Source organism: Aotus nancymaae, unplaced genomic scaffold, assembly GCF_030222135.1.
Source record: "Aotus nancymaae isolate 86718 unplaced genomic scaffold, 86718_ANA_hifiasm-v0.15.2.pri h1tg000008l, whole genome shotgun sequence".
Lineage (NCBI taxonomy): Eukaryota > Metazoa > Chordata > Mammalia > Primates > Aotidae > Aotus > Aotus nancymaae.
Window position 1 is genome coordinate 49874753 of NW_026988419.1, and position 144179 is coordinate 50018931.

The following is a 144179-nucleotide window of genomic DNA, read 5'->3' on the forward strand; positions in this document are numbered from 1 at the left end:
TTAGGATCCAATTCTCTGATTCTCTAGAATATTGCATTGTTCAGAGTTAAATTTAAAATTTGTATCTTCAATATGTTGTAAAATGCAAAACATAACTTATAAACTCTTTAAATATCCATTGTTGAAATGTAAGATGCAATTTAGATTTTTGAATATCTATTTCCATATTGCAATTAATTAAACCATAACTACTAACTGAAAATTTTACCACATATTAGAAATACATGACAAACATGACTAAATTCCTGTTTTTGAGGTGTCTTATCCACATTAGAGTGTTTTAAACTGTTGTGTACAGTTTGTATGCCCAAATGCTGGATTTATTAAACAGAAAAGAAATGAGAGGTAGAATAAAGTAGTCATTGTTGGAGCCAGGTTTCACTTGTCAAGAACGATTTCACAGAGGAGGCCAGTTTGAAGAGTATCTTGAAACTCATGAAATTGAAAAAGTTTTGACCAATATTTTGCTAACAACTGTATAATCATTATGGACAGAGCTACTTTCCCCAGTATAGTTTTAGAAGCTCATATGGACTTCTAGCTGGGCTGAGCTTTTAAAGTTTAAGATGTTTATATACTTTTAAAATTTCATTTTACAGTAACTTATTTGATATTAATTTGGCTAGAATGGTATTCAAATATTGTTTATAAATGGCCACCTGAATACATATCTCTCTTAATTTTTAACTTTTGAGGCTGGGTGAGTTTTTATGTTAAGGCTTATTCACACCAAGGCATACTACCTTTTGTTGCCAACTAGTTATGATTCAGGAGGACTGAAAGCTGAGCTGTAGAGTTACTTTAATTGGAGAATTACTGCTTGGATTTAAATTTTATGGCTTGATCCCATAATGAATGAATTGCCCTACTTCTGAGGGAACACATTTCATGCAGGGTCGATCTGTGTGGGGGTATTTATCCACTGAATTTATGTAGTGTATATTTTATCCCAAATGAAGAACTTTTAAAAATATTTACTTGAAAATAAGTCATAACATTTAAATACCAGAACAGTGAACGAAGAGAGAAAGAGCATAGACAGTTGAACAGGAGGGGAAAATATGGTTACTTAGAAGAAATAAGAGAATAAAGCAAAGGAAAAGACAGAAAATCAGTCAGCTCAGCAGGCATGTAAGTAAGGTTATTTGATTTTAGTGTTGGAAGGCATGATTATTACTATTGTAATTTTTTTTTTTTTTTTTTTTTTTTTGAGACGGAGTTTCGCTCTTTGATACCCAGGCTGGAGTGCAATGGCGCGATCTCGGCTCACCGCAACCTCCGCCTCCTGGGTTCAGGCAATTCTCCTGCCTCAGCCTCCTGAGTAGCTGGGATTACAGGCACACACCACCATGCCCAGCTAATTTTTTTGTATTAGTAGAGACGGGGTTTCACCATGTTGACCAGGATGGTCTCGATCTCTTGACCTCGTGATCCACCCGCCTCGGCCTCCCAAAGTGCTGGGATTACAGGCTTGAGCCACCGCGCCCGGCTAATTTTTTTTTTTTTTTAAGATAAGAGTTTCACTCTTGTTGCCCAGTCTGGAGTGCAGTGGCACAATCTTGGCTCACTGTAACCTCCACCTCCTGGGTTCAAGTGATTCCCCTGCCTCAGATACCCAAGTAGCTGGGTTACAGGCATGTGCCACCATGCCTAGCTAATTTTTTTTTGCATTTTTAGTAGAGATGGGGTTTTACCATGTTGACCAGTCTGGTCTTGAACTTTTGACCTCAAGTGATCTGCCTGCCTTGGCCTCCCAAAGCATTGAGATTTCAGGTGTGAGCAACTGCGCCCAGTCATTACTATTGTAATTTAAGAAAAGGGAAAAGGTGATTCATTAGATATTGGCTTTTATGTCTGACATTTTATATAGCAGTTTTAAACACATTTAGGTATTGTTCAGTTCTATAAGGCCAAAGTATTTGATTTGCAACTTTCTCAAGTTTCACATGCAGAAAGTCATGTAAACTAAATAAGCTAGAAGCATTTAGCACCCAAAGTACTTAGGCAAATCTCCAAGTTTATAAGTATAAAACAAATATCTTCTGCTCTTGAAGACCTACAATCTAGCTTGGAAGACACTGTATGGAATAATTAGAGAATAATATAGGACTGAATAAAGCTTTTTCTTATAAACAAATACTAAGTTATGTGGTAGAGACTGAGGCACTTTTAGAAATTCAGAAATCAGTGTGAAGTAAAGTCAGCAAAGGCTTTACAGTGGAAGTTGGTTTGGGATTTAAGTTAGATTTTGAGTTTATAGGATGAGGTGAAGGATGAAGGGCATCCAAATGGGAAAGTAATATGAAGCAAGGTATGAGAATGTAAAATAATGAACTTCCCACAAAGTACTTTGATATGGAAAAAGTAATAATTTAAAGACTCCAAAAGTACAAATGAAAACCCCAATGGGATACCAATGCACATTCACTGGGATACCTACTATTTAAAAAAGTGAGTGTTGGTGAGGATATAGAAAATTCAGAACTCTCGTGCACAATTGGAGGGAACGTAAAATGGTGCAGCTGCTATGAAAAACAGTATGGAGGTCCCCCCACACTAAAAATAGGATTACTATGATATAGAGTTCTACTTCTAGGTATATAGCTGAAATAATTGAAAGCAGGGTCTCAGATATTTGTACACCCATGCTCATAGCAGGATTATTTACAATGGCCAAAGGGTGAAGGAAACCTGTCAACAGATGAAAAACAAAATGTAGAATGCACATATAATTGAATATTATTTAGCCTTAAAAAGAAAGAAAATTGGCAGGGCGCAGTGTCTCATGCCTGTAATCCCAGCACTTGGGAGCTCAAGGTGGGCAGATCACCTGAGGTCAAGAGTTCAAGACCATCCTGGCCAACATAGTATAACCCTGCCTCTACTAAAAATACAAAAATTAGCCGGGCATGGTGGCCTGTGCCTGTATTCCCAGATACTCAGGAGTCTGAGGCAGGAGAATTGCTCGAATCCAGGAGATGGAGGTTGCAGTGAGCTGAGATCACACCACTGCACTCCAGCCTGGGCAACAGAATGAGACTCCGTCTCAAAAAAATGAAGAAAATTATGATACATGCTACAACATGGATGAGTCTTGAGGACTTATGTTAAGTAAAATAATCACAAAAGGACAAAAGGTGTATGATTTCACTTAAATAACTACAGTAGTCATATGGATAGAAAGTAGGATGGTGTTTGTCAGGGGCTAGCAGCACTGGTAAATAAAAAGGTTTTACTTCATGGATATAAAATTTCAGTTTTGCAAGATAAAGCCCTGGAGATAGATTGAACAATGTGAAAATATTTAACATTACTGAACTGTATACTACTTAAAAAATGAATAAGATCATAAATTTTGTTACATCTTTTTATGTAAAACTCTAAAGGAAATCAAGAGTTTTAAAAACTCTAAAAGGAAATCAAGAGTTTTAAAGAAGACACAAAATGAACTTTCACTTGAAATCTCTCTTCCCCACAAAAATCCATAGACATACGAAGTGATCATAAAGCCATAGAGCTTGAAGTCCATTTTAGAAAACTTCTGAATAGTCTACCCTTCCGTATTCCCAGGAAGGAACTTTCCGGAATTTCCTTTGAGATAAATAGATATTGCTTGTGTTGTGGGATAAGCTCACTTCCTTTTGTTCTCTGGGACTAAAGAACACAAATACGACCATCACTTAAAGGGCTCATTGCTACAACCCACTGCTAACACTTTTCCTTTTGAGATAAATATTTAAACTCTCTGTCCTTACTTCCAAGATATTTTTCAAATTTTAATACTTTTTAAAAATGCATTTTGTTTTTACTCCCGTTTTCTCCTATTTTTTGGTGGTTTTATAACTTATTTGATGACCAACAGTTCTCATCCACCTTGTCTGTTGATTTCTGCAAATGGTAACAGGTACATAGGTAACTAAAGTATAGAGCTCATTTGGTGAATCTTCATCCTTGCTATATTTTCTAGACAATTAATTGCTCATGGATAAGATATGGGATTATCCTTTATTTGCTTGACCCTGACAGCTTTGTAGAGTCTGGTTCAATGCGCATTTCCTTTGTGGCACACTTCTGGATCTCTTTGAGTGCTCTGAGGGGAATACTCCTTCAATTCCACTCCATGGATGTACTTGTGGATGTTGATGGCATATTCTGGGATCACCACCTCATTGACAGCTGACCAGCCCTTCTCTCTACCCTTCTCTGTAGGAGTCACTCTGGAGGCTCAAAGTGAAAAGGACTCTCATTTATTTTAGTGGCTCTTCAAGTATTTGTTACACATATTTCTGAGAGTACAGTAAAACAGTATGCCTTAATTTTTCTATGTGAGCATTACTTCAACTTAGAGACATCTAACTTCTAAAATCATTGTTTGCCTTTTATTTTTTGAGACAGGGTCTCCCTCTGTCTCCCAGGCTGGAGTGAAGTGGTGCGATCACAGCTCACTGTAGCCTCGGCAGCTCATTGCAACTCTCCTGGGCTCAAGCAACCCTCCCACCTCAGCTTCCCAAGTAGCTGGGACTACAGGCATATTCCACCAGCCTGACTAATTTTTGAACTTATTTGTAGAGAGGAGGTTTTGCCATGTTGTCCAGGCTGGTCTCAAAATCCTGGTCTCAAGGGATCCTTCCACCTGGGCCTTCCAAAGTGCTGGGATTAATGGTGTGAGCCACCCCCACCTGGCCTCATTCTCATTCTTTGCATATTAAGTCTCACTTTCATTCCCATATCTATTTTGACTAAGATCTCTTTGATTTGTTCCATTGGTTAGAGGTTAAGACTGCCAATCAAGCATGTGAACTTTCAGCGGTAGTCTTGCAAAGACCTAAATCTAAAATCTGTGGCTTTGGTAGGCACATTTTTGTCAGAATGAATGGTTTGATAGTAGATTATGGGTTTGTATGAACTTGAATAGGAGAGCTTATAAACTATTAAGAATCAAAACACCAGGTAAATAGTAGGAAGAGACAGTAGGCTCACTCTGTTTTCTTCCATAATTCCAGAGCCTTAAGTAGCAGAAGCCACAATGACTGGCGGGTGATGTGCACCTTGGTGGAGTCTGAATCAGTATGGGGAGACTGTCAAGCCAGTACAGTTTCCAAAATAAGCCTTAAGCCTATGACTGGATCAGCTCCTCTGGCATTCACATGACCAGTGGAGCTACAATACTAATTTTTTTTCAATATATTGTCTGTCCAGGCTGCTGCTATAACAAAACAAACTGGGTGGTTTAAAACAACACATTTATTTCTCACAGTTCTGGAGGCTGAGAAGTCCACAATGAAAGTGCTGGCAGATTGAGTGCCTGGTGAGGGCCTTGTTTGCTGGTTTATAGATGGCTCACTCTCACCGTGTTCTCCCATGACAGAAGGGACAAGCAAGCTCTCTGCGGAGCTCTTTTATAAGGGTACTAATATCAAAATGGGAGGTCTCTGCCCTCACAACTTAATCCCCTCCCAAAGGCCCCGTATCTCTAAAACCATCACCTTGGGGGTTAGGATTTCAACATAATTTTAGGGAGAGAAGGAGGGATATAAATATTCGGACCATAAGAATAATCTCTGAAAAGAGTTACTCATAGATTGGTGTGAAATCTGATATGTGCTGAGAAATCTGTTGAGAGAGAGGGAGAGAACCTTGGCTTTGGTGAGAATGGGGTTTGAAGGACACAAGGGTGCAAGGTTACCAAAACTGTGTAGCTGGCAAAGGCTAGGTGCAGCTGGTCTATTCCTTTGGGAACAGAAGGCCATATTTTAGGACGATGGTACACTCTGTGCCTTCAGGCAGCGTAAGCTCATCTTCCTTGTAGAAAATAATTTGACTCGACAATCTCTAGTCAATTATTTACATTTCAGAATTCAGTATTATGACCTCAGTGAAGGAACAGGATTAGAATTTTCCGGTATATTGAGAGCTTGAGGCTCAAAATGGTGAAATGATGCTTACGCTCCAAGCTGAAAGGAAGTAATGAAAAGAAAATGAATTCTACTAATTCTCTTTCAAAGTGGTCGTACTTAGTCCCAACCAATTCCATTTTTATCCTAAACTTTTCTACCTCTAGTCAACTGATTTCCTGGCAAATAGTTGATTACACATTTGTCATTTGGCATTCTGTATAAATTCCAATGTTATCTTAGTTGTAAAGACAATATTTTGCATTTTTGAAATTAAAACTTCATTATTTAAACTATTATGGAACATTGTCAAGCAAAACAAAGATATAATCAACCCATATCTATCCTTTACTCAGCTTTAATATTTATAAGATACAGCCAGTCTTGTTCCATTTAACAGCTACCCAAAGTCTCTGGATTTTATTATCTCCCTCTTTCCTTTTGGTTTCTCTCACATCCTGGTTACCGGATTATTTTGAAGCAAATCCCAAACATTCTTATGATTAAAAAAATGTCATTAGCTTTTATGTAACAACAAACAACCCTGCAAACAATTCTTAGTATCAGATTCAAATATTCTGATTTCTCCAACTGTTTTATACATATATGAAATATATCCTACTCTCTCTCTATATAAACAAATATATATAATAGTCTGTTTAAATCAGATGCAAATAAAGCCCTCACATTGCATTTGGTTCATCTGACTGAAAAGCCTTTTTCTTTAAATTTCCTTTTAAGCTATCTGATACCTTTCCCTGTCTTTCATTAAAAAAATCATATCATTTGTCCTGCACATTGATTTGTTTTTCTAAACACATTACCTCATCTTATCTACATTACTACCTAATGAAATATTTTTCCCACTTAGCAAATGAATTAATTAGGGTACAGAGAGATGAAGTAAGCTATTTTTCCAAACTCAGAGTAAGTATTTGACTATAGGGCAAGAATTCAGTAAACCCATTTCTTAGATCAAGAACTCTTTTTGGCCGGGCGCGGTGGCTCAAGCCTGTAATCCCAGCACTTTGGGAGGCCGAGGCGGGTGGATCACGAGGTCAAGAGATCGAGACCATCCTGGTCAACATGGTGAAACCCCGTCTCTACTAATACAAAAAATTAGCTGGGCACGGTGGCGCGTGCCTGTAATCCCAGCTACTCAGGAGGCTGAGGCAGGAGAATTGCCTGAACCCAGGAGGCGGAGATTGCGGTGAGCCGAGATCGCGCCATTGCGCTCCAGCCTGGGTATCAAAAGCGAAACTCCGTCTCAAAAAAAAAAAAAAAAAAAAAAAAAAAAAAAAAGAACTCTTTTTTACCTGAAGACTGTGTCTCTTATTTTACAAATTAAGGAGTACTAAAAGCCCCAGAAAACCCTGAGACTTTTGAATTAAAATTTAGTCCAATTTTTTATATTTTATGGTATATTAAAAGTGATCCATTTATACTGTTACACAGGCACCATTCTTCATGAATGGGAATCTGCTGAGCCCCAATATATGTATGTATCTTTACATGCCTACAGCAGTGTGTGTGCCTGTATAATTTTCTAAATTTATTGTCATACCATTCATACACTTGAGTATTTGTCTTATTTATTACACTAGATCACAAACTTTTAGATGAAAAAGTTTTAACTTTTTTGCAGTTTCTCATAGTCAAACGTAAGTGACTGATAATTCAGGATCTTTTTAGTGAAAAAACAAAAGGCCAACTAGGCTGTGTGATTCTTGTCCAGTTCTGAGGTAGAAAAGGCATTTTATCAGTAGTAAAATGTGTCTGCTTATTTTTCACTGCCATCTACTGGTACCTGATATTATTTCTGCTTAAAATCCTTCAGGGAAGCCTATCAGAGGGACTTACATAGAGCAATAAGAAATTATGAAGCCCTAAAAATCCTCTGAGAAAGTTCCTTTCAAAGGAATAGGTGCTACTTTAACAGGTAGAGCTACTTTAAATTTTACAGTAAAAATTACTAACATCTAAAAAAGTTACTATAATATCTACTACAATGCCTCTAAGCTTTAAGGGCTGCAAATTAAACTTATAGGCTATTATTATAATTTTTTATGATTTTTAATTTTTAAGGCATAAAACAATTTATAATTTCTAGTCAGAGATCAACTCTGACTAGAACAACTCTGGAAAATTAATTTTAAACACATTTAACAGTATAATATTTCTGGCTGTTTGTCAATCAAAATATACACTGTGCATCTATGGGTCAAACAATGTGCTAGGTTCTGCCAACACTGCAGGGAATGACACACAGGGCTGCTATCTTCTGAGATGACAACATGGCTGAGTGTGTGTGTGTTGGGGGACGTTTCTTACATAGTTTTGAGTGTAAAGTATCAACAAAATGCGTTTTTTTTTTTAGACAGTCTCACTCTGTCCACCTGGATGGCAGTGGTGTGATCTCAGCTTACTGCAACCTTTGCCACCCAGGTTTGTAAAATTCTCCTTAATCAGCCTTCTGAGTAGCTGATTACAGGCGCACACCTCCATGCCCAGCTATTTTGTATTTTTAGTAGAGATGGGTTTTACTGTGTTGGCTAGGCTGGTCTTGAACTCCTGGCCTTAAGTGATCCTTCCACCTCAGCCTCCCAAAGTGCTGAGATTACAGTTGTAAGCCACTGTGCCCAGCCAACAAAATGAATTTTAAAATTTACTTAATCCTTGTAATGAAATAGGTTTTCTTTTTGCATTTTGAATTTATTACAAATGAACTTGATAGAATTAATTTACAATTAATTAATACAAATTAACTTTCCAAAGTCTTAACATGGTGACAGATTACATAGGCCTTTAGATATATCATATTATTCAGTCTTGTGTTCTTTGGTAATTACTGACAGATGAATTGCTAAGGTATTAAAAATAAAATAACAATATAGTTGATCTTCAAGTAATATCCCCAAGTTTTTATAGTAAAACATGAGACACTGTAGTTCCAAGTCTGAAAAATACATAAATATGTTTAAAATCATTAAAATTTTTTTTCACTCCTGTCACAAAATAGAAAGTAGATTTAAAATAAAAAAGCTGGGGTTACAGACTAGTAAGAATTAATATTTCTCAAAAATAGAGGAAAAATGGTACAGACTCTACAAGACTTTTCCTAAATACATTGAAGCCAACAAATTGTTTCATTTTATTACTTTCATTTGGCAGTGGCTGCTGAGATATTCTGCGTGTGTATGTATTTATTTTTTTGCCTTAGTGTCATATACTTTAATGACCTGAGAAAGATATTTCAATGCACAAGTGGGGCTTTTTGCTAGTTAACTGGCTTCAGAACCATGTTTTAGTTAGCCAATGTTTTACCACTTGATAATATAAATAGCCACTTAGAATTCAAGTTTTCTAAGTTTCTAATTTCATATTTTCCAAAATTCCACACTTACTCTTCTTTTAAAGACACTTTACTTCCTCCAAATGTTTGAAATAGCAGATGTTATGACAAAAACCGCATCATTATCTCAATAGATGCAAAAAAGGCCTTTGACAAAATTCAACACCCCTTCATGCTAAAAACAATCAATAAACCAGGTACTGATGGAACATATCTCAAAATAAATAAGAGCTATTGATGACAAACCCACAGCCAATATCATAATGACTAGGCAAAAACTAGAAGCATTCCCTTTGAAAACTGGCACAAGACAAAAATGCCCTCTTTAACCACTCCTATTCAACATAGTATTGGAAATTCTGGTCAGGGCAGTCAGGCAAGAAAAAGAAATAAAGGGTATTCAGTTAGGAAAAGAGGAAGTCAAATTATCTCTGTTTGCAGATGACATGATTGTATATTTAGAAAACCCCATCGTCTCAGCCCAAAAACTCCTTAAGCTGATAAGCAACTTCAGCAAAGTCTCAGGATACAAAATCAATGTGCAAAAATCACAAGCATTCCTATACAATGATAATAGAGAACCAAATCATGAGTGAACTCCCATTCACAATTGCTACAAAGAGAATTAAATACCTAGGAATACAACTTACAAGGGATGTAAAGAACCTCTTCAAGGAGAACTACAAACCACTGCTCAAGGAAATAAGAGAACACAAATGGAAAAAATTCCATGCTCCATATGAAAATGGCCATATTGTCCAAGGTATAGATTCACTGCTATTCTCATCAAGCTACCATTTACTTTCTTCAAAGAATTAGAAAAAACTACTTTAAATTTCATATGGACCCAAAAAGCCCATACAGCCAAGACAATACAAAGCAAAAACAACAAAGCTGGAGGCATTATGCTACCTGACTTTGAGCTATACAAGAATACAGTAACCAAAACAGCATGGTACTGGTACCAAAACAGATATACAGACCAATGGAACAGAACAGAGGCCTCAGAAATAATGCCACATATCTACAACCATCTGATCTTTGACAAACCTGACAAAAGCAATGGGAAAAGGATTCCCTATTTTATAAATGGTGTTGGGAAAACTGGCTGGCCATATACAGAAAACTGAAACTGTACCACTTCCTTACACCTTATACAAAAATTAACTCCAGATGGATTAAAGATTTAAACGTAAGACCTAAAATCATAAAAACCCTAGAAGAAAACCTAGGCAATACCATTCAGGACATAGGCATGGGCAAAGACTTCATGACTAAAACACCAAAAGCAATGGCAACAGAAGCCAAAACCGACAAATGAGATCTAATTAAATTAAAGAGCTTCTGCACAGCAAAAGAAACTATCATCGGAATGAACAGGCAACCTATAGAATGGGAGAAAATTTTTTGCAATTTATTTATCTGACAAAGGGCTAACATCCAGAATCTAAAAGGAACTTAAACTAATTTACAAGAAAAAACCAACCCCATCCAAAGTGGGCAAAAGATATGAACAGACACTTCTCTAAAGAAGACATTTATGTGGCCAAAAAACATGAAAAAAAGCTCATCATCATTGGTCATTAGAGAAATGTAAATCAAAACCACTATGAGATACCATCTCAGGTCAGTTAGAATGGTGATCATTAAAAAGTCAGGAAACAACAGACGCTGGAGAGGATGTGGAGAAACCAGAACGCTTTACATTGTTTGGTGAGAGTGTAAATTAGTTCAACCATTTTGGAAGACAGTGTGGTGATTCCTGAAGGATCTAGAAAGAGAAATACCATTTGACCCAGCAATCCCATTGCTGGGTATATACCTAAAGGATTACAAATCATTCTATAAACACACACACACACACACGTATGTTTACTGCAGCACTATTCACAATAGCAAAGACTAGGAACCAACCCAAATGCCCATCAATGTTAGACTGGATAAAGAAAATGTGGCACATATACACCATGGAATACTAGGCAGCCATAAAAAAAAAGTATGAGTTAATGTGCTTTGCAGGGACATGGATGAAGCTGGAAATCATTATTCTCAGAAAACACAGGAACAGAAAACCAAACACCATATGTTCTCACTCATAACGAGGAAATATTGACACAGGGAGGGAAACATCACACAACAGGGCCTGTCAGGGGGTGGGGGGTAAGGGAAAGGATAGCATTAGGAGAAATATCTAATGTAGATGACAGGTTGACAGGTGCAGCAAACCACTATGGGACATGTATACCTATGTAGCAAACCTTCATGTTCTGCACATGTATCCCAGAACTTAAAGTGCATATATAAAGAAATAGCAGTTGTTTAATGAAGATTATCAGTAGTTAGTTAACATAGACTTTTTGAGGATGATTACTAACTTTCAGGACCACAGGCTACTAGGTGATGCACTCAAAATGACTACTTAATGCAGTCAAGTGGGTTGAAAGATGAATTCCTGGAGTCCATATTGATGTAGGTCAGTTCACCATTCACAAAATATACCTAGCTGTTCACAAAGCAACTCAGTGACAGTACAAGAATCTAAGTATAAATTCAGTGTTAAATAGAAAAATGACTCAAGCCAGTGAAACATATTTTTGTGTATGATTAATAACATTTATACTCAGCTTGGTTATTGGCCTAAATTTTGTAATTCTTACTGAAAAGAAACTGTATTAGTCTGTCTTGTGTTGCAATGAAGGAATACCTGAGACTGGTTACCTTATAAAGAAAAAATGTTTATTTAACTCACAGTTCTGCAGGGTGTATAAACAACGTAGCACCTGCTCAGCTTCTGGTGAGGTCTCAGGGAGCTTTTACTCACGGCAGAAGGCACAGGGGGAGCAGGCATGTCACATAATGAGAGAGAGAGAGGGGAGGTGGTGGTGCCAGAATGCTTTTAACAACCAGCTCTTGCAGGAATGAACACAGCAAAAACTCACTCATTACCACTGGGGAAGGCAGCAAGCCATTTATGGAGGATCAGACCCCATGACCCAAACACTTCCCACTAGGCCCCGCATCCAATATTGGGGATCACATTTCAACATGAGATTTGGAGGGACAAACATCCAAACCATATTACAAACTTCTTCACTAGAAGAATTGGGCTATGTGTAAGTTTTCAGTATATGTGTAAAGTAGAATATTATCAGAAAGGTTATTTACTTTTCGTCTTCATTATCAATTTTTATTTGTAAGTATAAAAAATTAAAATGCATTTTATTAATCTTTGTATTATTTCTTAATAGTCACAGTAGAATAAATGTGCCTAATTTAAGACATTTATCTGGTTTTGCTGGCAGATTTAAGAACTAAGACTACACTAAATATTACACAAAAATCTATTAAAATGACTTAAAATGATACCCTTTTATGAAAAATGTACTGTACTAAACATCTTTGAAATGTGTGTCCCATAGGAAAAAACGTATTTTTTTGATAATTGTACTTCTAAGAAAATTCCCACTTTGAGCACTGTCAGAAAACAAAGAGCAAATTTAAAGAACATTTTGACAATATAAAAAGTTGTTAACCATTTCATTTTACTTTTATCTTAATTATATACCTTTAAATAAAAAAGCTATGAAAGATCTAAATAAAATGTGAGAAATTAGAAAAGACAAACATCATTAGTGACCCAAACACAATTTGTTTATTAGAGATGGGGTCTTGCTATGTTGCTCAGGCTGGATTAGAAATCCTGAGCCCAAGCAATCCCTCCTGTCTCAGCCTCCCAAGCAGATGGGACTACAGGCACACACCACCATGCCTGGCTGTATGCCACATACTTTAAATGGACCTAATTTCCAAGGCTGGCTGCCTGATAGAATGTGCTCTGGTCAGCTAGAATTGGTACCATGTTATGCAGGGTCAGCTGCAAACAAAAATCGTGTTGCTGAGAAATGGCAAATTATACTTGGTACTCCTTAGAGGTGCTCGATCTACTGCATCAGTACAGTCATTAAAAGCTAAATCTGCCAGCTGTTTTTGAAAGACCCAATAACACTGATATGACTATATAAGATAACCTTGATGTATGTCACTTTATGATACATGTTACTTAACATGACTCCCAGGGGGCCCTGGCTTAGAGCTGATTCCAAAGGCACATAGCTCAGGTCAAATTAAAGGGCACAAAATATTTACTGTTTTATTTACTGCCTAAAATATTTCTCAACTAATAAGTGCAGGAAACTTATTTATAGGTAGTAATGTAAGCACCTTATGAGTTCAGTGATAAAACTGAGAATTATAGACAGTTGGGAGATGGGGACCATGTCTTAGATTCCTTTTGTATACTCCTCAGTGTCTAGTGCGGTGATATGCACATAGCCAGTACATTTTAGTAAATATTTACCCAAGTAAGAGTTCTTTAGGCATTCCATTTTGGAATTCTTATAGAAACAAGCCAATTTGGTAGAACTTCTAGGCTTTAAAAATTTGAGAATAAAAGGCTCTTGACATTACTGATATTAATTTAAAAAGCTGGTGTTAAATTAAGTGTGAGAAGTGGTGACAGTTCTATATATGCCCACAGGCATACAGCAGAATCCACACAGAGTCGAGTATATAGTGGAGAAAAAGATGGGAGAAAATGAAGAACAAACTATTTTAATATTAATTATGGTTATAATCACTTTTATGAGGAAATACTGGGGAGCAGGGTAAAGTGATACTGAAAAGAAAAAAAAACTCTTCCAAATATAATAAAGCATATTCTAACAGGTTTTTGAAAAAAACTGCAAGTTTTTTAATTCACTGACTTGTTTTGATTGATTGACTTTTTACCATTCTATACACTCTGAATTATAACTAAACAACTACATGTTACTGACAAATTTGTGATTCTTTGAGTCTAAACAACACAGAAATAAATGATCCCTTTCCTAGATTTATATACTTGATTTTCTTATAAAAATAACTTTAGTTATTATGTCAATATTTATCTGAAAAAGGCAGCCCTCTGATAGTAAACTAGTAACTGGAATAACTACAGATTCATAAGCCACAATAAAACAAACCTGTAAAATATTTTTCCTATTTGAAATATTTTCTATTTCAAATAGAAAAGATTTTTCCTATTTGAATAATAAATAGATTGGACAGGAGTGAAAAACCAAAACTATGGAAAAAAAAACAATACAAATAAAGGAATACAGGTCAAAACAAAGTTCAGAAGGCAAATATGTAAATAGTAGAAATATGCCTCAAAAATCAACTATTAGTGGGAAAATTTCTATGAAAACAATTTCAGAAAAATACATGAACACATGTATCTTTGAAATATAAAACTCTAAATACGTGATAATATATTTAGGATACTCTACAATGCCCAGTAATTGCTATAATTTTTTTCCCTCAGCTTTTCCTGGATGATATGGCAAGCTACAGAATTTGAACACTGATTGTTGCTCAAATTTGTATACTTACTGTGTGTGCATATACTGCTGCACTGTTTCTCAGCTGTGAAAAATTAAAAGCATTTTTTCAACCTTTAAGAAGAAAAGAAAACAATGAAGAATATCTTCATCATAATATAGCATTAACAGGGTATGTTTACTTTGCCACATCATGAATGTTTTTAAAACAAAATATAAACATATGGTCAGAGATAACATTTTTATGAGAACAAGTGACCAAAAACCATTACCTCTTTTCAGGCCAGCCAAAAAAATGGGAAGTGAAAGTGCACTTTATACAATGTAGACATTTAAGTAGATAATAGCACAGCAGACTCATGTTCCAGCCAGTCACATGAAACATCATGAGCCCATAGTGGGAGACAGCAATCTATGGTCCATGGACTGAATCTGGCCTACTTTTGTATGGCTCTGAGCTTAGAATGGTTTTAATATTTTTTAGAGTCGTTAAAAGCAAGTAACAGAGAATAAATGATGACTCAATTCTTGTTCTCATGTGTATATTATATCTTGCAAAGTCTAAAATATTTTATAATCTGGCCCTTTACAGAAAAGTTTGCAGACACTTTTTTTACACCAGTGCTGTAGATAATTCTGGCAGTACAACTGCAAGTCCAAGATAATGTTCATTTATTCCCATCATAAATATAACATTGTAAATAGGTGTCTTCTGATGTCATTTGTCAGAATTTCTTTTAAATTTTTTCTTCATCTTCAACATCATCAAAGTTCATCCTATAATAATGTAAAGGTGATAGAGAAAGGAGAAAGTATGAGTTTGTAATGTTATAAAAACAAGGTAAAATACTATAAACTAACCAACATTTTACTTTTTCAGAAATAATATTCTTATCTAATGGATCATGACATGAAACATACTCTGCCAAAACACAACAATGAAAAAGAAAAGATTATCTCCTAGTTCTTACCTGCCCGTAGCAGATATTACTAACTATATAGGTTTACAGAATTTCAAGCATATTTGGTATGCTCTTTAACTTAATTTCAGTTATAATCTAGATGATGACAATTTTAAAATTTCAAATATTTAACTTGAGATAAAAGTTATACATTTCAAAATAAAATATCTTGAGAAAACGAACTAATATAGCAAAACACTAGAAAAACATGTTTGTTCAGTGGAACCATGAAAATACAGACTCATAATTCTTTCCTACCTTTTAGATTTGTAAAAAATATTCTTGAAGTAGTTTGTAAGGTTTTTGTCTATTGGGGTGTGCAGTTCTGAACTGTATTACAGTAGAACCTATATTCTAATATGGTGTTACAAAGCCAGACTTCTCTAGCCCTTTCCAGAGGCTGAGCTGTTTTGTCTTTCTTTTGCCTCATAGGGAAAGAATCCAAGATACCTCATGTGATTGTATTAATTTCCACTTTAAAAGCACTCCAACATTCATATACTCTTTGTTCTCTTTTTAAGTATGACCTACAGTAATACTGATTTGAAAAAGGTAAAATTGAACTGCCTTCTGAAGAGTAGTAGGAAAGAGGCTGTCCTACTTCTTGACAGATTAAAGTTTCAAAGAGGGGCCAAGACAAATAGGAGTTTCAATACATCTTGATTAAACCAAGAACAAAAGAAAATTTGCTATCCAAAATGTGTTATGAAGCTCCAGTATATTTATTCCTTGTTAGGAATAAATACTTTACTTCCATTGGAAAAAAATTTAAATAATTTTTGACCACAGTCACTTTTTTTTTAATGGCTTTATTGAGACATATTTCACATACCATAAAACTCCCACAGTTAAAGGAGTTCTGTGACTTTTGGTATATCAGAGTTGTCCAACTATCATTACAACCTAATTTTAAAACATTTTCCATATTCCCCAAATAAACTCCCTACTACCTATTAGCATGTAACCCATTTCTGCTCTCTTTTCCACCCTACTCCACTTCAGCCCCAGGCAACCATTAATCTACATTCTGTCTCTATGGATTAATCTATTCTAGATGTTTTACATAAATAGTATTATCTAATATCTGACCTTTGTGACTGGCTTCATTCACCAAGCATTTTTCAAAGATCATCCATGTTGTAGCATAAGATCAGTACTTCATTTCTTTTACGGCTGAAAATATTCTACTGTATAGATAGACCACATCTCGTTTTATCTGTCAGTTGATAGATATTTGGTTTCATTCTTTTTTGCTATTATGAATGATACTGCTATGAACATTTGTATACATGTTTTTGCATGGACCAGAGTCACTATTTTTTGTTAAGTGGTTTTACTTGTCCAATTTTTTAAAAGCAACTCAGTGTCTAGGATACATTTTGATTGTCCTATTTCCCAAAGTAGAATTTTCAGCTATCTTACTATTTTTTGATGCCTTACTTTGCTTGTCTATGGATACATGTAATGTATAGGAAAAAATAAAGTTTGCTAACTTTTGCCAAAAGTCAACTCTAGGCTTAGTCCTTACCTTACTCCTCTTGCCTTCATTTTGGAGAGTTTCCAATTTTTCCTTTATTAAGGCAGCGATTGCTTTTGCATCTCTGGTATTTATTTGCTCTTCTCGAAAATTTCTCTAAAATTAAAAACATCTGTTATCTTTTAAGTACTTAATCAAAACGTAACATTTCCACCTAAGAAACTTGATTAAATATGCTTTCAAGTTCTTTTGTTCCAAAACTTGAAGCGTTTGAAATTCAAATTTCTTCTCTTGAAGGGAACAATGCTGCAAAATCAGCTAACGCATAATGTACCTAAAATAAATACTAATAATAGTGTTATGGAAACTTTGTCAAAAAAAAGAAAAAAGAAAAAAAAGCACCACTGACTCCAAAAGTCTCAAACCATCGAAACTGTACAAGAAAAGATGTTCCCAGAAAACTGAACTCATTTCACTCTAATACAATCATTAGCACTGCCAACTATGACCAACAACAATATTGGAAAGCAACATGTATCTCCTAGTTTTCATCTGCCCACAGCAGGAAGGTGGCTGAAAGGCAGGGGAAGGAACAGGTCAGTATATTCTGACCTGCTTATTTGGATCTGGAGCCATCTGTTTTCTTATTCTTGGTGTGAACCCTAATCCTCAAACTTTGAGCTAGGATTTTGGTTTGTGTGTAACTGTCCACCTGGTTTGTATTTCTCTTTACTCCAACCGTTATTCTACTTTGGCCTTCTGATGTCTGGCCTCAATGGCTGAATGCTACCCTTGTCTTTCAATTTAGATGGGGATGTTTGGTTCCTAATTTTGTCCCCTGGACTCCTCTGGACACATGGTAACATCGTTTCAAACAGCTCTGTCTATGGTATGGTTAACTCTTGTGACTGCTCATCATATTGATACTTCTCTGATATTATTTGAAGAAGACCCCTATTTATGTCACCCATCTCTCAGCTGTTCTGAAAACTGGGAAATAGAACTGTTGATTCAAAGAAATGAAGACTTAGGTTCTGGTATAAGCTGCCTTTCACCTCCATCAAATTCTGCTTGCTCTAGATTGTTCTTAAGACAGAGACAGATTCTTGACAGATCAAAAACCTTCACTGAAAAATCTAGATGTGTGGCAATTCTAGATTTCTGAAATTCATCATCCAATTTCTTAATTTAGCCCTACCTCTCTCAAAATATAATGCCCAAAAAATAACATTAGATCTTAACCTAATTCTCCCTCAAAAAGTATAAAACTATTTTAAATTATCTTTTTAATGTTTTACCAGAAAACATGAGTACATGGCAAATACTTTAGTTTATCATTGTTCTTTCCTCTCTGCCAAAGTGAGCTCATTACTTTGAAACTTAGTAAAATAAGTTATTTTATATTTTACTAAGTTTCAGTTATTTTATATTTTACTAAGTAATTGTTTTTATAGTTGGTATACTGAATAGAAATACAGCAAGGAAATATTCCAAGCAGCAGTGTGTATTATAGAGTAGTCTTAGTGACCTCAACAGTCACCATAACCTTTCATAGAAAGTAGAAAATTATCTTGAATTCCACCATCCAAAGATAATCACTAATAATACTTTGTTATGTCTCTTTCTAACAGTTTTCCTATTCATTAGAATAAAAATGTTAAGGCAACTGAGTCTCTATCAACCATGACACAAAAAAACCTTTTAAGATCACTCAGTATACATGTAAATTTTAAAAACTTTTATCAGTAATAATGTAATAAATATAAAAAAAATGACAGGGAGCAGAAAATAGAAAAAAAAAAAACATTACTCAGACTAAAACACATCTTTTGAGCTTGGTCTACTACTAAGGGAAGGAACAGAAGAAAGCCTGGACATACCTTTGCTCTTTCGTAGAAATAAAATTTAACAGTTGGATAGGCTCTGATACCAGCTTTCTGGCATGTCTGAGCATAAGCCTGACAGTCTACTTTTCCAGCTTTCACTTTTCCTTTAATCATCTGAAAAAGAAAAATACAGTTTGCCATTTTCTCTTTGGCAACAACAAAGCAATAGGACATAAAACATTTTGAATCTAAGAATTTATTTAAGAAACTTTAATTCTTCCTATTCAAACAAGATTATTTCCGAATTCTCCCTTTAAGCCCCTATTCACCTACCACCACCTTTCCCTCCTTTGCCTTATCAAGAAAACTGAGCAGCTTTATCCTGAAATGTTTCAACTTCTTCCTGCTACCCACACCTGGCACATCATATCATAAACATGTTTCTGTTTCTATTCTTTCTTCCTTTCATTGGGGGTGTGCTGTGGTAGGACTCTTTGGGCATTCTTTGTCTTGTGAAGGCTGACTACTCCACCTGTATTCTCCAGTCCTTCCCTGTCAGAACGCATATTCTCTAGTGAAGATGTATGTAATCACAAAAGGATTCCCTCCTGGATTACAATGGTTCCTCTACCATCATGCTTCTCATGCTCTCTCTTTTTTTTTTTCCTGAGCAGCAGTCTACTCTTTCACTGCTTCCCCATTGTCTGCTTATTTCGCAACATTAGTCTGGCTTCTGTGCTTACTGCTTTCTCCACTGAAACTGCTGTGAGTTTGCCAGTGACCGCCTGATCAAACTAGGCATTTTTTGGTCTTTTTATTGGGTAACTGATATTTATTACTGACCACTCCTTTCTTTTTCTTTCTAGTTCTTTTTTTAAAAAAACTGATAATCAATTTATTAAAATAGTTGACTTAAGTATCTGCAATGGTGACTTCCACCTCAACTCCTAGCTCATACTGATGGAAGTAATCTGCTTAACAACCTCAGAAGGACTGTGCAAGGCTGACCACTCCTTTCTTTTCTTACCATTTATCACTACTTTTTCTTGGCTTTGTTACCCCTCTGACTGTTTTTCTTTTTTCCAGCATGAGGATCTCCTTAACCTGCCCCTCAAGTTATAATATCCAATCTGAGTTCCATCTTTCATCAACAATCTTTTCATTGTGAACAGTTGCCCAGGGTGGTTTTACATGTCTATATGCTGATGTACCCCAATCTATCTCTTCTATTTCATTTCTAACTACTGGCCTGCTTTTGGTGAATGCCACATAAGCACCCAAACACAGTATGTCCCCTGAACCCACTCTTCCTCCTGTCCTATTTATTCATTTAGTTCAGGCCAAAAACTAGGCTTATCCAGACTCCTCTCTATCCTTCATGTATCACATTCAATCTTATTTATTCTTATATCTCTTTTGTATTTGTCTCCTTCTTTCTATCAGCACTGCCCTAATCCTAGTTAAAGTTATCACTTCTCACTTTAGGACAATTAAAGTATCTTTGCTGCCTCTAGTTACATCCCCAAGGCAGGGGTACACTAATATGCAGACTAACTTGTGTTAGGGCACAAGCATGTAGGCAGGCAGACACACAGACACACGGATACTGAAAGTAAGAAAAATGTAGAAATGTTATTTTTATAAGTTTCTATACCATTTACAAAATGTTTAATTGTTTACTTTTATTTCCAGTTACTTATGAGATGACACCATACTGTTTTTGGTGCTCTAAACATCTTTCTCTGGCATCACTGACATCCTTCTGCCCATGTTTCAGCTTCATTCTAATTTTACTACAGCAATTATATTACTTAGATTTATTTGTATTTTCTCTTTCCACTAGATTAAAATCTCCTTAAAGACACGGAATTTCTTTCTTTTCATTTTCCTTTTATTCCATCTGGAGTTAGTTATGTAGCCCTACTATTTAGTATAACTGCTTTCCACTTGGTGCTTAAAATTTGTTGAATGAGTGATCTTTTTCATGTTTAATAATTTTCTCCTAGATACAATACAGAGTTGCATTACGAAGTTTATAACTAAGCAAAGTTTTTAGTACATGAGAAATGGAGTAAAACAGAATTATTACAGAAGGAAGCATAAGAGAAAATAACTAGAAAAAATGGAAAGAATAAACCTCTTATCTGATGGACCAGCTAATAACAAAAATAATCTTTTATAGCTAATAAGATCTTTACAATCCCTCTGCTAAAAAATTCCCATGGTCTGGGATTCTAAGCTTTAGTGTGAACTGGTGGAACTGGTGCTGACTTTCTCATTCTAGTTGAGTGTTTTATACCAATCACTAGTGGCAAGATTTCCTTGTGTTAGGTAGGCAAGAAAGCTATCAATCTAGATTAAGTCACTAATAAGACTGTTACGATAGAAAGAAACACCAAAAACTCAGACTGCATTGAGGGTATGTATTCAGGTTAATTTTATATAAGCATTTAATGAATTAGGCCCTGGGGATATAAAGATAAATAAAACATGGAACTTGCCCTCCAGAAGAGGCAGTCATTTACAAAGGAAGATGGACAATGCTGTACCAAAAGCAAATAAAACCACCCAACCAACCAAACAGAAAACCCAAAATTGCTACAACTAAATATTTCCATTGGTATGCAGCTCCTTCTGTATCAGTACACTTGATAACATATCCAGGTGACACTGATTAACTGAGAAGGGCAGAGAATACAGAAGTGCCATCAGAGCTTAGTTTTGTAGGAAGAGGAGAAAAAAATACAGATGACCAAGTTAAGGACACAGCATTTTATTGAGAGGGAGCGGCATGTAAATAAGGATACATGTTCAGAGAACTTGGAGTACTCTGTTACACCTGAAATCTAAGGTGTGAGGCGGACAACAGAGACAGAGCTCATATCAGACAGCTGAAGTCAATGTACGCCTATTAAGAAACTTAGCAAGCCACGGAGGGAAATATTTCAGAAGATGACTAGGGCAGCACTGACAAAGGTAGACTGGTAGTATGAGACTATAGCTGACTCTTGAATAAGGCTTGAACTGTGTTGAAATGCTTGAACTGGGAATTTTTTTTTTTCAAGCAATTACAGATGGAAAATAGTGTTCATAGGATGTGAAACCCTGTATACAGAGGGCCCACTGCGAGACCTGAGCATGCACGGATTTTGGTATGGAATGCAGGGTTCCCGGAACCAATCCCCTGAGTATACCAAGGGAAGAGTGTATTTCAAAGGCAAATATGGTTAAGTTTAGGCAAGAGATGATAAAGGGTTGAAGATACAGGCTAGCAGTAGAGATGAGTAAGAGATGACATTTCAAAGACATTTAGGAGACAGAACTGACAGATTCTAGTGACTGCCTGGAGGGCAACAGGGTACTGGGGTGGGGAAGAGGAAGTAGACAAGAGAGAGAAGAGAGAAGTTTCTGGCTTTTATGACTAGTTAGATGATGATGTCTACCAAGATAGAGAAGATGTTAGCTAAAAGCTTTAAACAAAGAAAGATGAAATCTACTACAATGATTACAGTCATAGAAATATAATAGTTATTTTTAAAATTAGAGGAAACATTTAAGAAAAAAACCTAAAAATTATGCCTGTGTTATCTAATTATTAAAACATGAATGTGGCTACGAATTATATAAGATAGATAAGACTTACCCTAGCCAAGAGCTCAAACTCTGGAGCAAAATTCTGGCAAGGTCCACACCAAGGAGCATAGAAATCAATCACCCAGTGATTTTTCCCCTGTAGAACTTTTTCACTGAAAGTCTGGGGTGTTAGATCTGTGGATACTTGAGGTAAAAATCTGTGGGAAAGAATCAAAATCATTTTTAATTTTATAAAACCAAAGCAAACATCTAAAATGTAATAATATTATAAGACTTTCTAAGTTAAAAATGGTATCAAGGAATGGCAATATAATAAAATACAGTACTATCTTGGTAAATATAATCCTTTACTAAGTAATTTAAAATGTTAGAAACTTACCCACAGTAAATTTAACTACTGACATAAAAGGGGGGTAAACAGCTTTGAATCTATTTTATACAATGATATATATTTTAATTACTCACCCTAGACCCCAGACTCTCAGGGAATAAGCATCCCTATTCCAACCATTGTAACTGCTGAGAGAAGAAAAAATACTAGTTTTAAAAAACAATCTTACTGTCGCAATTTAAAAAATAAGTTACATTGATTGATTTCATCTGGCATCTCTCTTCTCAGATATATCTAGCTACAAATTCTGGTTACAAGGCTTCATAAATGTATTTTTTCTAGTCTTGATATCTTTGTGCCCTACACAGCCCAGAACGTCTGCTGTCTATTGGACATCTCCTGTAGACCTATGGGAATCGCAAAACTCAGAATGTCCAAGGTTTTAGTTTCTGAATCTTTATTCAAGTTATTACTATCTGTCAAATTCCTACCCAATTTTTAAAGATACATGTCAAAAACTACCTACAAAATGCAGCCTTTCATAATTTTGTCACAGTTGTAATCCTGTCCTCCCTTGAAATCCATGGCTCATTTTTACTTCTTTAAGAACATTCATCGTAACTACCTTACATTTGAGTTTTCTACCTGAAATATCATATGGTGTTGTGGAAACAGCATGGGCTCTGAGACAGACTTGGATTCAAACCCCAGCTTAGCAGCCATGTGACCTGGGGACGTTATCTGAGCCTTAGATAACGTCTAGACCTTAGATTCTAAGGTCTGAGAATCATAATTTACCTCTCTGTAACAGTAGGAAGGGTAGTAATTCCTAGTTTATCGAATATATGTGAGGATTATTGGAAATAATATGAGTAAAGTGTCTAATATAGTAAGGACTTAATAAATGTTAGCTCTTCCTTTCCTTATCTTTTTGTCTAGACTGTAAGCTTTATGAACAATGAGACTGTTGAATACTCTATTGTAATCTCCTGAAATGCTCATTAACACACTATCTTTACATAGTGGGCTCCCAATAAATATTTGTTGGGTTAACTTTTATTTTGTTCAGGTAACTTAACTGTTAAGTGTATAATTAAATAATTATAATAAATGTCTTCAAATATGAGAGAATACTTACTGATATTGATAAGCTTTATTTGACTTTGGGGGATAAAATCTTATCTCAGGGTATCTTTGAACATTTTCCTGGGCACAAAAAGAATGATACTGTTGGCAATCTATACTGCCCACATTGATCAGTCCAGTTAATGTCTATAAAAGAAAAAAGGATTACTTTCATAACTTTTTACATAAGTTTACAATAAAGAAATAAGCATTATGGAATTATTATAGTGAAATAGTTCTGTTATTTATCAGTGACTTTTACCCAATAAAAATGGATTAGGGTTTAACACATAATAAACCATTTATACTAATGAATTTGTAATCTAATTTTATAATTAAGTACTTACTAAAATTATTGCAGATTAAACAATTTACTTCATCTACCTGTTACATGAGAAAAACTATTTCTAAAATTCAAAGTGCTAGCAACTAATGAAAGTCTTTGCAATATTTCAAAGAATTACTTTTCCCAATGAAGACAAGCATTGTAGGTGTCTAATACATTATACTGAATCACACCTGAACTTAAAAACTTTATTGAAAAGAGCACAAAAATATGTAATCCTAAATATGAAGATACTAGAAATCACTTTAACTTTGATTTATTTTTTATCTTGTAAATAAATGTGAACTAGTAATTGCATTTTCCATTCTGGTATTGAAGCAATTTGTTTCCAATCTTTTACGACTTAAAACATTGTGCCTATATTTACGAAATTTTCTAAATATACATACTGAAGGCTTTTTTTTTCTTTTAAGTCCTACAATATGTGAGGAAGTGATATCTTTATTTTTTTTTTTCAGCTTTGTTTTTAGAGCTTACAGTAGAAAAAATTTAAACAAAAAAAATGAGGTAAATTTTTGGGCTGTTGCTGGCAACAATTTAGTCAAAAGCACCAGATGTACTGGGCATGGTGGCTCATGCTTGCAATCCCAGCACTTTGAAAGGCCAAGGTAGGCAGATTACTTGAGGCCAGGAGTTCAAGACCAGCCTGGCCAACATGGCAAAACCCTGCCTCTATTAAAAATACAAAAATTGGCCAGGCATGGTGGCACACACCTATAACCCCAGCTACTTGGCTGGCTGAGGTTGCAGTGAACCGAGATCATGCCATTGCACTCCAGAGACTCTGTCCCTCACTGACCAAAAAACGCAAAGCGTACCAGATGCCACACACACAAAAAGGGTAGGCTATACCATTCACATACCAGACAGAAACAGAGCTGGAATCAAAGTGGTATGATCAGAACTGTTATTAAGTAATAATTTAGTTGTGGGTTAATTCATATCAGTTTCAAAATAATTCTGTTAAATAAACACTCTTTTAAATAAGATTTAAAATAAACGACTTTTACTATACCCGGGCCATTCTTTTCCATTCTGGTATTAAGACTTGACATGGATGACACCATGGAGAATAGAAATCAACCATCCAGACTTCGTTGTGTTTTCTTTGTGTAACTAGTTCGTTGAAAGTGGTGGGTGTAAGGGAGACCACTGAAGGATTCATAAGATCCTGAAGAGAATATAGCTTCCATTATAACATATATATAACATAGCTGTTCATATACTCAATAGCTGTTCATATACTCCTGGCAAATTGCTGGTACAGACTGAGTATCTCTTATCCAACATACTTGGAAGTACTGTAAATTTTGAATTTTGGAATATGTTCATCTATCTTGGGGATGAAACCCAAGTCTAAACATGAAATCCAGTCTTTGGAGCATTTCAAATTTCAGATTTTTGGATTAGGGCTGCTCAGTCTGTGTATGTCCTTTAGAAAGTTCCCGTTTTTGAGAAACCAAAAGATGCTTAAGGATAGATAAAAGAAATATAATGTGAATTATCTTAAAAAAAGAAAATAAACCCTAACTTAAATGTTTTAAGTTTGGATTTTGCACATCAGTTTTGTAAAATCAAGGTCTATTTTCCCTTTATCTCTATGTATCACTAAAATCATAACAGGCAGGGAAAAGAGGTGACTTTAAGTTTCTGCTTGGATAATACAAGAGTTTCAAGGGCTGCCTGGATGTCTACAGAGACCATAAAGTTCTGTTCGAGAACCAAGAATGACTGGTTTGGAAAGGATTCTTTAATTACTAAAGGAAAGCCTACTATCTCATTTTTTCTGCCATTCTGACTGGAGATACTACACCTTCTACAGATTCCTTGTTCCAAATGATATTTTAACAAAGCTTCAGCCTAAAAACACTCAGGTAATACTAATGAAGTGGCTTGCTGGGAAAACAACACAAAACAGTACTTTAGAGGAGGAGAAACAGATGAGTAGGACAGGGTCAGAGGGTCATTAAATGGATAATAACAAATCAGAATTTTTCATTTTTTTTCTAGGAGATCCCTGTAAGTATTTTAGTCAATCAAGAGTGTTACTGAGGAAAAAAAAGGATGCTGTAGATGCTGGACACTTGTTTTTGGAGAAAACAGGACAAAGGGGTAACAAGGCTTTATGTGAAAGTATACTGCAAATGTCTAATAAATAACTGTGTCCATTGTTTGTAAGGCACTATACATAGCAGGTAACAAATAAAACACAGATTTATTTTGAGTTTACAGACAAGTATATAATAAGAGTAAAATGTTAGAAAAATAAAAATCATTTTGTCAGAAAATAAATTTGGCATGAAAAAAATAAATCCTATTAAATAGTATGAAATAAGAATTTACATATAAACAGACAAATTTCTAGCCACACAGTCTATAATTTGAAATACCTCTATGAACTCCAAGATCTGTTCAGCAGAGTGATGTCCTTCGTACTCATGAATGTTGGACTGGTTGAATACCACTGTTGTTGGGTAAGCCTGAATGTTATACTGATAAAAAGGAGAATACAAATTAAAGATTTTATAGATTTCACCTATTTGTTACAAATTTATAACAAGTTTGCCTTTAATAAGATTTTAAAAACCCATTGCTAAATTGCTGGTGACGATAATTTTAGTCTCATCAAATTTAGCAAAGGACTCATGGCGATGAATACTGATAAATACTGATGAATACCTGATTCTTATTTACAGCCGCTCCATTAGCCATGAAAACCACAGGCATCAAAACACTGAGAAACCAGCATGGGTAATTACACGAATGGTCCCTTTTTACTCTCCAGAACCAAGGTAAGAAGAGGCTATAACAAGGCTGTATCTCTAGCTTGAGTCTTTTTTCAAACCACAATAAATACTATTTCTAGAAATGGATGATGATCAGGTAACAGCAAGAATAAAGACACAAATAATTAGGGGGTACATGATTATGTCTTAGGTTAAAGAATTATGAATCATGCTCTAGGAAGGTGATCACTTTTTATTCTTTCTTCAAGACAGCCTTTATAGTAGGAAATACTTAATTTCCTTCTGATAATTAAAATGGGCACCAGCCCAGGAAGCATCTCTCTAAAGCGTTTTTATTTTTTAAAGTTACAAAGAGATCTGTGGATTTACTGTAGCTGAACTTTGCACTCTTAAAGTTGTAAGTACTCATTAGCAAATTAGAATCTTAGACAAGGATTTAAAAATAATTTTCAAAAAAACAAAAGAAACATTTATAACAAAGCAATTATAGCTAAAATTTAATAAGTGTTTACTCTGTGTTGAGCACTATTTTGGCATTTAACATGTAGTTTCTCATTTATTCTTCAAAACAATTCTACTTTGTTGCTAAAATTATAAAACCCACTGTATAGATTAGGAGACTGAGTTACTGAGAGGCTAAGTAACTTCAACCAATTGGTGAGTGGCAACTAATGAGTGAGTAGTGAATTCTGGCCTCTCTTTCCAGGTAAATCTGGTATCATAATTTTAAACCCTTACACTGAACTCACATATGTTTAATGAGCTATTAAAAGTAGAAACACCAAAGGAATTCAAATTAAGATTATTATCACATCAATTTTGTATCTTTGGTTGGCATTTCTTTCAAAGTTACATTAGAAGACATTCAAAACCAAAGGCCTTATTTATTTCCTTTCATAAAAATTTATTTAAATGCAATTTCTACAGGCATGTGCCACTGCTGCTGGCTTAAACTTCTATGATGTTCTAAAAACATATGGCTTTCTTTTGTTTTCCTTCCTCTTCTCATTTCTTTTTTCCTTTTATCTTTTCTCCCTCCATCTTTTTTTAAAAAACATTTTAGTTTTTATCAGTTATTTAAAACATTGACAAAAGTAGAGAGCAACAAACTCTCGCATATTCATATAGCTACAATAATCACGGACTCATGACTACTTGTATTTCACTTATACTCCCTTTCTAGTCTACTCCCAAGATTATTTTAAAGCAAAATTCAGATGATCTATCATTTCATCCACAAATATTTCAGTATATTTAAAATGTAAGGACTCTCCTCCATATAACCACAATATCAATTTCGTTGTCAAAAATTAACAATAGTTACTTGAAATCATCAGATATCTTGTCGGTGTTCAGATTTCCCCAGTTATCTCTTTCTTTGCACTTGATTTGTTTAAATTGCATCCAAACAAAGTCTAAACGTTGTATCTGACTGATAGTCTTCTAAGTCTCTTTACTCTCTCCTCCACTACATACAGTGTATTTAGCCAATAAACTGGGTGTTTGTCCTGTAAAGTTCTCCACATACTAGGATGTGCAGATTTCATACCCATGATGTCACTTAATATGCTCCTCTGTCATTCAATTTCTTATAGAGTAATAGATCTGGAGACAGATCTACTATAGGCTTTTTTTTTTTTTTGCCAAGAATATTTCATAGGTGATATGTACTTTCATTCTACAGTATATAATTTCTAGTTCTTTTTGCAACTGAGAAGTGAATATTTACCTGAGAAAATATTTTCATTTAAACAAAGATTTCACAAGGCTTGTTAACTGTTTTAATTTCCTTCCAGCAAATATACTTATAAGTATAAGGAAAGCCAAAGGAAAAAAATTATAAAATGTCAAAAATATTAAAGAAATATAAAGATCTTAAATAATTAGAAAATCATATAAGCATTTCATTAAGTTAATGAAATAGTTGCTTGAGTTTATAAGATCTTATTTACATTCAATCCACTGATTAGCTATTTATGGTTTAATCCAATCATATTTGATATCATTTTCTATAAAAATTTTTTGTTTACATAATTTGTTACTACTCTAAACAGAAGATGTATTATTTCTTATTTTATTGCTTTAACGTTAAACAGCCAAAAGGTCTCCATTTAAAAAAAAATAATTAGAATTTTTGATACTTTGCCTTACCATGTTACAGAGTCCCTCATGAACTGTACAATCTAGTGTACCAAACTTAAGCTGACCATAAAGAAGATTTGATGCTCTTCGTAACTCTGGTAGTAAAGCTCGACATGGTGGACACCACTAGGAAAGAAAAAGTATTCATAAGCACTGAGCCAAATGATACACACACAAAAAAACCCCAACATTTCTGCAACAAGTAATATGCTAAGTAACACAAACTGTATTTAGTGGCAAACCTTCCTTGGATTTTAGAAGCAATATGCAATGGTGGCCATAATGGAATGACACAGTTCTAGTAATAATAATTCAAAGTTATTTAGAAAATGTCTTTTTGCCATAATAAGAGAAAATCTGAAAATGTTAGAATTTGACAGATAAAAATAACTTACAGGGGCAAAGAAATCAACAAGCCATGGTTCTTTGTCATTGGCAGGAAAATTTTGAGGTCCAAGTGTGGTAACATGAGAATTCACACTTTCTTTGGCAAAGGCAAGTATATCATATAGAATCTTCTTTCCTTTCAAAGGGAATAAGAGAAATTAAAGTCCAAATTCTGCTTTTTGTAGGTACAGAAACATTTCAAAGTTTTTTATACTCAAAATATTAATATAAATTATGAACAAATTGATTTTGGTCAGGTTTTAGTGTTCTATATAGTATACAGGGCTTTGCTCTGATAGGAGTACCCTTTTCTTGCAAACTCTTCTGTTTCTTGGACTAGTTAAAAATGTCAAATCTTTTTGAGATGTTCTCTTATCTTCAGAGGTAGAATAATGACTTTTTAAAATAGTGTTCTTTAAATTATTTATGCTTACCTCAGCAATTACTATGGCCTAACTCCTAAATCTTTTTCTATAACCTAGACTTCTGTTATAAATTCAAAACCCTATTGCCAACTGCCCAGTAAAAATTGTCCTTGCATATCACGTAAACTCATCAAACCCAAAATAGCATGTGCTGCATAATGGTATTTTAGTTAACGGTGGACCACATATATGATGGGGTTCCATAAGATTATAATTCCTACTGCTGAAAAATTCCTACTGCTCAGTGATGGCTTTGCTCTTGTAACTTTGTAGTGCAACACATTACCCCTTTTCTATGTTTAGATATATTTAGATACACAAACTAGTATCACTGTATTACAGTTGCTTATGGTATTCAGTATATTGTAACACAATGTATAGATTTGTAGCCTAGGAGCAATAGGTTATACTGCATAGCCTAGATGTGTAGTGGATTATACCATCTAGTTTTTTAAAGTACACTCTCTAATGTTTGCACAACGATGAAATCACCTAACGACACATTTCTCAGAACCCATCTCTGTTGTTAAAAGTGACGCATGATTATATATATTCAAATTGAAGTTGAGTTATTTTCCTCTAAACCTGCTCCTTTTCTCACCATCCTTATCTTGGCAATAACATAATTATCCACTAGGTGCCTAAATATAATTCCCCAGAGTGATCTTTGACTTCTTTCTCTGCCCTGTATCATAATAATTCTATCAATTCCATCTCTTACCATTTCCAACCCATTGCTACTGCCTGAACTCAGTCTGGCCTACTGCAACAACCTAGCTAGTGCTGCTTCAGCTAGCCTTCCTTAACTAATCCATTTTCTCATTTTCTACATTGCTACCACAGTCCACTTACGCTGAATGGTATAATCACTCAACTGCAATTTTGTCAAGTCAGAAACATAGATATTATTCTTGACTCACTCTCTCTTGACCTCCCACATCTCAACAGTCACCAAATAATATTGATTTTGCATTCTTGGTCTTTTACAGATCTACTTCTCTTCATCCCTGTTACTGTCAGAGAAGCTAGCTACCATATTGTGACCAGCTCTACAAAGGCCCGCATGATGAGGAACTGAGGGCTCTGCCAACAGTCAGTGAGGAACTTAGGCCTTCTGCCATATGAGACCTCCTGACCATCGCAGAAGTCAGCTTTGGAACTGGACCCTGTAGCCAGTCTAGCCTTCAGATGACCATAGTGCTTGCATATTTTGAATGCAACCTCATGAGAAAATCTGTGTCCAGAACTATCCAGCTAAACTGTTCTCAGATTCCTGACCACCAAAAACTGTGAATTAATAAACGCTTGTTTCAAACCACTGAGTTTTGGGGTAACTTACTACTAAGCAATAGATAATAAATACTCCCTACTTCAAAGATTTTTAAAAACTTGTCCATTTACTTGTCTGTTTTCCCTAATAGTCCACAATGTTCTTTGGATTAGAGATTACTGGGTATAGTTTACATTTTTTCCTATTCCTCTGTATTGTATCTGGTACATGTAGATGCTCAATAACTATTTTAATCCAAAGAAACAACATAAGTTCTATTACAAAGTCAGTAAGAGCACATAAAAGGAAGTGCTTGGAGATTCACAATATTTTCCCAGGGAAGAAGCTGCTTTAAGTTTTGAAGGGCAATTTGGAGTTTGCTAAATATTCTGTGGAACAGGAAGGAGTGATTACAATGCAGGAAGAAAAATCATGTGTAAAGGCACAGAGGACTGAAAGAACATGGCATTCTCAAGGATCCAAAGTTAGCTGCAGCTAAGACTATCTGGAGGGGCTGCAGTGGCAATTAAGACTGGAAAAACTGGCAGAGCCAGACTGTGAACATACCCCATTCATTTAACAAACATTTCCTGAGTTGTTACTATGTGCCAGGCACCATTCTAGGTGTTGGATATAGAACAGTGAGCAAAACAGACAAGAACATTGCTTCTATAATAAGGAATCTGAAATCAGGAAAGTCAAGGCAGAAAAGTGACACAAGAATGGGTAATAACTGCAAACAAAACAAGGAATCAATTGTAAGGAACAAAGGCTAGGTGATAAGCAATCTTCCAGGATGATAATATTATAATAGATGGAGATGATGGGCCTGAAACAAAGCAGTAAGCATAGAGAAGAGGGAGGTCTGAGAACTATTTCAGAGGTAAAAAAAGAATATAATTCCATTATTAAAACGTAGTCGTTTCTAGTCCTTTTAGTGTATGGCATAATTTAGTGGCTATAAACCTAGGTTTTGGAGTCAGACAAAAAATTTACCATGACTAGTTTCAAGTTGTGTGTCACAGGGCAAGTCACTTAACCTTTCTCAGTCTCCATTTTTTCTTTCACTGGGTTGTTATAAAGACAAAAATGAATTACATATGTAAGGCCTTTGGCAGAATGTCTGACTTGTAGAAAGCAGTGAATAAACAGTAGTTACTGTTAGGGTTATCTTGCCAAGCCTTTGCTCACAAAGTTCCTCCAGCCTAGAGGTCTCATTTCTTTTTCCCCTATAGTTGCTTGAGGAAATTGAGCACTTTATGCTCAATTCAAACACCACTTCTTGACCTCTACTATGCAGAAGTCTATTTGATCTTGTTGTAGTTAATGCATAATGACCATTAAAATATTTTTTATGTTTTCTTAAGGATCTCCTTCCTCTGGTCCCTACTGCGCTATTTTAAACTTGTTGAAGGAGTTCATGTCTTACAAATTTGTATCCTTAACATTGAAAGCAGTGCTAGGTGACAATGGGCATTTCATCAGTACCTATTATTCATTTAACTGTATGATATTTGGTAGTTTGTGTGTTTCTTTTGCTCCATGTGACCTCTTTTACGATAAGAACTCTGCTGTAGTCCAAACTCTTGGAATTGAGACTGAACTCACATGAATGCAGAGCTAAAGTCCCAAATTAGCTGAAATATAATTATAAATGTAAGAAAGATAACAAGACAGTTAATGGAGAAGTCTGGAAGTCTAGTGGGGGAAAAATCCAAAAAAAAGTCTAGAAATTGCCTATAATGATCGAGATGCTACACACGGCAAGCCTGAATATAAACTGCAGGTGTTGCTTACTTTTGCTAACAAGCAGGACTTAAATTTCTCACTAGCTTGACTTATCACCAAAAACCCTGATCAAAATATTGAACAGAGAAAAGGCATTTATGTTAAAAAGAAGAATAAACAGAATAAATGACTATAATTCAAAATATCAGTCCTCATATTTACTGAGAAAAGTTATTTACAATAAGCATGTCCATATAAAACAAGTTTAAAAACACAATTAGAAAACTTCTATTTGAATACTTTTTTTTTTTTTTTTTTGAGACGGAGTTTCGCTCGTTACCCAGGCTGGAGTGCAATGGCGCGATCTCGGCTCACCGCAACCTCCACCTCCTGGGTTCAGGCAATTCTCCTGCCTCAGCCTCCTGAGTAGCTGGGATTACAGGCACGCGCCACCATGCCCAGCTAATTTTTTGTATTTTTAGTAGAGACGGGGTTTCACCATGTTGACCAGGATGGTCTCGATCTCTTGACCTCGTGATCCACCCGCCTCGGCCTCCCAAAGTGCTGGGATTACAGGCTTGAGCCACCGCGCCCGGCCAGAAAACTTCTATTTGAAAACGAAGCTAAATTTTAAACATTTTTCCCATTCTTACCATGATGAATTTCATATTCTTTGGTTCCTTGACCTTTAAATACTGCTAGAGATGGCTGAAAAACATACAGATTACTACAGATGTCTGGTGCAGAGGAACAGTCAAACCTGCCAACCTAAAGGAGAAACAGAAGGTCAAATTTGACAAAAACACAGTCTTACCATTCAATTTGTAAATATTCATGATAATCCAAAAATTGCATTGCCCTAATGACACAGTTTTTAAATAGAAATGAGCAGGCTAGGGCTGGGCACGGTGGCTCACGCCTGTAATCCCAGCACTTTGGAAGGCCAAGGTGGGTGGATCACGAGGTCAAGAGATCGAGACCATCCTGGTCAACATGGTGAAACCCCTTCTCTACTAAAAATACAAAAAATTAGCTGGGCATGGTGGCGCGTGCCTGTTATCCCAGTCACTCAGGAGGTTGAGGCAGGAGAATTGCCTGAACCCAGGAGGCGGAGGTTGCGGTGAGCCGAGATCGCGCCATTGCACTCCAGCCTGGGTAACAAGAGCGAAACTCCGTCTCAAAAAATAAAAAAAAGAAATGAGCAGGCTATGAAAATAAGAGACAGAAACAATTCATTTACATTTAATACTAAGATTCAATTTAGTTAAAAAATGCTTCCTATGGAGTTAAAAAAAAACCTTGAGGAAATTCCCAGGAAAATATGAAGTTATTCCAGAAATCTACTTTCTGAAGATGTCGAGAATGTTTATATAATCTTGAAATAGAGGAGAGATCACTTCCAGAAGCAGAAATAATGGAAAAGAAGGTGGATGTTTTCAAACAGTATGAAAAACAAGCATAAATAAAACAGCCAAATGATAAACCAGGCAAAAAAATTTGAGGCACGTAAGACAGAGGATCCATTAACAAACAAGATGGGCTAGGCATGGTGTCTCACGCCTGTAATCCCAGCACTTTGGGAGGCCGAGGCAGGTGGATCACCTGAGGTCAGGAGTTCGAGACCAGCCTGACCAGTATGGTGAAACTCCATCTCTACCGAAAATACAAAAATTAGTTGGGCATAGTGGTGTGTGCCCGAAGTCCCAGCTACTTAACTTGGGAGGCTGAGGCAGGAGAATTGCTTGAACCTGGGAGGTGGAGGTTGTAGCGAGACAAGATCGCGCCACTACACTCTAGCAAGAAAAAATAAAAAAAGAAGATGGACAAGCATCCCATCAGGAAAAAGAAAATGGGCCACAGATATAAAGAGAAAATTAACTAGAGAACAATTATGATTTGTTAATAATCATGAAAAAGTTTTTTTCCCCCAACTAGTAGAAAGCAATTAAATGAAAGTGAATATTGTTAACATATCACCTGTGGCTTACTGGAATTGCGAAGATTATGAAGAATGATAGTACCATGGTGGGCACAGCGTGCAGAAATGGCCAGTAGTGTGCTGTCAGTGAGATTATAAACTGATAAAAACTTTCTGGAGGACTCTAGTAATGAGAACAAAAACCACTGAAGAAAACATAACCTTGAAAATTTCCCATATGGACAGGTGCGGTGGTTCACACCTGTAATCCCAGCACTTTGAGAGGCTGAGGCGGGCGGATCACCGGAGGTGAGGAGTTCGAGACCAGCCTGGCCAACATGGAGAAACCCAGTCTCTATTAGAAGTACAAAAATTAGCTGGGCTTGATGGCATGCGCTTGTAGTCCCAGCTACTCAGGAAGGAATCACTGGAACCCAGAATCGCTTGAACCTGGGAGGCAGAGGTTGCAGCGGGCCAAGATCATGCCACTGTACTCCAGCCTGGGTGACAGAATGGGACTCTTGTCTCAAAAAAAAAAAAGAAAAGAAAATTGCTCATACTAAGGACAAGTTCTGCATCATTTGATATAAAAAATAATGGGAACAACAAAAAAATCAATGAAAGGATTTGCTAAACAATTACGGTATAACCATACAGTAAGCCACTATGTAGCCTTTAGGGAATAATGAGGATATACATGGATACAGAGATTTGACATCCATATAAATATACATGTATTTTTACAGGCCCACGAAAGAGTTTATGATATTGTTAAATGACAAAAGTTAAAAAAAAGTATACAGTGAATCCATTTTGATTAAAACATATACATATAAATTTTACATGTGTATGTCCATTTCAACTGCCATTACAATACGTATGCATGTGCACACATACACATATGCCCACATATGCATACAGAAACTCACAAAATGTTTAGTTATTGAGTAAATACTTAGCAGAGATGAACAGTCTTAAGAGTATGGGTTATTTTTTAGATAATTATTTTTGTACTTATTTATTCTGATTTTTAAACAATGAGCAAGAAATACTTATATAAAAAAATAAGAGGCTGGGTGCGGTGGCTCACACCTATAATCCCAGCACTTTGGGAGGCCGAGGTGGGTGGATCATGAGGTCAAGAGATCGAGACCATCCTGGTCAACAAGGTGAAACCCCTCTCTACTAAAAAATACAGGGCCGGGCGCGGTGGCTCAAGCCTGTAATCCCAGCACTTTGGGAGGCCGAGGCGGGTGGATCACGAGGTCGAGAGATCGAGACCATCCTGGTCAACATTGTGAAACCCCGTCTCTATTAATACAAAAAAATTAGCTGGGCACGGTGGCGCGTGCCTGTAATCCCAGCTACTCAGGAGGCTGAGGCAGGAGAATTGCCTGAACCCAGGAGGCGGAGGTTGCAGTGAGCCGAGATCGCGCCATTGCACTCCAGCCTGGGTAACAAGAGCGAGACTCCGTCTCAAAAAAAAAAAAAAAAAAAAAAAAAATACAAAAAAATTAGCTGGGCATGGTGATGCACTCCTGTAGTCCCAGCTACTTGGGAGGCTGAGGCAGGAGAATTGCTTGAACCCAGGAGGCGGAGGTTGCAGTGAGCCGAGATTGCGCCATTGCACTCCAGCTTGGGTAACAAGAGCGAAACTCTGTCTCAAAAAAAAAGAATTTTAAAAAGGGAAAGATAATGTCCTATAGTATGCATTCCAGAAAAATTGTATGATACAGGTTTATCAAATGCCAAAATAAATGAAAATTAACCACTTTCAGATTACATATAAACTTTTAGTAAAAAAGGGGAAAAAGAAAGCACAAACCAAGACCAAAGGCACTTATAGGCCTCTAATAATTTCAAATAAGAGTTTTTATGTTATTTAAAATCTAATTATACATATTAAATTAACAAGAAAGTACACCAGCAGAAGGCTAGGCAGAATACATTTTTCTTACTTGAATATGATCATTTTTAAGTAGAGTTTTTAGTTTTTTCAACTCAGGATCATTTGAATTTTCATTTTTTCCAAATTGAAAAAATAAAAGCCACCGATGATGAGCCAAACGATCCTTAAAAGTGATAAAGAAAAGGAAATGTCAGAGTTGGGAAATTCTAAGGGTTCTAATCTTTATTTCTATGACTTGAAGTTAATTTTAGCTCCTCTACCCATTATTTCAAAATACTGTCTAAACTTCAGACACACTTATTCTCTTATTTTGTAATTTACTTAGAATAATGCTACATAAAATCAATAAATACTACAGGAAGGCTGGTCACTAAATTATAAAATCTCAAAGTAGATGACTGGTAAAAACAAATACATGATTTTAACAGCATATAGCTAAAAAGTTGGGTGGTAATGTTGCCAGCTTTTTCAGGCTTAACATGTAAGATTTGGTAGCGATACAGACTTCAAAAGGTCTGTGGTTAGGAAGTATTTAGGTGTGTGCAAAAGTAACTGCGGTTTTTGCCATTTAAATGGCAAAAACCGCAGTTACTTTTGCACCAACCTAATAGGGTAAAACAAAACAAAACTGATTCCACTACAATATTTCTCAGCATTCTATTCATAAACTGAATACTTCTTCTTAGTAATCAATATAGTCTGTTCTGTAAGCAAGAACAAAAAGTTACAAATTAGATCCAAAGTTGCTGTGATTAAAATTTTGCCTTTTCTGATGTTCCTTTTGAAGCCCACTTTCAGGACTGGGTAGGTTTACCACAACTACAGGATCATCCTGAATTAGCAACACCAGAACTCCAATTAGAATTTAACCTACCACTGACTAATACATAATCCTTTGAAACTGCTACTTTCAATTCTCTCTAGAGATAAATAAAACAAATGCTGATTTTAAAATGTTAAGATTTGAAATGTCACTAACATTTAGTGCTACTTATTATTAATAAAAACATTACCTCTAGTGTGTTTGCCAAAAGTAGTTCAAAATCTGGAAGATTATGTATTACTTCCAAATATATTTCTTTAGCATCCAATGAGTTAAGAAACTAGAAAAAGAAAATCACACTGTAATCTTTTTGAATAAATATTCATTATATTTGATATCTTTCTTTTTCAATTTCCAATGTAGTATTTTTAGGAAAACAATTATAGAAGGTAAACAGTTTTTCAAACAATTCCAAATGTCTCTTTTTTTTTAAAAAAAGTATATTTTGGCAATTATCAAAAATATTATATAACTAGGCTGTTTCTTAAATAGTAATATAAAATAAATTCCATTATAAGGTGTTGCATTAACTGGAATTTTTAATTAACTATGCTGTGTATTCTATAGAAATCCTCACAATAATCTTGAGTGACCTCTCAATCAAGAAAAACCACATTATGTTTAGCTTAATTTTAATGCTAACCATATTTTACAGAATGCCAATGCTTTACACATTCACTTAAGAATTTTTATAACACAAAAATAATAGATGATTGAAGACACTTCATACCCCAACCAGTAATTCAGATTAATTAAGAGGAACTTATAACTGGAAAATTGAAATGGATCTTATTGTTCATTACAGAAGTTTTCATCTAAAAACCAAACCACTCAGGAATTCTTAAGTAAAATATAATGATAAAGATCTTATCTTAAATTTGGTTTAGGGCCAAGTCTCTTATTTAAAACACAAATGAGTATAGCAGGCCTTTCTAAAAATCTCCTTTATTTCTGTCAATATTTTATCCTCAGCATACTTTCTTTCTCATAGAACTCTCCCTGCTGGTCTGATTCTCTCAGTGAAGTAGTCATTATTATAAAGAATGCAGCAATGGTTACAACAAGAAATGTATATGAAAGTTGACAGAGTTTAATATATGTCTTTAATTATGAACCATCTATGTTTAACAGTTTAAGTATTACTTGAAAGATCTAAAAACTCATTAAAAACGTGTATGAACAGTCATGGAATCCATAGCTTAATCATGCTAGACATGAGAACAAACATGGCTAAAAACAATAGGTACAACATAAGAATAAAAACTCAGATTTTGTTTTTCTAAGTTTGTTTTCTTAAAACTTTTTAAAAAAATTTATAGCATAAACATTCTTAGGGGTTCACGTAAAATAATTCCTGCTGCCAAAGAGCTTAAAACGCCAAAACAAATGTTTCATGTCTCAGTTCTACAGCTTATTCACTTTAGTCCTATTCACTATGAAGGCTTTACTAAAAATATGCCTATTACACAGCCTATATAAACTTGTAGTGATTAACCTACTAAAACCTTATTATAAACCTGTTTCTGTTAGAGGAAAATTTGTTAGTTACACCTATAGGATTGTTGTCTTATCTAGCCTCTGAATTTCACCTACCAGATGTATTTAGCTGGCATACTGTTTTATATTTTTTAAAACCTGAATGCTTTTAGGAGGGACAAGTAGTGTTTAATTCACCAGTCCCTGTTATATTTCCGGAGTCATTCATTTCTGTTTCCTGTCTCAGACAGCCTTGACTTTGCAATTTTCTATCATGAAGCCCAGAGTTTATAATACTAAAGGCAAGAGGCTCTATTAATTGTTGGCCAGGGTGTAGGCAATCCTTGTGGAATGATGACACAGAATAAACTAGCACATCTTTTCTAGAGGGCAACCTGGCAATACAGAATTGATTTTAAAATTGCCACAGTGCTCCCATTCTAAACAGATAATTGAAGAAGTGCACAAGGATAAATATACATGATTACTCATTATACCACTGCTTATAATCTTGAGAAAGTAGAAACACATAACAAGAAAGAACTCATTAAGTATGTCACATCTAGTCAGTGACTCAACATTTAGGGACTATTAATTGTTTCAAGGATAATGTATACATATTCATTTATAAAATAATAATGTTTATAAAACATATATTTTTAAATAACAAAATATTTTCCTAATACACTGAGTGAAAAAACTAGATTACAAAACAGAATCTACTATATAATCCCATTTATGAAAAATTACCTGTCTGTATCCATTTTATGTGCATGAACACATTTTAAACATAGAGCCATAGATTTTCCTGATGAATTGGTTATAAGGTATGAGAAAAAGACAAATCAAAAATAACTCCAGGGCATTTGGCTTGAATAATAAAGGACAGAGTTTTCATCAAATAATATGAGGAAAAACTGGATGAAGCAGATTTATGGGAGGATATTGGGAATATAGTTATAGGCATTTACATTTGAGACAGTGACTAATATTCCAGGGGAGACATTGAACAAGCAGTGATAATATACGTATGTACACACATACATATATAAATACGCATACGCCCACACATATATGTATATGTGCACGTTTATCTGGAGTGGAGAACAGAGGTTTGAGCCACAGATATAAACTAGAGAATTGCTGGCACAAAGTCGTAATTGCATATACATATCAGTAGAGATCTGGATGGGTATTTACCAAGATTTGATGGTGGCTGTCTATTAGTGATTTGGTTTTAGGAAATTTTGCATCTTCTTTATACAGCTCTGTACCATATATGAATTTCTGAAATGAGTATGTGTTATCTTTATCAACATCTAAAAAAGCAGAATTAAATACAGAAAAGAAAACTAAAGGAGATTTGTCTTATCAGAGTCCTTTATTTTCTTTTGGGATTCCATAGTGATCCATCCAATATCCCATTTTTATCTCAGCTCCTTGACAATTAGACTGAACCTCAGTTTCCTCACTCATAAATTTAGGGAGGTAAACCACATCAGTAGAAGTCAAAACTGAGTTTACACCAGAATCCCATGGGGTGCTTTAAAAAAATAAATACTTAGGCCCCAGCCATTAATACACTGATCTGTATTTTTAACATTAGAAAATAAACAATTAGGCGGGGTGCAATGGGTCACACCTGTAATCCCAGCTCTCTAGGAGGCCAAGGTGGGCGGACTATCTGAGGTCAGGAGTTCGAGACCAGCCTGGCCAACATGGCGAAACCTTGTCTCTACTAAAAGTACAAAAATCAGCTGAGTGTGGTGGTGGGTGCCTGTAATCCTTGCTACTCAAGAGGCTGAGGCAGGAGAATTGCTTGAACCCAGGAGGTAGAGGTTGCAGTGAGCCTAGATCACGCTACACTACACTCCAGCCTGGGCAACAAGAATGAGACTGTCTGGGAAAAAAAAAAAAATTAATTGAAAACTCATGGTATAAATGCTCTTTTGTATAACTTAGGAATGTACTCCATAATTTTGGGGTTTAAAAGTTGTAATGGTTTTAAATGTAAGGTAATTTTAAATGTAAACATGTAATGACTTTAAGTGAAATGTAAATGTTAGTTTAAAAATAATCCTTAATTTTAAAATTTGAAGCATGGATTAAACAGAATCTCAGAAATTATGTGTTCTAAATAAAGGTTCCACAATCAGACAATATAAGTTGTTCATTTCTTCACTCACTGCTTACAAAGATAATATATTATTTTTGTGTGTTTGTACATTATATGTAAAGAAATAATTTTAAAGTGATTCATACCAAAATACTGCTTTTCTCTTTGTTATTTAAAGTGGCTCCAGGAGGAAAATAAGCAGTAGTACTTGTTGTAATATCCAAGCTTGTACAAAGGTTATCCTGGGTGGCACAGTCCATCCATCCTACATTAACAAGACCATCCTAAAATGGAAAGAAACAAAAACAAACCATGTTGTAGATGGGAGGAAAAAAAGTTAAAGGGATTTGGAGATTTACTTAACTAAAAACACAGTTTTTCTACCATGAAATTAAAACTTCATGCCTTAGAGTTCTATAGCCAAGTTAAAAAGTAGATTTCTAATATTAGAAATATCAGAAAGTAGACAATATTTCTAATATTATAAATTACTTTTTCATAAATTTAGAAATATTAAGTACAAAAATTGCACTTAGTAACTTGAGAAATGGTTTTTCCCTAATATTAGAAATCTATGAATCCACAAAAAACTACATTTACAATATTTTTAGAAAGTGAGCTGTCCAATAGTCTTTCAGGTTAAAGAAAATAAACCAAACTACTGTTTAAGACTTTCCATTTTGGCTATCCTTTTAATAATACAGTTTATGAGATAGTCTCTGTGTCTAAAATGTACATTTAAATTAGTACCTTCCCAGTTTTCATCTACAGTGGCTAAGTTCCTTTAGTGAGCTCCAAAATCCTGTCCAAAAGTACATTTCTCAGAACCTTAAGTTACTGAAAAAAATTTTTGGACTGGGCAAGTTAGTAAACAGAGTTCTAACATACATTCAATTGGGATCTCAAAAAGATAAGAAAACGAGACAACAACAAAAAGTGAAATAACACCTGACAAGTTTCCACAACTGATGAAAGATATTAATCTATAGAATCAAGAAGTCCAGTTAATCTCAATCAGAATAAACAAGAAATTCAGACCTACATATAGTATAATGGAACTTCAGAAAATAAAAAACAATTAAAAGCTAAAAAATAATAGATCTTGATCTAGGTGGTGTTAACATGTGAGCATAGATATAAAAATTAAGTTGTACACTTAAGATGTATTTACTTTATTGCATTTAAGATAGAACTTAAAACATACTTGATTAAAATAACAGCAAAGTTTCAGAGGTAGTAAAACCATTTCTCTTTGGTACTCTGGCATTGGGGTAGCAAATGAGTAAGTCAGGATGTATGTACAAAATTTGTAGGGTTTCCATTAAATGGACAGTAAAAGAATGGGTACCTAAAGAGCTAGTAGGGATGGGAAATCAAATTTTAAAAATCACTTGATTAATCCAAAAGAAGGCAAAAAGGAAAGAAAAAAAGGACTATAAAACACGTAGGACAAATAGAAAACTAACGAGATGGTAAGTATAAAGCCAAATATATCAAGAATAACATTAAATGTAAATGGACTAAGATAAAAAATGGTAACTAGATAAATACAAAACCTAATTAAATGCTGATTGCAGGATATAAGGATACAGTAAGGCTGACAGCAAAAAACAGAAAAATGTCAACATTAAACAAAAGAAAGCTGGTGTAGCTATACTATTATCAGTCAAGGTAGACTTGAAGGCAAAAGGCATGAAAGGAGATAAAGAGGGTTATTTCATTAGGTTAGAGATTCAAATCACCAAGAAAATATACAATTCTAAATTAATATCCATCTAATAATAAAGGATTGATACAGATAAATAAAAATTGACAGAAACAATGGAAATAGAAATATCCACAAAAGTAGTGGAGGATGTTAAGACACTTCTTTCAGTTATTAATAGAACAGGTAGACAATAAAATTATTAAGATCTAGAGGATTTGATTAACATAGCTAACACATTTGATCTTACTGATTTTATAGAGATGTGCACCTGTGAACTACAGAATTCATTTTCAAGTGCACATAAACATTTATAAAAATTTACCATATGTTGGGCCATGAAACAAGGCTTAACAACTTTAAAAAACTAAATTCATGTTCACTATCCATGGCAGAATAAAGCTAGCCATAAATAACAAAATTACTTTAAAAAATATCCTTTATGATTAGGAATGAAAAATATAGTGCTAAATAATCTGTGATTCAAAAAGAAATAAAAATGGAAGATTAAAAAAATTTGAACTAATGATTTTATATACATATATATATAAAGAGAAGATGTAGCTAAAGTTGTACTCACTAATTTATAAGTTCATCTATTACAAAGGAAAGCGTGAAGATCAATGAACTAATCATTCATTTCAGGAACAGTAAATTGAATCATAAAAAGGTAGTGGGAAGGAACTATAGTACTTAATGAAATAAAGAAATATATGGTAGAAAAAACAATTAATAAAGCTAAAACTTGGGACTTTGAAGAAGCTTATAAAGCTTAATGAACCTCTCCTGGGACAGAATAAGAAAAAAATAGAGATGACACACACAAAAAAACATGATCAGAAAGTAAGAAAGAACATCACTATAGATACTACAGATACTAAAAAAAATAGGGCATTATGTACAATTTCATAGCAATACATTTAGACATTTGGTTGAAACAATGAAGTCTTAGAAAAACAAATTACCAAATAGAGGAATTAGAAAATCTATCTATCTATCTATCCATCCATCCATCCATCCATCCATCTATAGAGCTTGGAGAAGTCTATAAAATAAGAATTCAAAGACAACTCCAACTCCAGGCCCAGACGGCTTCCTGATGAATTCTACCAGAAAAAAAAAAAAAAAAAAAAAGCAAGGAATAACACCAGTTGTATAGAAACTGTTTCCAAAGAAGAGAAAAAGAGAATACTTTCCAACACATTTAAAGGCCAACCTAACTTTGATGCTAAAAGCACACAGACTTAACTGGAAAGGAAAAATATAGGCCAATCACTCTGTTCACCAAATATTAAAAAAATAAAGATACTAATGCTCACTGTGTTTTTTTGTTTTGTTTTATTCTTTCCTGCCCTCTCAACCCAACTTTTCCCAACTCCAGGAAGAACTGGGAAGAGAAGTCCTATTTTTTTTTTTTTTTAATCATTTTTAAAAGCTCCTCAGGTGATTCTAATGTAGTATTGAAAAACTGAAGGCCTAGGCATAGGGTGAAATAAGGAAAGGGAAGGAAACAAAAAAGCAGAGTAAGTTAGTGATTTTAATATCAAATAAAATAGAATTTATGTTAAAAAAACAACAAACATAATGCATAAAGAAGGATAAATAGCCGCCAAAAGATATAACGAACATGAATATACTGCTGCCAACAATGTAAAGTCAAAATATGTAAAGGAAGAACTGACAGAAATATAAGAAGAAACAGACATATCAATGATTGAAGGTAGAGATTTTAATGTTCCTCTTAGAAATTATACATCATGTAGTCCAAATATAAATAACATTAATAAATCTGGTCTAATAAATATAATATTGCACCTAACACAGAGAATATTATTATATTCAAGCTCACAAAGTATTTCCACAATCTTCACAGCTGACAAACTGTCAAGCCACAAAGGGAATTTCAATGGTATTAAAAAATCAGTATCAATCAGACTACTTCTCAGCCATAACATGATGAGAGATAAATAAATTTAAAAATGACTAAAAAAGAAAACAACAAAAAATAAGGTTTGGAAATGAGAAAAACACTAACATGTAACTTCAGTTGAAGAGGAATTTATAAATTACCAAATACTTAAAGTAAATGACACTTAATAATTGATACCATGTCAAAATTTATTGGACATAGCTAATTATTCAGAAAAAAAACATACATGGATAGAAATACAGTCATCAGAAAATAAGATTACAAATAGGTGAGTTAAATGCTCAAGAAACAAGGGAAGAAAATATTTAAAACCAATTTCCCAATGTGTTTCTTTACATGGTGAAAGAGTTTTACAAAATGATTGATGCTTACCAACATGCCACTAAGCCTGAGTCGTGTCTGTGAAGTCAAACAATCTGGGGACAAAAAAACCTTATGAGGCAGTTTTACCTTTATTAAGCCTAATGAAAATACTTGCATTTGCCTTTACCCCAAATTACCATGCTCATTCAAAGGCAATTAATTGGGCTGAACTCTACTGATAGACATGGAAATCCTTCTACACAGACAGACACACACACACGCGCGCGCACGCACACACACACGCTCTCTCTCTCTCTCTCTCACTCTCTCTCTCTCTCACTCTCTCTCTCTCTCTCTCTTTCCTCTCTCCTCCCCGTTTAATTTCTAGGATGTCTAGCTACAGAGAAAAAGAGTAATTTTCTCTCTTTAGGCTGATACTCTCAATCTCTCCTCCTATCAACACTCCCTTTTATCCAAGAGATCTCATAATTGGGGGAATATAAAATGTAACAGATATTTGATAAAAGTATGTAAAGGATCCTCAAAATACAATAAAATCTTAATAGCACCCTTGCTATTTTTATGAAAGTTCTGTAAGTATGAACACTAGAATGCAATGAGAGAAGATTCAGAAGAAAGAGAGCTGTAGCATCACAGAACCTATTAAGATAGGGAGGAGGAATTTACCTGAGGTGAGAAGTAAAAGAATCTTAGAGAGTGTAAGAAGTTTTGTTCATACGTGGATGAATAGAAATTTGGGCAATAGGCCAAAATGAGAAAAAATCCCTTGGTGATTAGTTAAGTTCAAGGCTAACATTTTGCTGCAAGGCAGTGTCTTCCTGGCATAGGCCTTACAGGATGGGATAATGGGTTGATTTTAATTACAGGGCAATATCTTTTCAATATAACAACATGAAGGCTGAGAGATGAAATGTGGGGAAAAGACTCATGTTGGGATTAAACACATGAAAATATATCAATGAGTTATAATATTTTGTTATCTTGGACCAATTTTTAACTAACCACATTGTTTGAATACAGTTTATAGTTTGTGGCCTGCTATGCAGAGTACTGAATTTTCAACTTAATTTATTCAAGGAAAGGTTCCTAGAAGCTGTCATCTTCAAATATATAGTTGTATGAGGGAAATCTATACATCTTTGAGAGATATATATAAGCACGAAGCAAAGTCCGTATTTCCAAAAAATTATTATTTTAGGAGAGGTTAGAGCTGTAAACAACTAGTTATTTTTGCAAACTATCAAATAACATCTGTGGCTACCTGAAGGTACAATTTACCATGAGGCTATTTAAGCTGAACAACTGGTCGACTGAACATAAGAACATAAAGAATACATTAAAAATAAACAATAACCTTTTATGTGTAAAACAATGAAAAAGGCAAATATTCATTAAGTAAAAAAACCTAATCTTGGGCATAAATTATAGTTTCAAGTACTTAATAATCTATTATAGCAGCATACTTAAAACTGTCACCTAAAATTTAAATGTCATGTTCTCTTCATTGTAACAAAATAAAAAAAATAAAATTACCTCCTCCTTTCGAACAAAATGTGATCAGCCAGCCAATACCAGCAGCAAAAGCAGTTTGTATGGAGTTAACAAAATTTCCTTAAAAAAAAAAAAAAAAAATCACCTAATAATCCTTTACTAATGGAAACAGTCTTCTAAGTCATCTTTCCTTTCTAATCTCACCCTCTTCTAATCCACTCTGAGTTTTACCAGTTATCTTTCCAAAGATACTCTTGAATATGACAAACTCCTTCAATGGCTCTCCAATTTTTTCATCATAGAAAACCGAAATTCACTACTTCATTAAGAAAAAACCTCAAATTGGCAAGTGAGGCATCTTGCAACCTGAGCTTTGTCTACTTATTTAGCCAGGTACATTTCTCCCCATGCCACTTGACCCAATTATCCATCTTTTTGTCAGATTCATGAAGTATTGTCAGTTCCCTAAACACAGTGATTTCTTAGGGCTTCCTATCCATCTTCATGACAGATTGGATATGACTTCTTTCAACAAGTATTTTCTAACTCTTTTTCTGTTCCCCAACTGGGTTGTTTTATATATTTTATGCTTCCTTAAGCTCTATAATAATAATCACTACATTGCATTTTAATTGTTTACAATGTCTTTCTCATTAATGAAGTCACTGATGGCAGGGATTATATATTTTACTACTGCAACCTTACTATTTAATCGTTTCTGACACAACTTTACTTAGTGAATAAAATTAACTTCTTGAGCCACAAATACTATCATTTCATGGATAGTTTAATCTGCCTAAAGGCAGTTAATGAATTAAAAGCCTAAGACTAGAAGCATTTTTAAACTTTAAAATTAAACAGAATTTACTGGTCTGAATCTACTGCCTGATATAGCATACTTAAAAAAGCAATAAAACACTCATATTACTAAATATTTTGTTGCACTTTGAGAGATGTCTTTTTACCCTAGCCCCATCTCATATCCATTTCCCACATCTCAATAGTTTAAGTTTCTGTACAAATTTAACTAATTTGTTAAATTCAGCAAAGTTCAGAGTAAATGACACAATTCTCTTCTAAGAAACATGGAAAAGACACTTTAAAATTTCATGACCAAACTGTTAACATTGTCATTAAAACAAAATACTAATTTCAAAATATCCTGGAAACCAAGCAAATTAAGAAAATAAAATTACCTGTCCAAAGTTCTGTCACTGTACTTCTAACATGCTGCATTGCAAAACTCACTAAACTCTCCTTTGATCTGTCTCCATGATATTTCACTGGGGCCTATTGGTTTTTGTAAGAAGAGAAACATCTTTTACTTTTTCTTTTTAAAACTCAGTAAAAATAATACCAAAGAGTTTGAGTTTACATCATTTTGAATAATGCAGCAAAGTTCTGTTTCTCAATAGCATAATGTACTTCCAAATGATATCCTGATAATCTTGACAGTACAGATTCTATGGAAGACATTTTAACAATAATATTTATAATAGTTTCAGTTTCATCACTGGAAACTAAGAAAAAAAAGATTATCACAGTTTTACATTCAATGAGACAATACCTGTAAAATACTTTGTAAACTACCAAATACAATATATATATTGTATAAATTATGTTCCTTAAGACAGAAACTGAAATTGGCAAACATTGAATTTTAAAATACAGCAAAGTCAAAGTAATGGTGTTTGGCCGAGCACCGTGGCTCATGGCTGTAATCCCAGCACTTTGGGAGGCCGAGGCAGGCAGATCACCTGAGGTCAGGAGTTCAAGACTAGCCTGGTCAACATGGCGAAACCCCGTCTCTATTAAAAATACAAAAAATTAGCTGGGCACGGTGGCGCGTGCCTGTAATCCCAGCTACTCAGGAGGTTGAGGCAGGAGAATTGCCTGAACCCAGGAGGCGGAGGTTGCGGTGAGCCGAGATCGCGCCATTGCACTCCAGCCTGGGTATCAAGAGCGAAACTCCGTCTCAAAAAAAAAAAAAAAAAAAAAAAAATACAAAAATTAGCCAGGCATAGTAGAGGGCGCCTGTAGTCTCTGGTACTCAGGAAGCTGAGGCAGGAGAATTACTTGAACCCAGGAGGCGGAGGTTGCAGTGAGCCGAGATTGCGCCTTTGCACTCCATCCAGCCTGGGCAACAGAGACTCTGTCCCAAAAAAAAAAAAACCAAATAAACCAAAGTAACGATGTTTAAAAATATTCATAATCCAAAATGTTTATAATTATGAAAGCCTAGTTAGATGGCACCTAAAACAAGACTTAAAATGTTCTATAATTTTCACATACTGTATTTTCTCTGGTATTTAATTTGTCATAATGTTTCACAAATTTCAAAAAACGCTAACTTTATCCCTTACCATTCCAGACCGAAAAATAAAGAGGCTGGGATAGCTGTTGACGCCCTTCATTCGGCAAAGCATTCTATCATCGCCACAGTTAACAGCTCCAATTCGAAGTAACCCATCCACTTCTTTAGCAAAGTCTCTCCACTATGAGAGAAAAAGAAAACATATTTCTCTGATAAGATTACTTTTCTTCTCTTGAACACACTCCAAGCTATACATTTTTAAACCAGACATTTGAAAGTATTTGTAATTATTTTTGATAACTACTATTTATAGAAAAAATTCTAACATACAAATTGCAGATCAATTAGAAATAAAACTAGTAATAAGAATGTGAAAAATACATACTGTGGGAGCTAAATCATGGCAGTGTGAACAGCCTGGAGAGTAAAAGTTTACAAACCATAGTTCTCCAGAATTAACAGCAGCATCTAAAAATACATAAAATAGAAACAACTTAGAATTATTTACTAAAGGTTCATGCATATCTTAGTAAAAAACTTTTTGTGGAGATCAGAATTTTAAAAAGTCATAAAATTTTCATATTGTCTTTCTGATTTTCTGTGTAATTTTTTTCTATATCTTCTACATAAATGACATTCTAAAAAAATTTAAAAAAAGTTTTCCACAAAAAGAAATATTTCAAATGTCAAACCAACAATAACTTTTTTAAAAACTCTCCTACGCCCATACTTGAAAAAAAGCAGACTCAAACTGCAAGATAAATATGGCCATAAAGTTGTAAAAAGTGACGGCATAAGATACAGCAGCCAAACCTCACATAAGAGTTTGTGTGGATAAGGGAAATAAACAAGAGAAACAGTGAGAGTGACAGAGATTTAAGCTCTTCTATTATATGCAGCATAGGTTAAGTATGTTTAGACAATTCTAATAGCTACTTTAAACTCTGAAAGAATCAAATAAGAGACCTACATAATATAGTGGGGATTAAATTTAATCTAAGCCCTAAATAAGACATTTACCTTGGAAAATCATTTTGTTTGAAAAGGCTGAGGTTTTTCTAACAATTCAAAACATTAATACATCTTTGCTAAAATTATAGATCTGAACAACATACAATATCTACCTATTTATATTATCTGTAAAATGACCTGATGCAAGTAAACAAATTTTACTCACTTAAAGAATTTAGCACTGTAAAAATGTGCTTTCACATTCAAGATAAAAAAGGCAAAGGTAATTTGCTTTTGGTTGAAGGATTTCCATGTAATTCCATGTTATAATTAGTTATTAGTTATTTTAAAATAAAAATTTCAGAAATTACAGTAAGACATTAAATCACATATGGTATTCTAAATATGGTGCAACTAATTCAGGCTAATTAGAAACAGGTGCAGGAGTCAGCATTCACCTACATTTCAAGTATAAGGCAGACCTATGGGAAAATAGTTAATCTGCACATTACAGGCAAAGTGTATAATTCAGGACTATTGGCTGTTCTTTGGCAATGTTTTCAAAGTCTGACAAATAGACTATTCTACAGAGGTGGTCGAAAAAATTGCCATATTGGTTTAGACCACAAACCAGTACAAATTCAGGTAAAAATATTAACAGAATTAATGTAAACTTTAATGAAATAAAGAATTATATTATTAGCTATAAACAAGTAATAATTTATATATAAAAATAAGCAATAATTACACAAGGTATTACCCTTTATAAGTTTTAAATAAAAGTATGCTATAAAACAAATCTGAATGGTATTTGACACAAAACCTTCCTTTTAGTTAAAACTGTCTCCTACCCTGGTACCAGGCATACCTCAAAATATTAAGGGTTTGGTTCCAAATCACAACATAGCAAGTATCACTATAAAGGAGTCACACAATTTTTTTGGTTTTCCAGTGCATATAAAAGTTGTATTTACACCATACTATAGTCTATTAAGTGTGTAATAACATTATGTCTAAAAAAAAAAAGTATACACCTTAATTAAAAAATAGGCTGGACACAGTGGCTCATGCTTGTCATCCCAGCACTTTGGGAGGCTGAGGCAGGAGGATCACTTGAGCCCACAAATTTGAGTCCAGCCTGGGCAACACAGCAAGACCCTGTCTCTACAAATATAGCTGGGAATGGTGGCACATGCCTGCAGTTTCGGCTAGTTGGGAGACTGAGGTGGCAGGATCGCTTGAGCCCAGAAGTTTGAGGCTGTGGTGAGCTATGATCCTGTTGCTGCACTCTCCAGTTGGGGTGACAGAGTGAGACCCTATCTGTTAAAAAAAAAAACCCAAACAAACCAAGGAACAAAAAATAACATTATTGGTAGAAAATGCTAACACTAACAGTCATTTGAACCTTTCAGCAAGTCATACATGTCATGATGTTGATGCATGCTGACTGATCACGGTGGTGGTTGTGTAAAGCTGGGGTGGCTGTGGCAATTTCTTAAAATAAGACGACAATGATGTTTGCCACATTGATTGATGTTTACTTTCCTAAAAGATTTTCTCTGAAGTATGTAATGCTGTTTGATAGCATTTGACCCACAAAACTTCTTTCAAAACTGGAGTCAATATTGGACTCAAACCCTACTGCTGCTTTATCAACCAAGTTCATGTAATATTCTAAATCCTTTGTTGTCATGTCAACATTGTTTACAGGATCTTCACCAGGAGTAGCTTCCATCTCAGGAAACCACTTTCTCTGCTCATTCATAAGAAGCAACTCCTCACCACCCTATTTAATAATGAGATTGCAGCAATTCAGTCACATAATCAGGCTCCACTTCTAATTCTAGTTCTTTTGCTGTTTCTATTACATCTGCAGTTACTTCCTCTACTGAAGGCTTGAACCCCTTAAAGTCATCCATGAAGGTTGGAATAAACTTCTTCCCAACTCATGAAGCACTGATATTCTGACTGCCTTCCATGAATCACAGATGTTCTTAATGACACAGAATGGTGACTCTTTTCCAGAAGGTTTCCAATTTACTTTGCCTGGATCCATCAGAGGAATCACCACTTATGGCAGGTAGAGTCTTATGAAATATATTTCTTAAATAATATGACTTGAAAGTCTAAATTACTCCTTGATTTATGGGCTACAGAATAGATTTGTGTTAGCAGGCATGAAAAAAACATTATTCTCCTTTACATCTGTATCAGAGCTCTTGGATAACAAGGTTCATTGTCAATGAGCACTAATATTTTCAAAGGAATCTTTTTCCCTGAGGAGCAGGTCTCAACAGAAAGCTTAAAATACTCATAAAATAATGTGCTGTCATCCAGGCCTTGTTACATTTATAGAGTAGATTTAGCCTAATTCTTAAGGGCCCTAAGACTTTTTCTAAAATGAACACTGGTTTCAACCTAAGGTCACCAGCTTCACTGGTCCCTAACAAGAGTCAGCCCATCCATCAAAGCTTGGCATTGACTTCTCTCTAGCTATGAAAGTCCTAGCTAGCATCTTTATCCAATAGAAGGCTGTCTCATTTACATTAAGAATTTGTTGTTTAGTGTAGCCACCTTCATCGCTGATCTTAGCTAGATCTTCTGGAAAACTTGCTGCAGCTTCTATGTCAGCACTTGCTGCTTCATCTTGTACTTTGACGTTAAGGAAATGGCTGTTTTCCTTAAACCTCGTGAACCAATCTCTTTTAGCTTCAAATTTTTTTTCTGCAGCTTTCCCATCTCTCTCAGCCTTCCTAAAATTGAAAAGAATCAGGGCCTTTCTCTGGTTAGGCTTTTGCTTAAGGGGATGTTGTGGATTATTTGATCTACCCAGACCACTAAGACATTCTCCATGTTAGCAATATAGCTGTTTTGTGTTCTTATCATTAGTGTGTTCACTGGAGTAGCATGTTTACTTTCTATGAAGAACTTTTCCTTTGCATTTACAATTTAACTAGAAAAAGAGGCCTACCTTTTAAGCCTATCCTGGATTTTGATATGCCTCCCTCGCTAAGCTTAATCACTTCTAGCTTTTGATTTAAAATGAGAGACATGCATCACTTCCACTTGAACACTTAGGAGCCAATGTAGTTAATAATTGGCTTAATTTCAGTAATGTTGTATGTCAGGGAGTAGGGAGGCCCAAGAAGAGGGAGAGAAGGAGAAGGAAGAAGGAGTAGTCAGAATACACACAAAAATTAAGCCTGCCATCCTATGGGCACAGTCGGTGGTACTCCAAAACAATTACAATAGTAACAAAGATCACTGAGAGCAGATCATGATTACAGATAGAATAATAATGAAAAAGTTTGATACCAAAATGTGACACAGAGACATAAAGTGAAAATATGCTATTGAAAACATGTTGAGCTGATAAACTTGCTTGATGCAGGGTTGCTAAAAACCTTCAATTTATAAAGAAAAGGGGATTTCTGCCAAGATGGCCAAATAGGAACAGCTCCGGTGCAGAGTTTCCAGTGAGAGCTATGTAGAAAAGGGGAGATCTCCGCATTTCCAACTGAGATACCAAGTTCATCTCACTGGGAATGGCTAGACAGTGGGTGCAGCCCAAGGAGGGCAAGCTGAAGCAGGGTGGGGCACTGCCTCACCTGGGAGGTACAAGAGACCAGAGAACTCCCTCTCCTAGCCAAGGGAAGCCATTAGGGACTTTCCCTGACACTCTGGCACTCTGGCTCAGATACTGAGCTTTTCCCATGGTCTTCAAAACCCACAGACCAGGAGATTCCCTCCGACGTCTACAACACCAGCACCCTGGGTTTCCAGCACAAAACTGGGAGGCTGTTTTAGCTGCAGCAGGTTTTTCTTCTCATATCCCAGTGGCATGTGGAACACCAGCGATATATAACCGTTCACTCCCCTGAAAAAGGGGGCTGAAGCCAGGGAGCCAAGTGATCTGGCTTGGCGGGTCCCATCCCCATGAAGACCAGCAAGCTAAGATCCACTGGTTTGAAATTCTTGCAGCCAGCACAGCAGTCTGAGCTCGACCTGGGACATTCAAGCTCAGTGAGGGGAGGGGCATCCCCAATTGCTGAGGCTCGAGTAGGCGGTTTTAACCTCGCTGTGTAAACAAAGTCCTAGGAAGTTTACAGAGCAACTAGGCAGAGCCCGTGGCAGCTCAGCAAGGCCTTTGCAGGCAGACTGTCACCAGTCTTTTTTCTTGCTGGGCAGGGCATCTCTGAAAAAAGGCAGCAGCCCGTCAGGGATTTATAAATAAAGCCCTCACCTTCCCGGGACAGAGCACCTGGGAAAAGGGGCAGTTGTGGGTTCAGCTTCAGCAGACTTCAGCGTCTCTGCCAGGCAGCTCTGAAGGGAGCAACGGATCTCCTAGCACAGTGCTTGAGCTCAGATAAGGGACAGACTGCCTCCTCAAGTGGCTCCCTGACCCCCGTGTATCCTGACAGGGAGACACCTCCCAGCAGGGGCTCATAGACACCTCATACAGGAGAGCTCTGGCTGGCATCTGGCAAGTACACCTCTGGGATGAAGCTACCAGAGGAAAGAACAGACAACAATCTTTGCCGTTCTGAGCCCCCACTAGTGATTCCCAGGCAAGCAGGGTGTGGAGTGAAGTACCAGCAAAATTCCAGCAGACCTTCAGTAGAGGGGTCTGACTATTAGAAGGAAAATCAACAAACAGAAAGAAATAGTTTTAACATCAACAGAAAGGACATCCACTCAAGAGACCCAATCCAAAGGTCACCAACTTCAAAGACCAAAGGTAAATAAATCCATGATGATGTGAAGAAACCAGTGTAAAAAAGGCTGAATTAACCAAAAACCAGAATGCCTCTTCTCCTCCAAGGCATCACAACTTTTCACCAGCAAGGTAACAAAACTGGATGAAGAATGAGTGTGACGAATTGAGAGAAGTAGACTTCAGAAGGTGAGTAATAACAAACTTCTCTGAGCTAAAGGAGCATGTTCTAACCCAACGCAAGGAAGCTAAGAACCTTGAAAAAAGGTTAAATGAAATGCTAACTACAATAACCAGCATAGAGAAGAACATAAATGACTTGATGGAGCTGAAAAACACAGCACAAGAACTTCACGAAGTATACACAAGTTTCAATAGCCAAATCGATCAAGCAGAAGAAAGGATATCAGAGATTGAAGATCAACTCAATGAAATGAAGCAAGAAGGCAAGATTAGAGAAGAAAGAATGAAAAGAAATGAACAAATCCTTCAAGAAATATGGGATTACATGAAAAGACCAAATCTATGTTTGATCGGTATACCTGAAAGTAATGGGGAGAATGAAACCAAGTTAGAAAACACTCTTCAGGAAATTATGCAGAACTTCCCCAACCTAGCAAGAGAGGCCAACACTCAAATCCAGGAAACACAGAGAACACCACAAAGATATTCCTCAAGAAGAGCAACCCCAAGATACAAAATCATCAGATTCACCAGGGTTGAAATGATAGAAAACTAAGGGCAACCAGAGAGAAAGGTTGGGTTAACCACAAAGGGAAGCCCATCAGACTCACAGTGGGTATCTCTGCAGAAACCCCACAAGCCAAAAGAGAGTGGAGGCCAATATTCAACACCTTTAAAGAAAAGAACTTTCAACCCAGAATTTCATATCCAGCCAAACTAAGCTTCAAAATCAAAGGAGAAATAAAATCCTTTATGGACAAGCAACTGCTGAGAGATTTTCTCACCACCAGGCCTCCCTTATAAGAGCTTCTGAAGGAAGCACATGGAAAGGAACAACCAGTACCAGCCACTGCAAAAACATACCAAATTGTAAAGACCATCGACACTATGAAAAAACAACATCAACTAACAGGCAAAACAACCAGCTAGCATCAAAATGGCAGGATCAAATTCACACATAACAACGTTAACCTTAAATGCAAATGGACTAAATGCCCCAATCAAAAGACACAGATGGGCAAATTGGATAAACAGTCAAGACCCATTCGGTGTGCTATATTCAGGAGACCCATCTCACGTGCAAAGATACACATCAGTTCAAAATAAAAGGATGGAGGAAGATTTACCAAGCAAATAGAGAGCAAAACAAAAGCAGGGGTTGGAATCCTAGTCTCTGATAAAACAGACTTTAAACCAACAAAGATCAAAAGAGACCAAAAACGGCATTACACAATGATAAAGGGATCAATGCAACAAGAAGAGCTAACTATGCTAAATATATATGCACACAACACAGGAGCACCTGATACATAAAACAAGTTCTTAATGACCTACAAAGAGACTTAGACTCCCACACAATAACAGTGGGAGACTTTAAAACTCCACTATCAATATTAAACAGATCAATGAAACAGAAAATTAACAAGGATATCCAGGACTTGAACTCAGATCTGGACCAAGTGGACCTAATAGACATCTATAGAACTCTCAAACCCAAAACCACAGAATATACATTCTTCTCAGCATCACATCACACTTATTCTAAAACTGACCACAAAACTGGAAGTAAACCACTTCTCAGCAAATGCAAAAGAACAGAAATCATAACAGTCTCTCAGAACACAGTGTAATCTAATTAGAACTCAGGATTAAGAAACTCACTCAAATTGAACAACTACATGGAAACTGAACGACCTGCTCCTGAATGACTACTGGATAAATAATGAAATGAAGGCAGAAATAAAGATGTTCTTCGAAACCAATGAGAACGAAGACACAATTTACCAAAATCTCTGGGACACATTTAAAGCAGTGTCTAGAGGGAAATTTATAGCACTAAATGCCCACATGAGAAGTGAGGAAAGATCTAAAATTGACATCCTAATGTCAAGATTAAAAGAACTAGAGGATCAAGATCAAACAAATTCAAAAGCTAGCAGAAGACAAGAAATAATTAAGATCAGAGCAGAACTGAAGGAGAGAGACACAAAAAAACCTTCAGAAAAAAGAAAACAATGAATCCAGGAGCTGGTCTTTTGAAAAGATCAACAAAATAGATCACTAGCCAGACTAATAAAGTAGAAAAGAGAGAACAATCAAATAGATGAAATAAAAAAAGATAAAGGGGACATCACTACCTATCCCACAGAAATATAAACTTTATTAGAGAATACTACAAACACCTCTATGCAAAAAACTAGTAAATACAGAAGAAATGGATAAATTCCTGGACACTTACATCCTCCCAAGACTAAACGAGGAAGAAGCTGAATCCCTGAATAGACCAATAACAAGGTCTGAAATTGAGGCAGCAAATAGCCTACCAACCAAAAAAAAAGTCTAGGACCAGATGGGTTCACAGCCAAATTTTACCAGAGGTACAAAGAAGAGCTTGTACCATTCCTTCTGAAACTATTCCAAACAATACAAAAAGAGGGAATCCTCCCTAACTCATTTTATGAGAACAACATCATCCTGATACCAAAACCTGGTAGAGACACGACTAAAAAAGAAAATTTCAGGCCAATATCCATGATGAACATTGATGTGAAAATCCTCAATAAAATACTGGTAAACCAAATCCAACAGTGCATCAAAAACCTTACCCATCACAATCAAGTCGGTTTCATCCCCGGGATGCAAGGCTGGTTTGACATATGTTTATCTATAAATGTAATCCATTGCATAAACAGAATCAAAGACAAAAACATCTATGATTATCTCAATAGATGCAGAGAAGGCCTTCAACAAAATTCAACAGCCCTTTATGCTAAAAACTTAATAAACTACGTATTGATGGAAAGTATCTAAAAATAATAAGAGCTGTTTATGACAAACCCACAGTCAATATAATATTGAATGAGCAAAAACTGGAAGCATTCCCTTTGAAAACTGGCACAAGACAAGGATGCCCTTCCTCACCACCCTATTCAACATAGTATTTGAAGTTCTGGTCAAGGCAATCAGGCAAGAGAAAGAAATAAAGGGTATTCAATTAGGAAAAGAGGAAGTCAAATTGTCTATATTTGCAGATGACATGACTGTATATTTAGAAGACCCCATAGGCTCAGCCCAAAAACTTAAGCTGATAAGCAAATTCAGCAAAATCTCAGGATTCAAAATCGATGTGTAAAAATCACAAGCATTCCTATACACCAATAATAGACAAACAGAGAGTCAAATCATGAGTGAACTCCCATTCACAATTGCTACAAAGAGAATAAAATATGTAGGAATACAACTAACAAGGGATGTGAAGGACCTCTTCAAGGAGAACTCCAAACCACTGCTCAAAGAAATAAGAGAGGACACAAACAAATGGAAAAACATTCCATGCTCATGGTTAGGAAGAATCAGTATCAGGAAAATGGCCATACTGCCTAAAGTAATTTATAGATTCAATGCTATCCCCATCAAGCTACCATTGATTTTCCTCACAGAATTGGAAAAAAACACTTTAAATTCCACATGGAACCAGAAAAGAGCCGGCATAGCCAAGACAATCCTAAACTAAAAAAACAAAGCTGGAGGCATCACACTACCTGGCTTTAAACTATACTACAAGGCTGCAATAATCAAAACAGCATGGTACTAGTACCAAAACAGAGATATAGACCAATGGAACAGAACAGAGGCCTCAGAAATAATGCCGCACATCTACAACCATCTGATCTTTGACAAACCTGATAAAAACAAGCAATGGGGAAAGGATTTCCTATTTAAGAAATGTTGTTGGGAAAAATGGCTAGCCATATGCAGAAAACTGAAACTGGATCCCTTCCTTACACCTTATGCAAAAATTAACTCCCGACCGATTAAAGATGTAAACATAAGACCTAACACCATGAAAACCCTAGAAGAACACCTAGGCAATACCATTCAGGACATAGGCATGGGCAAGGACTTCATGACTAAAACACCAAAATGGCAACAAGAGTTTTAGATGAGATTGGACTTGTATTGGTTTTATAAAATCTTACGTCCACAACTTACCAAATTCTCTTCTTTCCAGTGTTATGATTTCAGGATCATCATCATAAATACCTAATTATAAAAGTACATAAAAATTTTAAAAAAATCAAAACTTCACCATGAAAATAAATTGCCACATAAAAATAGATTACTCGTTTTAGTCATCAAAAAAATCAAACTACTATTTTAAATCTCAAACTTGGAGAATATGCAACAATTAAAGTGAAAAAAATGTAAATAAGACTATCAGTATCTTTAGAGTGATCTAAAGAGACTAGAATTCTGATATGGACTCTAATAGGTGTGTATGTGGGAGTTCCTAATATTCAAATAATTTCACCTCCATAAAAAATTTCTATTTTTTTTTAAACTTTTTATTTAAAAATAATTATGGATTCAGGAAGGTGCAAAAATATAGACTCTTTGTGCACTTTTCACTTACTTTCCTCTAATGGTGACATGTTATATAGCTATAGTACAATATCAAAAACCAGGAAACTGAGAGTGGTACACTGTTAACTAGACCATAGACCTCATTCAATTTTCAGATTATATGGTTTTTAACACATGGCTATCACCTTAGAGTATCTTCTACTGCTAAACGGCTTAAAATATTTTGCAGAGGCAGACACAAATTATAGTATAAAATTATAGTAAAAAAGTAGTAAATGTAACTTTTTACCCTAATAATTAAAATTAACTAGAAAATTTCTCATTACTATATAAAATATTCAAATAATATTAATGATGCATAGGGACCTGGGGTCAGCAAACTTTTTCTGTAGAGACCATCAGTAAATGTATTAGGCTTTGTGAGATAAATGATTTCTGTCACAACTTCTTGACTCTGATCTCAAAGTGAGAAAGAAGTCATATATATTATGTAAACAAGTGAACGCAACTGCATTGTAATAAAACTTTATTTATAAAAGCAAATGGCAAGCCAGATTTGGTCTATGAAATGCAATCTGCTAACAGCTGATATAGACTATCAAGGTTTAGGGAATACACTTGAAAATACTATTTTGAAAAGAAAATGAGTCTTGAGAAGCAAATCCTCCTGATATGAATTTAAAATACTTTACTTAGTCTAATACAGAAGCATATTCAATTCTTAGCTTGCATGTGAGGCTAATAATTAATGACTAGGAGAAATACTGGGTCTCTGAACATACCTTCCTGCCTTGATACCTGTGTGCTTACTGTCTCTCCTCCTTGGTTCCTTTACCTTGTTTCCTCCTTACACCTTATTTTTTCCTTCATATTTTAGAAAAAATCACCTTTCGTCCTTCCTTCTCATATGAAACCTTTATTGGTAATGTTTCGGGGTACGGACCTTAATGTCAACGGAAGGCCAACACACCTTAAAACATCAATAAGGGTTCCATAAGAGAAGGAAAGCGTTTCTGTTGAAGAGATCATTATTAAACTTAAAGGAAAATTTAGCCTTTCTTGGAAAATATGATGTTCTAAAATATAGTGAAATTAGTATTATTCAATACCTAAAAAATACTGAAAGAAATATTTAACTACTTCTAATGCAAATATATAGTCATGCATTTTATTGATGGCAACACATTCTGAGAAATGTGTTTTTAGGGAATTTTGTTATTGCAAAAACATCAGAGTGTACTTACACAAACCTAGATAGTATAACTTACTACACACCTATGGTACAAACCTGTACAGCCTGTTACTGCTGAATACTGCAGGCAATTGTAACACAATGGTATGTATCTTTGTAACTCAACATATAAAAGGTACAGTAAAAATATGGTATTATAATTTCAAGGGACCAGTGTCCTACATACAGTCAGTTGTTAAATGAAATGTCATCATTATAGAGTCCATGAATGCATATTTTTTTATTAAACAGCAATCCTTATTTTAAAAGTATTAATAAGATTTGACCAATACAACTTCATCTCTGTATAGATCACCTCTGTATACCGACTTGCCTTTTAAATTTCACTCCCATGGTAAATTAAAAAAAGAAAGTCAAAGTGATACATATTAAATATATAAGCTAAGTGGTGAGACAAAATTTGCTTTTCTTTTACTCAGATAAAAAACATTTCATAAGTAATACTGTATTACCTTACCAAAATCATAACGATAATAGTTCCAGCTTTCATACTGGCCACCTTGATTATCCTCAAGTCCCTTTTCTCCATATTTGTCATACTTTTTCCGTAGATCTTCGTCTTTGAGTACTTCATATGCTCTATTTATTTTTAAAAAATCACCATGTGCATTTGGGTTATTCTGTTAAAAAATATTAGATATAATACAATTATTTCAGATACACAATCTAAGTTTCTTCAGAACATATACATAGGTTTAATTAATCTAGTAATTTCTGGGAGACCACATACCAACATTAGGAGGGGTGATATAACATGACATGAGTTACCATGGGTTGAAATGAAATATTTTCTAAGAAAGTAATATTAAAAAAAAAAAAAGAGTAAGAAAAGCAATGAAATAATTGACTCTTCAAAAGGTTGACAGATGTTACCAGATGATGTAAGTTATTCTTCCTAAAAAATGCAGCTGAGTTTTAAGCCTGTTGAAACCTTAATTTCATAAATACTTATCACTACTATAACAATTACAAATCAATAAATTTGTAGGTTATTTTTCTATTTGTGGCAAAATCAACTTATTAATTGAAAAAAGGATGTGCTCCAATCTATCAGATAATTACATAAAAACTGGTATCAGAAAATAACCCAAAACTGATCCCAGCACTTTGGGAAGCCAAGGAGGGTGGATCATTTGAGGTTAGGAGTTCGAGACCAGCCTGGCCAACATGGTGAAGCTGTTTCTACTAAAAATAAAAAAAATTAGCTGGGCAGTAGTGATGCATGCCTGTGATCCCAGCCTGTGATCCCAGCTACTCAGGAGGTGGAGGCAGGGGAATCGCTTGAGTTAGGGAGGTGGAAGTTGCAGAGATCCAAGATGGTGTCACTGCACTCCAGTCTGGGCAAGACAGTGAGACCCATTCTCAGCAAAACAAAACAAAACAATCCAAAATTGGATTGGAAATGTTTCTTCCTTGTTATTGTGTTTCATAAAATGTGTTCCTGAAGGATGCTTTCATTTAAATAATACTTGGGTGGCAGAAGATCTACCATCTTTCATATGGAAACTTTAAACAAATAAAAGTCTTAAATAGAATGCAGATCTCAAGAAAAGATAGTCCACTAAACAAATGTTTTAAAGAAGTATTGTCTCTCTTGCTCAGCTTTATGCACTGAAATAAAATAATCCTATTTTAAAACTTCTACTTAGAAAAAATTATACTATGATTTCTCCTTGTTAAAGATGAACACTAAATCTCATTAACAAATAATCAAATCAATTTTAAAAACCATAAAAATTAAAATGAATTTAGTTTTGAAAGATTTACATTATTGGATATACAAATATTTATGACTGAAATTATATTCAGCTGCTCTCAAGTATTTACAAAACTTTCTAACTCTGGTTTGTGGACTTGTGCATGGGAAAACAGTGAAAGTTAAAACATGCTATTATTAGCTATTATTTACATTTTTAGCAAGTCATACCCTGAGTTTTAAAGAAATATTTTTTTGTTACTGTTCTAAAATACTTGATCTTAACCTATTTTACTAAGAAAACTACTTCAACTATTTCACAGATATTATAGTTTGTTTGCGGGTTAACGTCTTTAATACAATTGTTAGAAATTCATTTACAAATTAAGAGGGAACTGAAATTTTTGCAACTGACATTCCTTCACAGGATTCTAAATAAACCAGAACATTTTGCTGTTTTTGTTTCTAGCATATAAGTTGAATTATAATTTTGACATATAATTATTCTTAAGCATTTGATAATTTAAAACAATTTAAGCAAATATCAAAATGTACCAAAAATACAACCAAATATTTTGAAAACAAATGTTTACCTACCGGGTTTTTATCAGGATGCAACTTCAATGCCAACTTCTTGAAAGCTTGTCTTATTTCTCTACTGCTTGCAGTTTTGGATACTCCAAGCAAACTGTAAAAATCCTGATCTGTGCCCACTAAAAGGGCCATATACACTATCAGAAAACAGAGAATGATCCTTTTCAAGTCTCTGATATAGTCATCTTGATTTAACCAGACTCCCATTCTCTTTCTTATGCAAGTTCTGATTTAAGTGAACATTAAGATTCAATGCTGGTTCCAGTTGATGTAATATGCAAATTTAAGAACTTCTGTCCACATAACTTCAAGGGTGAATCAAGCATCACAAATTTGTTCCCAAAAATGTTAATCTAAGAAAGGAAAGCAGGCAGTTAAAATACATTTTGAACTAAACAATAATAGCACAATTTATTTATCAAAGAACATCGTCAGCAATACAATTTCCTTTAAATGGCAAATCGGTGTGAATGCCCCACGCTCTATTTTTCAGTTTCTTACATCCATGTAGCTAGATTGGTGAAATCACTGAAGATAGCAGATACAAGGTCATGAGTGTTAGTAGCTAGCTAGAATACACACACTCAGCAATTTAAACATTGAGAAAAGACCTGAGGAGCATCAGAACATAAAGGTGGCAATAAGCTATATACCTTTCCTCTGTCTACCCAGTTTTAGCGTTGCCTTTTATACCTCTTCCTTTCAGCTACTTCTCTACCTCCTAAAGCTGTCTAATTTTCATTTTCAACAGGATTCACTTGTTTGAGAAGGACTAGAAAGAAACATAGGGTTCTTTACTTTTCATATAACCCTACCAAAAATGGCAGAGAAGTATACTGTTTTAATGGACAATCTACACAGCAGTCCATCTTTTTCCGGGAGTTTTCTCAGAAGGTGCTTATATTGAATTTAAGTAGAGACCATTTTCTAAAATAGTAGAATAATAATTGTAAGTTAACAGTGTAATTTTATTGCAAAGTTGATGTTTGGTGTAAGCAAAAACAAAAAGAGAAGGGAATCGGTTAGACATGCTCTCTGCAGAGCAAAAACAATCATTACTTCATCATACCATATTTCAACTGCTATATCTTAGTTCCAAAGATCCGTAATGCTTTGAAAAATCTAACTCTCCTTGCACCTCAGTTTCTCCTTTTTTCATTTAATCCTGAATGTCTATTTTAAAATTTTTCTCCTTACCTGTGAACGGTCTTCAGGTCATTTCTAATATTTCCTTTTCATTCCACAAAAATATACCTTTGAAAAATACAATGATGCAGAGATTAACAAGTATCCAAGTAAGAAAACCATCAGAAAAAGAGAGGACACAGTCTCAATCAACACTTTGGGTAAGCTGTTCCTAGCTCAGGGGTTGTTCTCAGCGTGGGTGTGGCCGAACTGCCCGTGGCCCGTGCAACGCGGCAGGTGGAAGCGCCAGGTAAAGGCAAGGCGAAACCTTTCGCGTTGCCATCACGGCAGAGTGGGACAGGGGAGGGGAAAGATGGAGACACGGGGGAACAGGGCTGTCAAGTGTTGCTGGTGTCTGAAGTCTCAGGCCGGACTGAGGGAGAAGGGATCCTAAGTAACTGAGAGGGAACAGCAGGGCAGAGGAAGTGTGGTGTGGAAAACAGGGAGGAGGAAGACGGGGAGCAAGAATACAATACTCAGGTCGTAGGAGCGCAGAGGAAGGGAGGTTCAGGCGCACAGCCATTCCGCCCCTCCCTGACAGAGGGCCCAGGCCACCACCGGCTCCAGCAAAGCTCTGGTCCCGGGCCCATGCCCACCTTGCCAGCGCGGGGTCGCTTCCTGTAGCTACTCTCCCATCCTGAAACCCTGGCGGCCGTTCCCGCCTGGCCGAGCCCAAGCACCGCCTGCGGGAGAGTAACACACGCACTCTCCGACTGCCCGGCCACCGCGCACGGTTTGGTGAAGGTCCAGTCACACCGGCGACTACTAACGCGCCGCCGGCACCGGTCGGCTCCTCACGCGCCGGTCTCCACAGCAAGCCGGGGCGGAGCCTGGCGCGGAGCATTGTGGGAAAGGCGTGGAGGACGCTGCCTGGGAGACTCGTTGCGGGCCTAGAGACCGCGGCGGCAGGGTAGAGAGGGCGGTGTAGGTTTAGGTTGACGTGGCCGTGTGCGCGGGATCCGGCTCCGGCTCCGGCTCCAACCCGGACCTTGGGGACGTGCCGCGGCCAAGAAGTCCGCGCCCACTCACCAATGCGGCTGGCGCCTGCCGCGGGCAGGGAGTGTGAACGGCGAAGCCCGCCTCTTCCTGCTTCCGTTGCTAGGGTGACGGGGAAACCTGGAGGGCGGGTTTTGGAGTTGAGTTCCCGGAGACTCTTTCAAAAGGAAGGCGGAGCTTTGGAGGATTTGTCTGGGTGATGGTTGGGTGAGGCCGAAAGGCGAAGTTTGGCGGAGAAAAGGGAACTTTCCTGAAGAGACACTGATTGCAATATCAGGCTAGATGACTGAAGAGGCAGTAGGAAACTTGAAGGAAATTAGAATATTTACAATTTTGTGTGAGCGTGTGTATCAACAAACATTTGAGACTTCCACAGTATTTCCTGACTTCTGAGTCATACAAGCTAGAAACTGGGGAGTTATCCGTGTTCGCCTCTCTTACCGTTACATCCTACTGCTATGGTACAGAAACTGCATTTTGACCCACAGCAATATAACAATTGAAGTGGTTATATTTACTACATTTTCTATATTTAAAAGAGAAAACATCATGCCTAGAGGATAGCTGCGTGTAACATCAGCCCTAACATGAAATAAGTTGTGATTGGTAACAGTTTCGGGGGAGTAAATCAAGTGTCAGCTTCTAAAAACTTGGAAGACTATACAGGATTATGGCTAAGCTAATTAAGTGGTAGGAAAGAAGAGGAAGTAGAATGAATAAAGGCAAAAATATTAGAAGCAGCCAGATGTAATAGTAGATAGTATGTCTCAGGACCTGGTCTAAGCACACATGTGGTAACTCATTTAATCCGCCAAATAATCTTACAAGATAGTGGCTGTTATGCCCATTTCCCATTGGAAGAAACTGAGGCAACTATCTGAGAGCTGGGATTCACACCTAAGCAACCTGGCTTCAGAGACTATCATGTTAAACATTACGACACACTGTAACGAGCAAAATCTTAAATTGAAAAACAAACAAAACTGGAAAATTAAGCAGGGACCAGATTACAGACAGGTTTTTATGCCAAGATGAAGACATAGATGAGGAAGCTTTTAAAAAAGAGACTGAGATTGTAAGAACACCTTACTCTAGGGCTTCACTGTTTCCAAAATACAACATACAGCAAATTTGTTCTAAAATTTCCCATTAAAAAAAAATATGTAGGCCAGGCGCAGTGGCTCACACCTGTAATCCCAGCACTTTGGGAGGCCGAGGCGGGTGGATCACCTCAGATGAGGAGTTCAAGACTGGCCTGGCCAACATGGCAAAACACTGTCTCTACTCAAACTACAAAAATTCACCGGTTGTGGTGGCAGGCACCTATAATCTCAGCTACTCAGGAGGGTGAGGCAGGAGAATTGCTTGAACCTGGCGGGTGGAGATTGCAGTGATCATGCCACTGCAAACCAGCCTGGAGACAGAGTGAGACTCCGTTTCAAAAAAAAAAAAAAAAAAAAAAAAAAAGCACAGAGCTTGTATTCCAGCAAAACTGACTGGGAGATCAGCCTGTACAACATAGTGAAACCCTGTCTCTACTAACAATACAAAAATTATCTGGGAGTGGTAGTGTGTGCCTGTGATCCTAGCTACTTGGGAGGTTGAGGTGGGAGGATCACTTGAACCTGGAGGGAAGAGGTTGCAGTGAGCCAAGACTGCTCGACAGCACTCCGGCTTGGGTGACAGAGCCAGATCTTGTTTCAAAAAAAAAATCTAATTGTCTCCTAACTGATATAAATTATTATTTACAGTTTGTTTGATTAAAGATCACAGACTGAAAAAAAAACTGACTGAAACAATGTTAACAAGATCAACTTTATTCAGTGTTTAGATAATGCATGCATTTTATGTAAACACTTATTTAAATAATACAAATAAAATGTAAGGAAGACAGCTAAATTTGGGGCTCTAGATTCTAGGTTTCTCTTAAAGAAACAAATTTATAGAATTTAATTTGTAGAATTAAGATTAAAATTGTGAGAAAAACGTTAGCATGCATAAACAGTAATAATTTATTCATATGACTTTTTTTTTTTTTAATGGAGTTTCACTCTCTTGCCCAAGCTGGAATACAGTGGCAGGATCTTGGCTCACTGCAACCTCTGCCTCCCAGGTTTAAGCAATTCTCTTGTCTCAGCCTCCCAAGTAACTGGGATTACAGGCATGTACCACCACACCTGGCTATTGTTTGGGTTTTTGGTAGAGACAGGGTTTCACCATATTTCCAGACTGGTCTCAAACTTCTGACCTCAAGTGATCTGCCCGCCTTGGCCTCCCAAAGTGCTGATATTACAGGCCTGAGCCACCTCACCTGGCCTATTCATGACTATTTATTGGACACAAAATATGCCAAGCAGGCTGCTGCTTTTGGTGAAGGACCCGAAGATGAATAATAACAGGTTCTCTACCCTTAGGAGTGTGCATTCTAGTGACAGAGAGGAGAAATGCACACAGAAGCTGGTATGTGATGCTCTTAATAAGCACAATGAATTAATATAAAGGGTCAGAGAAAATAAAGACACATTGTCTTATTTTTCATAATTATAAAAGCCATGAAAAAGGTATTTTGCATAGAAAACATAAAGAATATTGAATCAAAGCAATACTTTTAAAAGCTATTTTCTAATTACTTAGAACTCTATTAAATTTATCACATACCATCTTAATAATTTTTGCTCTGAGTCAATCTAAACTCTTTATTAGAGAAGTGGCTAGCATTGCTCCTCCTCTCCCATAGATATGATTGGGTTAAATTCAAATCTTTTTCTGTTAGAAATGAAATGAATAAATAGGTAACAGTTAAAATATATCAGTTTGGATTTGTGCAAATTATCACTGTCTTTTTTGTGATCGTTCAGATAGGAAAATCACACAAAGTTCTTTCTGAAAGAATAACCATTACTTTTTAAGATTTCAAGTTATAATGGCATTTAGAGATGAAAGTTAATGATCTGAACCTGTTCATGTACTTAGCTGATTGTTAAAATGGAACTCAACCAACCAAATTGGTCTAGATAGCCTAATGAAAGCAAGATAAAATTTCTTTCAGGAGGGGGTATGGGTAAATAATCAAGTTATATATTTAATTATACATAAAAATTCTACTTGTGGATTGATTTTTATTTCAAATAACTCTTCAATCTCCAGTGGCAATTTATTTTGAAGTTTCTGTTAGACCAATTTCAATTTACATTCCAGAAGAAAATGCCTATCTTTACTTATTAATTTTCACAGCCCTTGAAAGGTCAGTGATTCTCCATGCTAAAAGATCTCTGACTAATGTAGAGCATACAGTTATGAGTGTAGGCAATGGTTAGAAATTCCAATTCTGATCAGGTTGCTGAATGACATAAGGGAAAAGGGGAAGAATCCTAAAAGAGCTAAGCAGGACCCAGCTCCCGGTTTGGGTGAAATTTATGCCTCCATTTTACAAAAATAAAGAATGTTAAACATGTTTTATAGTCCTGACGCTCTGAAGGCAAAATCTAAAGAAGAAAAAATGTCATAAAGGGAATTGAAAGGCACCTTCTCCTCATGTAGCCTGGGATCTAATCAGGCCAGGCTGGGAATCCCAACTCTGCCAATTAGCTGTGTCGTCTTGGACAAATCATTCCACTTTTCTAAACCTAGTTTTCCTCATCCATTAAATGGGTCAATTCTTCTTCTACAATTTCAGAGAAGCCGGAGGATTCAAAATAAAAGACATAAAGCACCTAATAGAAATTAAGGCATAATACAGACCATCCATAAATAATAGGGTTCCAGCTCTGGTCACTTCTTGTGGCCATGTTTACAGGAATGTGAAATTATGGAAGAAAACTCAGTTCCGGCCAGGCACGATGGCTCACGTCTGTGATCCCAGCACTTTGGGAAGCTGAGGTGGGCGGATCACCTGAGGTTAAGAGTTTGAGACCAGCCTGGCCAACATAGTGAAACCCTGTCTCTACTATAAAAACAAAAAATTAGCCAAGCGTGGTGGCAGGCACCGGTAATGCCAGCTACTCAGGAGGCTGAGGCAGGAGAATTGCTTGAACCCGGGAGGTGGAGGTTGCAGTGAGCTGAAATCACGGCACTGCACTCCAGCCTGGGTGACAAAGAGAGACTCGGTCTCAAAAAAACAACAACAACAAAAACAAGGAGACGATCCAAGATGGCCGCTTAGGAGGAAGTCAGGATTGCAGCTCCGAGAGAAGGCGCAGAGGGTGAGTGGACGCTGCATTTCCAGACGGATTTTTACTGCCCACAGACCAGGAGATTCACAGGAGGAGAAGCCCTGGGGGTGGGGGCAGTGGCTTCTTATGCAGAGCGAGAGAGACAGAGTTCCCTCTGAGCCAGCAAGAGGAGCTGAAGCAGGGAGTCAAGCCAGGAGACCCCGGGCAAGGGCGCGCCACGAATGTCAGAGCTGCTGCTTCGGCTGACGCAGTGGCACACAGGGCAGCGAATTTTAACTGCCCACAGACCAGGAGATTCACAGGCAGAGAAACTCCATGGGTTCCCAGCGCCGTTGGTTGGACCGGAGCAGCCGCTTGGCCTGCACCGGGGGCAGGGAGCAGCGGCTCCTTGAGCAAAGTGAACGAGACTGTGTCCCCTCTGGGCCAGCAAGGGGAGCTGAGGCAAGGAGGCAAGCCAAGACATTCCCAGGCAAAGAGGGCACCACTGGAAACACGGCTGAACCCGGGAAGGTCCAGCACTGTGGGGGAGGGGCGTCTTCCATCGGGAAACACCCTGCAGTTCCCGGGGCAATTTCCGTAACCAAGACAACCCGCCACTACAGAGACTCCATCACTACAGGGGCGGGCCAGCATAGCGGAAGCAGTTCTTTTTTTCTTTTTTTTTTTTTTGAGACAGAGTTTCGCTCTTGTTACCCAGGCTGGAGTGCAATGGCACGATCTCGGCTCACTGCAACCTCCGCCTCCTGGATTCAGGCAATTCTCCTGTCTCAGCCTCCTGAGTAGCTGGGATTACAGGCACGCGCCACCATGCCCAGCTAATTTTTTGTATTTTTTTTTAGTAGAGATGGGGTTTCATCATGTTGACCAGGATGGTCTCTATTTCTTGACCTCGTGATCCACCCGCCTCGGCCTCCCAAAGTGCTGGAATTACAAGCATGAGCCACTGCGCCCGGCCCAGCTGAAGCAGTTCTAACTACACCCATATAAACAGGACTGCAGGGAAGCTCACACGGAAGCTGGGCGGAGCCCACAGCAGCTCAGCGAAGCCCCTGCAGGCTGAGTGTGACTAGACTGCCACCCTGTGGGCAGGGAAAATGGTAGTAACACAGCTGAAAAGCATAAAGCCCTAACTCCTTGGGCCAGAACACCTGGGGGGAAGAAAAGGGGGTTTATGAGTTCAGCTGCTGCAGACTTAAAATTACCGAAATCAGAAAGACAGCAACTACAAAGTCGATAGGCGGATAAATCCACAAAGATGGGAAGAAACCAGCGCAAAAAGGATGAAAACACCCTAAACCAGAACACCTCTCCTCCTACAAGGGAGCATAACTCCTCACCAGCACAGGAACAAGACTGGATGGAGAATAAGTGTGATGAAATGACAGAATCAGCTTTCAGAAAATGGATAATAAGAAACTTCTGTGAGCTAAAAGAACATGTTCTAACCCAATGCAAAGAAACCAAGAACCTTGAAAAAAGACTTGATGAAATGCTAACGAGAATGGACAACTTAGAGAGGAATATGAGTGAATTGATGGAGCTGAAAAACACAACACGAGAACTTCGCGAAGCATGCACAAGTTTCAACAGCCGAATTGACCAAGCAGAAGAAAGGATATCAGAAGTCGAAGATCAACTCAATGAAATAAAACGAGAAGGGAAGATTAGAGAAAACAAGGTAAAAAGGAATGAACAGAGTCAACAAGAAATATGGGACTATGTGAAAAGACCCAATCTACGTTTGATAGGTGTACCTAAACATGACGAAGAGAATGCATTCAAGCTGGAAAATACTCTTCAGGATATTATCCAGCAAAACTTCCCCAACCTAGCAAGGCAGGCCAATATTCAAGTCCAGGAAATACAGAGAACACCACAAAGATATTCCTCTAGAAGAGCAACCCCAAGGCACATAATCATCAGATTCACCAGGGTTGAAATGAAGGAGAAAATACTAAGGGCAGCCAGAGAGAAAGGTCGGGTTACCCACAAAGGGAAACCCATCAGACTCACAGCAGATCTCTCAGCAGAAACCCTACAGGCCAGAATAGAGTGGGGGACAATATTCAACATCCTTAAAGAAAAGAACTTTCAACCCAGAATTTCATATCCAGCCAAACTAAGCTTCATAAGTGAAGGAAAAATAAAATCCTTTGTGAACAAGCAAGTACTCACAGATTTTATCACCACCAGACCAGCTTTACAAGAGCTCCTGAAGGAGACACTACACATAGAAAAAAACAACCAGCACCAGCCACTCCAAAAACGCACGAAATGGTAAAGAGCATCAAGACAATGAAGAATCTGCATCAACCAATGGGCAAAACAGCCAGCTAGCATCAAAATGACAGGATCAAATTCACACATAACAATATTAACCCTAAATGTAAATGGACTAAATGCCCCAATCAAAAGACACAGACTGGCAAATTGGATAAAAAGCCAAAACCCATCAGTGTGCTGTATCCAGGAAACCCACCTCACATGCAAGGATACACAAAGACTCAAAATAAAGGGATGGAGGAAGATTTACCAAGCAAATGGAGAGCAAAAAAAGCAGGAGTTGCAATTCTCATCTCTGATAAAATAGACTTTAAAGCAACAAAGATCAAAAGAGACAAAGAAGGACATTACATAATGGTAAAAGGATCAATGCAACAAGAAGAGCTAACGATCCTAAATATATATGCACCTAATACAGGAGCACCCAGATACATAAGGCAAGTTCTTAAAGACTTACAAAGAGAAATAGACTCCCACACATTAATAGTGGGAGACTTCAACACACCATTGTCAATATTAGATCAACGAGACAGAAAATTAATAAGGATATCCAAGGCTTGAATGCAGACCTGGAACAAGCAAACCTAATAGACATTTACAGAACTCTCCAGCCCAAATCCACAGAATATACATTTTTCTCAGTACCACATCACACCTACTCTAAAATTGACCACATAATTGGAAGTAAATCACTCCTCAGCAAATGCAAAAGAATGGAAACCATAACAAACAGTCTCTCAGACCACAGTGCAATCAAGTTAGAACTCAGAATTCAGAAGCCAACCCAGAACCGCACAGCCTCATGGAAATTGGACAACTTTCTCCTGAATGTTGACTGGATAAACACTGAAATGAAGGCAGAAATAAAGATGTTCTTCGAAACCAACGAGAATGAAGACACCACATACCAGAATCTCTGGGACACATTTAAAGCAGTCTCTAGAGGAGAATATATAGCAATAAGTGCCCACATGAGAAGAAAGGAGAGAACTAAAATTGACATCCTATCATCAAAATTGAAAGAGCTAGAGGAGCAAGATCAAAAAAACTCAAAACCTAGCAGAAGACAAGAAATAACTAAGATCAAAGCAGAAATGAAGGAGATAGAGACACGAAAAACCCTACAAAAAATCAATAAATCCAGGAGCTGGTTTTTTGAAAAGATCAACAAAATAGACAGACCACTAGCCAGACTAATAAAAAAGAAAAGAGAGAATAACCAAATAGATGCAATAAAAAATGATAAAGGGGATATCACCACAGATGCCACAGAAATTCAAACCATCATCAGAGATTATTACAAACAACTCTATGCACATAAATTAGAAAACCTGGAAGAAATGGATAAATTCCTGGACAGTAGCCTCCTCCCATACCTAAACCAGGAAGAAGTCGAAACCCTGAATAGACCAATAACAAGGTCTGAAGTCGAGGCAGCAATTAAGAGCCTATCACCCAAAAAAAGCTCAGGCCCAGATGGTTTCACAGCCGAATTCTACCAGACATACAAAGAGGAACTGGTACCATTCCTACTGACACTATTCCAAATAATCCAAAAAGAGGGAATCCTTCCCAAATCATTTTATGAGACCAACATCATCCTAATACCAAAACCCGGCAGAGACTCAACAAGAAAAGAAAACTACAGGCCAATATCCATGATGAACATAGATGCAAAAATCTTCAATAAAATACTGGCAAGCCGATTACAACAGCACATCAAAAAGCTTATCCACCATGATCAAGTAGGATTCATCCCGGGGATGCAAGGCTGGTTCAATATACGCAAGTCTATAAATGTAATTCACCACATAAACAGAACCAAAAACAAAAACCACATGATTATCTCAATTGATGCAGAGAAGGCCTTCAACAAAATTCAACAGCTCTTTATGCTAAAAACTCTCAATAAACTAGGTATCGACGGAACGTATCTCAAAATAATAAAAGCTATTTATGACAAACCGACAGCCAATATCATACTGAATGGGCAAAAACTGGAAGTATTCCCTTTGAAATCTGGCACTAGACAAGGATGCCTCTCTCACCACTCCTATTCAATATAGTACTGGAAGTTCTAGCCAGAGCAATCAGGCAAGAAAAAGAAATAAAGGGTATTCAATTAGGAAAGGAGGAAGTCAAATTGTCTCTATTTGCAGACGACATGATTGTATATCTAGAAGACCCTATCACCTCAGCCCAAAATCTCCTGAAACTGATAAGCAACTTCAGCAAAGTCTCAGGATACAAAATCAATGTGCAAAAATCACAAGCATTCCTATACACCAATAATAGACTTAAAGAGAGCCAAATCAAGAACGAACTGCCATTCACAATTGCTACAAAGAGAATAAAATACCTAGGAATACAACTAACAAGGAACGTAAAGGACCTCTTCAAGGAGAACTACAAATCACTGCTCAACGAAATAAGAGAGGACACAAACAGATGGAGAAACATTCCATGTTCATGGTTAGGAAGAATTAATATCGTGAAAATGGCCATACTGTCCAAAGTAATTTACAGATTCAACGCTATCCCCATCAAGCTACCAATGACCTTCCTCACAGAACTGGAAAAAACCACCTTAAACTTCATATGGAACCAAAAGAGAGCCCGCATAGCCAAGTCAATTCTAAGCAAAAAGAACAAAGCGGGAGGCATCACACTACCAGACATCAAACTATACTACAAGGCTACAGTAATCAAAACAGCATGGTACTGGTACCAAAACAGAGATATAGACCAATGGAACAGAACAGAGGAGTCGGAGGCGACACAACATATCTACAACCACCTGATCTTTGACAAACCTGAAAAAAACAATCAATGGGGAAAGGATTCCCTGTTCAATAAGTGGTGTTGGGAAAACTGGCTAGCCATATGCAGAAAGCAGAAACTGGACCCCTTCCTGACACCTTACACTAAAATTGACTCCAGATGGATTAAAGACTTAAACATAAGACGTAACACCATAAAAACACTAGAAGGAAACCTAGGCAAAACCATTCAGGACATAGGCGTAGGCAAGGACTTTATGACCAAAACACCAAAAGCATTGGCAACAAAAGCCAAAATAGACAAATGGGACCTAATCAAACTCCACAGCTTTTGCACGACAAAAGAAACAGTCAATAGAGTGAATTGGCAACCAACAGAATGGGAAAAAATTTTTGCAGCCTACCCGTCTGACAAAGGGCTGATATCCAGAATTTACAATGAACTAAAAAAGATTTACAAGAAAAAAACAAACAAGCCCATTCAAAAATGGGTGAAGGATATGAACAGATACTTTACAAAAGAAGACACACATGAGGCCAACAAACATATGAAAAAGTGCTCATCATCACTGGTCATTAGAGAAATGCAAATCAAAACTACATTGAGATACCATCTCACGCCAGTTAGAATGGCGATCATTAAAAAATCTGGAGAAAACAGATGCTGGAGAGGATGTGGAGAAATAGGAACACTTTTACACTGTTGGTGGGAGTGTAAATTAGTTCAACCACTGTGGAAAACAGTGTGGCGATTCCTCAAGGACCTAGAAATAGAAATTCCATTTGACCCAGCAATCCCATTACTGGGCATATATCCAAAGGATTATAAATCGTTCTACTATAAGGACACATGCACACGAATGTTCATTGCAGCACAGTTTACAATAGCAAAGACCTGAAACCAGCCCAAATGCCCATCGATGATAGACTGGACAGGAAAAATGTGGCACATATACACCATGGAATATTATGCAGCCATTAAAAACGAGGAGTTCACATCCTTCGTAGGGACATGGATGAACCTGGAAAACATCATTCTCAGCAAACTGACACAAGAACACAAAATCAAACACCACATGTTCTCACTTATAGGCGGGTGTTGAACAAGGAGAACACATGGACACAGGGAGGGGAGCACTATACACGGGGGTCTGTTGGGGGGAAGGGGGATAGTGGGGGGGTGGGGTGTTGGGGAGGGATAGCATGGGGAGAAATGCCAGATATAGGTGAAGGTGAGGGAGGCAGCAAATCATACTGCCACGTGTGCACCTGTGCAACAACCTTGCATGTTATTCACATGTACCCCAAAACCTAAAATGCAATAAAAAATAAAAAATAAAAAAAAAACAAAAAAAACTAAAAAAAACTAAATCTTGAGCCGGGCGTGGTGGCTCACACCTGTAATCCCAGCACTTTGAGAGGCCGAGGCAGGTGGATCACTTGAGGTCAGGAGTTCAAGACCGGGCTGACCAACATGGAGAAACCCCGTCTCTACTAAAAATACAAAATTAGTTGAGTGTGGTGATGCATGCCTGTAATCCCAGCTACTTGGGAGGCTGAGGCAGGAGAAAAGCTTGAATCCAGGAGGTGGAGGTTGCGGTGAGCCGAGGTTGCACCATTGCACTCCAGCCTGGGCAACAAGAGTGAAACGCTGTCTCAAAGGAACACCCTCCCCCCCAAAAAAACTAAATCTTAAATGGAATTAGATTTCAATATCTTCATAAATTACTTAATTAAAATGTTTAATATTATATTGAAATGCTGCCCCATTGTACTATTAAGATAAAATAAATTCTAAAGACAAAATGTATTTTAAGTGACACATTTTCTGAAAAATAATTCTGTCATGAATTTATTGTTTAACTTTTCTTAGCATTGCTATTGTCGACATCTAGATGTATTGAACTAAAAGGTAGACACCGGCAAAAAGAATTGGAGTCAGCTGGGCATGGGCTCACATCTGTAATCCCAGCACTTTGGGAGGCTGAGGCAAGTGAATCACGAAGTCAGGAGATTGAGACCATTTTGGCCAACATGGTGAAAACCTGTCTCTATTAAAATACAAAAAATTATCCAAGCATGGTTGTGCACTCCTGTAGTCCCAGCTACTTGGGAGGTTGAGGCAGGGGTATCGCTTGAACCCAGAAGGCAGAGATTGCAGTGAGCCGAGATTGTGCCACTGCACTCCAGCCTGGCAACAGAGAGAGACTCTGTCTCAAAATAAAATAAAATGAATTAAACAAAAACAAGAAGTGGAGTCACATTTCTTACCTCTGTGCTTTGCTACCCCTTTGTGTTTCATAAGAGGTACAAAAACACAAGAGATTCATGGAACATTGTCTTTCGACACTTATACCTTTTGGTAATAACATATTTATTCTGATTAATTTTTAATGACTCACATGTTCAGATGAAGACAATATCAAAACTTGAAATTTTAAGGTCCGCCTGATACATTGATTACAAAGTCATCAATCTGAAACAATCAATATTATAGAAGTCATCATAGTGGCTTAGGCAATGATATGTCTAGAATGGCATGTGGCTCATTCTATAATGGCACATCTCCATTAATATTTGGTAGCAACTGGATTGCCACGAAAACATATGAGGACTCTTTTTCTGTCATACTGTCATTCTTTTACATCAGGAAAATTACTCTGCTGTTTTCTAAGAGTTAATCCTGGAGTGACCTGAGTAGCAGAATGCCAAATCCGTGAGTCACTTGATAATGACTGGACATGCACATGACAGTATGACATGGATGGTGCCTTAGAATGGGGATTCTCAGTCTCAGGTAGGAAGACATGATAGGCCACATTCTTATTACAAATTAAAAGGAAGATCAAAAATTGCTGATAGAATTGAGAAGATTTAAAGAGGCATATGGTGTAAGTTTAGACCAACTAAAGTGGAAATGTTAACAGAAGGACCTGGCAGACATCATACAGAGGCAGCTTGTTATGAATGCTGCTCAGCTTACTTTCTCAGAGAATCCAGAAGTCACTACAATAGTTTTTACTAATGGCTGGTCAGCCTGCTTCAGGGAAGGCTGCCCACACTTGTCTTTTTGATGGTTTCCAGCCAATCAGCTTACTCAAAGAAAAGTAAAACAAAACACACTGCTCTCAGATAGTCTAGTGTGTTTTTTTCTACCCTGTCTCTTTCTTTTTATAAATGCTGTTTTTGTTATATTTGTTGACAACTGTTTAATGACTGACTCTCTTTTATGTGAATAACCTTTTCTGTGAATACTAACTAAAGGTTTCTGAGTTATTGTCAACAGTCCAAATTCATGATATCTTATACTTTGGTGAAAAGTAATTGCAGTTTTTGCATTAAAAGTTATGGTAAAGTAATACTATTTTAAGGTGCATACATGCTGTTTTGTGAAGTAATATGTGTTTATACAAAGACATTAATAAATTGATATTAATTTTTTAATGTGTATTTTCTCAAACAATAGGTAACACTGGGAACTTATAACTATTCAAGTGTTCAACTAGTCAGCATTTTAAAAATACCTACTATATTCTTAGCATAGTCACTGAAGAAAACTTGTTAGGGATCCATGAAAAATATATTTAAAAATAATTGGCAAGTATGCTATTTAGCATGAAAAATGATTAGTTTGGACACTTAATGCTCTAGCAATTTAGAGGAGAGGTTTAGCAGGCAGAATTCGAGGTGAAGTAAGGGGAAGATTGCTGGGTATATGGTCACTAAGAAAGGAGAGGGCATTTTAGAAAGTCACAGCCACCAGAGCAAAGCTGCAAATGATGCTAGTAAGGAAGAGTCAGGAAATGCACCTATCAGGAAATTTGGGTTGGTTTAGTTTGAGTGCTGGCCACTCCAAAGTATGATCCATAGACTAGCAGCATAGCCATCACCTGGGAGCTTATTAGAACTAGCACGGCAGGGTGAAGTGGCTCATTCCTGTAAGACCAGCACTTTGGGAGGCAGAGGTGGGCGGATCACTTGAGGTCAGGAATTTGAGACCAACCCAGCCAATGTGGTGAAACTCCCGCCTTTACTAAAAACACAAAAATTAGCTGGGCTTGGTGGCGCACACCTGAAATCCCAGCTACTCGGGAGGCTGAGGCAGGAGAATCAGTTGAACCCAGGAGGTGGAGGTTGCAGTGAGCCGAGATCACGCCACTCCACTCCAGCCAGGGTGACAGAGCAAGACTCCATTGACCACCCCCTCTCCCAAAAAAGAAATAGTATCTCAGGTTCCACCATAGTCCTACTGAATTAAAACCTCCACATCAACAAGATTTCTCAGGTGATTCTTAGTATGTTAAAGCTTGAGAAACATTGGTAGGTGATTAGTTTCCCAAATACTGGTCACCAAACCAGAACCATTTTAGCTAAATAAGAATGTCTAGAGAGCTTGTTAAAAATAGTCTTTGGTACCCTTCACTAAAGATTTTAATCCAATTGGTCTGAAATCCAGGAATAGCAACAAGATCCCCCAGGTGATTGTGATTTATCATTGCCATAGGCCTAGGGCAATCTATCCCAACTTTGACTTGATCTAGTTCTAGATAAATGATTCTCAACCTTCACTGCACATGATAATAGCTTGGAGAGCTTTTAAAAGCTATTGATAGCTGAGCCTCACAGCTGCAGGCCTTGGGGCAGCAGGAGCTGCAGAGCTGGCTGCTAAGAAGGGCTGTGGCAGGAGCAGGCAGCTGACACAAAGGCTTGTGCCCAGAGAATAAAGCCGTATTTCACCTGCCTGCAGCCCCCTGAGTGTTCTTTCAACTACCCGCCACTCATCCATCAACTCCCCTCGGACCTCAGCTTAGGCTCGAACCTGACACCTCTCTTCCCTTTCCTCCATTTGCAGAGTGTCTAGGGGTGTGCATGTTTGTGTGGCTTATAGTTACTCATGGTGACCTCTCCATTTTTTTTTTTTTTGCCTTTTTTTCTGTCTCATGCTAGTCTCCACTGAAGTGAAGTTGATCGGTCTGGTCTAGTCTTGCAGAGGTGTGCTTATAACACTCATATGTAAGTGCCCTCTAACTAAGTCCATGGTTTCATTTGTCACTGTTGTGATGTGCCTGCTCCTGTCTCCTGTCTTGACTGCAGATTTCTAGTTGTCTAGCATCCTTCTCAGCACCTCTACAAATCCCATGTCTCTGAGCCCTTGGGAACCATAAGTCAGCTGTGGAGAATCAGTGCTTTTTCAAGCCACTCATATACTCGCTGCTCTCTGATCATGGACTAATACCTCTCAGCTGTGCTACATTGAGAAGGACAGAGCAGTCTCCCAGATACTTTTGGATTCCTTCTCCACCCATTTAGGAATCTCTTTTCCCTTTGACTGAAGTCCAGGGGTTGGTAAGCATGTTGCATCTTCTTCAGCACCATCCCTCTTCCCTCCTTCAGTCTTTTCCCTTAGCATACTCTAATATCTCTGGTGGGACTTCCCTTGAGATTATATCTCAAGTATTCTTTACACTATGGCTTCTAATAAAGCCCTATTTCTAGATCCCAAGAGTTTACTTTTCATTTGAAAGAAAGAGATTTTGGAACTTCCAAAACTGCAACCCAAAATGAGAGATTTTGTAAGTTGAACATTGACATTGTTCTGTCTTTTCCAGATACAACAATTCTAATCCTTCTGTGACAGAATGTCTTCAGTTTTGACTGTTGACTCACAAAGCCTGTAATATTTACAGTCTGGCCCTTTACAGAAAATGATTGTTGACTTCAGATGTACAGAAAGGAATCTAAAAATTTTGGACTCCCAAGACTTCAAACAAGAATGATTTGTTACATAGGTACTGTGGTCCCCCTACACTCAACTGAATCCTCTGATGACACCCAGAGGATACTCCCTTGGAAAGCAATGAGAAACACATTAGTGAGGGGAACACCCACACCTGGAAGAGCAATGCGGTGGCTCTCATCTGTATGTCATATATGATGGTGGGAAATACCACCATTGTGATGGGTTCCCTGATTCCAATAGGGAGGATGGGACCCTGAAAGAGCAGAGGCCAATGGACAATACTTCACTGCTAAAGATAAAGCATCCATATTTATTATAAAGGCCAGAAGATTCTGATTACTGTAAAGGTAATCAGACTATTTTTATTTGCAGGAATTTTTGGCAGTGAGTAATTGACCATGTCGTTACCAGAAATGAAAACTACGAGCAGCCTGCTAAAACGTTGCCTAATTCATAAAACAGAAACTGCAGGTCTGTGGCTAAAAGCTTGACTTGAGCCACCTAGTGGAGAGTGATAGATTTCTACCTAGTTTTTAGGCCTAAACCAGTTCACAGAGTTAGAACTCCTTGATTGAAGGGGAGGCCAGGTTCTTCTGAAGACGGATGTAGTATATAATGTAAAATTTCCCCTGATTCTTCCCCAAAGGGTGACTTACTTGTATGACTGTGCACTGGAACAAAGGAAATACCCAGACCGTGACTGCATTGAGAAAAAAGAAATACTCAGCTTTTTCAGATATTCCTAGACACTTAAATATCAACTGATGCTATTCCTGGGCACCCAAAACCCGCTATAGTGTACCAGTCAAATGAGAGCTTATGGTGGCCAGGTGATAGACAGAGGCTTAGACAGAGGTAGAAGTTAGCTGGTTCCCTGGTTCCTGAATGCAGAGTTGGACTAGACATACTTGGCAATTGGCAAAGTCTCTGCTTCTTGCTACCTTGTCAAGCTTTACCCCTTTGAGTGTGTTATTGTCTATGATTTTTTGAAAAATGTAGTAATCTTTAATTAATTAAGCCAAATTTATGTGTGCCGATTAATTTAAGCATGTACATTTTTTTGGTGGGGATGGTATTTTAAAATTTAATTTTAAGTTCTGGTATACATGTGCAGGACGTGCAGGTTTGTTACATAGGTAACCATGTGCCATGGTGGTTTGCTGCACCTATCAACCCATCACCTAGGAATTAAGCGTTGCATGCATTAGCTATTTATCCTGATGCTGTCCCTCCCTGCTGACAGGCCCCAGTGTATGTTGTTCACCTCCCTGTGTCCAAGTGTTCTTATTGTTCAGCTCCCATTTATAAGTGAGGACATGTGGTGTTTGCTTTTCTGTTCCTGTGTTAGTTTGCTGAGGATAATGACTTCTAGCTCCATCCATGTTCCTGCAAAGGACATACTTTCATTCCTTTTTACGTCTGCATGGTTTCCATGAGGTATATGTACCACATTTTCTTTATTCAGTTTATCATCAATGGGCTTTTGAGTTGATTCTATGTCTTTGCTATTGTAAATAGTGCTGTAGTGAACATATGTGTGGATGTATCTTTATAATAGAATGATTTATATTCCTCTGGGTATGTACCCAGTAATGGAATTGCTGGATCAAATGATATTTCTGGTTCTAGATCTTTGAGGAATCGTCACACTGTCTTTCACAATGGTTGAACTAATTTACATTCCCACCAACGGTGTAAAAGTATTTCTACTTCTCCACAGCCTCATAAGCATCTGTTATTTCTTGACTTTTTAATAATTGCCATTCTGACTGGTGTGAGATGATATCTCATTGTGGTTTTGATTTGCAGTTCTCTAATAATCAGTGATGTTAAACTTTTTTTCATATGGTTGTTAGTCACATAAATGTCTTGTCAGAAGTGTCTGTTCATGTCCTTTGCCTACTTTTTGATGGGATTTTTTTTCTTGTAAATTTGTTTAAATTCCTTATAGATTCTGGATATTACGCCTTTGTCACATGGGTAGATTGCAAAAATTTTCTCCCATTCTGTAGGTTGCCTTTTCACTCTGATGATAGTTTCTTTTGCTGTGCAGAAGCTCTTTAGTTTAATTAGATCCCATTTGTCAATTTTTGTTTTTGTAAGCGTGTACATTTTTTATGACAAGAAAATTTATACTTCTGAAGTCTTTTTTACTGAAAAATTAAAAGAAAAAAGTCTAGTTTATTGTAGTATTTTATCAATTTTCCATATGTTTATAATTTTTCACAACAAAATGGTTTGGAAAAAAATAGTTTGATTTGACTAAAATTTTTCAAGAAAACTGTTTATAAACTTCAAAAGAAGATGTCCTAACAACTCCCCTTGACAACAACTATTTTGTATTTTGAGTTTACTTTTTTTTAGAAAAATGATTGTGCTACATGCCATTATTGTAATATGTATGGTTTTAAACCCAAGAATCAAAAGAGATACTATTATTTGACTTATGTATCTCATTAGAATAATTTCAAAACAGAAATCACCTTGGCTAGCGTTTTTTGATATTATGAAGCCTTTGATAGTTTTGATCCAGAGGTTCCATGGATCCAAGTGCATTAATTACTTAGAACTCATTTTAGGATAAGAATACTTCTTTCTACCAGACACCTGGTTATTTAGATGGGCAGTGGTGTCTTTCTGTTAAATGTTAAAGTCAATCACATTCTCTCCTTCCTTACTCTTCAAACCCAATTGTATTTGGTACTTATCATTTCATGCCAAATGCACGTCATTGTTTTATCCACATTTGTATTCATCCCGTAACAATATAGTGGAGTTTCAAAACTTTAAATAAATGTTAGTGGACTTCAACTATCCTTCTGCCACTGTGAGGTTTTCCTATTTTAATACATGGGGTTCTGTGTTATTTTTATAGCCATGTGGTTTTCCAACGTATGAATATACCACCAGTTACATACCTATTCTGTCATTGATGGGCATTTATGTTGTATACAAATGCCTTACTCTTACAAGTAATGTTTTTATATGACTCCTTGGGCATATTTGCCAAAGTTTCTTTGGTAGCAGAACTGCAAGTTATAAGATGTGTGCATCTTCCGCTTCATTAGATGTTCTCAAATTGTTCTCCAAAGTGACTTGTACCAAACAGCACACTGATTTACTATTACTTGTTTTTTAAATTTTTATTTATTGGATGGATGTGTAAAGAATCTCACTGTAGCTTTCATTAGTGTTTTTCTCATAGTCAAGTACTTTTTCCAGTTTTGCCCATTATTCTATTGAACTGTTTTTCTTACCAAAGTTTTTTTTTTTTTTTTTTTTTTTTTTTAAATATTTGGGATGTTAATCATTTGCTACATAAGGGGTTACGGATAAGTTTTCCTAGTCTATATCTGGTCATTTGACTTTTGAAAATGGGGACTCTGAATGTTCAAAAATGTTAAATTTTTATAAATTATTATCTTATGGTTTATTTTATTTTAAGAGACCTTGTAGAGCTTTTTTTTTTCTTTCAACTTTTAAGTTCAGGGGTACATGTGCAGATTTGTTACATAGGTAAACTCATGTTATGGGGGTTTGTTGTACAAATGATTTTGTCACTTGGGTACTAAGCCTAGTACTCATTAGTTATTTTTCCTGATTATCTCCCTCCTTCCACTTTCCTCTCTCCACCAGGCCCCAGTGTCTGTTGTTCCCTTCTATGCGTCCATGTGTTCTCATCATTTAGATCCAGCTTGTGAGAACATGAGGTATTTGGTTTTCTGTTGCTGCATTAGTTTGCTAAGCAGAACGGCCTCCAGCTCCATCCATGTTCCTGCAAAGGACATGATCTCATTCATTTTTCTAACAGTGCAGTATTTCATAATGTATATGTACCACATTTTCTTTATCCAGTCTACCACAGATGGGGATTAAGGTTGATTCCATGTCTTTGCTATTATTTTATTTTATTTATTTATTTTGAGAGAGAGTCTTGCTCTGTCACCCAGGCTGGAGTATGGTGGCACTATCTTGGCTCACTGCAACCTCTGCCTCCCAGGTTCAAGCAATTCTCCTGCCTCAGCCTCCTGAGTAGCTGGGATTACAGGTGCACCCCACCATGCCTGACCAATTTTTGTATTTTTAGTAGAGATGGGGTTTCACCATATTGGTCAGGCTGGTCTTGAACTTCTGACCTCGTGATCCACCTGCCTTGATCTTCCAAAGTGTTGGGATTACAGGTGCGAGTCATGGCGCCCAGCCATCTTTGCTATTATTAATAGTGCTGCAATGAACATATGTGTGGATGTGTCTTTATGATAGAACTGTTTTTATTCCTTTGGGTATATACCCAGTAATAAAATTGCTGGGTTGAATAGTTTTTCTGTCTTTGAGGAATTGCCACAGTGCTTTCAACAATTTTGAACTAAATTACACTCCCACCAACAATGTATAAACGTTTTTTCTCTCTGCAACCTTTCCAGCACCTATTATTTTTTGACTTTTTAGTAATAGCCATTCTGATTGGTGTCAGATGGTATTTCATTGTGGTTTTGATTTGCATTTCTCTATTGATCAGTAATGTTGAGCTTCTTTTTCATATGATCATTGGCTGCATGTATGTCTTCTTTTGAGAAGTATTTGTTTACATCCTTTGCCCACTTTTTATAGGGTTGTTTTTCTCTTGTCAATTTGTTTAAGTTCCTTATAGATGCTGGATGTTAAACATTTGTCAGATGCATAGTTTGCAAAAATTTTCTCCCATTCTGTAGGTTGTCCATTTACTCTGATGATAATTTATTTTGCTGTGCAGAAGCTCTTAAGTTTAATTAGAACTCATTTGTCAATTTTTGCTTTTGCTGCAATTGCTTTTGGCATCTTTCTCATGAAATCTTTGACTGTTTCTATGTCCAGAATGATAATGCCTAGGTCATCTTCCAGGGTTTTTAGGGTTTTACATTTAGGTCTTTAATCCATCTTGAGTTGATTTTTGTATATAGTGTAAGGAAGGGTTCAGTTTCAATCTGCTGCATCTGGCTAGCCAGTTATTCCAGCACCGTTTATTGAATAGGAAGTCCTTTCCCCACTGCTTGTTTTTGTCAGCTTTGTCAAAGATTAGATGGTTGTAGATGTGCAGGCTTATTTCTGTGCTTTCTATTCTGTTCTATTGATTTAAGTGTCTGTTTTTGTACCAGTACTGTGCTGTTTTGGTTACTGTAGCCCTGTAGAATATTTTGAAGCCAGATAGTGTGATGCCTCCAGCTTTGTTCTTTTTGCTTAGGATTGCTGTGGCTATTTGGGAAAGACGGTTTTTTTGTTTATTTTTATTTATTTATTTTCTTAAGCTCTCCTGTATTTAAAAATTGCCTTTTAATATGTAGGTTTTTAGTTATCTTGAGATAACTAGATAACCAGTTAATAACAAGCTTCTTTTTTTGGATATTCCAACTTTTCCTTACTGTGAAATATCAAGTTTCTCAATACACATCTGTTTTTGAGTTCTTTCTTCTGTTCTGTTTATCTACTTCTGAGGTCATAGTATACCATTTAAACTATATTATAAGTCTTCATGTTAGGTAGGGTAAGTCTCCCTCCCCTATCATATTTTTTTCAAAATGTTTTTGGCTATTTATGGCCTTTTTATTTTTTCATATAAATTTTAAAATCAGCTGGAGGAAGGCAGCAAACCACCTTGCCATGTATGTACCTATGCAACAATCCTGCATGATCTGTACATGTACCCCAGAACCTAACGTACAATAAAAAAAAAAAAAATCAGCTGGTTAAATTAGTAAATTTTTCTTTGTATTTTTAGTTGAAACTATATCAGTTTTACAGATTAATTTGGGCAGAATGTGTGTCTTTATGTTAATTGGTCTCCTTTAATGTAATTCTATAAAGTCTTATAATGTCTCACATATCCTTTGCTACATTTATTTCTAGGTACCTGACATTTTTGTTGCCATTATTACAAAGGATATTTCTTAAAATTATATTTTACAGCTATTTATTGCTAGTTTAGGAACATATTTGGTATATTACACCCAATTAATTGTAAGAATTAGTCTATAGTTTCATGTTTTTATGTAGGTGGTCACATTGTCTGGTAATAATGTCAATTTTTGTTTCCCTCATTTCCAACACTTGCATATTTTTATCTTTTCTTGTTTTTCTTCATGGTTAGGACAACCTTTAGTACCACATCGAATAGTGTAGTGATGGGGAGTACTTTGTATCTGCTTTTAATGGCAATGTTTTTAACAGTTCACCATTAACCATAGTCTTTACTTGTAATCAATGGTTGGGAATTTGTCTTTGATTCCAGCACCTAACCTAATATCTGATACATAGCAGGTGCCCATTAAATAATTATTGATAAAAATTTCATTATTCTTTCTAATATAAGGACATATATTAGGTAAGAGCATTTCTGTCAGGCATTAAAAAATCTCAGAAAATTATATTCCTGAATACAAAGTGATTACATCTTGCAATCTGGTGTGTAATCTTAAATTATCCAGAGGAGATGTCAACTTGAATATTTAAGAATCTTTTTGATATCTGTGATAAACAGGAAGAAATTACTCAGCAACTAAGGAGAACTGATTTATGACAAAATTGCTGTTTTTAAACTTCTGTTAATGCCAATTCACTAGGCATAAACATTCAAATGTCGAACATGTCATTCAGAAGCTGTGCTTTTGTGTATGCCTTCTTCAAAAACAAAAACCAATACTAGGCATTTGGAGGGAAGTCAGATTCTGCAGTTCTGCTGCTGTCTTAGTTTTCTATTGCTATGTAACAAATTATCACAAAGTGAGAAGCTTAAAACACTGCTAATTTGTTATCTGAGGGTTCCAGGGTCAGGAGTCTGGGCACAGGTTAGCTGACTTCTCTTTTCAAGTCTTAAGGGCTGCAATCCCAGTACCAGCTGTGCTGAGGTTCTTACCTGGGTTTGGGGTCCTTTTACAAGCTCATTTAGGTTGTTGGCAGATTTTAATTCCTTGCAGCTCCAGGATCTATATCCTTGTTTTCTTACTGGCTGTTGTCTGGGCACCACTCTAAGCAATTAAAGGCCACTCCTCTCTGTAGATAGCTTGCAACATGGCTACAGTATTTGCTTTCTGTCTCTTAAGCCAACCAGAGAAAATTCTTGCTTTGAAGAGATCACCTGATTATGTCAGAACAACTAAAGTAACCTACCTTTTGATTTACTCAAAGTTAACAGATTTGGGACCTTGATTATATCTGCAAAATCTCTTTTGCCATGCAATGTAACATCACTGGAGTGAAATCTTATATTCACCGCTTCTGAACACACTCAAGGGAAGACAGTTATACAGGATGAGGGGCAATGGGATCATTTTAGGAGTCTGATAACCACAGCTCTTGGATATATGTAGAGTGTCACTCTCCTCTTTCTTCCACTCTCAGAGAAGCATTTTCTTTTTTGTTTCATGGCATCATCTTAAAGTTTCAATGAATCTTTATCTTTTCTAAATATTTGCATGTACCTTAAACTGCCATATGCCTTACATTGCTAGTTTGGTTTCAGCCTCATTGCTTAGGTAAGGCTGGGGCCATCTTTTTTATGCGCCCTTCAGTAGTTGGATAATTTATGAGTTTTAATCCAAGAGCTTCTGAGTTTCACTGGTTTACAGCTGAAGTTTCAGCTATATTCAAAGCCACATGGACACACACACACCCAGCCATGCCCATAATTATATTTGGTAATTTATTGTAAAGTTTTACTAATGTCTTTCTGTTAGTAATAGTTTCTGGTATAATTTTATTCTTTCCCTGTTTGAATATGTTAGAATGTTTACAAAATTATGAGAGCATTAGAGAATCCTAAAGTGACAGAAAAAAATGTTTTCATGGTATTTTGTTTTACCTTTGAGAGATGTGGTTTTTATTAGTAATACCTGCATTTCTGTTTATTAGTAATACCTACATTTACCGTTTACAAGGCATCACGCTATATATGTATCTCATAAATCTTAGCAGTAATGTTGTAAGTGAGGAACGGAATATCAAGGTTGGTGATTCCCCAAATTATGCAGGTAGAATTGGGTAGAACTGGGAAATCAACCAAGGAATTTTGAGTCCAAGCTCTTTCTTATAACCTTTTCTCTACCGTATGACTGGAAAGAGTTTGCAAATATATCTCATGTTTTCATAAAATAATGGCGATGCAACTTTATAGAAGTGGAGGGATGTCATCTTATTTTGTGCAGCTCTGAACTCATTTCAAAGAATGACTGTCATTTTCCTCTAGATTTATGTGCAACTCTTTATGAATGGTTTTATTTTCTATTATGCTCTGTTATTTATAATTTGGCATATGCTTCTTGTCTACTTCATGTTTTCCTTGTATTTTTATGAGGCTGTAAATCTTGTTTATAAAGGCAACAAATGTAAAACAGGCCAGTTAACAGATTTATTCAAGGATTTCTCAGCCTTTCACACTTAGACTATTCCTTAACAATGTTTCATTGTCTAGAGACAAATTTGCTAAGAAAGAATGACAAAAATTATTCAGAATAGAAATATTCATGAGATTTGGAGATTGATGAGGACATTTTGTTTGGCAAGAGGCTTTTGTTAAGCAGATAGAGCTTACCAATATAGAGAGAGATGGTATAAGTGGGTAGATATCAGGAAACTTTTAAAATTAAATTATTTTAAATAGGTAATATAGACAGATGATAAATTCAAATAGGTAAAAAGAGGGTAGTAAGAAATGAGTTTTTCTTTCAATTCTGTGTCCCAGTCCTTGTCAGTAGTATAATGGCTTGTACTGAGAATTTGTAGACGTTTAGTCTTTTTTCAAAATGGGAAAAAAGATTTGCTAGTGTTTGAAAGTATAATAGAACTTAAGAAAAAGTGAGAAATGGCAGTAAAGTGTATTTGTATGCATACTAAGAAAATCTTCTGGACAGCTGATATCCAAAATAACTTTCCACTTGAACTGATACAGTGTTGAATGACTGAGAGAACGTATACTATTTATGTACGTCTGCTGTATTCAGCACAAAATGAAACATTTCTCACTTATTGAGCTGCTTCTACCATGTTCTTGTTATGCTTATTAATAGAGTAGCACCCCTTCAATCGTCTTTACTTAGGCTAGTCTTTCAGTTACACTGTGGAATCCACCTATGCTATGTCATTATAGAATCAGGATGCTGTGGGTAGCATTGTTGTCGCTTAAAAAAAAATACATTGAAGTTCTAACCTCTGGAGCTTGTGAATGTGACCTTAGTTTGGAAACAGCATCTTCACACATATACTCAAATCAAGATGAGGTTAAGATTGGAGTAGGCTCTAAATATAATGACTAGTGTCCGTCTAACAAGGCCAAATAAGGGCAAAGATGCACACAGAAAAATACCATGTGATGGCTTGGACAGAGATTGTAGTGATGCAATTGCAAGACAAGGAATGTCAGGAACTGCCCATAATCACCAGAATCTAGGAGAAAATCATGGGACAGATTCTCCTGTAGAGCCTTCAAAGGAAACCAGCCTTGCTAATACCTTGACTTTGGACTTCTAGCCTCTAGAAATGAGAGAATATTTTTCTGATGTTTTAAGCCACATAGTCTGTGGTATTTTGTTATGGCAGCCCTAATAAACTAACACAGGAAGAAAGGCAGGAAAACTGTTTTCCTTACTGAGAAGCTGTTTATGTGCTAGGTACTATGCAATACACACATTATGCCATTACTGTTCTTCTCACAACTGCCTTGCAGAGTAGGTATTATTCCCATTTAATAGACGCAAAACCTCAGGCTCACGCTCAGAAGTCTTAAATAAATTTTGCAAAGTTACACAGTAGATGGTCTCTATCTGATAAAGAAGCCATTATAACACATTATTGCTGATGATGTCTCATTTACAAAGGGACAGCTAAACTTAGAGATGTTTTTAGCCACCTGGGGCTTCACACATGGTTGATTTTAGAATTGGAAGCAAAAAGTATATCTCCTACTAATGCCCAAAGTCTCACTATTTTTTATTATTAACATTTATTTTTACAATGTAAATATTCCTAGAAAAAATAATATATGCCCATGGAAACATAAATTTATCCGGAGCTTTTGTTATATTTTTCTGAGGTCAAAGAAGCTCTACAGCTGAAGACCATTGGATACATGGTGAAAAAGATGGGCATGGATTAGTGAAAGAATATAGAAAGAGAAGGTAGTGTAGCAATATAAAATAAATCCTGCCCACTTTAGGGTTTTCCTAAGGTCTGGCAGATATTTCTTATGTATTTGTTTATCCTTAATAACTTTTGTTGTTAGGGCCGACATCATCTTCACTGGAGATTTATATTTGTAATAGTGTTAAATATGAGGACTAAGTAGAAATAGTTGGTAGAGGTAGGACAACAGACTATATGTCTGACACATACCTGGCTCAAACAACTGTTTGATATTCTAAATGCAGTTGAAAAAATGTAATATAGTTGTGTAGTTTTTTTTTTTTTTTGGCGGAGTCTCAATCTGTTACCAGACTGGAGTGCAGTGGCGTGATCTCGGCTCACTGCAACCTCTGCCTCCCAGGTTCAAATGATTCTCCTGCCTCAGCCTCCTGAGTAGCTGGGACTATAGGCATGCAACCAAGGCCAGCTAATTTTTGTATTTTTAGTAGGCATAGGGTTTCACCATGTTGGCCAGGATTGTCTCGATCTCTTGATCTCGTGATCCGCCCACCCTGACCTCTTAAAGTGCTGGGATTACAGGTGTGAGCCACTGTACCTGGCCAGTTGTGTTTTTTTAACTGCATAGAATACATTTTTACTGTAAGGAATTTAGAAAATGTAGATAAAAGAAGAAAATGACTAATCATACCATCCTAAGTCTGGCAAAGCTATATTTCAGTATGTGTTTTCAGGACATATCGTATGAATACTTAAAAATTAAATTGGATAATACTAGCATATATTTTTGAACTATTGGAAAGTTTTCAAATAAAACAAAAATAAATGACAGAATACAAATATGATATGCCTAATACAGTTTAATGATTATTTGAATTTCTGCAAATAGGCTTTTCTTGTTTTAGGTACAGCTCCTCATTGAAGACTAAGTAAAAGGATATTTTAAAGATTCATTTTCATTTTCTGCAGAACTTAAAATCTCATCCCAAGGCTCAGAGTAGAGTCTGTCTTGCTTTATTTGTCATCAGTCTATATTCCTGATACCGACCTCATCCAGTATAGCTAAGTGATGATTTTCTTTTGCTTTTCCTATCTTTTCATTATAATAGTTTTAAAGTGAAATTATCATAGAAAGTATATTATAGCTAAATCAAAAGTTGGCTGCTTGACAAAAGTAAGACTCAAACCACTTAGATTTTCAGAGGTTTTGATTGTAATGAATGTTATTTTCATTACTATCAAATTGAGATCTGTACTTCATTTCTAAATCTGTACTTCATGTGTCTCAGCGGTCTTTTGCAAGAAAACTGATATGCTGGTGCTCACTGGAATGATAACTCCTGGGGTAATGTAGTATCATGATGACTAAGAATCTTACCCATAGTGGATTGCACTTGCAATAGATAGAAGGTAAAATACTGACAGCTGTAGCAATTGAATGTCGGGGGAAATAATAAGGGCTGTATAATTGTCTGGCCTTTGCTAACTGCTTTAAAAGGCCTGATGAAGGATAACCAAAGGGTAAGGTCCGCCAACCATTAATCAAGACACTGTGAAACCCAGCAGGCCATCAAGGCAGTTTTTCAAGTGATCCTTATCTCCTGCAGTCAGAGAATAGATTGGGACTGGAATTTAATTGTGAGAGTGGTCAAGATGCAAGGGAGATGAAGTGAGAAGCCTTAGCAAGTTTCTTAAGTTAGATTCAGGGCCTAGATCTTGGAAACCTGAGAACCAAAATGAAGACATTTGGTGGGTGTACCAGAGAATTTTGAACCCTTTATTCTCTTGTGCTGGCAGAGGTGACTCCCACCTGCTGGCTAGAGGAGAGTATTCTCTCCTTGCCTGTGGAAAAAGAAAACTCTACATGAAAGACCTCAACACATGCAAATGCCTTGCAAAATGATGCATGTCTTCCTTCCTTCTCTCATTGTCTAGAGGCTAGAAATAAGGGTCACATCTGAGCATTACTTGAGGAGAAAAGTCTCGGGGGAATAGTTTACTCTTTAAAGGATTGCAGGATCTGGATAGGCTGCACCAACAGGAACTAGGTAAACAGGTGTGGAAGTAGATCTTGTCGGCATCAGCAAGGGGCCTGGTGCAGAATATAAGGCTGGTAAGTGGAGAGTTTATTGACTTGGGTTCACCTTCCCATGACTCAAGAGTTAACATCCTAGTGAAGACACCTGGAGCCCATCATAATGCCCTGCTAGGGTGGCTCTTTGAAGCTAGTTAGAGAAGTCAGAACCTTTTGACAGAGTATTGAGGAATGGAGTTAGAAGTCCAGGGAAGTAGGCATGTTAGAATAGATTTATTATGTGAGACTAGAAAACTCTCATTCCTGCCTCTGTTCCCTGGGAGAGCCCTGATGACACTTCATTCACTAAAGCAATAAAGAATGCACTTTAAGGCAAACACTGGCATCTTCGAGAAGCTCCGTAGTGGCTATCCTCTTTAGGCTATGGTTGACAGTTGGGGATTGGCTTCTGTGGTTGCCTAGACAAAATGGGAATGATGGGATTCCAGAATTTCTGAGGCCAAATGGTGGTACCTTAGACATAATAAATGGCCAAAAAGGTCAGATGAATAACCAGGAGGCCTTGACCCATTGGGACCTGTGGCAAAGGTTCATACATCATGGTGTTCCTGACAGAAGAGAAATGGAAAGCCCATTGGGGTACAGTTTGTTAACTTCAACAAATGGCAAAAAAAAAAGAGTTGTGAACAGAAGACTGATGTCAGATGGAATGATGGACAATGAAAAATAGATTCCAGACTGAGCTAAAGAGATCTGAGCTAGTTCATAGAGCCAGAGCCCATTGATTGAAGGGAAGTCTGGGTTCACTTGAGGAAGGTCCTGAGAGGTTACTTCATGTGTATGCCATAGATATGTCTCCATTCCTGCCCCAAAAGGACTTAAAGCATATATCAAATTATATGTTGAAAAAAGGCTGTTCAAAGGGCTTTGGATAAATGATCTGAGCTGGCACTTAAAATAGGGGACCAGGAATATTACTGTGATTCCTGGTTAGAGTGACACCTTGGAAGAGCAGATGCTAAATGGAGTCCTGACCCAAATAATCTTATAGAGAGTTCAGCTCTCCACACAAAGAAAAAACATTTGAAGTGAAACTGCAACCTGGGAGAAATTGCAGAGGTTAGTGCTACTCCCAAAGATGTAAAGAATGCAGGGTTGCTTCCAACACATTCTTTTTCAGTTCACCTGTTTGACCCACATAACAACAATATGAATTTTGGTAGATGGCGGTAGACTACCACAAACTTAACCAAGTGGTGGGCACAATTGCAGTGGTTTCAGGTATTTAATTTTTATTAGAATCAACCAATATAGCCTCTGGCACTTGGTATTGATCTAACAAATGCATTGTTTTCCATCTCTATCAATCAAGAGTTTCATAATTAATTCACTTTTATGTTAGATGGACAGTATTATGCAGTTACTATTTTCCAACAGGGTATCATTAACACTCCTAGGTCTATAAAAGATAGTCTGCAGGGACTCTGATTATTTTAATATTTCACAGATCATTTCACTTGTCCAGTACATTGATGCCATTGTGCCAACTGGATCTGATGTGCAGGAAGGAGAGAGGACCCTACTTGCCCCAGTAAGGCACATTTGTGTCAGAAGCTGGGAGAAAGACCCAATAAAGCTTCAGAGTTTCAGAGTAGCAATGATGGTGGAGCTGAAGACTTGTATCTGAGCTCAATAGCATGAAGACCCACTCATCCTGGCTGATCTGGCTACTAGTGCCGCTGAATGCTGGGCCTATCAGAAGCAGAGATCAATGATATGTTCCCATCCCTCAAGGAGATTAGCCAATCACTTGATGGCAAGTTGATTACATCAATCCCCTTCCATCCTGAAGATGAAAGTGATTCTTCAGTTGCAATCTTTTCTAGAGATGGGTTTCCTTCTTTGATAACAGGGTTTCTGCAGCACCTCACTCAAGCACTTACAGAATGTGTGATTTACAACAGCAATACTGTAAACATCCTGTCAGATCAAGAGCCTCATTTCATAGAGAAAGAAGTGAGTAAGCAAGTGTATGGCCAAATAGTCTTCTGGTCCTGCCACATACCACATCACCTGAAAAAAAACCAGATGATTAAAATTATGGAGTAGTTTAGCCAATGTCCTTCAGAATTGCCTTAAATTATTAGCGATATGTAGTGAGGTGTCTCTCATGGCTAAAAAATACAGATCCGGGAAGTGAGACATGGAAACAGAATTGGTTCCTCTCCCCATCATCCTGAGGTCCACCTCAGGATGGAATTCACATTTTCCCTCTTTAAACAAATTAGTGCTGTGATATTAGAATATTTCCACTCAGCAGTATGATAAGTGCCCACTAAACCTGCAATTGTGACTACTTCAAAAGGGTCAAAAGTGATTCCTATGTTATGGGCTCCTCATGCCAGCAGAATGGCAGCCAAAAAAGAAATATATTCATGGGAGGAAATGAGCCCCATGATCCTGAAGAGCCAGAATTGCTACTACACAGTGGAACTCACAAGATGCACTTGTGTTTCCATGTCTGGTGACGATGATCAACCAGCAATTGCAGTGACCGTAGCATGCTAAGAACAAAACAACTAAGAACTCAGAATCTCAGCTGAAGGTTTGGGTGACTCCGTTAGGCAAGCGACCTAGATCAGCAAAAGAGGGACTGAGCAACCTGGTGGACAAAAGGGAGAGAGAAATTACAAAGTGTAATAGAGAAGTGAAATGACGAGTATGAATTATGATTTGAATACCAGTTGCAGCATCTGTAGCTTCTGCTTCTAACTGTTGCATATTAAGCTTTTTGAAGAGGCCACCACCTTGAACACTCATTGATGAATTGCCTTTAATGTAGGGTACAAGTGGGTTTCAGTGGTGCCAGGAGTGGACTGCATTGCCCCACCTCACACACTCTGAGTAACACCTTTGTATCCAGCTGTGGCTGGGGAGGATAGTTTCATATGTGTTTTGACTCATTTGGCACTGACAACATCTTGCCTCCGATCTTTGTTGTATATCTTTGATCTCAGCCCTACGGTTCCTCTGATGCTGAGGATGAAAAAGGTGTAAAATAGGCAGTTGAAATAGGGATCCAGGTCTTAGGAGGTCCATCTGGAGAGGTAGGTGTGTTTCTAGACTGAAGAAGGAATCTAAAGACCTGGGAAGGAAACATTTCTCTAGGGAGAATTTCAACAGTGAAATTAGACAGGTCATATGGAAGAGTCCCAAAGAATATTTAAAACACTTATAGTCGAGGGACAGGCAATATATATACGTGAAGGGAAAACATTGGCAAAGAAGCTTGAAGAGCAATCTTCAAAAATACTGGGAGAATGCTCTATGTTTTTATTAAAGGGTGACCTAACTTGGCTGAACTCTTCATTTGATGTGAAAAACAGAAAAAAATACCTTATATGCATGGCTATTTATAGTTTATAAAGCCCTTCTATAAATTTTTACAATTGATGCATTAAGATATATATAATAAGCTCAGCTGTCAATATTATCCCATTTTAGAGCTAAGAATGTTGGATCCCTGACTTCATTGATAAGTAGTAGAGTGCTAGTATCTCTTGTAAAACTGCAGATTCCATTTGCAGCTTTAGGCTTCACATATTCCTATTAGGCCTGCCATCACAGCCTTGTGATGATCTGTATATCTTAAGCAGGTCAAAGACATGTCTAGCTATGCCTTTATTTTAATCAGTGTATGTTAATGCATCTATATGTAAAAGCATTTATTAGTTACCCTAATGCACTGTATAAATTTTAGGTAGAAGCCTCAAGTGTTTGTAAAACTTATAAACTGAAATGAATGTATAAGATTTTAAAAAGTGCACACACAAGATGAAATAGTCATACTGATATTAGAATTCCTTTGAATAAGTTTTTATGTGTAGGACGTAGAAAGTAGAATACAAATTAACATATTTTCAATACAAATCTTTAATTTTTGGAGTTTTTTTTTTGGTCTTTTCTAACTGTGTAGATAGGTAATGTTTAAAGATATTTCTCTTGGGAGGAAAAAGATCATACTAAATTTTGTAAAGACATACATTTTTGTAGCAGCAATAGTCAAATTTGTCATGTTTCTCAATTTCAATGAGTGCAGCCAGAAACGATCAAAATATCTTTACCACCTCCATTAAGCATTAAAAATACAAGGCCAGGCAGTGGCTCTTGCCTGTAATCCTAGCACTTTGGGAGCCCAAGGCAGGCAGATCACTTGAGGTCAGGCGTTCAAGACCAGTTTGGCCAACATGGTGAAACCCTGTATCTACTAAAAATACAAAAATTAGCCGAGTGTGGTGGCGATGCCTGTAATTCCAGCTACTCGGGAGTCTGAGGCAGGAGAATTGCTTGAACCCGGGAGGCAGAGGTTGCAGTGAGTCAAGATCATGCCGTTGTACTCTAGCCTGGGCAATAAGAGGAAAACTCCGTCTCAAAAAACACAAAAACAAAAACAAAAACAAAAACCACACACACACACACACACACACACACACACAACCAAAAAAAAAAAAAAAAAAAAACCCACACAAATATGACTCTAGAGGGCACTCTACTCCTATTGTTTTTCAAGAAGTAGAGCAATTCTTTTTAAATGTAACATGAATGCAGATATTTAAGTCATTGTGAATACTTCCAGAAAATTAGAATTCTTGTGCAAGATCTTGAATATCAGTTCTCAGCACGGAGCAGTGGGATTTTTGTGTTCTCTTTTAAGTGTTTTCAGTTGGGATGGTTTAAGTTCTTTAATGCCTAGGATACAATTAATTTCTCAAGGAAGTATACTTACATTTACAAAGTTAGAGTTATAATATGTATAGGTATAATTGTTATCCCTATGTTACTTTATGGCATTTTACTTAATTACCTTGTATAATTGTTTTTACTACTACTGTCATTATTAGGATTGGAGACATGAAATCAGAATTTTGGGATGCTTTCTGGGGAATGAGATTATCAAAGTATTTAGATTCAAGTAGCCTGGTTCTTTCCCATTTCCATGCATATGAAATGTATATAGGAGGGCCTAATTCCTGGATTATAGTAGGTGCTAACTGAATGTTTTTTTTAAGTCTGAATCTGAAGTTAAAAAAATAACTTTTTCTTCCGGTCCTAGGCGCTTCAGGAACCGCGGCTTAGGTGCAGACATGGCCAAGTCCAAGAAGCACACCACACACAACCAGTCCCGAAAATGGCACAGAAATGGTATCAGGAAACCCCGATCACAAAGATACGAATCTCTTAAGGGGGTGGACCCCAAGTTCCTGAGGAACATGCGCTTTGCCAAGAAGCACAACAAGAAGGGCCTAAAGAAGATGCAGGCCAACAATGCCAAGGCCATGAGTGCATGTGCCGAGGCCATCAAGGCCCTCGTAAAGCCCAAGGGGGTTAAGCCCAAGATCCCAAAGGACGTCAGCTGCAAGCTCGATGGACTTGCCTACATTGCCCACCCCATTGCCAAGGGGCTCAGGCTCTGCCGGCCAAAGGTCAAGGCCAAAGCCAAGGATCAAACCAAGGCCCAGGCTGCAGCTCCAGCTTCAGTTCCAGCTCACGCTCCCAAAGGTGCCCAGGCCCCTACAAAGGCTCAGAGTAGATATCTCTGTCTGCCAACATGAGGACAGAAGGACTGGTGTGACCCCCTGGGGCTGCCATCTGCATGGGGCTGGGGTCCTCCTGTGCTATTTGTACAAATAAACCTGAGGCAGGAAAAAAAGATAACTTTTAATGTTAATGAATACATCAAACTACATATTTGTATCTGTGGCCTCTTCTCTGGGCCATTCATGGTAAGAACCTGGTCTCCTGGAATTTAATTCAGCCCAGAGACAGGTTTGCTTGTTAGTATGTAAAAATCTGAATTAGAATGCATTTCAGTGATTGCATTCTAAATACTAAACATTACTTGCATTTTCCCATTGTCTGAAACTCTGTGCCCTTATCCATTTCCTCATCTACCTGACACCTAAAGCCATGTGCGTTTAAGCCTAGGATCTTTTTGCTGGCAGCAGATGTCTCTCTGTTTTTTGGAGATAGAGTCTCTCTCTATCACCTAGGCTGGAATATAGTGGTGTGATCATGGCTCATTGCAGCCTCAAACTTCTGGGCTCAAGTGGTCCTCTTGTCTTAGCCTTCTGAATAGCTGGGACTACAGGCATGAGCTACCACGTCTGGCTAATTTTTAAATTTTTTTTTTTTGTTAGAGAGGGGGGGCTTGCTATGTTGCCCAGGCTGGTCTTGAACTCCTGGGCTCAAGAGACCCTCCCACTTTGGCCTCCCAAAGTGCTGGAATTACAGTTGTGAGCCACTGCTCCCGGCCAGCAGATGTCTCTCTTGATCACCATTTCATGATTGAATAAGTATCGTCTTGTTACTTTGGTTTACCTGCCCCCTGAAAAACACTCTTTAGCTTCCTGCATCTCTCTATGTTCTACAGCTGGGATTTTCTTTTTATTTGTAGGCTCAACTTTCTTACATCTGACCAAGGGGAACTGAACTGTTAAGAATAGCTCATGGTTGCTTTTCCTATTCTGACTCTTATGTTGCACAAAGCTACTACCACATACCCTGTTGCCAGGCAGTGGGTACCAAGATTGTTTTTAATGTCTGAATCTTATCTTGGTAACCTCTCAACTATCCAGTTTTATCTCAACTAACTCAAATCTCATTTTCTTCTTTCTGTGCCTGAAGATGATAGTCTCAGGTGAATTCCAGACCAGCAGAAGGGCCTGTTACCTGCTGCCACTTATACACATCTCACAATTTTTTTGCAGTCTACATTCCCATTGCCGTGTTTCTCCACCCACTTGTAGGGACACATCTTGTTTGACTGTCCTGATGCCAGCACTTGCTCTCATACACTTTACATAGTAGTCATAATTACTTATATTTAGGTGGCACTTTCAAACATGTTATTTACTTATATCAGCTCTGGTAATAACCATCTATAAACTGGATATCATGACTTCTTTTATATAAATGATAGAAATGTGACTGAAAGAGTTGGGATTTGCATTCATATCTTCATATTGCAGGTATTAGGATGCTTTGTTATGTTTATTTAAATTAATTGCAAAGGGCTTTAACTGCCTTGTCTTGAAATTTTTGTTTCAGAGACAGGGTGTTGCTCTGCCATCCAGGCTGGAGTACAGTAGTGTGATTACCGCTCACTGCAGTCTCAATCTCCTGGGCTCAAGCGATTCTCCTGCCTCAGCCTCCTAAGCAGCTAGGATTACAGGCATGCACTAATGCACCACTGGATTCAGTTAATTAATTTTTTTTTTTTTTTTTTTTTTTTTGCGAAGACAGGGTCTTGCTCTGTTGTGCAGGCTAGTCTCAAACTCCTGGTCACAAGGGATCCTCCAGCCTTGGCTTCCCAAATGCTGGGATTACAGGCTTGAGCCACTGGACTTTTATTACTGCATCTGCTTAAGCCCTTGCCTCAAACTGTGAGGCCTCGATGTTTTTGTTCTGCTCATCTGAATCAGAGCTCCTATTGTGACCCCAACAACTGGACTGTCTTATAAGAATGAAGCCCACTACTCCCAGGGCTCAGAATGTCCCAACAAGCCCATAGAAACATCTTTATAGCTCACAACTCTACACTTTTAAAACAGTGCTAGCTTAAACTTACCTGATGAGGATCACGTGAGGCACTTGTTATATGCACAGATTGCCAGGTTACCAAGTTTCTTCTCCAATATACTATGGTTTGGTAGGTCTGGGCAGAGGCCTGAGAGTTTTTTAAACAAGTGTTCTAGTCAGTTCATATCTTCAAGCAAATTTGAAAATCAACTTCCTAGAGCAAAATCTCTCAGAAGGATGTGAAGTTAATCTGCTGATACTCACTTCCTTTCCTGTGCCTTCTTTTTCTCAGTAAATTTGGGCATCTTTCTCTTCCTTTTTCATCCTCCTCTGCCTAGGTCCTGCTGTCAATGATGGAATTTCATTTAATTGTTTATCAGCTCACTATGTAATTTGGGTTTGAAAAGCCAATTGTTCTACAGAGGCTTCTTATGCTAAATTGAATTGGAATAAATGATTCTGAAATTGTACCCACTAAAATGATTTAGTCTTTACCGTAGCAGAGTATCTTTAAAAGCCATACACTAATGAAAGGATTTTGGAACTGGATGGTGTTCAACTTAAATCTTATCTGCTCAGAAAAAGGTGACACGTCTTTCCCTAAGTGACTCCATTTTATCCCTGCAGAAGCTGCTAGATTATCTCAATAGTCTATCTCAATAACTATCTCAGTAATTCTTAATAGATAATAGACTATCTCAATAACCCTTAAGTTCCATGAGGCCCTTGGCACATTATAAAAACAAAGCACATAAAGATACCATAGGAAAAATGACAAATTATATAATGGTTATTGTGTCAAGATGTTCTGGGAAGGTGTACAATCCAATCTAATCTAACTATGCTATATTGGAAAGAGATCAGAAATAAATTTTGGTCTTGAAAACTGATGATCCATCCATTTAATAATCTATCTTGTCAAGATCCCTCATCTGTGCAAGCATCACCATAATAGAGCACATACAAAGGTACAGGACCACAGGGTGAAGTCACGCAGTGCTGTCCCCTGAGAGAAGAGACTTCCTGGGGTGAAGTCATTTTGGAGGATTTGCTGTGCTGAGGGGCTGGTCCTCAGCTAGACAGCTTTAAAATCCTAATTCAGTCAGTTCCACAGGTGAGTTCAACATAGTTTAAAAAAAACCTGGCCAGACTCAGTGGCTCACACCTGTAATCCCAGCACTTTGGGAGGCCAAGGTGGGCAGATCACCGGGTCAAAAGATCGATACCGTCCTTGCCAACATGGTGAAACCCCATCTCTACTAAAAATACAAAAATTACCTGGCATGGTGGCATGTGCCTGTAGTCCCAGCTACTCAGGAGTTGAGGCAGGAGAATCCCTTGAAACCGGGAGATGGAGGTTGCAGTGAGCTGAGATCATGCCACTGCACTCCAGCCTGGCGACAGAGTGAGACTCTGTCTCAGAAAAACAAAAAACAAAAATCTACCAAATTCTTAAAACTAATGCATAAAATCATAGTGACAATCTATTACTTTACCTTTATTTGTGTGATAAGAACTGTAATCTACTTATCGGCATGGCCAGATCTGCTTTGTCTCCATGCAGGCCTAGCTAGAAACTAATTTATTACCAGAAAGCCTGATGGCTAAATTTACTGTTTTTTTCTTGACATCATCTGTGTAGGCACTGCCAATGTTTTCAAAAGAGGCTCCTATGATTTTTTAGCTGATCAATCTTTCTTTCTGCTTAATACATAATTTCTTCAGCTATGTTACTACCTTTAATTGGGTTATACCTATGTTTCACTGACTTGGGAATTATTCTCTTTGGGTGACTTTGCTTAATTCTTTTTTTTTTCAGATGGAGTTTTGCTCTGTTGCCCAGGCTGAAGTGCAATGGCGGCATCTCAGCTCACTGCAACCTCTGCCTCCTGGGTTCAAGTGATTCTCCTGCCTCAGCCTCCTGAGTAGCTGAGACTACAGGTGTGCACCACCACACCTAGCTAATTTTTGGTGTATTTTTAGTAGAGACAGGGTTTCACCATGTTGGCCAGGCTGGTCTCAAACTCCTGACCTTAGGTAATCCACCTGCCTCAGCCTCCCAAAGTGCTGGGATTACAGGTGTGAGCCACCATGCCCAGCCAACTTTGCTTAATTTTTAATATAATTAGCCATGACCAATCCAACCTATATTCTTATCCCTCTAACTCCTTAGAAGAGTGGCTGAAGGCCTTTTAATCTTTTTTTACTATACCCTTTTAAAAATTTATCTTCTATATCCCCATGTAGCCTATTGGAAGTTATTTTCAACCAAAATATGACATTTTCTTCCCCAAATGGGGAAGATATGAATCACTAATTCAGCATATTTAGAAAAAGAGAAAATATATTTTAGGCAAATTCTTTACTTTGGATGACATTTAACATGAATAATAATGTACCTTGTTGGGGAGGGAGATAATATTTAAAACGGATTTGTCTTAACTATGGAACAAGAAGCTGACATAACCTTCACCGTTTTACCTTTTCACATTAACAAATATGTTGTACCTGGATTTAGTATATTTTGTTCTGTAGTGACCACATATTAATTTTTTTTTTCTTTTCATTAGACATTGAAGACTTAAGATAATCTGAAAAAAATTTTAGTTTTTCATTTACTTTAGAAATCTTGAAGTTTTGTTTTTATGAGCATAATGATTTTGATAAACCTGTTCCATTATCATCTGAATATCTGACAAGCTCTCCATTAACATTCCAAATAGTACAATAGCTGACTTCAATTTGACAAAAAAAGGTAAGTATTCTCTGGCCTCCAATGTTACTGATGTACTCTGAATAAGAAATGCCAACCATGTTTGAATGGCTTAGTAAAGATGAAGAAAATGTGAAAAAAGATGGATTGCCAGTGATGATTTTATAATAAGTGGCAATTTTATTAGAAAGAATGCTCAAAGAAATATTTAATCAGGTAGAAAGGGATTAAAACAAATATGCATAACAGAAAGTAGCTGCAAAAATACCGAAGACATGGGTTTGCCTGAGGAAGAAGAAATAATTTATCTTAAATTACTTTTCAAAATTGAAACAATTTAATGCTATTATTTATCTTTCAAATATATGTGTTCATATCATTAGTTTTTTCTAGACTCTACTTATGTTCCAACATTTTGGTGAGTTTCACTGATCCTGTTTAGGTCTTAAATAGAATTGGGAAAGAAGAAGGAACCATGTGCTAGTCACTCTGCCACTTATGCTACCTCCCTTCTCACAGTTTTTCATCACCACAGTCCTCTGAACAGGTTGTATCCTTCCCACTCAGATATGTGAAAATGAGGCTAGGAGAGATGATGTCATTGCCGAAGGTCACAGCATTAGTAACTTCAGCAAAATTAGTGTCAGAAACTCAATCTTCTAGTTTAGTAACTCATTCCACACCATGCATTATACTTCGTAAACTATATAACAACATGCACTTGGAGAGTTGCAATTATTACCTTCTAATGTAGAGTTTTGCTAGACTCTTTTTACTGTATTAGAAGAGCATTACAGTTTATTTCAAATCTGATGAATGTTTGAACTTAACTATTTTTGATCCATTAGTTCTAGAAACCATCTCAAACTCCATGGTTTAGATCTGATAACAACTTTGGGTTATTAGATCCAAACATACATGATTTTACATACACACGTACATACACACACATACACACCCACCCACCCCACAGTCTTAAGACTCTGACCTTGAGATATCGGAAGTAAAAGCCCAGATTTAAGTCATTTTTGGTGGTTGATCCTCAGGTGAGGAATTTCATTAGAAGGCTGTGTGTGTGTATGTGTGTGTGTGTAATCATCGATTAGAGAGAAGGTATCCTCTAACTTAACATAAATTAAATATGACAATTAGGCTATGAAGAGCATCAACTCACTTGAGGCAAACAGTAGTCTTCTGGGAATTATAAAAAAGGGAAAACTTACAAGAGATTAATCATCAGCATTTATCATCCATCATAAGCTAAACAAAGAATTTTGATTGTATAAATCAATGGGACTTGGCTGAACTCTCAGCCTAATTAATAAGCCATCTACACAAGCAGCTTCAATATGTTGCAAATAAATTACAATATATTATTTTCTCATATTTTTCTAGATGTGCCAAAGCAAATGTCCTTCATATCACTTCTTTTATTTAAAGATCTGACACTGAGTTTCTCTCTCTTTTTGTTATTGTGGTGTCCCCCTGACCAGTAACCATTGTTTCTGGACCTCCATTTTTAAATCTTTTCTTTCTCTTCCTGAAGATAAAGAGCAATGCTAATAGTTCTGGTGAGACAGCTGTCTCTTTCATGACTCCTCTTGTCTACTTTGACATGCCTTTACTTCCTTTTTAGAACAATAACCCAAACAAACAAAAAAAAATCTTACCTCAAATATAATACCATTTGTTGTAGAGCAAACATATTGGGAAGAAATCTATGTAACGTAAGAGGGTTGGGCAGGAAGCTGAGATGAGAATGCAGATCAGAAGAGACAAGGTCAGACTGAGAGCAGTACCCAAGGCCAGGCATAAGATGAGCCAGACCCAGAGAGAACCTGGAAGCTGGATATAGGGAGGAAAGCATGAGACTTAGGCAGACGAACTGGCTCCTTGCTTACCTGTGCTGTGCTAGGCAATTAACCTCTTATCATTAATTTTTAATCTGTATAGAATGAGAAGTATACCCTGCCTCAAAGGAGGTTTACAAGTATTTGAATGTGCTTGGAAACTTGTAACTGGCTAAGATGGAGCTGGAGGAGCAGCAGCAAGCAACCAGAAATTGAGCAGGACTCAGGCTCCTGAGGACTAAGACCCAGCAGTAGTTGTCTTTGGTCCTGAAGCAGAGGTTAAGGCTGCCTAGCCTGAAGGGCTGCACTGGACTGGGAATATTCTCTAACAAAAGGGTGTGGCTGAGGGAAATGACAGGCATCAGGTCTCATTGTAACCTTCTGATCTTCCATGCTTGGTTATGTCCCTGTTCCTGACACTCAGTTTAGGGGTGTCAACTTGTGTTGTTTCTGCCTACAGAAGAAAGATATTCAGAGCCAATAAAAGGGAGTAAATGGATATCACTCAAAAATCTAAAGTGTCACCAGAAGACTCAGTTTTCAGGATTTAAGCCAGACAGTGTTCTCTAAAATAACTTAGGGTTCTAAAATGTGATTATGGAAGGCTTCAAAGACATGCTTTTCAGAACTTCTAAAGTTCCTTCTACTAGGTTAGACATCTTAACATCAGAGGTAAGTGAGAAAGAAAATGTATAGATAAACTTCTTCAGCATCTCTTTCCCGATTCCTTTTAAGAGATGGGAGCCATCTCTTCCCCAGTTTCATAATAATTGGTGTGGCCTAGCTGCATATTTATGTTTCCTAATCCTCCATAGCACACGCTCCAGGCCTGACCAATCAGAGTGCTGCATCCCGCTGACCTCAGTGATTGCTGTGGGGATGAGCATGTCACTCACAGTGGGCAAATTCAGAGTCCTCAGATTTGTGACATCTGTAATCCATATGGTCTTAGGGATACCTGCAGCCATTTCAAATCCTGTTTGATCTGAGCCAAAGCAGTGGCAAGCAGAACCAAAGTCAAGGAGGCAAGAGAATAGAGTCCTGATGATGGTGTTAAAAATTTCTGGATTTAACAGGAGATGTATCTTTTATGATCTTCTCACATTTTTCTGTCACTTGATCCTTAAAATGTTCTGGCTTATACAGTTTCCAAAGTGTCGAGTCCCAAATATATCTTATTATAATATTACATAATTTATAATTTAGTGAAGCAAAAGAAATATTTTTGTCCACAAATCATTTACAGGATTCCACATCATGTGTAGACCCTGCTGAAGTGTTTGCTTTAGAAATGAGTTAAGTTTGTCCCATAAAACCTTTCTGTGGAAACTTTGCTCATAGATCTTTGTCTTTATGATTAAATGCAATAGGTTAGGAAAGAAATAGTTTCTAGTGACTTTAAATAATAGGCCTCAGATGATCTTAGGAAGTATGCCATAGTAAATTAGAAAAGTGTGCAGATAGCCTTTCTTGGATGCATCTTTTGACAATTGAAGATCGCTTAAATGTCAACTGTGAAGACATATATTGTCTTGTTTACCTCAGAGAGTAGCTATACTGACAATGCTCGAATTTTCAAATGACTGTCATGCCTACCTAAGAAGAGTAACAATAAATATGTTACAAAAACAGCACATTTTTTTTAACCTCAGAAAAACTTTGTAGAGATCTTTAGTCATTATTCAGGGTTGTAAAATTCACTTACTATGTGAAGATGTGAAAGAAGACTAATGTTCTCAGAACATGAAACCATAGTAAATTGTTAATTATAAATTCATTGTCTTTTTTCATTGTAATGATTAATTTTATAAATATGAGATGAATAAAAGCCCAAAAAACTCACTTGGATTAGCGGTTTGCTCTTAGTTAAAAAATTTCAATTTATAACTGCTTTCTTGGGAAAAATGTTGAAATACCTAAAGTTTTGGACAAATATCTAGTGATCATTCTTTGTATTAGTTACTTATGTTTAATCCAAGTTTTTATCTACTTATGATGTATGTTCCCCATTTAGTAAGTTTTTCTGCTCTTTCTTACCGTTTCTCATACTGAAATTTTGTATAAGCACTGTCAGATCCCTCAAAATGTCATGAGTTAGATTTTCTTGACCCTGCTGTTGAAAGGAGGTGTCTTCAGAGCTGGGCTGAGATTTTATGAGCTCTCACCACTGAAATTCTGAGTATCTTTGCTACACTTTCCTCACCACTTGGCTTCTGTTTATTCAGTCTCTAGCTTGTTCTCTCCAGATCTGGAATCTCTTATGTGGAAAGGTGATAGTTTTATCATCTCAGTGTGAGCCCCTAACCTACCAGAAGCGCTATGCTGGCTTGTCATTTACTTCTGTTTTTACTCCTTCTGTTGTAATCTTCCTGTGCAACTTTGTCACTTTGTCATGATTTTAGCTGCTTTTGGTAAAATTTTTATGCAGATTGTATCTAATGCTTTTTGCTGAAAATAACGAGCCTTTTCCCATTTACCCTGTTACCTTTGTGTGACATTCAGGAGGAGAAGAAGAAACAATTTTTTGTATGCCTGATTTTTTTTTTTTTTTGAGATGAAGTCTCGCTCTGTTGCCCAGGCTGGAGTGCAGGGGCATGATCTCAGCTCACTGCAACCTCTGCCTCCCAGGTTCAAGCAATTCTCCTGCCTCAGCCTCCCAAGTAGGTGGGACTATAGGAGCAAGCCACCGAGCCCAGCTAATTTTTGTATTTTTAGTAGAGATGGGGTTTCACCATGTTGGCCACAATGATCTCGATCTCTTGACCTTGTAATCCACCCACTCTGGCCTCCCAAAGTGCTGGGATTACAGGCATGAGCCACTGTGCTGGGCCGTATGCCTGATTTTCATTTTAATTATCTAGTTTGAACTAATTTTAGACTTGAGAATAAATGCATGAGCAACCCGTTATCCTGTTTCCTCTATTTAACATCTTACATTCCCAAAGGATAATTATTGAGAACAGGAAATTAATATTTGTACAATATTATTAACAGACTCCATTAGAATTTCATAAATTTCCTCACTAATGTTTCTTTTCTCTTTCAGAATTTATCCAGGATTTCACATTGCATTTAGTTTTTATTTCTTTGATAAAAAGCATAAGAAGAATATGCACCGCCACTAGGAATAAAGACCAGCCCCTTCCAGTCTGTGATAGTTCCTTGGTCTTTTCTTTTCTTTTATGACTTTAACTTTTTGTTTTTTTGAGACAGTCTTGCTCTGTTGTCCAGGCTGGAGTGCAGTGGCATGATCTCGACTCACTGCAACCTCCACCTCCTAGAGTTCAAGTGATTCTCCTGACTCAGCCTACTGAGTATCTACAGGCACGTACTACCATGCCTGGCTAATTTTTGTATTTTTAGTAGAAATGGGGTTTCACCACCTTGGCATCCTGGTCTTGAACTCTTGGACTCAAGTGATCCACCCACCTCAGCCTCCCAAAGTGCAGGGATTACAGGTGTGAGCCAGCCTGACTTTGACATTTTGGAAGACTATTGATTCTGTGATAAGAAAAATCAGGCTCCTATGCTAAGATTATAACTTTCATATTTGGTATTTTCATATATTAGCCACATTGATATGTGCTCTTTTCTTTAATTGGTTCTTTGTATTTCCATTAGCTTCATTTTTTGACAACTTTAGGAATATTTAAAAATTCAGTTTCTTATGCTGAGATTCTAATCTTCTTCACCAAATTTGGCATCTGTGTGGATTAGCCGCTAATCAACTTGGTTCTTCACATTTCAGTTTCATCAACTTGTTCTGTATTGCTGTGGGATTTTCAGTCTGTCAAAGGGTGGAACTAGGAGATTATATTAGCTAATCAATGGGGTGGTATATCTTTGGTAAAATTTATTTTGCTATGTCTCAACTGCTGGATGTAGTTATAGGATGTCTAGGAAGAATAATGGCCTCTTTTAAATTCTCAAGCCCTAACACCAGACCTATGAAGATGTTACATTTTGCAGATGTGATTAATGTTACAGACACTAAAATAGGAAGATTATCCTGGGTTGTCCTGCTGGACCCAGCTAAATTACATGAGACTTTCAAAGTAAAGAAATTTTTTTTCTGATGGAATTAGAGAAATGTGGCAGAAAAACAAGTCAGAGACAGTTTACTGCGAGAGGTATTCAACCTGCCATTGCTGGAGGGGGCTGACAAAAAGCATGAAAAGAATATGCACAGCCTCTGGAACAAAGACCAGCCCCTTGCTGACAACCAGCTGGGAAATAGGGACCTCAGTGCTACAAACACAAGAAACCGAACTTAGCCAGCAAACTGACTGCACTGGGAAGCATATTCTTCCCTAGAGTGTCCAGCAAGGAGCACAGCCTTATTGGCACCCTGTGAGATTCCAAGCAGGGTCAGACAGACTTCTCAACTACAGAATTGTAAGATAGTCAATTTGTATTGTTTTATGCCTCTAAGAAGGTATTGTAAACTATTACAATACATGGGAGAAAGTTTGCTTTGCTGATTAGGGAATAATTTTACTGATGAAAGTAAAATAAATTAGTTTGAAATAAAAATAGTGCTAACTGGGGTTTTTTCTCATTGTGAAAATTACATGATGAAAGGAAACTGGGTGACTTAATCATCTTTTGGGTGATTTAAATCATCTTTTACCACTTGAAAGCAGTGTTTGTGAACTTCCTGTGCAAACCTAACAAAGGTAAATCAGGATTATGCTCCTTTCCTTCTGGAAATTATCTAAAAGTTAAAGACAGAGTTAAAAAAAAAACTCAGTGAATTCCATTTTTGTTGGAACTATGAGACAGTTATTAACCAGCAGCCTAAAAATTACTTTAAGGCTAAAAAATGCAGGTGAGATTGGGCCAAAGTTTTATGGAAAGAAGAAAAGTAAGGACTCAGAGCAGTGAGAGAATTCAGTGGCAGCAGACCTCAGAAAACATTAATCAAAATTTACCTCCTTATATCTTAAATATATACAATTTTTATTAATTACACCCCAATAAAATTGGAAAAACAAAACAAAAAATTCACCTCCCATATGAAGTACAGTCTTTGAAGTTAAAAAAAAAGTTCCATATATGTGGAGTGAGAGAGAGAGAGAGAGAGAGAAAGAGAGACAGAGAGAAACACTTTTAAAACAAAGTGATCCATAAATGATTAAAATGCAAAGTTGGCCAACTAAAGATGTGGGAACAGCTGGTGATAAACTGGGCTGGTGAAAGAAACTCTCCTAAACCTGTACGACTCCATAGGACATATTGGTTAAATAAATTATGGTTCTTCATCTAATGAAATATTTTTCATTTGATAAAAACAAGGAAGTATTCTATATACTGATTTTGAAAGATTTCTAAGATATATTAAATGAAAAAAAGGTCCAGGAAACTATGATATACTACCATTAGCATAAATTGGAAACATAAATATATAGTATTAATTATATATATAAACAATTGTTATTGAGAAAGGGATAGTTGGGAACTGGGCAGATGGAAATTATCCTGGAAGGAGTCTTAACTGTCTATCTTTTTGAACTTCTTTGTAACTTTTGAGTTGTGTGAATTATCTATTATTATATTAAATCAATTGTATTAAAAGCAACATCAACAAAAAATTCTAAAGAAAAAAATACAGAAAGTATTGATCAAATTTTTAAAAATCAGCTTTTTTCTCCCCCATTCACAATGTGGATATGTACCCAGTTCCCCTTTTCCCACAATCAGAGTATGAGAACGCACTTTTTTATAATGAATGGTATCCAGTTGATTTATTGTTCTATAATTCTAAAATTCAGATTATGCTTTTGAGATCCATATGCTGCATGACATTACTTGTAATAATTGCAACTGCAGTTTATTTCACAGCAAGTGACATTTTATAGTACCTTTTATTTTGCACCTGTTTGCAATATTTCTGGAACAGGTTCCAATCATTAGGATGAATGTAGTAATTAAGCTTTGACTAAAGATGAATCATCATCCATATATGCTGTGTGAATTTTGATCATTTTAATATTTGCCAGTGCAAATTGCTGTTAAAACAATTCATTTGCATTTCATCAAGTACTCTTGTAGACCTTTATTTTCTTTCAGTCTTCACATTAGAAGGTTTTTTTTTTCTCTGAGTACCGCATAATGCTACCTATGTGAAAGGAAGATTTTGCATTTCAAGGCGAGGGTACCATTATTTAGTGAATAATAGTGACACCTGCAATCCTTAGTATCTCAGAAAATGCTAATAGGACCAGCTTCATGCTCCAAAAATGAGGGTTGCAAACCTCTTTTAGCAAAGCAGGACTTACCCTGCTATTGCTTGGTTTATTTCAACTGTCTGTGTGCTCTTTGGTCTACCTTGTTCCTGGAGTTTTCATTTTCTCGACTACTTTTAATCTTAGTATTATAAACATTGTAGAGATACAAAACTGATTTCATGTTAAAAAATAAAAATCAGAAACACTAGACTGCATTATGTGTGGTTCACACTAGACATAATTCAAAACTCATCAGCTGAGTCCTCATACTTGGAGAGGTTTTGGCTCTACATTAAAGAAAACTAGAAAACAAGTGTACATTTGTACATTTTAAATTCAGATGGAATGTTTAAAGGATATATATTACTTTTTATTTTTGTTTAGTTGATGACATAACCAGTGCTGAGGTGTCAGATTAAAGGACTGCTACTGAACTTGAAGGGTTATCTTTTTTTTTTTCTTTTGTTTGAGACCGAGTCATGCTCTGTCATCCAGGCTAGAGTATGATGGTACAATCTTGGTTCACTGCAACCTCTCCCTCCTGGGTTCAAGGGATCCTCCTGCCTCACTTGTCCTCAGTAGCTGGGACTACAGGCGTGCACCACCACTTTTGGCTAATTTTTTTTTTCTTTGGTAGAGTTGGGGTTTTGCCATGTTGGCCAGTCTGATCTTGAACTCCTGGGCTTATGGGATCTGCCTGCCTTAGCCTCCCAAAGTGCTGAGATTACTGGCATGAGCCACTGCATCTGGCCTGGTTATTCCTTTAGTCACTCTGTTTGGACCTTTGTATTGTGAGATAGGTAGAAGTCTGTTTTTGGAAGAATGTAGTGTTCTCTTAGGATAGAGGCTAAATAATTAGAAATGTTTAAGACAATATCTGAAATAGGGGCAGGGTGAAATGAAGAGTGGGAACAAAGTGAGAAAGCCATGGGCCCAAAAGTCACGTGATTGCTCTTTCTGCTAGAAGAAATCCATGACTCAGGTCACAGATTAACAACACTCCTCCTTCCCTGATGGTTTTCTTTAATAAGAGATAAGCCTTGCATGCCAATATTAAGGATATTCCAAGTGAAAATCATTGGACATAGTACCAGCCACTTCTATCTTGGTGTGAGTGATTTTTCAGGCTAAGTGTAAGTGACTGAGACTACTGGGAGTCTGCGGAGGATAATGTAGGTAGGAAACAGGAAGAAAAGCACAAACATCAGCCTGGGGCAGAATGACAGGGTGGACCTTTTTAATGTAGCATGGCTTTAGGAAAATCTATTTGACTACACAGATAAAGCTATTTTTGATTTCTATATTGTGCATGCAATCATTGTCATATTGTTGACGTGAGCAACTGAAAATCTTACTCATGTTGTGCTATATACCCGTTTTATGTTGACCTGCTGTGACACTGACATCTGTCTTAAATGTATTTGAGTAAATCCATTCATCATACCATTTTATCTTACTTTGTTTTGATTGGAGCAAATGGAGCCAACATGAAATTCATATTTATTTGTCATATAGCATGATTTGAAGGGAAGTCTCTAAGACCTAAATGGATACAACATAATCTGAATGCTACCAAATTAGGTGCTTTGAGTTTACCGTGAAGTCCTAAAATCGTTTTCCTTTTTCTTAGGTTTCTGGGAAATAATTACTTTTTTTATTGCATTAATTAAGAAACAGAGAAACAAAGCAGCATTGCCACATTATAGTAGTCATAATTTAAGACTGTTCTATCATATCCTAAACTTGATTATTTTATTATTTAAAATTGTGGGGGGCTAAGTAAACTTGTATGTTTATAAGAACAATAAGCTTTTCAAAATATAATTTGAACTTTCGTAAACAATTCTGTGGTGTGGCCTACTTGTTTTCATTTATAGAGATGTTTAAAAAGTATCTTCTGTCTTTGTAAAAACTAGGACATTTTGATAAGTCTAGAAGCCAGTGGGGCATGGGAATAGTGGAGGAAAGAAGAAGGTATGATTTTCAAAGTAGAAAAAGAGTATTTCTTCTGGTAGTGTCTAATAGTGCTATCTTCTTGCTAGGGGAGAGAGAAGTCAACTGGAGGAGTAGGGGGCATACATACAAAAAAAAAAAAAAAGAGAAGTAGCATTATGCTGATCTTTGAATTCATTATCAAATGTTTAAAAAGGAAGATTTACATTTGCAGTTATTCTTTGATTTACTCAGGTGAATGCTAAATCTTACATAGACTGTAAAATGTCATCAGTTTTACTTACTTGATTGCAAGGACAAAAGTGGTTAAAATATACTCATTAAAATATACCGGTAACTTAAAAATTTATTTTTAATGGTGGTACAGTTAATGAGAGCATACTGTATTTTTGTTTGACTTTAAATCTGATGAAATATTTGCTTGCAAAAAATCTCTCTCTCTCTCTCTCTCTCTCTCTGTGTGTGTGTGTGTGTGTGTGTGTGTGTGTGTATCCTAAAGGTTTTCTTCCTTTTGACCCATCTCCAGACTAACTGTCCCTCACCCTTTATATACTTCAGTCTGGAAGAGAATAAAACCCTTTGAAAGTTGTTTAAAATCAGCATGAAAAAGGGAAAAAGAAAGTAGTCACTATAATTTAGTATCAGTGTATCTGATTCAACTGTATCTCATTCCACTAATTTGATTAATAATGCTTTTTTATTTATGAGAATTTTCTAAAATAAATGGCAATTATTGCTGTTTCAGTTGGACTCTGAGTTCCACTTATGTGTTTGAGAATAGCAAGATATAATTTTTGACAATTTCCTAAGATTATACTTGAAAGAAATGCAGAGAAATATTTCCATGTGAAAACCATGTCAGAGAGGAAGAAAAGTAAATTGTGACAAAAGCTTTTATTTCTCTAATATACAATTAATTTTTAACTAAATTAATGCCTGTTAAATGCAAATTACAAAATACATAGTATCCTATCATATGAAAGTGCTTTGCAAGTGTAGGAAGTTGTAATGGTTAATTTTATGTGTCAATTTGACTGGTTCATTGTGCCCAGATGGATGGTGAAACATTGTTTCTGGGGGTATGCATGTGAAGGTGTTTTCCTGAAGAGATTGACATTTGAATTGGTGAACTGAGTAAAGCGGATGGCTTTCCCTAATGTGGCATTGTACAGTCCATTGAGAGCCTGATTAGAACAAAAAGGCAAAGGCAGATTGGAGTCACTCTTCCTCTACCTGACTGCTTGAACCTGGATATTGATCTTCTGCCCTTAGTGCACCTGGTTCTAAGGGCTTCAGACTTAGACTAGAATGTAAACCATTGGCTCTCTGGCTGTCAAGTGTTTAAATTGTGCCACAGACTTTCTTGGGTCTCCAGCTTGCAGACAACAGACTGTAGGACTTCTCAGTTTCCATAATGGTGTGAGCCAATACCTTATAATAAATATCTCTTTCTGTATATATATATGAATATATACATATATACACATAACATATGTATATCAGATTAGTTCTGTTTTCTGGAGAACCATGATTAATACAGAACTCAAATTCTCATTAAGTTAATAAATATTAAATTGAAATAAGAAAATGGAGGGGGAAAGAAGGAAAAAAGAAATTTTGTTGTGTTTATGATGTCTGTGTTCTAGTGAGCCCCTGGATCTTGCCAGAGCCCTGAGCGGAGAGGTGATGCTGGATTCATCTCTATGTGGAAAACCATAGATGTGTATTGAAGATCATGAGACATAAATAAAGGGCTAGAATACATTTTTGGATAAAAAGAATTAATAACATTAAAATATGAATCTTCTAAATGTTTATATAAAAATGAAATTCATTTTTAATTAGAATCATCAAACTGATGAAGTGTTTAAAAATTTTTGTGAAGGAATAAATGGCTGAAATAAGGTAAGATTTTTTTTTTAAAGAGAATTAAAGAAGGAGCTTGCCTTACCATATGAGAACATGCTGTAATTTATTGTATTTGAATCAATATGGCATTGGCATCAGAACAGATCAGTGGAAAAGAATCCAGAATCTGAAAATAGATCCTGGTATGGATGAGAACTTAACATACAGCCAAGGTGGTATTTTAACTCATTGGGAAAATCACGGTTTTTGCAACATATGGTGTTAGCCCAATTGGCTATCCATCAGGAAGTAAATAAAATTGTATCACTGACTTATACAATATAGTCAAATTTGAGATGAATTAGATATTAAAGTTAGCAACATAACAAGAAAAACCTACAAGAAAATCTACAAGATTGCAAGTATAAACTAGTGGGAAAGAGAGGACCTTTAAAAAAATATGAATTAAAAAAAAATAGATTTGGCAAAAAATATTTTCATGGACACAGAAGATTAATACCTATAATAGACAAAGAGTTATTACAAATGACGAGGAGATAATCCAATAGAAAAATGGGAAAAAGAGAAAAATAGGCAAATAATAGAAGAGCTAATCCCCAAAAGATAAAACTTCTCATAGTCAGGCAAGTACAAATTAAACTAACATTTATATACCTCTCAGACTGGCCAAAACTAAAAAGTAGGAAAGCACCACTTTCTGCCAAAGAATGAATAGGGGATGGTAGTTTCAGATGTTTCTAGCAAAAATGTAGTAACTTACTTTGGAAAGTAATCTTGTAATGTCTATTAGAAGAAATAAATGCATAGGATGCTTTGATCTAGCACTCTCTTAAAAATCTAGTAAAAATAACAGCACCAATGAACATGTATACATAATGTTGACTATTACATTCATGGTGGCAAAGAACTGGAAACAAAGCAAATGCCCATAATAGCACATTAATACCATGGGCTATTTTGTAGCCATCAAAAAGACTGTATTAGAAAGATACTAGGAAACCTGAAGGATTTCCATAAGTTATGGTTGAGTGACAAAAACAGGATGCTGATAATGTTGTGTAATATCCCAGTTTTGAAACCTATGTAAGATCCTCCCACTATAAGTGTATGTGTATTTTGTAAATATATGTAAGTTTATAATCAAAGGAACTTTATCACCTGTTACCTGGGTGGTGGTGGTGGTGGCAGTAATGTGTAACAAATTAACACAAATACAGAAGTTTAAAGTGACATACACTTACTTTCTGTTTCTAGGGGTTGAGTCTGGGCACAGCTTAGCTGAATCCCCTGCTCAGGATCTTCTAGGTGTTTGCAGGACCGAATTCCCTTCTGGAGCTTAGGATCTTTTTCCAAACTTGCATTGTTGTTGGTAGAATTAATTTCCTTGGGACTGCCTGCCTGCCGGCCCTAGCTTTTACTGGCTGTTGGCTGGAGGCCACCCTTGTATATCAGAGGCCACCTGCAGTTCCTTGTCACATGGCCCTCTCCATAGGCAGTTGTTGCATGTCTGTTTGCTTCTTCAGTGCCAGCAGGAGAGTCTCCTTGTGCTAAACAGCTAAGATGGAGTCTTACAAAATGAAATACAATCACAATAGTGACATCCTATCCCGTCACTTTTGCCATATTCTGTTGGCTAGAAGAAAGTTGCATGTCCCACTTATCCAGGGACTGGAGATGATTATAAGAACATGGATCACTGAGGGGTCAAGAGCAGGGTATGTCTGTTATAGATGGTCAAACAAACAATGAAAACAATGTTTACAAAAGACCAAAGCCAAATCAAAACCAGAAATGATTAACATGATCTTATTACATAAAATTACGTCTATGTGGTGAATAATTTTTAAAAAACAAAGACATTAAGAAAAGAAAATTACTTCTATGCCTCAGACCATTAATAATGTGTATTTCCACAAGGTCTTCTGAGACTACTAATACTATACATTAATATCATGTACTTCCTTGGGTTTTTCATGATGAACCTCCTCTCGGGTTCATTGTTTTTCTTCAGATTTTGTCTCTATATTTTATTCATTCTAACATGATGTTAATTGTCAGAGGATTATTATTTTATGTACTACAATGAAAGGAAAAGAACTCTAGTTAAACTAGGCTTGCTTAGCAAATTAATTATGAGATATATGCCAACTTAAAAAGTGTTAAAATGTGAAAATATATTTGTTTTAGATTTGATGAAACTACTTGAGTGTATTTTTCCCTCCAGAAAGCTCTCTAGTTTTCCTGCTGATCCCTTTTCTCAGACATTGCTTACTTCACATTCTTCTATTTCCTTAAAATGAAAATTAGGAATAACAATAATCGGATTCAGGCCAAGCAAGGATAAGTGAAGTCCTCTGAAGTCAGTCAGTGCTGGGTTCAGAGGACCATTTCACTAGGTCACTAGGGTTCCATTTCCAGGTTAACAAATGCAAACTCTCTAACTATATGTGTGTATGTGCACATACACACTTTTTTTTTCATAGAAGCACTGTTAGAGGTGAAAACAGTATAACTAATAATTTGAATTAATTTATTCTTTTTTTTCTTTTGAGATGAAGTCTCACTCTGTTGTCCAGGCTGGAGTGCAGTGGCATGAACTTGGCTCACTACAACCTCCACCTCCCAGGTTCAAGTGATTCTCCTGCCTCAGTCTCCCAAGTAGCTGGGATTACAGGAGTGCACCCCTATGCCTGGCTAATTTTTTATATTTTTAGTAGAGACAGGGTCTCACTGGTTGGCAAGCCTTATCTTGAATTCCTGACTTCAAGTGATCTGCCCGCCTCAGCCTCCCAAAGTGCTGGGATTATAGGCGTGAGCCATCATGCCTGGCAATTTAAATTAATTTTTAACTTTCAACTGCAGATGTCTGGAAATTTTTTTTTAGCTAAGCACAGCAAATAGACATAATTATAATATCATGTGTGAGCAATGTTTTTCCTTAGACAAAATGAATGCTAATCAAACTTGAAAAGCTATTTTAAATTATCTGTTGAAGCAATCTTGAATGCACTGAAGGTGACTCAATGGTTTACTTGAAAGAGAGTGTGTGTGTGTGTGTGTATATATATATATATATATATATATTTTTTTTTTTTTTTAAATAAGACATTTATCCTTTTGTCATTTTTTTTTGCTCAAAGGCAGTTTCAAATTAGGAAACATTTTTCTTATTGAATCTGCAGGTTGTTGCTAAAAGTTTATGTATTTGTATGATGTTCTCCAGAATAAAGGCAATCATCATGTTTTTTTTCCATACCAGTGCAGAGATTAATATCACAAACTCTAAAATTAGCTTAATATGTTCAACAGGTGTTTGAAATGATTAGAATTTTCAAAAGCAACAGCCTACACAGCTACTTTTAAAATAGCATTTTAAACAGATAACATTTTAAAATATATCCTTGGCTTTTTTTTTTTTTTTTTTTTTGAGGAGGAAGAAAAAAGAGAAAGAGAGAGAATAGGGAGGAGGAAAAAGGAAGAGAAAGAGAGAGGGAGAATGGGGAGGAGGAAGAAGGAAAAGAAAGAGGGAGAGAGAATGGGAGTATTGCTTTCTTGCCCAGGCTAGAATGCAATTTAGTAATGGGTATTGAAAACCTCTTTTATACTGATAATTATACTTAATGATGTAGTCAGGAAGGAATAAGGGAAGAAGATAACAAACAAACAGCCAACCAATATTTAATTTAAACCTATGAAATGCTATGCGATTACTGAGGAGTGATTTACTTCCAATTATGTAGTCACTTTTGGAATAGGTGTGAGGTGGTAATGTATGTTTTGTGAATTTGAAGTGGAGAGTTCTGTAAATGTTTATTAAGTTTACTTGTTCCGGGTCTGAGTTCAAGTCCTGAATGTCCTTGTTAATTTTCTGTCTCATTGATCTATAGAATCGTTAGCTCTTCTTGTTGCATTGATCCTTTTGCCATTATGTAATGTCATTCCTCACCTCTTTTGATCTTTGTTGCTTTAAAGTCTACTTTATCAGAGGCGAGAATTGCATCTCCTGCTTTTTGTTTATTTGTTTATTTTTAGTCTCTGATTGGTTGATAAATCTTCCTCCTTCTCTCTGAGTCTTTGTGTATTGTTGCATGTAAGATGGGCCCGGATGCAGCATACCGATGGGTTTTGGCTTTTTTATCCAATTAAAATATATATAAGTTTAATACCGGCGTTTGATGCTAGCTGGCTGTTTTGCCCATTAGTTGATGTAAATTTTTTATTGTGTTAAAGTTCTTTGCTTTTTGATATATTTTTGGAACGGCTGATATTGGTTGTTCTTTATATGTATAGTGCTTCTTTCAGAAGCTCTTGTAAAGCAGGCCTGGTGGTGGTAAACTCTCTAAGTACTTGTTTGTTCGTGAAAGATTTAATTTTTCCTTCGCTCATAAAGCTTAGTTTGGCTGGATAGGAAATTCTGGGTTGAAAGTTCTTTTCTTTAAGGATGTTAAATATTGGTCCCCACTCTTTTCTGGCTTGTAGGGTTTCTGCTGAGAGATCTGCTGTAAGTCTGATAGGTTTCCCTTTATGGGTAACCTGACCTTTCTCTCTGGCTGCCCTTAGTATTTTCTCCTTCATTTCAACCCTAATAAATCTGGCAATTATGTGCCTTGGGGTTGGTCTTCTTGAAGAATATCTTTGTGGTGTTCTCTGTATTACCTGGAGTTGAGTATTAGCCTGCCTTGCCAGGTTGGGAAAATTTTCCTGAATGATATCCTGAAGAGTATTTTCCAACTTGGATTCATTCTCTTCATCACATTCAGGTACACCTATCAAACGTAAATTAGGTCTTTTCACATAGTCCCATATTTCCTGGAGACTTTGCTCATTCCTTTTCATCCTTTTTTCTCCATTCTTGTCTTCTCGTTTCATTTCACTGAGCTGGTCCTCGACTTCTGATATCCTTTCTTCTGCTTGATCAATTCGACTGTTTAAACTTGTGCATGCTTCGCGAAGTTCTCGTGTTGTGTTTTTCAGCTCCATCAATTCACTTATATTCTTCTCTAACTTGTCCATTCTCGTTAACATTTTGTCAAACCTTTTTTCAAGGTTCTTAGTTTCTTTGCATTGGGTTAGAATAAGTTCTTTCAATTCACAGAAGTTTCTTATCACCCACGTTTTGAAACCTGCTTCTGTTATTGGAACACACGTGTAATCTATTAAGCCTTGTTCCGTTACTAATGAGGAATTGCAATCCCCTGTAGAGGGAGAGGCATTCTGATTTTTAGTATTCTCTACCTTTTTACGCTGGTTTCTTCCCTTCATTATATATTTATCCGTCTGTCGTCTTTATAATTACCGACTTTCTAACTAGGTCTCTGACGTCCAACTTGTTGATTCCCTGCGCCGAAATCTGAGCAATCCACTGAGCCGGCCAAAACAGCGGTGTTAAGATTGATGGTGCTTTTCTGCCCGGGAATCTCCGGACTCTGCACCAAGAACTGGCGTGCTAAAGCACCAGCAAAACCGCCACGCCGGCCACAAGAGTCACCCTGGCGACCCGTGGGGCTCCTCCACTGGGAATCTCCTGGTCTGTGAGCAACAAATATTCGTCTGAAAGTGTGGCATCCTCTCGTTGTTTGCACTTTCACTGGGAGGTACGTGCCCGAGCTGCTAGTCATCAGCCATCTTGGATCTCTCTCATCCTTGGCTTTTTTTAAAAAAAATTCAAGTGTCCTTTGCCTCCATGAAATATTTTGTGGCTTTTAAAGTTTCTCACTAACCTTTCTGTGAATGAGTGTTATTCTAGTTTTCACCAGTAAAAAGCTTTAACTGGAACTCTCAAAATCTATTTACATTTGCTGTTTCAAAGTGAGCTGAAGATATGGCTATCTGGTGTTTAAGTTTGCTTTTAGTTTTGGAAATGCATGGGGGCAAATCAGACATAGTGTCCAGCTACAGTCTCATTTTCAGTCACTTCCTGCACTTCCAACATGTGGAAGCCCTGCAGATTTCAAAGGCAGCAGGGAGCAGCAGGTGAGCAGGATCAAGCTACCTGTTCCTGCTTTGTCAGCGTTACCATTCTGAGGTGTTTTTTCCTCTCTGTCTGCCTTTGTCTTTGGTCTTAGGCATTGCTTGAATTTTATCTTGTAAATCTTTCTAGTTCCCTTTCTTCTCTTTTGTTTTTCTCACACACAGGAAACAGTAGATGCCAGTGCTATGGCTTATGTTGCTGTACATGAGGAAGGATGTCTTTATTGGTAGACATCAAGGTTTGAGCCTCTTTTCTTTTGAGCTACAAGTATGTTGTGACCATTTGGACTTTTAGCCCTGCACCCCTCAAAAGTACATATTGGCTTTAAGATATCATATTATACTGACAACTTAAAAGCAATGTAAACTGAACTCAGATTTTCAGTTTTTGTTACTTAGTCTGTTCCCACGTGAAACCTGAAAGGAAATTTAGACTCTCTCAGCACTAGTGAGATGGTCCTGTATCCATCCATTCAGCCAACAGTAATTTCCCTAACCTAGTATAAATTCGTAATATCTCTATCCTGTTCCCTAAAGCAGAGAGATTTCATCAAGGTATGGTCCCTGCATGTAAGCAAGTGCCCACAACTTAATATCAATTGTTAAGAGTCCAGAAGAGACAACAAATATTTGGAAGAAATAGTCAGAAAAAGTCAAACTAACACCTAATTCTCTAGTCTCTATACCTGTGTTAGGTCAGGGCACCAGAACGTCTTGTATTCCTGGGAGGACCACCTCACCTCACCATCATTATATGGTGTTTTATAGGATTTTGTCTTTGCTGAGGTTACTATAATAAAATACCATAGAGTGGATGTTAACAATTCATTTCTCACAGTTTTGGATGCTGGAAAGTCCAAGATCAGGCTACAGGCATGGCCAGGATGTGGTGAGGGATCTCTTTCTAGCTTGCAGACAGCCACCTTCTTATAGTATCTTCACATGGCAGCAGCTCTGGTGTCTCTTTTAATCTCATCACTAATCCTATCATGAGTGTTCTACCACTCTCACAATCTCATCCAAATCTAATCACCTCCCAAAGGCTCCTCTTTTTTTATACCATTACACTGGGGATTAGAGCTTCAACATGTGAAATGTTGGGGGACACAAACAGGGGTTGCAAGGGTAACATTAAGGTTGAATGATAGGGGACAGCTGAAGTATGGAAAGTGGGCTGGGGCTAGCTAGGTTTGCTGAGCTCCCTGTGGACTAGCTAATTTGAATAGTTTCTTGTCTCTGGGGCACAGGGGCTGTTGCTGGTTGTCTGATACCTGGCCCCAGAGCAATTAGGACAGATGCAGGTTCTGAGAGCCCAATAAGAAAAGTGGTTGAGGTATAGATATAATAATCGGCTGCTCAAGAAGGGGACAGACAGTCCTCTAACCAGAACCTCAAAACTGGCTCAAGACAGAATTAAAAAAAAATTATATTGCTCATGGTTGCCAGGAACAGATTTCATATAACTCAGCTTTCATTAGGGGGTTGATATAAAGGTTGGCCATAAGAGAAAGGTTTCTGCATCTTTTAAAAAGTGCTGTTGGAAGCAAAGACCTGGAACCAATCCAAATGTCCATCGATGATAGACTGGACAGGGAAAATGTGGCACATATACACCATGGAATATTATGCAGCCATCAAAAACGATGAGTTTGTGTCCTTTGTAGGGACATGGATGAACCTGGAAACCATCATTCTCAGCAAACTGACACAAGAACAGAAAATCAAACACTGCATGTTCTCACTCATAGGCAGGTGTTGAACAATGAGAACACATGGACACAGGGAGGGGAGCATCACACACTGGGGTCTGTTGGGGGGAATAGGGGAGGGACAATGGGGGGTGGGGAGTTGGGGAGAGATAGCATTGGGAGAAATGCCAGATATAGGTGAAGGGTAGGAAGGCAGCAAATCACACTGCCATGTGTGTACCTATGCAACAATCTTGCATGTTCTTCACATGTACCCCAAAACCTAAAATGCAATTAAAAAAAAGGGGAAAAAAAGTGCTATTGGAAATAGTGTTCATTGGTCCCCATGATATCAATGTAAGGATTTACCATATAAATTCCTCTTAGCATCTAGTGCTATTGACAAATGTTTCTGAATCCATCTGTGTGTGAGCATCTGATTGTTGGCTAACAAATGTGGTGGCTTCTGTTTCTCCTTTTGAGTACAGACATTTTCAATAAGCAGCTGCAGCCAGGAGTGGAGGTGCCCACCTTGCCTTGAGTGTAGTAGCTAGCAGGAGGCTTATTATGTATTTTTAATCAGGAGACACAAAGTTAAATTTCTTGTGGCCGATATCAAGCAGGCATTTATCTTTTTTGGATTTCGGTGTAAAATGGGAATAAAACCTGTCTTATTATCTAGAGGGTTTGTATAATGTTCAAACTAACTGATGGTTGAGAAAGCTTATGCCAGGGTGTTTCATTAAATAATAATATAATCCAAATAACCTATGCTGTAGCTTGTGGGCTGTGACAAGACTTTTTCCTGTCTCTTGGGCCCTGTGACAAGACTTCTTGAGACTCCTCATGCCTAGAATGAAACACAGGCTCTCCTAGAGAAGTATACTACATCTTTCTGCTTTTAAACTTCTCTTTCCATAGAGTTGCTACACCAGTCCATTGGCTAGGCAGGAAGGATGGTAATTGTGCTGTCACCTCCATCCTCATTTCTTTCCTCTCATTAGATTTCCAGTTTAGTGTATGCACATGCCTACCTAGTCATATCTTTTCCTTTTCCTTCTTGCCAGATCTCAAAGCATTTATGGATGTCAACTCATGCACAGAGATAATGGCAGTGTTAGTTCAACCAGTTGTGCAAACTGCAGTTCAGTGTGGATCAAGTAGAACACTGTATTTCGATAATAATGAGGCTGTTGTGTGCCGTTTATTGTAAATTAAGCCATATCCTCTTTTGGGTGTTATTATTCTAACTGTGTGCCCTACCCACAGACTCTGCTGTTATAAACATGCTTCCTTCCACTGAAGACTGTTTTTTGACACTCCATTTCTGAATATGTCCTTGGATTTGTGTCTTTCTTGTTTTTGACTCTGTGCTAATTGTCTCAGTTTTCTTCTCATTTTGGACCTGTCCTTATGTTGTGTTTCACCAGGCTCTCACAGTCCCTAATTTCTGGGGTAGTCTTGGCTACCATCAAATCTAGCTCAGCCTTCTGAGATCTCAGCCCAGGTCAGTACCTTTGCTTCCTACTGACCTGGGAGTGGATAATGGGCAGCTTGGATGTAGGATGGTATGAACTGATTTATAAAATTAATATACATTAATTCCTATCATTTCTGTACAGACCCTATATAAAGGGCATTTACTTTTTTTTAACATTATAGAAGACTGCTTGGCTTGGTAAAAGCTTGCTTCAGGGTAGTTTATCTTACTCATTTGGGAAACTGGTATCACTGCACAGTTTTCCTTCTTGTGTTTATTTTCTGACCTAATGAGACAGAGCAGTGGTGTTCAGCACTGGCTGCACATTTTAAATTACCTTGAGTGGTTTTTAAAAATATACCCCCACTCCATTCTGATAAAACGAATCATCATTTCTATAGGTGGTTCCAGGACATGGACATTTAAAACAATCTCTCCAGGTGTGTTTAATATGCAGCTAGGGCTTAGAACCACTTGGATTAGAGGAACGTACCAAAACAATCACTTGCCACTTGATTTTACATAGTGGTTCTATGTCATACTAAATAGGCTCCTTTCTTTCAAGTCTAATCTCTTTATAGATAAAAGTATTTAAAGCATACTTAGCCCTCAATTCCTCTCTAAGACAGGAAGAGATAACCAGTCTATAATATTCTGTAGTTTACAAATGAAGCCATTAATTAGATTTTCAAATCTCATTCTCCAAACTCATAAAAATGTGTAATTCTCTCTTGAGGCTCTTTTCATTATTAAGTAAATGCATTATAAATTAGCAAACCAAAGGAATATGCATGAACTGTAATTCACATCCTGTAAATTTCATACTAAATCAGAAAACTCATTTTTCTTCCGGATGTAATAAAGCTGTACTCTTCTTGTCTACTCTCATTCACTCAATTATATAGGAATTAAATACTTTGAAACCCTCAGGAATGGTATAAATGTTAGAGAAAAATAAAGATTTTGCTGTATTCACAAGAATCAAGTCCTAAAGAATTTCTTTTTGAAACCAAATAGTATGACAACACATTCAAAGGGAGAGAAAAACAAGGAATTATTTGTATAATGATAACCCGCTCAAATTTTTTTTTTTTTTTTTTTTTTTTTGAGACAGAGTTTCGCTCTTGTTACCCAGGCTGGAGTGCAATGGCGCGATCTCGGCTCACCGCAACCTCCGCCTCCTGGGTTCAGGCAATTCTCCTGCCTCAGCCTCCTGAGTAGCTGGGATTACAGGCACGCACCACCATGCCCAGCTAATTTTTTGTGTTTTTAGTAGAGACGGGGTTTCACCATGTTGACCAGGATGGTCTTAATCTGTTGACCTCATGATCCACCCGCCTCAGCCTCCCAAAGTGCTGGGATTACAGGCGTGAGCCACCGCGCCCGGCTAAAAAAATTTTTTTTAAGTTATTGTAAATAACTTTAAATGGTTGAAATGTAAATAACTTTGTAAATGGTTGAAAGCCATTTACATTATAACATTTACATTACAAATAACTTTGTAAATGGTTGAAAGCCAATTGATGTTATAGAACACAACAGACCTCATTTTTAAGGATATTAACAGGTATGGTTACTCCTCAAATAGTTCTCCTGAGGAGAGTTGATAGGTTGGAGAGTAAGAACGATGGAGTCTCTGGCTTTTGTGTTTCCAAAAGGTTCAGCCTCTGGGAGGAGATTATATTAGGTGCTCTTTGAAGCAAAAACATTTGACAGAGAAAGTGATTCTTCCACTCTCAAAGCAAGATTAAGGGAATGGGGAGTGTCAACTGCAAATAGCAAAATATTCTTCTAGTTATGAAGGAGGTAATGATTTTAAAGTCACAGAGAGAAGGATGGACAGCTCCCCTTCTAAGATATTACCTGGAGATGTAGAAAGATATGAGAGATTGGTAGAACCCAAGATGGGAAGGAATCTGCCTCCAGTTTTTAGGCTTAAGAGTCTTGGGATGTGATGGAGCTTCAGAAAGGAGATGGCTGCTTTATGAATCTGGGCAGAAGGAGCACAGAGGGCCTTGCTGATGGACAGTGTACTGGATATCTGAAGAATCATATGCATTGAGAACAAAATGTATTCTTCTTAATCCTCTGGCAGTATGTAGGCACCCAGAATTTAGAGCCCCAGAAAAACTGGAGATGTGGACTCAAATGAGCTAAGATTAAAGTTTGCCATCCTGGTGAAATGGTGCTTAAAATAGAAACTGAATTTCAGGAAAGGAAGAAAATTATATTTGTGTATATGTAACTTTGTGGAATTAAATCTATAGCATTACATAAGACAACTCAAAAGGAATATGAAAAACAGGAATCTTATTATTCTTGTTCTTCTAATGGCATTAAAAAATCTTGTGGCTGAAAAAGACTTGGATTTATAACATTCTAGCCTCTATTTCCTGTTTTAAGAGCTTTATAAAATGTATTTCCTTCTTTTCAAATCCTTGTTCTTACTCTTTATTCCAGTTCAGCATAACCCAATTTGGATGGAGGATAACAATAGAACATAATTTTGTTCTTAAAGGAAGGTGCCAACTTATATTTTTGGCAGAATAATTTTACACTTATATCTGGACAGATTTATAGATGCTATAATCAAAATTGAAAAATTGCATGGAATAACAGATTTCAATCAGATGTCTACAAGCAATAAACAAAGATTGAATGACTATTTGTGAAATCATTTTAAGCTTTAAAAATCAAATAACTGAAATTCATATTAATATAGAAATGTGTTAACAGTTGGGTTCCCATAGACTCAAATAGACTCATTTAATTGCTATTAAATAAGTACATTTTAAAGTTAATAACTTCTTTATTTTATGAGATTCTATACTTGGCTTATTTTCCAGCAAAAAAAAATCCCAGCAGAGTATGTGTTATGTTACTTGTGTGTCATAAGGAAATTTCGATAAAAGGAAAAAATATTTTGTCCTATTTAATAGGTAATTCAAAGTGATGTAAAATCCTCCAGTGTCTTAGAATCTCAATGTTTCAAAAAGAGTATTTCCTCATGCCAAAAACCTCTCAGGATAAGAAATATTTCCATGTAGGTAACCACTCTGTGAGTGGCTCTGACAGATTCTGCTGCATTTTGCTCTGCTGCCATGGTTTGCTCATGTTACTCTGCTGTTCTGGTCATTTTGAGGCATGACTGGCTGCACAGCCCTCTGCTTGTGTGGGTCACACAACATCATCTCAGAGCTTGCACTTTCCTCATCTTCTGACGGATCTATAGCATTTTTCTGGGATTCTCAGGCTTTTAAATTTCACACATCAGTAATATTTCACATGGATATTTTAATAAGATATATATAGGAAAATTATAATTGCAAGAGTTAAGAATGTAGAATTAATTTAGCTTTAGGAAGAACTTGTTACAGTATCTTCCCCTGCCCCCACCTTTTTTTTTTTTTGTTCCAGAGGAGTCAATGGCAACTTAATCATTGACTGGCACTGGACGAAGAACTGAAATTCGGGAGTCACTGACATAGATTATGCCATTTATTCTGGCCAGTTTTAATGCTGCCTATAATCCTAACATGGCGTCAGAACAGAGACTTTCTTTGAGGTTTGTCTTCTCTTCGTAGGGCATTCATTTGTTTAACAAACACAAGCCAGGCTTGTGCTCTGTTCCAGGAACATAAAGATAAAAGTTTCTGCCTCCTGAAACTCACAATCTGTAAACAGATAATTTTTCAGTTGAATCCTGTTGTCACTGACTCATGTTCCCGGAAATAGCCATGTATATCTAAGACAAAAAAGAGAAATGCAATGCATGCCATCTTTTAAAGCAGTGAACCTATATTGCCAGTATGCAGAGAAAACTGTCAATTCTATCTTTATTAAATGATCATGTACATCTATTCTTTTTTTTTTTTTTTTTTTTTTGCAAGCAGAATCAAAGTTCAACCACCATTCTTGCGTAGATTCTTTGGCCCTAATGTTCTTTGACTGCCATTATATTGCTGACCTTCCTTGTCAAACTATTTTACTTACTCTACCTCCACTTTGAACCAAACTATACTATAACAAGTTTATCCTAAGGCTAAATTAATTCCACATTCTTAATTCTTGCAATTTTAATTTTCCTATATATATCTTATTAAAATATCCATTTATTCAATGTGATAAGAATGGAGTTAGTATTATAATTGATTAACTTTACTAATATGCTTACCTGGCCAAATAGAAAATTTATGACATTATGATAATTCCCCCAAACTGAGGGGAAACATTACTGATGTGTGGAATTTGAAGTCTTTTCTCCTTCTTTCTAATTCCTTCCCTTGGTGACATTTATTTTCAGTTTTCCTGTAATTTCTCGCAAATAATAAAACTCAAATATAACAACAAAATGTCCATGACATTAGAACATTAAGTAGGCAGCACAGCAGAAATGGGAAAGAAAACAGGATGAATGAAATATTGGAGTTTCCTTGCTGCTAAAATTGAACTTGGTCAAAGTCCTGTCAAGGACATATGAAATTGAAAGAAAACAAAAATAACAAGCTTTAGGTATGAGAGTTACACTATGATAAGGTTATATTAGAAATGGGTGTTAGGTCCTAAGAGAACATAAAAGGCTAACATGTAATTGGAGGTTTGGAGGTTTCTAGGGGCAAGTGACACCTGATAAAACTACATTGAGTGAGAAGGAGTGAACTGATGATGAAGTTGAGTAAAGACATTTCAAGAACATGAAAAAGCCGATGCAAAGGCATGGAGATATGAGAGAGAATGCTGCTATGACTCAAATGGAGAATTATCCAGAATGAGAGTTGTTATGTTCTTCACAGGGGAGGCCACCCTGCACTGTGTGAACTGAATAGGCCACATGGAAAGTTCAGGGGATCCCTAAGATCACCCTAATTGCTGACATAAACTGCAAATACTAGGATCCCCAAGACCACTCTTAGGTTCAATAATTCACTAGAAGTGCTCACAGAACTCAGAAAAGCTGTTATATTCATGGTTACAGTTTATTACAACAAAGGATATAGATTCAAATCAGCCAAAGGAAGAGGTTCATAGAGCAGAGGGCAGGAGAAATCCAGGTATGAGCTTCCAGTTAACCTTTCCTGGTAGAGTCTTGCAGACAGTGCTAATATTTCCCTGAAATGATGTGTGACAACATGTGTCGGGTATTGACAACCAGGGAAGCTTACTCGAGTCTTGGTGTCCACAGTTTTATTGAAGCTTGACCATATAGACATGTTTGCCATATGACTGATTTTAGAGTCTGGCCCCTTCAGAGATCAAGTTGATATCATGCATCTCAAGGCCCCACCCATAAATCACATTGTTAGTGTAGGATATTTGGCATGGTCCAAGATTCCCAGTTACACAAAAACAGTGTAATTAGGCAGGACCTACCAAGGACATAGAGGTTACCTCCAAGAAATGGAGAGCAGAGGTCAAACCTCTGTTTGGGCAAGATTAATTCTTTGTCACACACCACAAAACTTTTAAATTCCAGCTATATTTCCTTTGGAGGAAGTCTGGCATAAGGCATCCCTACCTGGACAAAACTTTTAAATTACAGCCATATTTCCTTTGGAGGAAGTCTGGCATAAGGACCTCCCTCTTGACTCAAAGTCTTCCAGTGAGATCTAATGGATCTCAACCTGGTTGCACATTAGGCTTACATAGGGATAATTAATGTTGCTGATGTTTTAGCCCATACCTGCTGTCCCCAGAGATTCCAATTTAATTAGTGTGGGGCAGGTCCAAGATTGGTATGTTTTAAAAGATCTGCAGATAATTTTAATTTATGGTCAAATTTGGGAGCTACTTCATGAAGTAGCTGGGAAAACTCTGCCTAGTAAAAATGCTCTCTGGAGTGTGATGTCCTCTCCTAGAGAGTCTGAATAAGACAAATAATTGGCTCCAGCAGTGGGTGCAGATAAAGATGTAGTCTCAGGAGAAGAAGTATAAACAGAGAAGCTGAATAAAAAGATTTTCATTGGAGTTGCTGAGGTATCCAGGCGGGAATGTCATGAGACTTTACTCAACTACTGCTAGGTTGATTTTCTGGACATACTGTATCCTTACAGTGGGTGTCTTCCATCTGAAGTCATCTGTCTTTGTGATGTGCCACATGGATGAGTTTACCTATTACTCTGGCTTCTGCCCCTCACTTTCTGGGGCAGATTAGATAATTCTTTGAGCCCTAGCTACCTCATGGGTAAAATGGGGATAATAGGAGATACCTCATAACTTGCTGTAAGATTATGTAAACTTCAGTGTTTAACTTTTGTATAGGCTCCAAAAGTGCCAGCAGTATGTGATCCTCAGCACCTCATTGAGATAAGTGATCAAAACCTTATTCTAGCCACTGTGCCAAATTGCTGACCTTAACACGTAAATGAACTTAATTCTTACAATATTCCTATCAAGTAAGTGCCATTATAATTTTTATTTCATAGCTGAGAAGCTAGGACTTTAAAAAAGTTAAATAATTTATTCAGTATTGTTCATAAGTTCTGTGGTTTGAATGTGACCCCCAAAGTTTTTGTGTTGGAAACTTAACTCCCAAGGCAACAGTGTTGAAAACTGAGACCTTTAAGAGGTGATTGGGTCTTGAGGGCTCCACCCTAATCAATGGATTAATGCTGTTATCACAGGTCTGAGTTAGTTATTGTGGGAGTGGGTTTCTGATAAAAGGATGAGTTTAAACCCTTCCTCCTTCTCTCTCTCCTCTCTCTTTCTCCCCCTCTCATGTGTGCACATGCATGCTCTCTTGCCCTTCTACCTTCCACCATGATATGATGCAACACCAAGCCCCTCATCAGATGTGGGACCCTTGATATTGAATTTCCCAACCACTGGAACCATAAGGAATAAGTTCCTGTCCTTTATAAATTACCCAGTCTTTGGTATTCTGTTACAGTAACAAAGAAAACAGACCAACAACAATGGGTTATTTTATTAGTAATGCTACTGATAACATGTCAGGATAATTATATTTAATTTTACTAGGGAAATTGCTTATTTAGCATGTGATAACATATGGTCTTATATTGTTTCTGAGTTTATCCTAAGTGTTACAGTTTTTTCTTCCCAATAATATTTTAATTGTATTGTCCCAATGAGATGTAAATAAGCAGCACTTACATTTTGTTTGTATCTTGTACTGCTTTTGGAGCAGGACCGATCTTGTCATTTTAGCTGGGTTCTGAAAACCCAGCTTGGCAAAGATATGTCATCATATACCAGGAAGGGTCAAATGGTTCAAAATTATTAATTGGAGTCTGAACAGAATTGTAGCCTACTTGCTTTTATTCAGGAGACTTTCACTGGATCTTACTCCCAGGGAAGTAGAAATGAAATGAAATGAAATTTATGTAACTATTTCACACATTCTCAAATCATCTGTCATAACTACATAGTCTTAGGAAATGGTGAAAATGGCAGCATGCATTTGGATTCAATTACAAATGAATTTTCAGGAAAATAGAATATTCTAATTTATGAAATACTCTGATTAACAGAGTGTATAGGAATTATTTATTCTAAAAGTATCATCAATATTAAAACTATACAGGACATTTTACCTTATGTTTGATAATTTATAAATCATTTTTGTTTCATGCTATGGTTTAGGATAAGAATTGTGAGCATCTCCTTAGTTATAATAATAATAGGCTGGGTGCAGTGGCTCATGCCTGTAATTCCAGCACTTTGGGAGGCCGAGGCAGGTGGATCACTTGATGTCAGGAGTTCAAGACCAGCTGGGCCAACATGGTGAAGTCCCATCTTTACTAAAAATACAAAATTAGCTGGGTGTGGTGGCACATGCCTGTAGTTCCAGCTACTGGGTAGGCTGAGACAGGAGAATTACTTGAACCTGGGAGGCGGAGGCTGCAGTGAGCCGAGATTGCACCACTGGACTCCAGCCTGACCAAGACAGAGTGAGATTCTGTCTCAAAAAATAATAAAAAAAAATACATAAGCCTGGTTACTTTAAATATTATGTAATAAAGTGATAACTTACATAAATGTGGCAAAGAAAAATGTTTTCATATTATAATATGCAAAAATGAAAAATCAAGTCATTTGAAAAGATAAAGAATTAAAATTTATAGAGTTTATATGATCTTTATATTAGATATTTTTTACATTCATTGTAAATTCTGACTCTCACAATAGCTCTATGAAATAGCTATTATGTTCATTTTACAGATAAAGAAAATGCATCTCAGAGGGAGAGTCTTAGGTTCCCAAACTTTTTCAGTGCATAATGTTCTTAGTATCTCAGTAATTTTTCACACCACTCTGCCTAAAGGTGCTCCTAAAAGTTTCCTTGACTAAGTTATTATTTCTAAAATCTTAATAGGTATTTAGGTTTTAACAACTTAGTAGCCACTTGAAAATAAAATATACGTAATTTGAAGCTAAAGTTAATATTTTAACTTAATTCTTAAATAACCACAATTACTATCAGGATGCATGTGCCTTTTGGGCACTGCATGGCTTTGCAAACTTCACATCATATGGGGTAACATCACCCCAATTTCTTGTTTTACATTGAATTTGAAGTGGTACTTGCTTATTATACTAATTTCTGAAAACCCAGCTTTGCAAAAACATGCCATCATTGAAAGGAGTGTGGCGTGATCTAATGTTGACCCTGTTTGCACTGTATTGGAAAGATGTTGATTATCACTGTGTTGCTCTTGAAAACTTAAAATATCCCATGGCACTCCTTGGAATATCTTGGCATACAGTTTGGGAAACTCATGATTAAATGATATCTCAAAATGACACAGCTAATAAGTTGCAGTTAGGATTTAAAACCACAGTGTGTTTTTGCATTCAAGGTATCTTAGTAACTGAAGATATTTGATCTTTTATTCATTAAGACTTTACCACTGTACCATTCAATGGAACCCTATTTAAAAACAAAGTATATTAAAACATTATTTAATGATGTTCTTTGAAGTTATACATAGAAGAAATAAATGAATCCTTAACAATTTTTTCAATAATATAATTTTTAAAACTCCTAAAAACAATTTGACAAATATAAAAAATAATATCATGCATATTTTTCCCTGATAACAGAGATAAAAATGCTTTAATCTTTTATATAACATATAAATCAGGATTATCCAATTTGTTACAAATTTCAAATGTTGAATTCTCAGGTAAGATTTGTATAGCCACAAAGCTGTGCATTTAAAAATATTTCTTGTCCTTCAGATTCACTGTAAAAAGTTCATAGTCAAATTTTTTTGACTATGAACTTTTATTATCTTTCAGCCTCATGAAAAGATAATAAAACTGCAGAAATGAATAAGATTGGTGGCTTATGGAGGAGGCTGATCTCACAAATGGCTTTTCCCATCTCTCCCAAATAGAGGCCCATGATTCATCTTAGAGGAAAATTTTATAAAATAATCTCGTTTCTGTTCAGTTTAATTTTTATGTAAATATTCATATTGGTCCTGCTTTGTTTTTATATAAGTCAGTTGACATTTTGACAAATAGGAACAGAAAATATGTGACTACTTTTTTTGCTTTTCCCCATATAGGGGCATCAAGAAAAGAAAAATGGTGCATCATGAAAGCCACTTTCATTCTTGCCTTGCAAGATAATGAATTTACATATAGATTGGAGTGAAATACATGAGGCCTTTACTATACAAGGTGTTTTTTGTTATCATTTTTTTTTCCTGTTTTCATACTTGGATATCATTTGATTGCACAAACAGAAGATTTCAGTGTCATAGCCTCGGGTGCTCAAACCCAAATAAATTTCTACTGATGCATTTATGTAATGAGAACTTACATACTGGAAGAATAAATATGCTGGATTTATGAGAATTAGGTATTAGAGCATGTTCATTTTTTACTCCAATCTGTTTCTGAACCATAGTCCATGAAAAGTTATTTTAATCCATGAAATTCCTTCACTCAGACATTTTTTTGTCTTGAATACCTGTGAAATTGATATCTCTGTCTAAGCAACCTCATTAGTTTTTAATACATGATTCATAAGGACTGAATTGTTAAATATTATGTTCATTAAGAATAACATTTCTATAAATGAAATTATTTTGACATTAATTTGTAGATTTTTCTGAATATTAAAATCTTGTATGTATTTGTTTTGGATGAAATTAATACTGGGCTGGAGCCCTTTGTGATGCAAAGCATATTTGAGTTGACATTTTGTCCTCTGATTAGGGCACCTGGAGAAAATGGAGCTGTTGGTTTGACAGAGTTCAGTGTTGAGGTTGAGATTTTGTCAGGAGAGCATGGAAAGTGTTGAAGCAGCTGGCCTAGCTGTTCTTGTTTGGGAAAAATAGTGATTTGACCAAACATCTTCATGTACTTATATTCAACTTTGTTATTTAAAGCTGGTCATCGGTTTTCAGATATCATTGTTCTTTATTTGCTTATTTTTGTGCTTTACAATTCTTTTGCTTTCAAATAGACATGATTTTTTTTCTTTTTTCTTCATTCTTTCTTTAATATCTATTTCCTGGCAATGTAAACAGTTAAATGTTGAAATAATTGCTAAAGGATACCATAAAAGCACCATCTTTGGAATCTTTACCAGTAAGACAGTTTTTCTGGGATTATTTTAGGTCATAAATTAAGGCAGAAGGTTAAAATTGCATACTTTTCTAAGAGTCTACTAATCCCAGGGTTCTGAAATCTGCTATTTCAAGCAAAATGGAAGATGAGTTGAAATTTAAATTTACAGATGGTTGATACTGGTTAAGATTAGTTTAGTGAAAAGTATAGCAAAGAGGAAATACTGTGCCTTGGGATTATTTTGTTTATATGCATTCTACTTTTTTGCATATATATTTGAGATATGTTTTGGGGAAGGCACTTCTCTGAAGTGCACTCTTTTGCTATTGCTATTTTGAAGTCCATTTTTCCTTGTTTCTCCTGCTCTCCTCAAGTGGTGAACGGTTTGGAGTTCTTTGTGGCTCAGGTGCTGAGTGTTGCTTTGTTATCCAGCATATCCAAATGGCAGTGCATGGAATTAACCTCTGGCATTTTGGTGACACCTTCGTACTTGCTTTTCCTTTTTTCTGGAAAGCTTCCCCTCTGCTGTCAGTATGGGGCCTTCAATTCCTTCAGAGCCATTTTCTCATGAATACTTTCATTTTCCACTATATTTAGAAATGCAAGACATCTTCACTCCTGAAACTTTGATACACAATTTTTGTTTTATTAATTTCATGGTATTTATGACCTGCTGGTATGATGCATAATAAACTTGCTTGTTTATTTCCTGTCTTGTTTTTCTGTATTGTAACCTCCATAGTGCATGGATTTTTGTCTGTTTTGTTCATTGCTGTATCCTCAGTAGCTATAAATATTTGCTAAATAATTGAATGAATGAAAAAAAACTGGGTTTGAATTTTCATTATATAAATACCTTGGGGATGCTAGGCACTGTGGCTCATGCCTGTAATCTAGCACTTTGGGAGGCCAAGGTGGGTGGATCATGAGCTCAGGAGTTCGAGACCAGCCTGGCCAACGTGGTGAAACCCTATCTCTACTAAAGATACAAAAATTAGCTGGGCATGGTGACATGCACCTGTAATCCCAGCTACTCAGGAGACTGGGAGGAGGTAGGAGAATCACTTGAACCCAGGAGGTGGAGGTTACAGTGAGCCAAGATAGTGCCATTACACTCCAGCCTAGGTGACAGGGTGAGACTCTGTCTTAAAGACAAACAAATAAATAAATACTTTGGAGAGTAATTTATTCTTTCTGTGACAGTGCTATAGTTATATTTCTTACCTATGTTTCACAGTCACTGTAATAAAGTCAAATGTCATTAAGTGACAGTAATGGCATGATATCTTATTGAGAAAGTCACAGGAGATAGATAAGTCTGCAAATCAGATAGGCCTTGGAAGCATTAAAAAAATATGAGAGCTAGAAGATGTGACGTCCTTGAGATGTTTTAGTGTGTGTATGTCCAGTTGTGTTTAATTGGAATTTTGATTCTCAAATGTAATTCCCATCACAAGTATAGTTCACATTAACATTTAGTTCAAAGCTATCCCTTCCTCTGTTTTTACTCCACCCGTGGTGAGCAGCTCTGGTTTTGTGGAATACTCAGGCACACAATTTGACTATGATGCTTTGGTGAAATTTAGGAGGGGAAAACAGAGAGGTTTGAAAGTTCTCCCTTTATTCTGGATCAATGGATTGATGACTTTTTGTATGTTGTGTAGCTGGTATGGTTATGTAGCCATCAGGTTAGTGGAAACAAGCAAACTTAAAAATCTTAATGACTTAAAAAACAGGTTTATTTCTTACTCATATTTCATGAGGCCATCCGTTGGAGATGTGCTCCACATTGTCCTTACTCAGTGACTGAGGGAGAATCCATCCCTGTGTTTCCACGGTTATGAAGGAATTTAGAAAAGGGTATGTAAACTCATGCTTTAGCTTTTAAAGCCTCTGCCTGGAATGATACCTCTGCCTGGAATGACACCTCCACCTGGAATGACTTCCATTCACATCTCATATGCCACTACTAATCACAGGATCACAACTAGCTGTGAGAGAACAGGTAGTGTAGGAAGAGGAAAGCACCGGAAATATTTGGTTAGCAGCCCTGATGTGTAGTACTACAGGTGGGTTGGGCTTGAGGTCACCTTCTGCATTGGAGGGGCTTCTTGTCATTGGTAGGCCTAATTGGACCAGGTCAGGGCCCAGGGCAAAGATGGCTTGAAATGAATTATTAAGGTCAAATGCTCTCAGTTTTAGGCAAGTGGTTTTAAAACCTCAGTGAGGAAAAATATCCACTGAGGAACATGATAAAAATAGACTCCTTGACTCCCCTCAGATCCTCACCCAGAGATTGATTAAGTGATTCTGAAGCTGGCCACTAAGTCTCACTTTAGAAATAAAATATCTTTCTTTGGTTCACTTTTCTATTCTCTTCATTAGAGTGGAAAAAACTCTTTGAGAGTACCTGACATATAATACTAAACACTTGGTAGATCTTTAATGAGTAAAAAAAAGAGTAACAATTACAAAACACTTAAAAAATATAACCTGGCTCCCAAAACTATCTTGGGTTAAATTTTTTAGAATGCTGTGAATTCTTACCAGGAATGGTTATTTTATACATACAGCGTGAATTTTCCTTATCAATTAGTAACAAATGTGGAAATTAAAATTAATCAGTAGTAGCATGCTTAGGAATAATACATAAAATACCTATAGACTATCTTTTAAAAAATTTGGTTTCTGAAAACCTATAACTTCTTTCATTGATAGTCTTTTTCAATAAACTTTCCACTGTATTCTCCATATCCTTGGACTGAGCAAATGAATATTTTTGTCATTTTAAGTAGTTCTTCATGGGAAGTACTTTTTTCCTTTTCTCTGAATATGACTGTCTTCTGTGATTATAATGATTGATAGCATGTTTAAAATTAAGATTAGTCGGTTAGTATTCCAAGCAATGTTCAAGAAATAGCAAATTTCCTCTTGAAATATTTTGTGTAATGTATTAAATTTATACTGCTAGTTTAGGAATGGCTCAAAGTGCAGATAACTCTCAAGTAATTAGACTGGTTATCTAAGCACTGCTCTATGTAAATGATACATCTATTTTAGTGCACAGACTCTACAAATTAACAAGAATTATGCCAAATGAAAAATTAAAATAAAATTTTATTTACATTTCATTATAATTACTTTTAGATATAATTAAAATTCTTACTCTTTTATATTCCTATAAGATCCTTATAATTTATAAATACTTCATGTATAGTTCTGATCACATATACTTTAGGAAAAGTGTATGAAATTTTTTTTAAAAAACGAAATTTCCAGGAATAGTATATAATTTATTTTATAAAATATCTCTTTTATAAAAGTGTTTACTTTTAACCCAATAAAGTATTAGGAGTTAGTGGAGGAAGTAGTCACCAGAGGATTTGGTAGGGCAAGGACTCCCCTGCTCTGCCTTTACCCCACACTCAAAAGACAGAGCTTGATAGGGAGATAGTACGTGGGGAATGAGAAAATGAGAAAGGGAGAGGGTGAAAGCAGAATTAATGGCAATGGCAAAGATCCTTGTTTCTGTTCTTCTTCTTCTTTTTTTTTTTTTTTTGAGACAGAGTCTTGCTCTGTCACCAGGCTGGAGTGCTGTGGTGCCAATCTCCGCCTCCCAGGTTCAAGTGATTCTCATGCCTCAGTCTCCCAATTAGCTGGGATTACAGGCACCTGCCACAATGCCTGGCTAATTTTTGGATTTTTAGTAGAGACAGGGTTTCCCCACATTGGCCAAGCTGCTCTTGAACTCCTGGTCTCTGGTGATCTGGGGGGATCGCTCCAGCGTAGAGACCCCTAAGTGTCTCTGCCATAATGGAGTTTGAGCCCAGACACATTTCTCCCCTCCTGGACGCAGTCGAACTAAGGGAAAGAAGGAAGTGCAAGAAGTTTGATTTTGCAGAAGTTTTCTGGTTCACTGATCTAACAGTTTGGCTGGGTGAAGGCTGTGTGGTTTCACTGCACATTCTATTTCTTGAAGTTTCTGCTCTGGGCTTGTTTTATGACTCCGTTACCAGGTACTCACTGAAGCTTGTGACTATTCATATGACATTTGAAATTGTTACCTCTAAGATTTATGCCTTGGTTTGACCGTTGTAAAATGTGATCTTGTTTCTGTGTTTCGATTATCAGATAAGTAGAAAAGGTCACCTGTTTGTTTTATGACTTCTTGATCAATCTTTATGACAGTTGATTGTATGCTTCTCCTTTTACTAGTTTTAACTTGAACCCTAGGCTTGTAATGTTGTGATTTTCTCTTCTCCTTTGTTGTAGTTACCTCACTAAGTAACCTGACGTCAGCCACTGCAGGCTAAAGGGTATATAATGAGACGCTGTGCACAAAATAAATTGCTGACTTGGGCAATCCTCATCAGCCCTCCAGACCCCAAACTTTCCTGTCGTTCTTTTCTTCCGCGCACTCTCTCTTCCAGGTATTGGGACCCTCTTACTAGTCAAAAAACCCCCGGCAGACGTGCCGATCTCACGGACCACAACAGTGATCCACCAGCCTTGGACTCCTAAAGTGCTGGAATTACAGGTGTGATCCACCACACCTGGCTGAGAGCCTTGTTCTTTTTCCTTTAAAATTCTCTTCTTAGGATAATTGCAATTTAAAGTAAATCAGCCTGAAAAGCACTGGAAAAAAAGATTAAGGGTTGAACAGAAAAAGGAATAAATTAAACTCCCATTTTAATTTCTGGGCTGTGTTTCTAAGCATTTGAAGATGAAGCTGTTATGGCTGTGCATAGGACTTAATGGACTTTAGGGATCCTGATAAACTGATAAACAGATTGTAGTAATTTTGCATTGGTGACCCACTAGGCTGACTTAGTTGCTTAAATTTCACATTTCTTTAACATGCGGAAACAAGGAAATTTTAAAGTGTTCTTCTAAAAGAACAGAAAAGTTTCATGGGAGAACAGAGCAAATTTGTGAAAAGGGGATTTTCTTTATGCCTCGGTGCCTTTTGAGAAGTCTCCAAACTGCTGAATGACCAAAGATAAAAGCAAAAGAAACTATTTTGTCTCTATTTGTGGAAGGATTGTTTCTGAGTATCACCATGTGCAGTTGTTGTAGGGAAGATATTGAAGGTTGAGTCATTTTCCCTGGGGACTTTACAATGCCTGAGAAGTTTATAATTTAAAGGAAGTTTTATATTACTCAAAATAAGGTTAAAATCTAGAGATGTCTGTTTATATGTGAAAAAGTACACTTCTTAATTTGGAAGTAGACTTCGGGGAAAATTACGAGGTGGGTATTATGGAAACAGTTTTTCTACTCCTGTATTCTTTTTTTTTTTTTTTTTTTTGAGACGGAATTTTGCTCTTGTTACCCAGGCTGGAGTGCAATGGCGCGATCTCGGCTCACCGCAACCTCCGCCTCCTGGGTTCAGGGCAATTCTTCCTGCCTCAGCCTCCTGGGTAGCTGGGATTACAGGCATGTGCCACCATGCCCAGCTAATTTTTTGTATTTTTAGTAGAGACGGGGTTTCACCATGTTGACCAGCATGGTCTCAATCTGTTGACCTCATGATCCACCCGCCTCGGCCTCCCAAAGTGCTGGGATTACAGGCGTGAGCCACCGCGTCTGGCCTCCTGTATTCTTTACTTTCTTTATTCCCTTTCCCCCACACCTCTCAGGACCCTCCCAGGACCCCTCAGCTCTCATGCCCTGTCCTGGCCCATCAGTTCCTTCCTTCCTCTGCAATAGCCTGCCAGTACTGGCTTCTCTGTTGCCTCCAGTCTTGACTTTGAACCTATCGATGGCTCCTTCACATGCACCGTTCAGATGTATTTCCCCTTAGTGTGGCATAGCAACCACATAGTCTGTATCTTTCAGAATTAGTCAAATACCCATCCTGGTACATTCCATTGTCTCCATAAATTAAAATCCCTCAGCAATCTAAGATTTGGATGTCAAATTCATTTCTCATAATTGCTCTTAAGTCCAAAACTCCAAATCAATTTTAGATAATATTTTTATATTCTTTTTCTTATTTTATTTTATTTTTTAATTTTTGAGATAGGGTCTTACTCTGTTGCCCAGGCTGGAATACAGTGGTATGATCATGGCTCACCTCAGCCTCGACCTCTGCAGGCTCAGGCGATCTTCCCACCTCAGCCTCTTGAGCAGCTGGGACTACAGGCGTTCGATACTATGTCCACCTAATTTTTGTATTTTTAGTAGAGATGGGGTTTTGCCATGTTACCTAGGTTGGACTCCAATTCCTGGAATCAACAGATTAACCTGCCTCAACCTCCCAAAGTGCTGGGATTACAGGTGTGAGCCATTGCACATGGGAGTGTGTTTAGATTCTTTTAAGAAATATTTTATTATATTTTAAGTTCTGGGGTACATGTGCAGAATGCGCAGGTTTGTTACATAGGTATACATGTGCTATGGTGGTTTGCTGCATCCATCACCCCATCACCTACATTAGGTATTTCTCCTAATGCTATCCCTCCCTAATCCCCTGACTACCTGCTATCCCTCCCATAGCCCTCCCAACCCCGCAACAGACCCCAGTGTGTGATGTTCCCCTCCCTGTGTCCATGTGTTCTTATTGTTCAATACCCACTTATGAGTGAGAAAATGTGGTGTTTGGTTTTCTGTTCTTGTGTCAGTTTGCTGAGAATGATGGTTTCCAGCTTCATCCATGTCCCTGCAAAGGACATGAACTCATCCTTTTTTATGACTCCATACTATTCCATGGTGTATATGTGCCACATTTTCTTTATCCAGTCTATCATTGATTGGCAATTCTTTATATGAAAGTTCTTATTCCCCACACCTCATTGCCTCTATTTTTTAAAAATCAGCTTTCTGCTTGATCTAAAGCTTTCATTGCAGCTGTTGATTCTTGCCTTACTCTCTTTGTCCTTGCCCAAATTCTGGCATTTTCCCCATCCATTTATCTATCCATTCATCCATCCATCCATCCATCCATCCATCCATCCATTCATCCATCCATCCAGTTTATTATTCATGCAGATAACTCATATTATACAGTAGCCTCATAGTTACTGATGGTCCTCAACTTTGATAGCTTATTTTTCAATGGAGTTCCCTGCACATAGTGAATATTATGTTAAAGATATAAAAGTATTTAAAGTATAAACCAATTGTTGAAGAGTATCTTCACTTTGATAACAGGATCAATAGCTCAAATTTCACTGGCTTTTGCTCTCCCCTCATGATGTGGCTGGCATCTGTAAGCCCCTGCAAATTCTCACCTAAGTCTTCAGCCTTCCTGGGGAAAGGTATGTCTCATGTGTGCCTCAAAAGAGTCTATGGGTGTATTCTCTGCACACTGTCTTGATCCCTCTGTGCTCTTCGGACTCCCCTTTGCCTGAAGGTCTGCCTGTCAGTGCTCCTGCAGTTGCTTGATGCAAAACACCCATGCTCACACCAAGTATTCACTCTCTTTGAACTTTCATAGCTGCTAGGTCCCAACGTATCAAAGAATGTGCCTTACTTGGTTAGACTTTGTTTTAGAAACTGAAGTAACACTCCTTATGCCTGTCCTGTCTCAGATATTCCCTTATGAAACAAAGATGTTTTTGTTGTTGTTATTTTTTTAGCTTTTGACTTTATTTGTTTGGACTATAAATTTATAGTAGTGTTTCTCACCTTGAATCACCCATTTTAAGTTATCCCATTTAAAAGTGCTGCTGCCTCAAACTCAAAGATTCTGGTTTAATCCATCTGGGATGGGCCCACCATCAGTTGATTCTACTGTACTGTGAGGGTTTAGAACTTCCAGTTTATAATCACTGACAGGAGGCCAACGTTATAGTCATCTCCTCACCCTCCTAATCTTTATTCCAGATGTCAAAATTGTAGTCCTCCTCCTTCAGATGAAAGCAAACAAATCGCCCTCACCCCCCAGCAAGTCATATCAAGGGATCCACCTGATGGCCAGAGAAGGCTGAATTTTAGTTTGGTGCTTGAAGTGAGTCCACAGCAATTCATATAAGTGAAGAATTTCAAACACAGACTTCAGAGGGAGAAAAAGACAGCCTTATGGGTGCTACAGAGTTCCCCATTCTAAGCTCTAAGAATAATCTTTGGCCAAATTGAAAAGGATTTAGTAGGATTGGAAAATAAGCATATATTATCTCATTTTCATCCCTGACCTATTTGATTTCCCTGTTCACTATGTAAAAACACAGTTAATGTCATGTGTGATTTTTTTTTTCTTTTTAAAAATTATATTTTAAGTTCTGGGGTACATGTGCAGATCATGCAAGGTTATTTTATAGGTATACACATGCCCTGGTGGTTTGCTGCATCCATCCCCCCGTTACCTACATTAGGTTTTTCTCTTAATATCTCTCCCCAATCCCCTACCCCCTGCTATCACTCTCCTAGACCCCCACCTCCCAACAGGCCCCACTGTGTGATGTTCCCCTCCTTGTGTCCATGTGTTCTCATTGTTCAACTCCTACTTATGAGTGAGAACATGTGGTGTTTGGTTTTTTGTTCTTGTGTCAGTTTGCTGAGAATGATGGTTTCCAGCTTCATCCATGTCCCTGCAAAGGACAAGAACTCATCCTTTTTTATGGCTGCATAGGATTCCATGGTGTATATGTGCCACATTTTTTTATCCAGTCTATCATTGATGGGCATTTGGGTTGGTTCCAAGTCTTTGCTATTGTAAACAGTGCCACAATGAACATATGTGTGCATGTGTCTTTATAATAGAATGATTTATAATCCTTTGGGTATATACCCAGTGATGGGATTGCTGGGTCAAATGGCATTTCTGTTTCTAGATCCTTGAGGAATCACCACACTCTCTTCCACAATGGTTGAACTAATTTACACTCCCGCCAACAGTGTCACATGTAATATTATTTCTGGATTTTAATAGATTTCTCAGTTTGCTAGGGTTACAATTTATATTGGGCACAGGAGAATCTTTTGAAGTGTCAATCAATTATGCAATTTCTTTTGGACAATCAGCAGAGGGGGATTTAGTGATGATAATGAAGTTGGAGCTTTAGGCCCTCTGGGAGCAACTCTAGAAATGTATTCATATAGACCTATTTTTTTTTTTGTAAAATTTGCATCAGAAATATTTTTTTCTTAAGTGTTTTCTTTCTCAATTGCGGAAGCTTCAGACCTTGCTTAACTTGATTATGTAGAATCCCTGAGAACACTGTGAAATAGGATAGTTACTCCCTTTCTCAAAGTGAAACAGCCCTTAGTTCAATTGTCTTTATATTCCATTTCTTTTCTATTAGAAAAAAAGTAACAAAAAGGCTTATCATAGGGTTTATTTTACACCAACGTGTACCACTATGTGCAGTTGTTATTAAAAAATCTGTTGATAAATAGCCCTTGCCTCAAGCATCTGAGTGCACCCCACTACCATTCCATTGAATGCCTGTATTTGCCCAGACCTCCCATGATCCAGCAACTAATGAGGAGCATGAAAGGGCAGTTTAGGACCTAGTCCAGTGTTATGACCACCAACATCTATTCTGATTGGTAGATCTCTGTACTAAATGAGATTATTAATTAAGTTGGACTACGTACCTATTTAAAAACAACTTTTAAAAAATCCTGCAGTCAACATATTATAGGTCAGAAGACTAAGTGTCTAATTAAATATCTTTCTATAAGAAGTGTTCCTATAAAAATGCCAATACCTTTTATAAATTACTTTTGGAAATTTGTTTTGTAATTATTTAATATCTGGTTTGTATATGACAAAGAAAAGTTAGTCATGTTGAAACTAGATCTTAGATTAGTCAAAAAGAATATGAGGAATACCTTAATAGGACTTTAGTTTGCAACTTGGAGGTTTCTTAAAATATGTTGAAATAAGGAAGGCAGCTGCTAACACAAAGGAGTACTACGCAGTAGTCACTGTGTAGGAGTTGCTGTGAGGACTAGAAAGGAGACAGTACAGATTTTCAACAATTGCTTAAATCTTTACCAAGAAATACATTGTGGAAAGTGCCATACTTAGACTCTATCTAGAGATGATCCACTTTTTAGATTAGAGAGTTTTCAGCTAATGGTATTATCTTCACATCTGGCAATCTAGAAATAAATAAATCATTTGGGTTATATTTATACATGTGTTAAAAGTAAATGAAAAATTAATTTACGACTAGGTTGTTTAAAATATATAAGCTCACTTTAGATCATAAATCATGATATAGCCTTTGAAAATAATCTCAGCTTATTATTTCAGCAGGTCTTTTTATTAATAAAGTAGAAAGAATCTACGATTATATTACATTTCTAGATTTAAGGGGT

At 36.9% G+C, this 144179-nt stretch overlaps 2 protein-coding genes across 2 annotated transcripts; one reads left to right on the forward strand and one right to left on the reverse strand.

The window, feature by feature from the left end:
• Positions 1–13841: 13841 nt before the first annotated feature.
• Positions 13842–63077, reverse strand: DNAJC10 (DnaJ heat shock protein family (Hsp40) member C10). Its single transcript, XM_012468612.3, has 22 exons — positions 62749–63077; positions 60913–61075; positions 58832–58882; positions 49376–49458; positions 49040–49171; positions 47873–47966; positions 46719–46796; positions 45234–45277; positions 41373–41510; positions 37825–37914; positions 36861–36974; positions 33638–33752; positions 29570–29697; positions 29184–29300; positions 26676–26777; positions 25301–25456; positions 23953–24086; positions 22949–23002; positions 22533–22680; positions 18944–19063; positions 17115–17219; positions 13842–15401 (listed from the first exon to the last, which is right to left on the reverse strand). Exons 1-22 carry the CDS (start codon positions 62950–62952, stop codon positions 15390–15392), a joined length of 2382 nt encoding a protein of 793 aa, XP_012324035.2. The 5' UTR covers positions 62953–63077; the 3' UTR covers positions 13842–15389.
• A 34066-nt stretch (positions 63078–97143) lies between these two features.
• LOC105728296 (large ribosomal subunit protein eL29-like) lies at positions 97144–97655 on the forward strand. Its single transcript, XM_012468623.3, has one exon. The coding sequence runs from the start codon at positions 97188–97190 to the stop codon at positions 97653–97655; it is 468 nt and encodes a 155-aa protein (XP_012324046.2). The 5' UTR covers positions 97144–97187.
• The last annotated feature ends 46524 nt before the right edge of the window (positions 97656–144179 follow it).

Excerpts from the sequence above, each read along its gene's own strand:
- DNAJC10 (XM_012468612.3), bottom strand. The coding sequence starts at position 62,952 with ATGGGAGTCTGGTTAAATCAAGATGACTATATCAGAGACTTGAAAAGG. Across the intron at positions 26,778-29,183 it reads ATGAGGGACTCTGTAACATG|TATAACATTCAGGCTTACCC; the intron begins GTAAGGCAAAGT and ends CCTTTTTATCAG. Across the intron at positions 17,220-18,943 it reads ATTTCTACGAAAGAGCAAAG|AGAAATTTTCGAGAAGAGCA; the intron begins GTATGTCCAGGC and ends TTTTAATTTTAG.
- LOC105728296 (XM_012468623.3), top strand. The coding sequence starts at position 97,188 with ATGGCCAAGTCCAAGAAGCACACCACACACAACCAGTCCCGAAAATGG.